This window comes from Mastigoproctus giganteus, chromosome 9 (assembly GCF_048544385.1).
Source record: "Mastigoproctus giganteus isolate SK-2022 chromosome 9, ASM4854438v1, whole genome shotgun sequence".
Classification (NCBI taxonomy): Eukaryota; Metazoa; Arthropoda; class Arachnida; order Uropygi; family Thelyphonidae; genus Mastigoproctus; species Mastigoproctus giganteus.
The window spans coordinates 73736929-73881107 of record NC_143583.1 but is presented as its reverse complement, the minus strand read 5'-3'; the positions used below and the strand labels follow the sequence as shown (position 1 = coordinate 73881107).

Genomic DNA, 144179 nt, shown 5'->3' with positions numbered 1-144179 from the left:
TTAAGGATGATGCACTTATCATTAAAAAATAATTACATGAACTATACCTATGGATTTGTAAAACATTCAAGTATTTGTATTATAGAACTAAAATCATATAATGTAATTATTCATTACAAAATGAATTATTTAATGGTTCTGATTAAAATTAGCATAATAAAATTCTTAAGAGAGCCACGAAATTCATATCAATATAGAATCAGTATTTATTCAAGAAGTAACATTGGTTTCTTCTAGCTTTGCAAATGAGCAAACAAGTTTTAAAAACCCAAAGCATGTCTAACAACACCTCTCATCCAGTGTTGAGACTTTTTTAGGTTTAGCAATATCTAAAAGAAGCCAATCATACATGAAAATGTCAAAAATTGTTCTGCAACTCACCCTACAGGAAAGCAGCACAACATGCTATATTTTTCTTGTGTCAAAATTTACAGGGAAATTATCCATTGCTATCGTGTTCTTACAGAAAGCAAATAATGCATGAAAATAATCATAGAAGGTTGTTTTTACAGATCTTGTGTTCCATCTCTATACAGAGTTATCTGTATGTGATCCTGGCATCCAAACATTTAGAAGTTCATCCATTACTGACTTGTTCTCACAAAAGGCCAAGTGCAAGAAAATATTCAGAGTGCTGTTTATGCACTGTTTTGTGAAAGAATTACATAAAAATCTCCTTAAATAAAAAAAAAGAAAAAAAAAAGAAAAAAAAAGAAAAAAAAAAAAGATTATAATAAGGAATGAATTTCTTTTATGTACCCATTATCATTATGAGTATAATATTTTATTTTTATAGCATTTACAGAACTATGGACCAGTAGGGAAAAAAAATAAGAGATATATTATCCTGTGACTGCATTATGACAGTTATTTTATTAAAAATTTTGAAATGAAATTAATTATAATTGTTATGAATATATTTTAATTTATAGTACCTAGTATTATTGAACAGAAAAATATTGTCAACAATAAATATCGATTTGTGGTGCTATAGGCTTCTATATATTTACTTCAACTACATAAAACTTACTGCACAAACAAACAGGTTAACACTATATTATTAATTTTTTAAAATTAACTGCTTATTTTATTTTCAATTCCATATAAGAATTCTAACAGAGAAAAAATAAATTACAAAGTTCATACAAGGCTATGCTATAAAAGTGGTATATCTAGAGTGATTCACACAGGGGAGTGTCCTAGATACACCATTCATATTATAAAATGAAGGTTATCTGAAGGAAGTTAAGAAATTTAGTTTCAACACTGTGTACACTTTAGTTACAATAAAGAAATAATTTGTAATAATCCTATATTCATTAAGGATTAGTCGTGGGTCTGTAATAATGCACACAGAAGCATGTAAGACTGAGCTTATATGCTTCTACAAAAAATGTGCAATCCAGTGTCAACTGCTCCACTGACTGAGGTTACAATAAAGCTGCAAACTCCTCTGACTCAAGAGGCATTATAACTCATTTAGATCATTCAACAACCCTATGCACACAGCTGAAATGCAATCCCCCAAAGAGAAGTGTTATTTTTATTTTTTTTATATTGAAAAATTGCAGAATCAAGTATAAAACATTCTAAAAATCTCACTCTCAGAAAGGTAGTGTTTTGTGTTTTAGCCAAAAAAAGATATCTATTGAAAAATAGTTTCAAGTAACAGTTGTTTATTTCTAGTAACTGTGACAACTGTGTACAGTTTTTACTGAAAATTCACTGAATATTTCAATTTACTATGAAATAAGAAAAACTAGGGTTTCAAGCTTCACTGCAATGCAAAATCTCCCCATGTTTCCAATACAGCTTTTTCTTTTTTTTTAAAGATATTTTTAAAAAATATATATATATATATATTTTTTTTTTTTTTTTTCGCTGTTATGCACAAAGGTAGATTTGCATCTGAGTCAATTCTCCAATGAAATGTAAATATTATTTCTGTAAAGGCTTGTATATTTCTCTGGTTTCTGTGAATTTTTGACATTTTCATGTATGATTGGCTTCTTTTAAATATTGCTAAACCTAAAAGTCTCAACACTGGAAGAGAGGTGTTGTTAGACATGCCTTAGGTTTTTAAAACTTGTTTGCTCATTTGCAAAGCTAGAAGAAATCAATGTTACTTCTTGAATAAATACTGATTCTATATTGATATGAATTTCTTGGCTCTCTTAAGAATTTTATTATGCTAATTTTAATCAGAACCATTAAATAATTCATTTTGTAATGAATAATTACATTATGATTTTAGTTTGGAATTGCAGTTGTTAAAGAAACAAAAGATAAAACTCAACATCTATCTTATCACTTATAAATTGTTTTTTTGAAAAGTATATTGCCGTAATACCTTCTTTGATGCATGTATATTATCTGTTAACATTCTCAGTATAAACTGGCAAAAAGTCAAGTACAATGGAAAAAATTACCATTACATAAACTTTTCTAGATGTGTATTTCATCAATTAGAAAATTATTTTTCCAACAGCAAGTTATCTATGCTATAAGCTATCAAAATCATCAAATAAAAAACACTGCATTTTTTACGCTGTGCAAAAAAAAAAAAAAAAACTACTACACATAACAGATTTTTTTTTTTAAAATCCATACTGTTAACTTTTTTTGATAAGCATTTGATCTAATAACAAAATTTCAGGATAACTTTCTATTGGCATCTGAATTAAAACAAAAATTAATGCCATGTAAAAATTGGATATTTTCATGAATAGAAAATAGCAAGTGTCACTCATAACAGATTTTTTTGAAAAACAACATTATACAATCTTTCTTTGATGTGTACTTGATCTGATATAAAAATTTCAAATAAAATCAAAGAGAGCTAAAAATGGAGACAAGTCTTTTCATATATGAATACAATAAAGAAGATCCCTTACTTGAACTGAAAAGTCACAGAAAGTCCAGCGTATGTGGCAGATGAGTTAAAAGGTGCTTTACAATAATCTTTACAATTGAAAGACCATTCAAACCATGAGAGATCCGTTTCAATGGATCAGATTATCAGATATTATAATCTAAGATCCTCCTGGATTTTTGAAAAACATCATTATATACTCTTTCTGTGATGTGTACTTGATCCGATAAAAAAAAATTCAAAAGAAATCAAAGAGATAAAAATGGAGACAGAATTCTTTTCATGCATGAATATAATAACAAAGAGGGTGGATCAGACAGATACCTTACTTAATCAAAAAGTAAAGCTTTTGATATATATTCCATGAAAGGCTATTATATAAACTGCAGCAAGGTTGTTTGTTCAATCATGAGTTGGCTAAGAGATAAGAGAAGATGAGGAAAAGTCATAGAAAGCCCATCGGACATGACAGATGAGATAAAAGGTACTTTGCAATAATCTTTACAGTTGAAAGACCATTCGAACCATGAGAGATCAGTCACAATGGATCAGATTGCTGTAAATTAAGTGATTTAGCAATCTCAGAGAAGAGCATATGAGGAAAACTAATGCAGCTGAGCAAAAGGTATGGATGGTACACATCCTGTTACGCTAAAATAGGCTGCATGTGAGTGCATAATTTCATTTAGGGTGTTATGAGATCATTAGAATCCAGAAAGACCTCCTGGACTAGAGGACTGCTAATGCCATTCCACTTCACAAAGACAGTGCGAAAGATATGGCCAAATACAGAACAGTGAGTTTGATTTTGGTGGTAGATAAAATCATGAAGTTTCTGATTAATGATACAATATAGGACCATCTCTGCAGGAATTCTTTCTATAATAGATCACAGCATGGGTTTGTGAGGAGGAAGTCTTGACTAATCAATCTAGTTAATTATTATGAAGCCATAAAAATGCTGGATGCAAGAAACAACTCTGATAGTATTTATATTGATTTCAGTAAAGCTTTTGAACAGAGCAAATTGGGATTAATGGCAAGCTCCTATGATAGATCACATGTTGGCTAAAAGATAAGAGACAGAGTAACCATAAACAGACATACCACAGGATGAACCAGTACAGCAAGTGGAATCCTTCAGCATTAGGAGTCACTTCTGTTTCTTATTTCTGTAATGACATTGATGAGGAAGTTGGCAAAGTTTGATGTTGATTTAAAGTTAGGAAGGGAGGTAAAAAACATGAACCAGGACATTCTGCTTCAAAATGACTTAGATCAGTTGCACAAATGGCCTGAAAAATGAAGTGTAATTCTTCTAAATGTAAGGTTTTCTGACTGGGGAACAGAAATCCAGCAGTTAAGCTAAGGAGAGTGGAATTAAAAGTAATCCGGGGGGGGGGGGACTTATGGTTATGATTCAGTCAGACATGAAATTTTCCATGCAATGTAAACAAGGCACACAAGTGTCCCATCTATGATATATGGGAACTTTGCAAATAGGAAAAAGGATGTCATTATCCTTTTGTATAAGATGACGGTGAGACCACATTTAAAACATTGTTCAGGTTGGAGGCCACACTTGAAAAAAAAAGCACAGAACTAGAAAGCTATGTCTTTACATGTGTATGTCTAGAAAGAACTCAGAAAAGGGCAATCAGATTGGTAAGATATGAATGATAAGTAAGATATGAATAATTGGTAAGATATCATATAAAATGCCTGCTTCCTTGCATCATTTAGCCATTATAATATTAATAATCTATTGGCATCCACACTAGAACAACAAAAACGTATTAAACAAAAAAAATTTTTGAATCCACCTTGGATTGCAAACAAATTGTGTGTACTTCTCATAACACATTGTTTATTCAAATCATACTTTTATAATGAGGTATATCTGAGTGAGTAGCAAAATTTAAAATGATGGCCATGTTATAAAAGATGAATAATTGAAAATAAAAAAATTGAGTACACAGCAGAAAAAAAACAAATTAATATTAAAAGAGCTTTGAAAAACTGGCATCAAATCAAAAAATAATAATAAAAAAAAAGACACGATTTTTTAAAAAAACAAATACTATCATATTGATGATTATCAATAAGATATTTTGATGTCACAGACTGAATTGTATTCTTCAGTGGGTGGGTGGGACACAATAAGAAATTTTCATTAATGCTGAATCTACTAAGTTTTTAAAATTGGGGCCAATGAGCTTACTGATAAATTAAAACAGTCAGAATCAACCTTTCATTAAAACAGCAAGAAAAAATAATAAAATGATATTATTTTATTTTGGTAGCTTAATTAGGGTAATAACATTTCAAAAAAGAAACACTAATTGAATCATAAAAAAACAATTAAGGTTACAATTTTAAACCATGCTCAAAAAGAACTGGGGTGAAAAGTGAAATTAAATTACATAAAAAGTACTTACATTTTAGCCTTTTATGTCTCTTTCTAGGTATCATAAAAAAATTAAATAAAACATGGGACAATGTCTTTTCAATAACTGTAGCTTCTATCCTCACAAGATCTTTTCTAAATAAAACAATAATAAACCATGAAATACTCATGCAAATACATATCTTTAAGACTAAATATAAAAACATATTTAACTGCTCAGAAAAAATCAGTAAACTGTGGAAGTATCTGGAACGCGTCTCCATGATAGCATAGTGCAGTGGTTTTCAACCTTTTTTTTAATAATGGCACCCCTAAGTAATTTATTTTATTTTGCGGCACCCCTACTCAGTTTTCTGCCTGTTAGATCCGATTCTCTCTCTGTATATATATAATATTAAAAAATATATATGTTATATGATATTTATTATAATAATATAATTATAAAAAGTACATTTCATAATACAAATTATATACATACAGTATATAATTTTATTCTTTATATAGAGGTAATAAGTAAACATCAATTATAGATCACCACAAAATTAAAAAGATACTGTACACCTTTTTATAATGAAATACATATATAAATTAAAAAAATAATAATAGTTTAAGTAAATTAAACCCAAATTACATGGCACCCCTGGAATGTTGCTGAGGCACCCCGGTTGAAAACCACTGGCATAGTGGCTTCACATGCCACTTTAGGAGAGGTCTGGGTTCAATTCCCATCCATGACGGCGGAATTTATGAAGTCCTCTTCAATCGAGATTGTAGTAAGCCAATCTCAGACCGAAGAAGTAGGGCTTCCCCCATGAGTTAAGGATTGTTCACCTTGCACAACATGCAAATGTGCACATGAAAAAGAAATAAAAAAATGTTCTTGTTTATACAAGGGAAAAAAAAAAAAAACTTATGGTTATGATTCAGTCAGACATGAAATTTTCCATGCAATGTAAACAAGGCACACAAGTGTCCCATCTATGATATATGGGAACTTTGCAAATAGGAAAAAGGATGTCATTATCCACTACAATAAATTATCAATAAAAATGTTAATCATATTTAGCAGTCACTGGCTTGAACTCCAGTCCACTCAAAGAGCGCATACTACTGCACTCACGCTCCTGACCACTCGGCTATGACATGCTTGTACAGACACAACACAATGGCACAAAACAGCCAAAATTGCTGATGCACCTAAAACTCAATGCACACAAAAACATATAGAACATGATTACATTTCATCAGCAGTCACACAGCTCAACAAATCCAAAGTAACTTAACTTAACCTTCCACACACAAGTTCTCTTAAAAAAATCCCAAAACAAACATTTTTAAAAGAACAAACAAATTCAATATGTAACAATCTGTAAACACAATAAATAACAATACCAGTAACAATCTGAGAATGGTGTGCTAACCTCCACCTGATTTGTTAATGCTACTTACAAAAAACATGCACTGAAATTAAGATAATAAGCGATAAAGCGATTATTGGAGGCTTGAAGTGGTGGAACCCATGTTTAGTCTCTAGAGCTAAGTTCCAGTCAACACTTCCCTATCTCTTCCATCATGCAGTATGATTGATGACTTTTGAGGTTATGATGAACGTCGTGGCGAGATCCAATATTCCTTACATTTCGGGGGTACACTCTAAAACGGTGTTCGCAGGCCGGCCGCTAGTTAGTACACCGGACCGAACCTATTGGTAACTCTCTAGGAGGCTTCCGGATCAGCTAGTGTATAATCTTGCTACCTCTACTCTGCCAGATAGTGACTGGAGGGAGTCCGAGTAGTGTGTATGCGGGGAGCATTGCCGAGGCCACGTTATGTCAAGGATCTAGGTATATTCTTACCACCTGTACGCCATATCCAAAAATTTCATTACTTCATACAGCATGTCCCACCCACTTTTTCTTACTATTGAATACACCATGAATTGTCAAACTAATAGAGCAAGCTTATCTGCGAAAAGATCTAAACCTCCCAAGGACTTTCTCATTCATTTCACAAATATACGTGGTCTTAATTCTAATCTCAACGATGTCCATTTCCACTTGCAGTCTGCCAAACCCCATCTACTTTTTCTGACAGAATCTCAGTTATCGGTTGATTCAACTACTGCTCATCTCAGATGGCCAAATTATTCGCTGTATGATTCCTTTCGTCTCAAAGGTGGTACTTGTGCATAGGTCAGTCCTGATATTCCCTGTCAGAGACTTGGCAATTTGGAATCTCCTCTGGCTTAAAATCTCTCTACCTCATTGTGTAAAATTCATCTGTTGTCTCTACCATTCTCCCAACTCCACTAATCACCTGGAGCTCTTTGACTTCCTCTCTTTGCAACTTGACTTTCTCCAGTCCAACTTTCCTAACAGTGAGGTAATTTTCCTTGGTGATTTTAATGTTCACAACTCCAGCTGGCTTCCGTTTTCTAGTCAGACTGACCCAGCAGGTCGAGATGCTGAGGCTTTTGCAATTACTAATGACCTAGCACAGATTGTTCATTTACCTACAAGAATACCGGACAATCCTAATCATACAGCCAATACGCTTGATCTTTTTCTCACAAACAATCCTTCTAAGTACACGGTCGAAGTGAGAGGTCCGTTAGGCACTTCAGATCACAACTTGGTGATTGTCTCTTCTCCAATGGAACCTTTATCTCATGGCTATTCCCAACCTCGTGTTGTTTGCCATTACAAGAATGCAAAATGGGATGACCTGCGAGACTTCTTTTCTTCTTTTCCTTGGTCGGATTACTGTTTCAAAACTTCTGATGTCAATGTTTGCTCAGATCTTGTCAGTGAAATTATTCTTGCAGGAATGGAATCCTTTATCCCACACTCCACTTTAAAATCTCGTCCCTTATCTAAACCTTGGTTTTCCAATAAATGTGCTAAGGCTGTTCAAGAGAAGAATGTTGCATATCGTAATTGGCTTGTTTCTAATTCTTCAGTTTCATATTCTGCCTACACCAAAGCTCGCAACAATTGTAAAGCAGTTATTAATCAGTCCAAACTAGAGTTTGAACAGGCTAAGAGTAGAAAACTTGCTTCTTGCCCTAATGGTAGCCGAGCATTCTGGTCTCTTGCCAAAGCTATTGTCCCCAACTTTTGCCCATCTCTGCTCCCACCTCTGTCCAAACCAGATGGTTCTGTTGTCACTTCAGCCAAGGATAAAGCTGACCTGCTAGCATCCCATTTTTCTTCCAGCTCATGTATTTATGATCTTGGTAAAACACCTCCCACCATTCCCAACACGCTCCATTCAATGCCTCCTGTGGTCTTCCGTCAAAAGGATATCAGAAGGATTTTGATGAATCTTGATGCTAAGAAAGCTCCAGGTCCTGATGGTATTTCTCCACTTGTTCTCAAAACCTGTGCTCCTGAACTTACTCCTATTTTTTGCCGCCTCTTTTCCCTTTCTTATTCCAAAGGTGTTTTTCCTTCTGCTTGGAAATTTGCTCATATCCAGCCAGTACCCAAAAAGGGTGACAAATCCCTCCCATCCAATTATCGTTCCATTGCAATTACTTCTACTCTCTCTAAAGTAATGGAGAAATCAATTAACCGCCAACTCTTAAACTACCTAGAAACCTTCCATCTGATCAACGATCGCCAGTATGGATTCCGTCAGTGTCGATCCACTGGTGATATTCTGGCTTATGTTACCCATTTATGGACTAATTCAATGGAAAGGTTCGGTGAAACACAAGTAGTTACTCTTGACATCTTAAAGGCTTTTGATCGTGTTTGGCATATAGGTCTTCTAAACAAACTTCCATCTTATGGTTTGCCAACTGTTTTTAGTAATTGGTTATCCAGTTTTCTCTCTGATCGCTCACTGAGTGTGATGGTAGATGGCTCTCTGTCTTCTAACTTCTCCACTAATGCCGGTGTCCCCCAAGGTTCAGTTCTTTCCCCCACTCTATTCCTTTTGTATATCAATGACCTTCTTCCATTGACTGGAAATCCTATCCATAGTTTTGCCGATGATAGCACATTGCATTCAACTTTCCATTTTGAGAAACCTTGTCCTGCTCAATCAGCTTCAACTTCTCGAAAATCTGCTACCAATTCCTTAAATGCCGATCTTCAGGTAATTCTCCAGTGGGGCAAAGACAACTTAATTGATTTCAACCCTTCTAAAACTCAGTCTTCTCTTATATCTCGCAAAAAGGATTCTTCTGCTCCTATGCTTATCTTTAGTGACATTCCGATTTCTAGGCAAAATGATATATCTCTTTTGGGGATTACCCTGACTTCTAATCTCTCTTGGCACAAGCACTTTACAAATATTGCTTCCTCCGCATCTAAAAAACTTGGTTTTCTCTTTCGCTCTCAGCGTTACTTTTCTTCCAAACAGCTGCTCACTCTGTATAAATTGCAAATCCGCCCTGCTATGGAATATTGTTCCCACATCTGGGGTGGTGCCCCCAAAACCTCTCTCAGGCTTCTTGATTCCATTCAAAAGAGGGTAGTTAGGTTAATTAATGATTCATCTCTAACAGAGTCTCTCCACTCGCTCTCTCATAGACGTACTGTTTCTGCTGCATGCCTCTTCTACAGATACTTCCATGGGCACTGTTCTTCTGAACTGGCTTCTATAATTCCCACCCTCTCTTTCAAAACAGTCCAAACACGTGCCGCCACCAGCCAATATCCATTTACTGTCCAACTTCAAACCCACAGAACCAACTTTTCGTCTTCCTCATTTATTCATTCAACTGCCGTTTTCTGGAACAACCTTCCTTCATACATATTTCTTGAAAATTACAATCTACAGAAGTTCAAGTCCAATGTCAACAAATATCTTCTTTCGTCTTCTCAACCTCCAACCCAAGCACGGTACTAAGTACTATAGGTTCTAATACCTCTCGTGTTTGGGGTTCACATAAAAAAAAAAAATCTTCATTATAAAATCAAAGGTATCTGTCAAAGCACAGGGCATACAAAGTCCACAGACTGGCCACCAGGCATCTTGGTATCGATCACTGCCACAGCCAACAGCAAATTTGGATCATTAACCGATAGTCATGATATGATAAGGGATTCATGTTAAAATTGTTGGGGGCTGCCAGACTGCAAATCTGACCTCAAAGTCTATGTTTTTCCGCCTAAAATAAAAGTTTTTCCACCAAAAACAGTTTTTTCACCCAGAACAGCAATGTCTATGTTTTTCCACCTAAAACAAAAGTTTTTCCACCAAAAACAGTTTTTTCACCCAGAACAACAATGTCTATGTTTTTCCACCTAAAATTGTAACATATTCCAACACATGGTTGTTATACTTAGACTAAACCACCAAACTTTGGCTTTTAAGTGTATAACATTAAAATCAGTAATTTTATAATTGAAAAAAAAAATTAAATAATAATAATAACGCCTGCATATTTTAAAAATAACAGACTTTACTAAAAATTTCAGAAAATGCCTGTAAAGTCTGTTACTTAAATATGCAGCTGTTATTTTATGTATTTATTATTATTTTTTTTCAATTATGAAACTACTGATTTTAATGTTAACTGATGACCAACATATATTTTATATGTTAAATGATGAGAATAAATAAATGACAGGTATACACATATCCTTAATGAGAATAACCCCGAGAAGGCAGACAAAAATTAATTAATGATCCATCTCTTACAATCTCTCTCTCTCTCTCTCTCTCTCTCTCTCTCTCTCTCTCTCTCTCTTCTTTATTCCTTCCAAATGCCAATGTTCAGTTTCTGCTGCATGTCTTTTCAATAGATATTTCAAGAGCACTGTTCTTCAGAACGGCATCTACAGTAACCTTGTTTTTCCAAACCAGTTTGACCATATGCTTCAGTTTGTCAATAACTGTTCGCTGTTCAACTCCAGTTGCTGGAGAGGCCATCCTGCAGTGGACTGAAAATGGCTGATGATGATGATGTTCAATTCCAAACTCACTGAACTAACTTTTCTTTGCATGTATTTCCTGAAAATTAGGGGTGGGTCTAAAGGCATAGTAGGTAAACTACAGACCAGTTAGTGTGATTTCAGCAGACTAATTGGTCTGCTGAAATCTGTTGTTCCAGCAGTGATCTTTCTCTTAACTGATCTTTCTGATTTTCATAAATGACATCGATGAGGGAGTAGGCGGCGTGACATCAAAATTTTCAGATGATGTAAAGATTGGTAGAGTCATTAACAATTAGTGCTTCTTAAGGATTATTTGGACATGCTTCAAGGGTAAGTCAAAAAAGTGGCAATGTTTTAATTTACCCAAATTCAAAGTCTTACATTTCAGGAATAGCAACTCCAAAGTAACTTATATGCTCAGTGAAGTTGAATTAAAATCAGTAGAGAAAGAAAAGAATCAAGGAGTTATGATACTGGAGGATGTGAAGCTGTTGAAGCTCACAGTTTGAAGAAATTTAAGGGTCAACTGGATAGCTATCTACGTGGGGAGGGAAGCACATAATTAGTATATTTTCTTATCTACTTTTTATATATATTCTTTTATTTTTTATATTTTACTTTATTTTAATGTTATTTTTGGATTTATTTATTATTATTATTTTATTTTATTATTATTAGGCCAGTGCAGCAAAAGTACACAGCTTCCTTTCCTATGACCAATACCAATACTCAAGTACATTGTCAACAAGTATCTTCCATCTGCTCAGCTTTCAAGCCATACATGGTGAGTCAGGGTTCTAATATCTTTCATGTTTGAGATCAACATAAAAAATAAAAATTTAAAAAAAAAATGTCAAAATTTGCTTTTAGTGACATTTGCAATTAAGATGGAAATATAAAAAAATATATATATACAGGCTGGCCTCGATTAACGCAATTAATTTGTCCCGTGAGTGCATTGTGCAAAACGGAAATGTGTTAATCGAATATAATAATCAATAGGAAAAATTATAATTAGTCCTTGACCTTCTGGAATATCCATAAATAATTTTAAAAATACCTTTTAAATAACTTTTTAACTGTATACAATGTAAAAGATAATGAAAATAATTATGGAATTAAATGTTTATTGCATAAAACAGCGGTTCCCAAACTGTGCACCGCGGAATATTTTAAATTTTCGAGGGAAACAGCGATACTCAACATCTGTCGGACACCACGCGAACTACTAGCTCGAGGTAGTTCACAGTTTCAGCATTTCTTATTAAGTTGTTTGGACCTAACTACTAAACGGAGCTGTTAGGTATTTCTTTTGGTCTGGGTGCGCCTTGAAAAAATTACTGAGATACTAAGGGCACCATGAACCGAGAAAGTCTGGGAACCTCTGACATAAAATACACAATGAAGAAATGACTGTTGTGGAAATATTTGAACAGTGTTGACTTTCTCTTTTCAGCAATCAATTTCCGATAGCCGACAACAATCTTCTCTGGGTCCTGGCAAAATAAATAAAAGAATCTCAAACCTTTTGTTTGAGGTTCTATGCGATATGAAAGATTTCATCTAATTTTTTTACTGTTATCTCCTTCGCGGTAACATTTTCATCTGGCTCATTTAAAAATTTGAATTTTTATGCAAGTGTGCATTGACTTTATTAGTGGGAGACAAACAAGTAACACGTCTTCTTCCGATGGTTGATGGAACACACTGAGGAGGGCAGCAGGCAAACGTTTGTTTATTGCCCTTCCGAGCTTAATGTGTGATTCAAATCTTTTTCAACTATCGCATAAAAAAAAAAAAAAAGATCGCGCTAACTGGAAATTTGCATCGTGTAAAGTGAAAAGTGGTATAATTTTTCAAATAGCATTAACTGAAAATCGCGTTGATCGAACTCGCATTATGCGAGGCCTGGCTGTATATTCATTCAGTATGCTGTTCTTAACACAGAAGTACTATTAAAAATTCACAAATTTTATAAAATAATGAAATGAAAGAAAAATATGGCTTGCATGCTTACCTCTGATTACATACTACTTACCCCAAGACTGGTCTCCCTATCAATGTAAAATCTTTACTTCCAACAAGCAAAATCTATGAACAAAAATAATAAGTTATATTGTAATTCTACAAACTTTTCATTACTTAAAACTATTTTAAAAATGTAGCTTAAGTGATTTTATTCACAGCAAATTAGCTGAGAAACGGCAGTTGACGTTCAACATTGACAAATGCAAGTAATCCCAAATTACCATCACAACTGTGTGGTACTACACCTGAGGATAGTAAAAAAAGAAAAAGACTTGGGGGATAACTGTACAGTCAGACATGAAGTTCCCTGCTTGCTTGTTATTTGGTTTTTAGGAGCATTAGCAACTAAGGCCATATTGCTCCGGGGGTATGCGGTGGTCATTCCCTGACCTTTCTGCATCCTCCGTATTTCGCAGTCATGGGCTCAAACCCCAGTCTAATCAAGAAGCGTGTGCTACGCACTGCTGCTCCTGCCCACCTGGCTATGGAGGCGCCTGAAGTTCCATGAGCAGTGCAGATAGGCTGTCAGAACAGTTCATGGGGTTTTCTCAATGATATGCAGAAATTTTGTTATCAGGCATAAGGAGTTGATTATCCTTTGTACAAGACCATAGTTAGGCTGCATCCTGAGTACTGTATACAGGTCTGGAGGTCTCATTTTAGGAAGAATGTAGATCTGGAACAAGAGTAGAGGCAGGCAACGAGATTGGTAAAAGGAACAATAAGGTGCTCTTCCCAAGAAAGGCTTTCATTCTGCAAGTTGGAGCATCTGAATACTAGGTGATCTGATTGAGGTGTTTAAGGATAGGATTGCGTAAGCTCAACGTTGATAGCATTCTTCCTCTTGCTGAGATAACGATATTGATAACATCTGGTATCAATATCATTATCTCAACTCTCCCTCATCTGTTATCTTAACAATATTAAGATAACAGATGAGGGAGCATAAATTCGAAGTGAGGAAGGATGGTTACATGGTAGATGTGTAGAAGTTCGCCTTCAGCCAGAAGACGGTTGATTGTGGGAACAAACTTTCATCTGTTGGTGCGGAAGTGGTTAGTTTGAATAAATTCAAGGAAGAACTAGACAAATTCTTGGAGCAGATGGATGGATGAGGGTGAGATAAGTGTATTTTATTTTTTTTTTTAGCTGATGGTCTATAAGCTTTGGCAATGAGTATTTTGCATCTACATTCACACATGATGAGTTATTCAGGGAGGGGAATGCCAGAGGTGAATTAAACTCTGTCAGCGAACTAGATGATTTTGTAATAACTGAGGGGGAAGTGGAAGAGAAATTGTTGAAGATAAATATAAAAAAGACACACGCAAATAAAGTAAGCAAACCATTAGCCATAATTATGAGAGCTTCATTGGACTCAGGGGAGGTACCCATGGACTGGAGATGTGCAAATGTGACTCCAATTCACAAAGGAGGATCAAAGGGCGACACAAGTAATTATAAACCTGTTAGTTTCACTTCTGTTCCAGGGAAATTAATGGAGGCACTGGTTAAAGAAGCACTGCAGGATCATAGTTATAGCTCGGACACAGCATGGTTTTGTTAAGGGGAAGTCTTGTCTAACCAATTTGATTGGATACTATGATGTGGTCACAAAGGAACTGGATACAGGAAATAACTTTGATATCATATATTTGGATCTTAGAAAGGCTTTTGATACTGTTGCACATGGAAGACTGCTGCACAAATTGGAGAAGTGTGGCACTGGAGGCAAATTGCTGCTATGGATAAAGAGATGGTTGAGTGGGAGAAGACAGAGTGGTAATCAATGGACACTGCTCTTCATGGACTAATGTTATTAGTGGGAGTCCCCCAGGGTTCAGTGTTGGGTCCACTGTAATTTTCTGTATTTATAAATGATATTGATGATGGTATATCAGGCTTAATGTCCAAGTTTGCAGATGACACGAAGGTTGGCAGGGTTGTTAAGAACACTAATGACAGTATGCTGCTGCAACAGGATCTGGAAAGGTTGAGCAGATGGGCTGAGAGGTGGCAAATGAAATTTTTAACATTAACAAATGTAAAGTACTACATATGGGAAGCAGTAACCCCAGAGTAACGTATCAACTCTGTGGTACTACACTGACAGTGGTAGAGAATGAAAATGACCTGGAGGTAATTGTGCAGGCAGATATAAAGTTTTTAGCATTAGTAGAGGCATATGATGCAAGAAAGCAAGCTTATTCAGCATTAGCCAAAAAAAAAAAAAAAAAAACACACCACTCCCATTTCAGCCCTCCATTGTTTAAAATACCTGTCCAGCTGAGCCTTAAATTTATTTAGGCTATCAACTTCCACAACAAGGGATGGAAGTCTGTTCCACCAACCAACTACCCGCTGGCTAAAGGCAAATTTCCGCACATCTGTCTTTTCTCAATTTGAATTTATGCCCTCTCAGTTGATTATTCTGAGCAAGAGGAAGAATCCCATCGACACTGAGCATGCTCAAACCATTCAAGGCTTTATACACCTCCATCAGATCACCTCGCCGGTGCCTAGTCTCCAAACACTGTAATTTGCAAAACTTAAGCCTTCTTCGTAAGAGCAACTCTTTGTTCCATTCACTAATCTTGTTGCCCTTCTCTGTATTCGTTCCAGCAGCTCTACATCCTTCTTGAAATGAGGCCTCCAGACCTGTATATAGTACTCAAGGGGGCCTGATCATTGCCTTATACAACGGAATAATCACCTCCTTATCCCTGCTAGAAAAATTCCTGTATATCATTGACAAGACACCATGAACTACTCTTGCAGCCCGTCTGCACTGCTCAGACAACTTCAGGTCTGCCTGCACAATTACCCCCAGGTCCTTTTCATTCTCTACCACTGTCAGCGTAGTACCACAGAGTTGATACGTTGCTCTGGGGTTACTGATTCCCATATGTAGTACTTTACATTTGTCAATGTTAAACTTCATTTGCCACCTCTCAGCCCATCTGCTCAACCTTTCCAGATCCTGTTGCAGCAGCAGCATACTGTCAGTAGTGTCCTTAAAAACCCTGCCAACTTTTGTATCATCTGCAAACTTGGACATTAAGCTTGATATACGATCATCAATAACATTTATAAATACAGAAAACAACAATGGACCCAACACTGAACCCTGAGGGACTCCACTAATAACATTAGTCCACAATGAGCAGTGTCCATTGATTACCATTCTCTGTCTTCTCCCCCTTCTCAATCATCCCTTTATCCATAGCAGCAATTTGCCTCCAATGCCACACTGCTCCAATTTGTGCAGCAGTCTTCTATGTGCAACAGTATCAAAAGCCTTTCTAAGATCCAAATATATAATATCCAAGTTATTCCCTGCATCCAATTTTTTTTTGTGACTGCATCATAGTATTCAATCAAATTTGTCAGGCAAGACTTTCCCTTAACAAAACCATGCTGTGTCCGTGCTTTAACTGAAGTCTTGTCTAAATGATCCTGCAGTGCTTCTTTAACCAGTGCCTCCTCTAATTTTCCTGGAACAGAAGTTAAACTCACAGATCTATAATTACTTGTGTCAGCCTTTGATCCTCCTTTGTAAATTGGGGTCACATTTGCACATCTCCCGTCTATGGGTACCTCCCCTGAGTCCAAAGATGCTCTCATAATTATGTCTAAGGGTTTGCTTACTTCCTTTGCTGCCTACTTTAAAATAACTGGATAGATCCCATCCACCCCAAGAGTCTTTTTTTTGTTTATCCTCAACAATTTCTCCTCCACATTCCTCTCAGTTATTACAAAATCATCTAGCTCACTGCCAGAGTTTACTTGACCTCTAGCATTCCCCTTCCTGAATAACTCCTCATGTGTGAATGTAGATGCAAAATACTCGTTTAGTTTGTTAGCCACCTGAGCAGGATCATCAACAGCTGAACCATCAATATCCAGTGGACCAATCTGATTCATCCCTTTCCTTCTAGAGTTTACATAGGTAAAGAACTCTTTTCTGTTTTTCTTTGCATCCTTTGCCAAGTATTTCTACATAGTCTGCCTTTGCCTGCCTAATCTCCTTTGTGACTTGGTTACAGACCAACTTATATCTATCATAGGCTTCCATGTCGCCCATTAATTTATATGTATCCCATGCATTTTTCTTCTCTGCCATGTTTCATTAGTTCATCTGACATCCATTTAGGCCTAAACCTTGAACAATATTTTTATTAGTTGGTATGTAAAGCCTAGTAGTTTCCAAGATAAATTCTTTGAATGCTTCCCATTTTGAATTTACTGTTGATAACATCATCAGTTGGTCCCACTGTATAAAATTTAAATAGTGTCTCAGACTATTATAGTTGCCTTTACGAAAGCAAAAACCCTTTCCTTTACCTCTGATGCTAGTTACCTCTTTGAGTAAATCCCACTTCATCACACTGTGATCACTGCCACCTAATGGTTCATTTATCTGCAGATTCTTAATGCATGAAGAATCATTACTGATAATCAAATCAAGAGTATTACTCCCTCTAGTTGCCTCCCGAACATGCTGATGTAGAAAACAATCATCCAATAAATCCACAAAAGCCTTGCTAGTGTGTGAGTGACCAACCCACAAATTCCAGTCAATATCTGGGAAATTAAAATTCCCCCATTATAAGACTCTCTGATTTACTGGCCCACTCTATTTCCCTGTACAGTTTCCTATTATACTCATCAGAGTCATTAGGCCTATAACACACTCCTACTCTCAATTTTGATCTCCCAAAGCTTATGTCACACCAAACTGACTCGATACTGCACTGTCCAGCAATGTTGACTGGCTTCATTTCTTTGGATTTTATGTGTTTCTTAACTAATAGCATAACCCCTCCTCCCTTCCTATCCTGTCTGTCCTTTCTGTACACAATGTACTCCCCAAATTCCAGTTCTGCACTCCTTATATCTGTGTGACACCATATCTCTGATATCCCAACAATATCTGCCTTTGATGCTTTGAGCAATACCTCAAATTCATCAAATTTATTTACCAAACTCCTAGCATTGGTGTACACGCAAGTATACATGTGCCTGTTCCTATTCTTAGCTACCCTAACACAGCCCATGTGTTTACTTGTACCGCAATGACTCCCAGCAGTCTCTGAAAGTCATCTTGTTTTCCAGGCTGCTGCTCATTCCAATAGAAGCAGTGCAAGAATAACTTTCACCTCTGCCAGTGGCTACTGTTAATCTATTAGTCCTTGTATCCCCCAAGCTAGCAGTTTTCCGACCCAACACTGCCTCGATAGAATCAGCAAATATTCTTGCACCCTCTCTATTTGTATCCCATCGCTGTAGAATCAATCTCTCCTGTTAACAAGTACAGACCGGGCTGAAAAAAAATTCTACCTCTTGAGCCTTGCACAATCTTTCCAGGGCCGAATCGATCAACAAGGCTCTCATCATATACTCCCTCCTATCATGTCTGGGCACAATAGGAGGGAGTATAGGATGTCTTTACAGTGAATTCTACATAAACATGAGAAACAGTATAGTGACAAGTGGTACTACATTGTTTATATCTGATCTATTTCAATAAGTTCTTAACAAACTGTGTTAATATCATTGTCTTGCTCAGACTTCTTAGAATAACTGGATATTAGCTTCAATAAATGTTAGGGCTCATAACTTTGTAACAATCTTCTTTTACTAAGCTTTAAAGAAATTTAGTACTACAAACAGAGAACTCTATTAACAACCTTTCCAGGTTAATAATTCAAACCTTTAAACAACTCAAAAGTGATACTTCTGTCCTTTCTCTAAAGCCAATGAAGGCAATTTTGTGATAATTATGAACAGATAAACCTATTAAAAAAATTCCCTACAGCAGCATTCAAAAATATACATATCAATTATCATCCATGAGAACTTTCGAAATCAAATCAACATAAAATATGAATCTTTAGTAAAAGCCAAAATATGCCCTTTAAGAATGTCTCCCTTTGTCAGTAAGAAGATTTTAGGATATGCAAAAGCAAGGATGAAAGGTATAAAAGCAAAGACAGACCGACACTGAAGAAATTTAACTACACAGCCTAGCAACAATTAGAATTTAACAAAAGCACCTTGAACATAGTTATCCGGACATGATCTATATTGACATTGTATTACTATTAATGACCAAATTCAGTAGAGATTGGCTCTCATAAATTGACAGGTTTCAGTAGTAAAAACACAAGTGTGATGTAGGAAAGGTTTCTCTTTATCCAGGCCTGAACAAACCAGACCTGTTAATAGTACATCACACAATTTACAAATACAAGTGGAGAGGACAAGAAATGGGGAGAAAAAAAAAGAGATGAAAAGGTATAAAGATTTATCAAGTATCTAGACATCCCTGTTTTCTTAATGCCCTTTTGGGCCTATCTGGATAAACAAGTGACTCATGCTGGTATAACAGATATATGAGCTAAACAAGTTAGTTGTACTCATCATGGCAAACTCAGTCATGTTCTGACTGACTTTGAGAAGGGTGTTATTACTGTATGTCAAAACACCTGCTAGCTTGTCAATTCATGCAACTGCTAACAGCTTACACCATACAAAATCTATCATAAGTGATATTATCATGAAATAGAAGTGTGACAGTTCTAGTACCATCCAGCAACACACAAGAAGCTCACTACTCCACACGACTGGGGGCAGTCAGAGAGCTAGTACAAAAGTCTCATTAGACATCCTTTCTAAACATAAACCACTGAACTGAATCATGAACTAAAACTGAACTGAAACATCAACATTGAACTGAGGTCTGTACTAACACATTATGTATAGAGCTCCAAAACCTCAGTTTTCATGGGAAGGCAGTGGTACATAAGCCAAACATAACCAACAACAATTTGTGGTCTTGCCTTGCATGATGCAATGAATGCCATGATTGGTCCATAGAACAACAAAATCAGTTCTTTGGAGTACCAAATTTTGCTACACCTATTCTGATTAGATGGGCAGATGTGGAGAATTCTTAGAGAAAGTCTGTACACTGTAACAACAATGATGTTTTGAGGAGGTGGAGTTGTGGTGTGGGGGATGCCACAACCCCACCTAAGCCATACCAAAATTTCTCACAGTATAGCTTAGGATCTTTTCTGGTTGTGCAGGGAACCATGAATGCTGACCTTAACATTTTGGACAATGCCCTAAGATGTGGGAGTTCTTTAGTAGAGAACCATGTTTGTTTAAACAGAATGTCCTGTGAAAAATTCTGTCAAAACACAGTTTTCAACTTTGCCAAACAACCAATCTCGAACAGACATGAACATACATTTTGTATGTTCATGTCTGTTCAGAGACACAAATGTACAAAAGCTGGAATGACCAAAAATGACCATTGCAGAGTATAATTTTAATCCTACAGAACACCTATGAGATGAGCTGATATGTTGGGTGAACTCTAGACCAACACATCCCACATTGGTAGCTCAAGTTACTGCTATGGATAAAGGGATGGTTGAGTGGGGGAAGATGGAATTGTTACTAATGGACACTGCTCATCATGGACTAATGTTGGAGTCCCCAGGGTTAAGTGCTGGGCCCATTGTTGTTTTCTGTATTTATTAATGATACTGATGAGGGTATCAAGCTTAATGTCTAAGGTTGCAGATGATATGAAGGCCAGCAAGGTGGCTATTGACAATTATGATAGTATGCTACTACAACATGATCTAGAAAAATTAGGTAGTTGGGCTGAGAAATGGCAATTGAGATTTAACATTGACAAATGCAAAGTCATGCATATGACTTTGCATTTGTCAATCTAATACTAAAGAGTTACTGTTCTCCAGGAGAAATGGAGAACTAAACCTAATACAGTCAACTGTTTGTTGGTGGAAAGCCTACCCAGGAGGATGGAGTGTATCACAGCAGGACCAAAAGAAATCTGACACTACAAAAATCAGTGGCAATGATGACAATTTTAAACCGTGTCTGGATACTTTTTGGAGGGTAATGTACAAAGTATTTGGCATACAGCACTCAACACTATTAATTGCAATTCAAATAACACACAATTATTATTTTTCAATAACAATAATAAGAAAAAAAAGGAGGGAAAAAACAGATAACAAGTCTCACATATAAGCTCACTCTCCTATAGGCTGGCACCCTATACACCATGCAAATAGTTGGACCTATGAAATTAAGAAATATCAGACTGTATTCAAATGCATTTTTATGAAATGCTAACTGATTACCTGAATATAAAAAAAAAGCATGTCATTATTTCTCCCTAAAGTTTTCCTCAGCAAAACCTCAGCTATTTTTGAGAGTAAAAGGCATAAGTTTCCTGTGTTAGTCACAAGAAGCACTTCTAAAAGTTATATTATTCTGCACCTCACAAAACTAGGAATTTAATTCCCAAAATAATATTTGAGAATAACATAAAAAATGCTTATTAATGCTTAATCATTAGAATTAAAATAAGATTAAGGAAAAATAAGTTATGTCACAGCTGTAGAGTACAGCAATCCTCAAAACTGAAATAAGCAAACTAATCTTCTGTACTGATACTACATATCACTTCACAAAATGCTATACATTATTCTGAAAACTGAACTCAAAGATTCATACAACGTATCCTCCCCTTATGAATTCTAGAAAAGCTCGCTATTGATACTTTGCTATTAGTAAATGCCTCAGTTATGTAGTGTTAAGCACTAAAGTAACTAAGGCTATGAGGCATCAGTATATTGTGTCTGTAATTGCACACTCTTCAGTCAGCTTACTGTCTGCAAAAAAAAAAAAAAGATTTTCCTATTCAAGTTTCAAGAAGGAACCACCGCAACCATAAATCTGGGACCAACTAACTCAGTCATGCAATGATAAAAGACCATAAAAACCTCATGTCATAGATGAGATCATATGAAAGCCTTTTTCCACTCAGTGTGGAAAAATCTTACGTTTGGTCCTTGAAGCTGTCACAGCCATTCTAACAGGTATGTCAAGCTATGCTTGCTACCTGGGAGTCTAAAACATTGATGGAACATATATTCAGCCTCTATCATCTCAAATTAAGTTGACCTGATTTCAGCAAAGTCTTGTCGGTAGTTGGCAGCTAAATCCTCTGCTTGCACATTCATGATGGTGGGACTTAGTAACCCTAGGTAAAACCCCCCATGTGCAAGTCCTGAAATATGGCACCTAGCGCACTATAGGTGACCTCCTAGTTGCAAATTAAGGAAAGCAGGGGTAAAGGTGGGCACCCGCACCACACAGAAGAATGCCACTCCCCTGCATTACCAGACAATACTAGGTGGTAGATGACTCTCATTAAACAGTGAATTCCACCACGTGCTACTGCAACAGGATCTAGATAATTTGGTCAGATGGGCTAAGAAGTGGCAACTGAAGTACCTTGACAAATGCAAAGTACTGCATATGGGTAGAAGTAACCCCAGAGAAACGTACCAACTGTGTGGTACTACACTTAAGGTGGTAGAAAATGAAAAAAGGCCTGGGAGTAATTGTGCGGTCAGATATGAAGTTTTCTGAGCAATGCAGACAGGCTGCCAGGGCTGGTCATGGGGTTTTGTCAATGATATATAGCAGGGAAAAGGAGGTGATTGCCCCTCTGTATTATTTACAATATTACAGGTCTGGAGGCCTCATTTTAGGAAGGATGTAGATTTGCTTGAGCGTGTACAGAGAACGGCAACAAGATTGGTGAGGGGAATGAAGTGATCCTCTTACCAAGAGAGGCTTAAGTTCCGCAAATTGCAGTGGCTGGAGACTAGGCACCTGCGCAGTGATCTGATTGAGGTGTATAAGGCCTTGAATGGGTTCAAGGCCTTATACACCTCATCAGAAGTGGAAGGATCCCATCAGAATTCAGCATGCTGAATTCTGATGGGATCCTTCCACTTGTTCAGATCACGAACCTAAGGGGGCATAAATTCAAATTAAGAAAAGACAGATGTAGAATAGATGTGCGGAAATTTGCCTTTAGCCAGCGGGTGGTTAATTGCTGGAACAAACTTCCATCTGTCGTTGTGGAAGTTGATAGGTTAAATAAATTTAAGGAGGAACTGGACAGACATTTGGAGGGAATGGTGTGATTTTTTTTTTTTTTTTGGCTGATGCTGCATAAGCTCATACACTTGCTTTCTTGCATCACATGCCACTACTACTACTATGTTGCTTTTGGAGGCTTGAAGTGGTGCAACCCATGTTTAGTCTTCAGAGCAAAGCTCCAGCAACCCCCAATCCCTTCCATCATGCAGTGTGATTGGTGTCTTTTGAGGTTACAATGAATGTCATGATGAAATCCAATCTTCCTTACATTTCAAGGGCACAGTTCTAAAATGGTGTTTGCAAGCCAACTGCTAGGTAGTCCCCAGACAGAACCTACTGGTAACTTTCCCAGAGGCTTCTTGATCAGCTGGTGTATAATCTCGCTGCCTCTATTCTGCCAGAAAGTGACTGAAGAGAGTTCAAGTAGTGCGTATGCAGGGGGCATTGTCAAGGCCCAATTATATGAAGGAGTTGGGTATATTCTTGCCATGTGCATGCCATATCCAAATATTTCATTACTTTACACAACGTGTCCTCCCCACCCATTTCTTATTACTGAATACATCATGAATAGTCAAACTAATAGAACAAACTTATCTGCAAAAAGATCTAAACCTCCAATTCACTTCCTTGTTCATTTCACAAATATATGTGGTCTCAGGTCCAATCTCAATGATGTTCATTTCCAGTTACAATCTGACAAATTCCCGATTATTGGTTTATTCAACCACTACTCATCTCAGTTGTTCCAATCATTCACTCTATGATTTCTATCACTTCAAAGGTAGTACACTTGTGCATATGTTCACACTTGTATTCCCTGTCAGAGACTTAGTAATTTGGAATCTTCTCTTTTTGATCTTCTATGACAAACTCTCTACCCCATTCCATCAAGTTTATCTGCTGCTCCTATCATTCTCCCAACTCCACTAATCACTTGAAACTCTTTGACTTCCTCTCATTGAAACTTGAATTTCTGCAGTCCAACTTTCCTAACAGTGAAGTAATTTTCTATGGTGATTTAAATGTTCACAACTCCAGCTGGCTTCCATTTTCTAGTCAAACAGACCCAGCTGGTCAAGATGGAAAGGCTTTTGAAATTACTAATGACCTAATATAGATTGTTGATTTATCTACAGAAATACCAGACAAGGCCTCATCACACAGCCATTAAAGGTGGTACTTGATCAACAACCCATCTGAGTATGGTCAACATGAGTGGTCCTCTAGGCACCTCAGATCACAAATTGGTGACGGTTTCTTCTCCAATGGAGCCTTTTTTCTCTTGGTCATTTTCAACCTCGCTTTGTTCACCATTACAATAATGCAAAATGGGGTGATCTGCAAGATTTCTTTTCTTTTTTTTTTTTTTAAATCTTCTGATGTCACTTTTTGCTTGGACTTTGTTAGTGAAATTATTCTTGTAGGGATGAAATCTTTTAGTCAACACTCCTCCATAAAATATAAAGTTGTAGAATAGATATGTGGAAATTTGCCTTTAGCCAGTAAGTGGTTGATTGCTGGAACAAACTTCCATCTGTCATTGCGGAAGTTGACAGCTTAAATAAATTCAAGGCTGAATTAGACAAAACTTCTGGAGTGAATGGATGGGTGAAACAGGAAGGGTTTTTTTTTTTTTGGCTGATGCTATATAAGCTTGCTTTCTTGCATCATATGCCTCTACTAATGCTAAAATCTCGTCCTTTATCTAAACCTTGGTTTCCAATAAATGTGCTAAGGCTGTTCAAGATAAGAATGTTGCATATCATAATTGGATTGCATCCAAATCTCCAGGTTCATTTTCTGCCTATACAAAAGCTTGGAACAATTGTAAAGCAGTTATTAATCGATCCAAACCAGGTTTTGAACAGGTTAAGAATAGAAAACTTGCATTTGTCCAAGTGGCTGTCAAGCATTATGGTCTCTTGACAAAGTTATTGGTCACAACTTTTGTCCATCTCTATTCCCACCTCTGTCAAAACCAGATGGTTCTATTGCCACCTCAGATAAAACTAAAACTGACTTGCTAGCATCCTACTTTTCTTCTAACTCATGTATTGATATTCTTGGTAAACCAACTCCTACCAATCCCAGTACATTCCAATCAATGGTACCTGTGGACTTTCATCAAAAGGATATCAGATGAATTTTGAAGTAGTGTTGCAAAGAAAGTACCAGGTCCTGATGGTATTTCTCCACTTGTTCTCAAAACCTGTGCTCCTGAACTTACTGCTGTTCTGTGTCACCTTTTTCACTTTCTTATTCCAAAGGTGTTTTCCCTTCTGCTCGGAAATTTGCTCATATCCAGCCAGTTCCTAAAAAAGGTGACAAATCCCTCACATCCAATTATCGTCCCGTGCACTTATTTCTATTCTTTGTAAAATAATGGAGAAATCAAGTAACCGCCAAATCCTAAACCATCTGGAAACCTTCCATCTAATCAACAATCACCAGTATGGATTCTGTCAGTGTCAATCCACTAGTGATATTCTGGGTTATGTTATCCACCTATGGACAAATTCAATGGAAAAGTTTTGTGAAACTCAAACAATTACCCTTGACATTTCAAAGTCTTTCAAACATGTCTAGCACAAAGGTCTTCTAAATAAGCTTCTATCTTATGGCTTGACAACTGTTTTTTGTAATTGGGTATCCAGTTTTCTCTCTAACTGCTCACCACAGGTAATGGTAGATGGTTCTCTGTCGTCTAACTTCTCCACTAATGCAGGTGTTCCCCAAGGTTCAGGTTCTTTCTCACACTCTTTTCCTCTTGTATATTAATGACCTCCTTTAACTGACCAGAAATTCTATCGTAGTTTTGCTGATGATAGCACATTATATCCCATCTTCGAGGTTGAGAAATCTTGCTCTGCACAAACAACTTCAACTTCCCAAATAGCCATTAACAATTCCTTAAATTCTGATCTCTAAGTAATTCTTCAATGTGGCAAAGTCCTTCTAAAACTCAGTCCTGTCTTATATTTTGCAAAAAAAGGATTCTTCTGCTCCTATTCTTGGCTTTGATAAAATATTGCTTTCTCTGCAATAAAAAAAACTGGGTTTTCTCTTTTGCTGTCAGCATTACATTTCTTCCAAACAGCTATTCACTCTGTAGAAATCACAAATCCACCCTACTGTGGAATATTGTTCCCACATCTGGGGTGGTGTCCCCAAAACCTCTCTCAGGCTTCTAGATTCCATTCAAATGAGGGCAGTAAGGTTAATCAATGATTCATCTCTACAATGTCTCCACTCCCTGCCTCATAGATGTTCATTTCCTGCTGCACACGTTTTCTATAGATACTTCCATGGACACTGTTCTTCTGAATTAGCGTCTATAATCCCACCCCCTCTTCCAAACCAGTTACTGTCCAACTTCAAACTCACAGAACCAATTTTTCTTCTTCTTTATTTATTCCTTCAACTTCCATTTTCTGAAACAACCTCCCTTCATATCTATTTCCAGAAAATTACAATCTACAGAAATTCTAGTGTAATTAATGTAAACAAGAATCCTCTTTCATCTTCTCAACCTTCAACCCATGCACGGTAGTAAGTACTATATTTTCTCATACCTCTCATGCTTGGGATTTTCATTTTAAAAAAATAATAAAATAATAATCATTGTGCTACATGCAAGGGCAGTAAATAAAAAGAACAATAATGCACAGAGTTCAGCAAATAAATAAAGTTTCACAGAAATTTTGATTTCATTAACTGCTACCTTTTCTAAATGGATCTTTTCTCCAAGCTTTATATCAACAAATGACTGCAACACAATAATATCTTCAGTAGTAATTTTGAATTGCTTTCCAGTTATGTGAACAACAGCAAAAAGACGACCATGGCTTCTATTTCTGATCTGATTGTTTACAAGATCAATAACATCTACAAAAGAAAAAGAAAACTTATAAAGAGGAACATAAAATACTTTAAATTTAGCAAATCATGCATTAAACTTTAAAAGAAAATGTACTCACATAATTATAGTTAAAAAGATATAAAAATATGTTAAACAAGGCAATGAGAGATTCTTGTAATAGTTTGAGTTTCCTTAAAATCTAAGGAAAACAGATATTACATAAAGCTTTTGCAGTCAAAACTTTTCACTTCAGGTTGTCAGATGGCAGAATCATAATACAATAGCAATTGAAAGATATCCACAACTAAGGAGAAAATTCAGTGTTGGCAATAGCATCTGATTTAATACTAAGTGTGAAAGACACCTAATGTCATTTGGATGTACTGCATGGTAGACTCAGAACACTGATTTAAAAAGAGCTTAGTTTCAATGTACTTGATGAAATGGATGCAATTCTCATAAAATGTATATTACATATTACACTATTATAAAATACCTATTATAAAATCTGTAACGTTGCATATATAAAGAAAAAGCTGGACCTGTTTCTTCTATGTTAAGGAAGGAAGGCCAAGCCCACAGCATTTTTAATTCACCATTAAGTGAAAAGAATGATTTCAAAGAAATATTTCACTATATGTTTATGAAATCAGAAATGAATTATAACTACTATTGAGAAGTAAAAATCACACCAGTGTGCAATTGTACATTAACAATGACTTTACCCTAAATTTAGCTTCTTTATGTCACATTTTTGAGAAAATGAATGTTACCACTGATTCATTAAAGTAAAAAAATATACTTCAACTGAATGAAAAAAAAAAGGGGGAGAAAACATTTCCTTTAAGAAATTTGAGTGGAAACAAGGAATATTAAGGAAATAATATAGAAATGCTTCCTAAAATCAAATGTTTTCTATAAATTCATTAAATAGACTTCACATATGTAGGTTAGTGCAAATGCATCATTTTAACATAGCTATTTACCAAAGTAGTTAAAAGTAATTAATTAAATTAATACTTTATAGACTTCACATATGTCAGGGGTGGCCAACAAGTCAATCACAATCTACCAGTCAATCGCGGCTTTAATTTTGGTTGATCACAAAGAATTGTATATACAGGGTGATTCACTACCAGTGCGACAAACTTGCAGGAGGTGTAGGGGGCACAAAGACGAATCGGAATCACATAGCATTGCAGGGTCCAAAATGCCTTTGTCATGCAGTAGAGGACATTGAACGGGAGGTCGCTTGAACAGCGATCCCGCTGGAAGTCAGCATTTGCGAACCGGTTCCCGAGGCAGTAGGATGGACAAGTATTCAAACGTTGAACTGGCCGACATGCACCTCGCGTATGGAGCTGCAGACTGTAATGGGCGCGACCCTCTGCGCTTGTACCAGGAACGTTTCCCACACAGGCGTGCTCCTCATCATACGATTTTCGCATGTGTGCACAGAAGGTTACATGAGACTGGTTGTTTCACGAGAGGTACCATGAATCGAGAGCGAACGATGAGGATGCCAGACAATGAGGAGAAAGTCCTACGTCTTGCAGAAGGCAATCCGAGTACGAGTACTCGAGCGATAGGCCAACGATTGGGTATTTCCCAATCCACTATATGGAGGATACTGTCAACAAATCAAATAAGTTCATACCATCTGCAACGCGTCCAATCATTGGAGCCTGCGGATTATCCACTCCGGAGGACTTTTGCTACTTGGATTCTTCAACAGAAACAGTTGGCAAATGCTGACTTCCAGCAGGATCGCTGTTCATGCGACCTCCCGTTCAGCGTCCTCTACCGCACACCAAAGGCATTTCGGACCCTGCAATGCTATGTGATTCCGATTCGCCTTTGTGCCCCCTACACCTCCTGCAAGTTTGTCGCATTGGTAGTGAATCACCCTGTGTATATATATACATAAAAAATAGATTGGTCAAAATCTAAATGTTATTATTGCATAATAATACAAATATTATTATTAAAAATCCATTGAACCACATGACTACTCTTGTCGCCACACAGCTGCTAGGCTTGTCTTGTGAAAATTCAAGCAGTTACATTGTGGAGAACATAGAGTATGTGTCGAATTCTTATTTAGTTTACTTAATATTAATAACTGGACAGTACTTATACGTTAATTTAATACCCTTTGATTTAAAATGAATACTATGAAAAAGAGTAAAACATCATTTTAATCAAGAGTGGGAACTAGAATTCTTTTTTGTAATCATAAAAGAAAAATGTTGTTTGATTTGCAATGCTTTCGTGTGGCTGTACTCAAAAAAGGAAATTTAGAAAGGCACTTCAACACACTCCATGGTAAATACCAATCAGATTTTCCACCTAATAGTGACCTTTGACCTTAGAAAAAATAATTTAAAAATAACTTAAATCCAGATTATTCACACAACAAAATTTCTTCATGACACCTAATTTACAATCTAAAGCAGTAATAGTAGCATCATTTAAAGTGAGTCATCTTTTAGCAAAAAAATGCAAACCATTTTCTGATGGTCAATTCATCAAAGAAGCATTTTTTTTGTTTTAGGAATAACAGATTCTCTTTGAAAATTTTAAGAACAAAAATTAAATTAAGAGTGCTCTTTAAGATCTGCAATTATCTCTTAGATACTGTGATGCGACGCATCAAAAAATGAGTAAATATGTGAGTGAACAATTGTGTGCGCATATTGCTTTTCTTTACAACTGGATGAATCTACAGATGTCAGTAATACAGCTCAATTGCTCATTTTTATTTGTATGGTTTTTGATGATTCTACCACTAGAGAAGAACTGCTGGGTGTGGTTTCATTAAAAGAAAGAACTAGAGGCCTTGATATATCTAACACATTCAAAACTTTTATTGAAAAAATTAAATTACCATTGTTTGTATCAATAACAACATATGAAGCTAAAGCAATGACAGGGCATCTTAATGGATTCATCGCATTGTGAAAAAGGATGATGAATTCCCAGATTTTTTGAGTTACCACTGTATCATCCACCAAGAAGTGTTAGCCAGCAAAAGATTAAATACTAAAAGTGTTATGGACATAGTGAACTCCATCAGAGGACAATCTCTTCAAAGGAGACTTTTTGTAGTTGTAGTTGTAGTAATAGTGGCATGTGATGCAAGAAAGCAATCGTATGAGCTTATGCAGCATCAGCCAAAAAAAAAAAAAAAAAAATTTACACAACCATTCCCTCTAAATGTTTGTCCAGTTCTTCCTTAAATTTATTTAACCTATCAACTTGCACAACGACAGTTGGAAGTTTGTTCCAGCAATTCACCACCCACTGGCTAAAGGCAAAATTTTCAAAATGCAACTCGATGAAAATGAACCAGATCTGATTTACACAAAGATGTGAGGTGGCTGAGTCGGAGTGAGTTTCTACAGATTTCAAATTTTAAAAAAATTGTCAATCAAAGGGGAGATTATTATCAGCAGCTACAAGATAGGGAGTGGTTGTGTGATCTAGCTTTTTTGTCAGATTTTACCAGTAAATTAAGAGGTCTGAATTTGGAATTACAAGGAACAAATAAAAATGTGGGTGACATGATTAGTAGTATTTCTGCATATAAATATCAATTTTTGGCAATGCCAAGGATCTCAAAGAAAAAAAATTCGATGATTTTGCAAATATGCAATATCATTTGCAAAAATATCCTGTTTTTGAATTTATTAGTGAGAAATATGTTTCTGAAATTGAGAAAGTTGTGGATGATTTTGAAACCAGATTCAGTGATTTTAAAATAATTGAAGACATTGTTCAATATATTTCTTATTCATTTAATGTCGACTTAGATATTAAACAAATTGCAGAAGAAATCTGAGATTTTTCATGTGGAGAAAATATTACTTGAAAAAATAAAATTATTACATTGTGAAACAATATCTTCCTAAAAGCCAGATCATCAGAAAGACTTTTGGAAATATGTTTGCCGAGAAAAGTACCCAAATGTAAAAAAATGCAGTGAACTTTTAAATTCCTGTTGTGGTTCCACATATCTATGTGAATCTGCCTTTTTTGTATTTGAAACAAACAAAGAATCGCCCTACTCTTACATACTTGCATACAGAAGATTCTTTATGGTTGGCCTTATTACAGTATATCCCTGATTTTGAAAGGACATGAAGATACAAACTTCACATAAATTAAAAATTTAAATACATGTGAATTTAAAATAAGAATTCTGAATTGTATTTAAGTATTCAAGTTCTCATCATCAAAGCAGAAGGGGTTTGAGTTGTAAATTACCCATGGATCAGGCTAGCGATGGTTTTTGATAAGTAGACTTCATACGAATACTTCATTTTAAAATTTATAAACATTTTTCAATAAGTGTTGATTGACTTTTTTAACCATGTGCAATGAAATTCTTCAGATGGTAGATCGCATGCACATTTTGAAGGAAAAAAGTATATCGCATCACAAATTAAGTTGGCTACCTGATATATATAAATCACGCAGTTATTTTCTTTGCACTCAATCACACTAAAAATTATTTCAACAAAATGACCATCAAAATATATGATAAGAATGGAGTAGGGATCACCTGAATATTAAAGTTAAGAAATTATGTTTTCAACACCACAAGTTTAATAACCATACTTCAGACTTCTTCTTCTTCTTTAATGCTGCCGAATGGCGTTTGCGACTTCGTTTTGATATTGTTCTCTGTCTAGCGCTGCGTGTAGAATTTGTGCTGTTGTCATGTGAAGCCAGGTGTTGATGTTATCTAGCCATGCCATTTTCGGTCTGCCTGGGCGTTTCTTGCCTTCGATCTTTCCCTCCAGGATGAGTGGTAGTAGGTGATATTTTTGTTGGTTCCTAGCGATGTGACCTAGGTATTTGCATTTCCTGCTGATGATGGTTTTGAGCAGGTCCCGTTCCGTGTGCATGTCCTGCAGGACCTGTGCGTTGGTTATCTTGGCTGTCCACGGAATTTTCAGCATTCTTCGGTAGAGCCACATTTCGAAGGCCTGGAGCTTTTTTGTAGTGGCTGATGTTAGAGTCCAGGTTTCTACACCGTAGAGCAGTATTGGCCAGATGTAGCATTTCAATGTGCGTAATTTGAGCATGATGTTCAAGCTTCTGTCGGTGAGGAGGGTTCTCCATTTGGTGAACGCCTGCCTGGCTTGTTCAATTCTGCTTTTGATTTCGGCCTCATGGTTCAGCTGGTCATCAATGAGTACTCCGAGATACTTGAAGCGGTGTATTTGCTCTAATTTTTCATTGTTTAGTTTGATTGTGATTTTGCTTGCAGTCCTGCTGACCTTCATCACCTTTGTTTTCTTTTTGTTGATTCGTAGGCCCCATGCTTGGCTTTCTATGTCCACTTCGTTCAAGATGGTCTGTAAATCTTGTTCTGAATCCGCTATTGGTGCTGTGTCATCGGCATATCTTAAGTTATTGATGTAGTGTCCGTTAACTTTTATGCCGACGTTCTTGTCAGCCAGTGTTTGGTCGAAGATCATTTCCGAATAGATGTTAAAAAGAATGGGAGATAATGGACAGCCTTGCCGGACGCCTTTTTTTATTGGAATTGGGTCTGTCAGGTCGTTGTCATAGCGAAGCCGGGCTGTTTGATTCCAGTAGAGAGTTGTAATAAAGTTGATATCATTGTTTTCAAGCCCAAGTTTTCTCAGTCGGTCAATTAGGCGGTCGTGGTCTACTGAATCGAAGGCTTTCTCGTAGTCAATAAAACATATATACACGTCTTTTTGATGTTCATAGCACCTTTGTAGCAATATTTGTAAACAGAAAATTGCTTCTCTGGTGCCTAGTCCCCTGCAGAATCCGAACTGTGTGTTTCTAGTGCACTTTCGCACTTACATCTTATCCTTTGCTGAATCAACTTCAGAATCAACTGAATCAACTTTTGCTGAATCAACTTCAGACTTCAATGAACAAATTGTGTTTAATACAACAAACACCCTTTCTAAAATCAGCAAAATCATTTTAGTTATGTGATTAGTGTATTGAATTTACACATAACAGTATCCTTTTCATATAGATTTAAAAACCTTACACTCACCTAGTTAGACCACCAAATGAAAAGAAATCTTAGTCAACCAAAATTATAAAATGAATTGACTCAGACCTGAAACGATCATATAAAACTTGCCAGTAGCTTTCCTTTGAGCTCTCTGAGCAGCATCTAGATATGAATACTAAAGGGGCAGTTGGCAGTCTGACTAGTGTTATAGAGATTTTCCCATCATGGCTTGAAAATGGTCCATATTGAGCTGTCTGGCAAGGATTCAGTTTAAAAGTATATTTTGGCAACAACTGCTTTCATCAGAGTGATGACAGAGGGTAGACATGAAACCAGGACAAACCATTGTCAATGATATACAGGAATAAGGAGGTGATTATCCCACTGTACAAGGCAATAGTTAGGCCACATCTTGAGTACTGTATACAGGTCTGGAGGCCTCATTTTAGGATGATCTGCTGGAATGGATGCAGAGAAAGGCAACACGATTGCTGAGGGGAGCAAAAATTCCATTCTGCAAATTACACCATCTGGAAACTAGGCAACTGTGAGGTGATCTGATTAAGGTATTTAAGGCTTTAAATGAATTGAGAAAGCTCAATGGTGATGACAGTCTTCCTCTTGCTGCAACTACACACATATATCAGATTTTGTCATAATAAACATAAGAGTTTTGGAGACTTACAAAATACTTAAACAAATGTTTGGTGATGATCTGTTGAGAAGGCTGTCACATATTTTCCTTCCCAATATAGATCTTAAAAAAAAAAAAAAAAAAAAAATATATATATATATATATATATATACACAGGGTTATTCAAAATTAAGTCCGGGGTTCCAGAATTTTTTTTTGGAAAGCACACGTGTCATAATCATTTGTAGCCATCTCGAAAGAATGCATAATATCTCAAGTTTCGCTCCCATGTTCGCTCGCGATGTTTGGTATGCTGTACGGCTAACCACCAGATGGTGTTGTACGCATACCGCCATGCAGTCGTTCGTTTGCCTGTGACGCCAGTTCTGCTCTGTTGTGACATGGCTTCAGAATGTAATGAGAAAGCTTTTACTGTGTTGGAGTTTCATGTAAGTAAATCTGTTACCATTATGCAACGCCACTTTGCTGACAGAGTGATTTTTACTGATGAATTGACCTTCCATTTGTCGGGGAAAGTGAATAAGCAGAATGTGCGATTTTGGGCGATTTCACTAAAGGCTCTCATATTGAACATTTATGGGGTATGTAAAAAAACTTCATTACTATACTTGCATTCTGGAAATACTTCTTTCTTCCTATGTCTGCTCATGTGTGTACAGGAATTGTTTGAAACCCCGGACTTCATTTTGAATAACCCTGCATATATATATATATACTCAGGAAGCCGCTGCTTTACAAGATTTCCAATTAACGTTTTTTGAATTAGCACAGTTTATAAATTGTTACCAAAATGTATTTAGCACAGATTAAAATTCACTTAACATGTTTTTTTTCCAGATAGTTGCCCAATAATTGCTAAGAAATTATTCAATGATACATGCAAACTTTGTATGCCAACTATGCAATGGTTTCTATAGCAACATGAGCAAACACATTTGCCTTCTGTAAGTGTCGATTCACCACTGTTTCAGTGAGCCACCCGCCCACTGTTGTATACCATGTGTTAATTCTCTGCTGCGTTATTATTGCAAGCATTTTTATATTAAAAATTAATTATTCTCAACCCTTAACTATGGATAAAAGGATAAATGAAAGAGAGTGCCTGTACTAAAAAGAAGCATAAAGGTATAACTTTAGAACAAAAACTTGAAATAATAATTAGAAGATTCGAACGTGGTGATAAAAAGGCTGATCTTGGCCAAGCTTTTGGAATGAATGCCACAATGGTGTGAACAATTTTGTTTCAAACATCTTTGTTCTCCTTTATAGTTAATATTGGCAGTAAAAATGGTTATTTACAATAGTTATTATATTTGATTAACACATTTTCACTTAATACGGCACCTTAAAGAGATACATTAACTGTGTAAAGCAGGGGTCCCCTGTATATATATGTGACAACCACACATTAGTCAGCAGGATTAAACCTTGACCAGTGTGGGAATGAGCAGCAAACAGGTACTGTGCAGCATAGGAATCCCTTTCCGTATGAACCTTCATTCCTACCACTTGAGTTGGTAGTTCTCTCACTCCCCCCACTTCGCCTGGTGGGAAAACTCCTACCAATTTCTCTCTACCCCTTTACCCCCCACTTCCTGTCTTTTCATCTTTTCACTTTCACTTTTTTTTTTTTTTTTTTTACTGGGCTCTCCTTGTCTGTAGCCTTGGCTACTACACAGTTCACCCCACCAGTGCTTTACATTCCCTACTGCCCGGCCTGCCTCCTTGTGGCGCTGGAAAGTAAACTAGAGGTTTTTGTGTGAAAACACAGGCCCCTAGGCTAAGAGGCCAGAAGAACAAAACTCCACACTAATACTACACAAAACCACTAACCTACATAAATCTGGCCTTTACAGAGTTTTGCATTGATCATATTGTCTGATGCAGAGTTGGGGGAACCCCCCGAGTGCCACATTACTTCACCAAATTCAAAGAAGGCAGGTCAGTTCAAACATCAAATTTTTGCTGCACACTGCTCTTGTTACCAACAATAGTGGTGAGCTGCAAAAATTTTCTGTAAAACACATTCAATGGCAGGATGAAGAGCTCACAACTTTCACATGTAAAACTTCTCTGTTCAAAATTAACCACATATTGCTTGGAATTTTTTTTATACAGTGAAACAGTCAACATGGTTATGTATCCTGAAAGAGGTGAAGATACTGATAAGGGACAAACAAAGAAGTAAAATTTTAAATTGACAAATGCATTATTTTAAACTAAAGAACTTATTAAGGAACTGGAACAAAAAAGTTTCATTTTTAGGCAACATATTGCATGGGTATATAATATACAGGAGGTTTTGTAAAAAAAAAATAAGGCATGGTTAAAAAAATTATAGACCATTCTGATGACAAAACTTATAATTCTGGTTCTCACCAGTCAATGTCAAGCAAGATGTAATATACAAGTTATATTACACACTGGAAAACATTAAAATTTGGATTTCATAACACCTTTTAGATAATAAAAATCTTAATTATTTATTTTGCATGCGTTCTAATTTTTCTTGCTAAGGACCTGAAATCCAGAATGTCCTTGATCCCAAGCTTTACAGACAAGGAATCTGTTACTGTGTGGCAAACCTACATCTTGAAAAATGTAATAAATGCAGTGTACATAGTGAAAGGGGAAGGGGCAATAAGAACTCTCTTCATTAAGCTTTCCTAACCTTTGTTTTATTAATCAGATTGTGATAGTTATAACGTTGCTTATCTACAAATCCCATTTAGTATTTTTGTATTATATAATTACCTTTAGTAATTTTTTTATCTGCATCTGTTGTATCTACATCCTCAGGAACCAATACTTTTGCATGGTATGTATTTTCTTGACTGATGGAAGCTTGTGGCCTTGACCGCAAAGTTCTGACATGAGCATAAAGAGGACTAAAAATTTGTGATGTTCTGCTGATTTCTAAATAAATTAAATGAATTCAAATAAAATAGTGAAAATCAATATTTCAATTTTAAAAATAAGTAGGCATTTGCTTATCCCAATACAATACAGTTAAATGTCAAATTAAATGTTCAATTGCTACAAATAAAATAAAGTGGAAAATAAATATTTCAATAATATACAATTTATTTCACTAACTTCCACACAAAAACAAAACTGTATAAGAATATCAAACAAAGGCTTATGCATGTAAGGCAATGGGGGTGACCAAGACATCTTGATTTTTTTAAGATTATACCAATTTTGGGCGTTACTGAGTCCGCTCCTCGGTGTCCCAAAACTTTTAAGCTGCTGATTTTCACATAAAGCCATTTTTCTTAAATGGGTATACATAAAATTAATGATATAAAATTTTAATAATTTAGCATGCTGGTTTAATAATATAAACAGGAATACAAACACATCACACATTTAACAATTAAAGTGATAGTCGTAATGCATCATAGTTTGTAAACATCATAGTTTGTAATGCATCAGTTTGTAAACTATATACACTCGTGCATGTACCTTTTATTAACAAAATAGCATGCTAATGTACCTAAAACAATCAAGCAAGCAGTAGTTTTATAATTACAACAGAATCTTGCTAATACAAACTCAATTAATAAAACTTCTCATTACAAAGCCCATATCAATCCTTTGATAAAGGATACATTTTTCTACATAAACATGTTTGTTTATTACAAAATGCAGTTTTATCCCCTGAGAAATAATTTGTTATTTTGTATAGTAAATAAAAAACTTGCTTCAATTGTAATTAATTAAAGTTTAATTTATTCCAAAAAAAAAAAGTTTGAAGAAATTTTTGCAATGGTAAAAGCTTAAACAGCTATTCCAGGTCACTGAAGAGTTCAGGATGCAATTAGGCCTAGAGAAATTAAAGACCTATGGACTGCATCAAGGACATCCAGTCAGACAAAACTACCAGCTGAAGAGATTGAAACCATGACAGAGGGAGAGCCATACAAATATCTTAGTTCTGTTAGGAGACTCCATTGTCAGGGAAATGGAAAAAAAAATTTGTAATAAGAATAGGTGGACAAGAACAGGGATATGTCTACCAGAAGCAACAATTAATGATGTCACCAACAGATTGTCAGATTTTAAGGGAAGTGGAGGGGGTAAAGACAATATTATTATTCATGTGGGGACTAACGATATTAACCACACACAATCTGATGATTTGTTAGACAAATATAGGACCATGCTGTAGAAATGCCACGAGTTAGGTCAGAATGTCTATATGTCTGCAATTCTGCCCAGGCGTGATAGGAGGGATTATGTGCTGAAAGCCTTGTGGACTATGCAAGGCTTTTTGGGGAAAAATTTTTATCAGCTTGGCCCACACCCTTGTAGGTAGAAGGAATCTGTTTTGTAGAGATGGGATACATTTAAACAAAGGTGGTGCAAAGATTTTTGCCAGTATTATTGAGGATACCTTAAGTTAAGGTTCAGGGAAACTGCTAATCTAGGGGTACAGGGGTAATATACATGTTTATCTGATGATATTGGTCAAAGTAATGCTTGCATATACCTCAACAGTTCTTGTTTGTTACCACAACAGATTATATTAGCAAGATGTTCTGAGGGCAGAAACGAGGGCAGAAAAGAAGAGAAGGGAAAATCAGATTGGACCCTTGTGTAATCAACTTGGGATAGTATTAGATATCCCAGCTAATGTTGCAGATGAACTCAACAGTTACTTTGCATCAATATTTACAGAAGAAAAACCCTTTATGTCAATGAAAAATTATGGGAGTGAAGTTGAAAAATATGTAATTAATGATATTGAAATTTCACATGATTATTTAATCAAAAACCTTTGAGCCTACAGGCAAGTAAGGCTCCTGGGGTTGATGGCACATATCCTGTAATTTTTAGGAAGGCAGCAAGTGAGTGCATTGGTGCCTCTGTAGCCAGGTGGGCAGGAGCAGCAGTGCATAGCACACTCTTCTTGATTAGACCAGGGTTCGAGCCCATGACCACCAAATACGGAAAGGTCAGGGAATGACCACCGCATATCCCCGGAGCAATATGGTCTTAGTTGCTAATGCTCCTAAAAACCAAACAACAACAAGTGAGTGCATTGAACCATTAAGACTAATTATGAAAGCATCACTGGACTCGGGAGAGATTCTGTTGGATTGGAAAAGTGCCAATGTATTGTCAGTACATAATTCTAAGAGTGTAGTGGGAAAATACCAACCAATCAGTCTAACTTAGTAGGAAAAATCATGGAGGCAATGCTCAAGGGTAGAATTCAGGTTGATTTAGATAGAAATGGAATTCTGAATGATACACAGCATGGTTTTGTAAAACAAAAATCATGTTTAACATCATCATCAGCCATTTTCAATTCTCTACAGGATGAAGGCCTCTCCAGCAACTTTCCAGTTCCTTCTGTTTTGAGCACTGACCATCCATTTAACAAATCGGGTTAACTATTTTGACAGGGTCACTCATGAGATGGATTTATGGAATAATTTTGATACCATTTAAATTTCAGCAAAGCATTTGACTCAGTCTCACATGGGCAGTTACTTTATAAGCTGGAACAGGTTAGAATCATAGTGAAAATCCTTAGATGGATAGCAGGATAGCTTCAGGACAGGAGGCAGAGGGTTGTGATAAATGGTTATTCTTTAATTGGGTTATGTAAGAAGTGGGTTTCCCCAAGGATCAGTATTGGTACCACTGCTGTTTTTAATTTTCTTAAATGACACTGTTGAAGGGATAGAGGGTGTGATGTCTAAATTTGCAGATGATGTAAAGATCAGCAAAGTAGTTAATGATCGCCGCCAAATAGATTGTTATTTGTTATTTGGTTTTTAGGAGCATTAGCAACTAAGGCCATATTGCTACGGGGATATGTGGTGGTCATTCCCTGACCTTTCCACATCCCCCGTATTTGGTGGGCACGGGCTCGAACCCTGGTCTAATCAAGAAGTATGTGCTACGCACTGCTGCTCCTGCCCACCTGGCTATGGAGGCGCCTCCCCGCCGCCAAGTAGAGCTTCTTTAGTGACAGCTATGCTTTAATTGGCAGTAAAGCAATAAAGTAGCAGCTATGCTTTAATTCAGCAAAATGCAAGGTCATACACCTGGGGAACAGCAACCCCAAAAGAACTTATACACTTGGTGGAGCTGAACTAAAGTCAGTAGTGGAAGAAAAGGCCTTGGGAGTTATGATACGTCAGATATGAAGTTCTCCGAGCATTGTAGACAGGTTGCAAGGAAGGCCCATGGTGTCCTATCGATGATTTATTGAATGTTTTCTAGTAGAGATAAGGATGTCATAATCTCATGAGATAGGGCTATTGTTAGACCACATTTGGAATACTGTGTTCAAGTATGGACACCACACCTAAAAAAAAAAAAAAAAAAAGACATCAAGCATCTTGAAAGGGTCCAAAGACAAGTAACTCGCCTGGTGAGATTGGCAAAAGGGCGTTCATATGAGGAAAGACTTCAAATATGTGGGTTGCACAGCTTGGAAACTAGGCACCTTAGAGGAGACTTGTTTGAGGTGTTTAATGCTCAGAGAGGCAAAAGTAAAATGAATGAAGGCAAAATTTTCGTGATTATAAATGATTTTAGAAATAGGAGACATAAATTCAAGTTACGGGGGGAGGGTATATTTAGACTGGAAGTTTTATTTCAGCCAGCGAGTTATAAATTACTGGAATAACCTTTATAGGTGGTTGAGGCTGACAGTTTGAGGAATGCAAAGGTCAGCTAGATAGTTACCTATGGGAGGAGGGAAATGCATATGTGTTCTATTTCCTTTTCTTTTATTATTTATTCCTTTTTATTTAATTTTATTATTTTACTCTTTTTTTTTTTTTTTTTTGGCTGGTGCAGCATAAGCTTGTTGTTTGTTTGTTATTTGGTTTTTAGGAGCATTAGCAACTAAGGCCATATTGCTCCGGGGATATGCGGTGGTCATTCCCTGACCTTTCCGCATCCTCCGTATTTGGTGGTCACGGGCTCGAACCCCGGTCTAATCAAGAAGTGTGTGCTACGCACTGCTGCTCCTGCCCACCTGGCTATGGAGGCGCCGCAGCATAAGCCTTAGGCTTCCTTGCACCATATAGGATTTATTAATACTGATCTGGAAATGATGAAGGCCCATCAGTTAGAACACAAGAAGATCAAAGCACACCTCACTGAGAAATACCATCAGACACTTGAGAAGACTGCTAAAATAAAAGCTGAATGGCAGAAATATGGGCACAGCCATAAACACTTATGCAGCTCCAATACTAACATACTCCACTGGGATCATAGATTAGACCAACTGAGCTGGAGGAGATTATGAAATCGACCAAGATAATGATGACCAAGTGGTGCCTTCCACTCAAAAGCAGCCATCGAGAGTGACCATAGCCCGTAAAGGAGGGAGGGGGCTGACTGACCTCACTGAACAAGAGAAGGCAATTAAGAACTTGCAGGATTACTTCCAAGAAAGATTGACAAACGATACACAACACTGACACAAACAGAAGAAACAAAGACAAAGTTGAGTGAAGGCAACACTCCATGGCAGACACTACAATGACCTCCATCAGGACTACACAGATATGATGGCTTTCAATGCTTGGCTCATAAATGGAAGGCTCTTCCCCGAGACCAAAGGATTCATGCTTGCCATCAAGAGCCAGATTATCAACACCAAGAACTACAGGAAAACAATGCCTAGCAGAGTCATATTAGTACCTGAGGCAAGAATGAAAAATTGCATCCTCCCAAAAAAAAAATTATAAAAAAAATTGTTTTTTTATTAAAAAAAAAATTACTTATTTAATATACATTTCTGGTACACGTTTTAATAAAAATAAAAGGATGACAAAAAAATAAAATAAAAACTGTTTAAAGTGATTTTTATTCTCACAAGCAGTATTTATTATAATATATAACAAATTTGTCATTAATTTCAAAAATAATAACATTATTATAATACTTGAAACAAATGTTTCATCAAAAATATCACAAATTAGAATAATTTTGATTATAAAGAAACAATTTTCTAAATATATTTAAAATATTTATTTCTAAATATTTTTAAATATTCAGTTTTTTATTAACAGTAAAAAATTGCATATAACAGATAATCCAGTATATTAAAAAAGATGAAATATTTGTGTACTCCAAGCAGAATTCAAAAAAAAAAAAAAAACTTTTTTTGATAAATTAAAAAAAAAAAAGGTTAGACTTATCAGTCGTGAGCTACAATTTTTGTTATAACTAGGGGCAGTACTACTGAAAGGTTAAGGAAACATTAAGCAAATTATTGGAGAAGATTAACAGAGAGGTATTTTCTTTTTTATTATACAGTAATAGCCAAAAAACAATCATGAATGATATAATTTTTTTTTTTTTACTGAAATTGCATAAACTTATATCATTTTACTTTTACTCTGAGTCATGTATAAGTATTAGAATTAATTGTACAAATGATGGAAGAACGCAAGCTTATACAGCATCATCTGAAAAAAAAAAAGCCAATTTCTCTCACATCATCTATTCATCCCTTCTATCATTTTGTTGTCTCATTCACTGTTGAATTTATTCAACCTACCCACCTTTACAACACCAAATGGGCATTTGTTCCAAAAGTGATCATCCCCTTGCTGAAGGCAAATTTACACACATCTACTCTGCAACCATCCTTCTTCAGTTTGAATTTATGTCCCCTAAATGTGTGTAGTCTGAGCAAGAGGAAGGACTCCATCAGCGCTAACTGATAAGCTTACTCGATCTACTCAATTCTTAAACACCTCAATCAATCCTTGCAGGTGTCTAGTCTCCAGATGCTGCAAGTTACAAAACTGAAGCCTTTCCTAGTAAGAGCACCATTTTGCTTTTCTCTGCATCTATTCCAACATGTCCTTCCTAAAATGAGGCTTCCAGACTTGTATGCAATACAGGTGTGGCCTGACCAATGCCACATAATCACCTCCATATCCTTGTTGGAAAAAATTCTATATATCATTGGCAAAATTACATAAGCCGTCTTGGCAGCCTGTCTGCTCTGCTTAGAGAACTTCACATCTGACTGCACAATTATTCCCAAGTCTTTTTCATTCTCCACTTCCTTGAATGTGGTAGCACATATTTGATACATTAATCTGGAATTACTGCTCTCCATATGAAGTACCCTGCATTTGTCAATGCATAAAACTTCAATTGCCACTTGTCAGCCAATCTTCCTAACTTGTCTAGTTCTTGTTGCAGTAGCATATCCTGATACTGTTATCAATCACTCTGCCAGCTTTCATATCATCTGCAAACTTCGACATTAAACCTGATATACCTTCATCAATATTGTTAAAAATATAGAAAATAACAATGGGCCAAGCACTCTGAACCCTGAGGGACTCTGCTAATATCATTAATCCAAGAAAAGCAGTGTTCACTGATAAACACAGTCTCCTCCCACTTAACCATCCCTTTACCCATAACAATGTGGATAAGGCAACCCACCCTGCTTGCACAAACTTTAAGTTCATGCCTGCTCTCATAATTAACTCATTAGTGTTGACTGTAGTACAGGCAGAAACCACTGCTGTTGTTGTTATTGTTGTTTTATTGTGCACTGGCATCTAAGGCCATAGTGCCAAGTCGAGGCAGAAACTGCTCAAAAACACTTCATGGTCAGTAAGTTTTTGTGGCATGAAAGAAATATCAAAATTATATAAATTCTTCACAAATAGGGTCTACACACTTGCCATCAGATATTATTACTAATTCTCAATAAACAAGTAATAAAATCTGAGGGAAAGTGTAGTTGGTGGTATTTCTCCAACCTAGATAATCACTTTCGCAGCCCATGCCTCTAAATTGCGACAACAGGAGTTAAATTCAGAAATTTTGAACAGCAACAATATCTGTTACTGATGTAAGCACCTATATGTGGAAGCATAAGCGGGATACGTTGGCGTTCCTCGGACATTCCAAGGAACGTTCTTGGTCAACAGGCAGGGTCACTTAATTGCTTCACCGGCAGAATGATGTTAATTGCAATCAAACCCTAATGTTTATGCATTAGGTAGTCTTTAATGCCACACTGGTCCGATTTTTATTACTTTTACACAAAAATGCTTTCGAAATCGCTGAATATGAACGGAAATGGGGAAATATTCGAGTTTTTAGAAGCATGAGTGTGAGTACTTAATAACATGAAACTGAAATTTTATTTTATGTGGAGTATTTGTCGCAGACATTACTATAATATTGTCTATATTGTCACTACACGAATAATGGTATAAAGGTGTAGTCAAAAGTTGCAGTTAGTGTCTAAACCACAATACTTGACTACTTATCAGTTTTCTTCACTGCATAATCGACTTTTCTTTCTTTTGTAATTTTTTAACTAAGAATTGCAAAACACGGGATTCACGAATTAGTTACATGTGGTTCCGTTAGCATTCAGCAGCTGAGCGGTTACACAGAAAAATCAAAAGGTCATCCTTACGCTTCACCCAGATGAAATAACAGTGGTGTTAACATATATCATAGAAACACTGATAAACTTACCTATACCGAATGGTGCTTGTAGCATACAGCTCAAAATTTTGCCATGTAATAAACCCAATATTTTTGAAAATGAATGAACAGCCATAATGTTAAATCCACACGCCATCCAGCGTTGCCAACTTTGGCAAATGGCAATATAGTACCACAGAGTAGTAACATTATTATTGTATGTACTGTATTTCAAGAAAAAATACAGTATACTCTTTAAGTTTTAATATCTAAACAATATTCTTTAATACATAACAGTTGGGTTATGAACTGACGATGCAGCATGTTTTTTTTTTAGTTTTTTTTTTATTTATTTATTTTTTTTTAATGCCCTGCTACTTTATAGGAGGCAGCAAAGGAAGTAAGCAAACCCTTAGCCATAATTATGAGAGCTTCTTTGGACTCAGGGAAGTACCCATAGACTGGAAATGTGCAAATGTGACCCCAATTCACAAAGGAGAATCAAAGGCTGACATAGACCTGTGAGTTTAACTTCTGTTCCAGGAAATTTAATGGAGGTACTGCTTAAAGAACTGCAGGATCATCTAGACAAGAGTTTAGTTCTAGCTCGGATACAGCATGGTTTTGTTAAGGGGAAGTCTTGCCTGACCAATTTGATTGGATAATATGATGCAGTCACAAAAGAACTGGGCGCAGGGAATAACTTTGATATTATACATTCGGATCTTAGAAAGGCTTTTGATACTGTTGCACATGGAAGACTGCTGCACAAATCGAAGCAGTGTGGCATTGGAGACAAATTGCTGCTATGGATAAAGAGATGGTTCAGGGGGAGAAGACAGAGATTGGTAATCAATGGACACTGCTCTTCGTGGACTAATGTTATTAGTGGACTCCCTCAGGGTTCAGTTTTGGGTCCATTATTGCTTTCTGTGTTTATAAATGATATTGATGATGGTATATCAAGCTTAATTTGCAGACGTTACAAAGGTTGGCAGGGTTGTTACGGACACTACTGACGCTATGCTGCTGCAACAGGATCTGGAAAGGTTGAGCAGATGGGCTGAGAGGTGGCAAATGAAGTTTAACATTGAAAAATATAAAGTACTACATATGGGAAACAGCAACCCCAGAGCAACGTATCAACTCTGTGGTACTACACTGACAGTGGTAGAGAATGAAAAGGCCTGGGGGTAATTGTGCAGGCAGGTATGAAGTTCTCTGAGCAGTGCAGACTGGCTGCAAGAGTAGCTCATGGTGTCTTGTCAATGATATACATGGAATTTTTCTAGCGGGGATTAGGAGATAATTATTCCCTTGTATAAGGCAATGGTCAGGCCACACCTTGAGTACTGTATACAGGTGTGGAGGCCTCATTTCTGGAACGAGTACAGAGAAGGGCAACAAGATAAGTGAAAACAACAAAGGGTTGCTCTTACGGAGAAAGGCTTAAATTTTGCAAATTACAGTGTCTGGAGACTAAGCACCGGCGAGGTGATCTGATAGAGGTGTATAAAGCCTTGAATAGTTTGAGCATGCTCAATGCCGATGAGATTCTTCCTCTTGCTCAGAATAATCACCTGAGAGGGCATAAATTCAGATTGAGGAAAGACAGGTGTAGGATAGATGTGCGGAAATTTGCCTTTAACCAGCGGGTAGTTGGTTGGTGGAGCAGACTTGCATCCCTTGTTGTGGAAGTTGATAGCCTAAATAAATTTAAGGCTAAGCTGGACAGGTATTTAGAACGAACGGACGGGTGAAATGGAAGTGGTTTTTTTTTTTGTTTTTTTTTTTTTTTGGCTGATGTTGCATAAGCTTGCTTTCTTGCATCATATGCCTCTACTAATGCTAATGCTAATGTAAGCAGCTAATTAAATGCGCTCTGTGCAAAAGTAAGTAGTCACGTAGATTTTGCAAATTTGATAGGTGTTATTGCTGGAGCAAGTTTAGCAGGAGCCACAAGTGAGAAAACAAAGGAATCACTAGGGTGTAGAAAGCAACAACAATCTGAAAGTGTATAAAATAGTTTTACGACGAAAGGAGATACGGCTCTGAAAGGAAGAAATCTGGTAAAACGTTCGTGCTCCGAGAACGTGACTGGTGAAACTTAAAACGAATTGTGCTTTAAGTCGGTGTAGGTGTAGCGCACAGCAAATAACTGAAAAGTTCTATTTCGACAAAGAAAACCCCATTTCCAACCAAACTGTGCAGCGGGAGTTGATATTGTTGCTGTTGCTGGGTGTTAGGCGCATGGGCAACTTAGGCCATATTGCACCATAGATATTACATCTGTACGTTATGTGTGTTCTGTAGTCGATTTGCTGTTTTTTTTTTTTTTTTTTTCTGGACGAAAACCAGAGTTGTCGGAAGAAAAAAACATGCTGCCTTGCTTCAGACTGACAAACTCAGCCACATTGTGAAAAATACCCCAAAAAAAAGTTCCTTCCGTCATTGACAGAATTCGAGTACAGGTCTTTTCCACAAAGCTGAGGGGAATAATCTGGAATTTGTTAACGAAAACCACCATTAAACCGTTTAACCAAAGCCACTTCTTAATGCGAAAACTCGAATGAGTCGACTGGTGTTGTGCCTCTAAGACTAGACTTTCACATTGGAACAATAGAAAAAAGATCGTGCAGTTTAACGAGTCTTCATTTACACTTTTCACTAATGGTAGGGTGAATCTGTGGTGTGTACCACATCAAGCCATGCCTTCAGACTGTCTCATGTCCACCACTGAACAGCTCGAGATTGTATCATGATATGGGGTACATTCTGTTGGTACAGGTCATGTCACTTAATGCTCCAATGAATATCTGTGTTCTGTCATATCAGACGAACTTAACCCTGCAATGCTTCCTTTCTACGCAGATCATGATAGATTCTTTCAAAATTTCCAACGTCCATTACGCCCCCGCCCCAATTCTCCTTCAGTTCGGAATCCAATTGAGAACGTCTCGGATTGTAGTACAGTAGTAGTAGTAGTACTAGTAGTAGTAGTAGTGGCATGTGATGCAAGAAAGCAAATGTATGAGTTTATGCAGCATCACCAAAAAAAAATCACACCATTCCCTCCAAATGCCTGTCCAGTTCCTCCTTAAATTTATTCAACCTATCAACTTCCACAACGACAGATGGAAGTTTGTTGCAGCAATTAATCACCCGCTGGCTAAAGGCAAATTTCCGCACATCTATTCTACATCTGTCCTTTCTTAATTTGAATTTATGCCCCCTTAGGTTCGTAACCTGAACAAGTGGAAGGATCCCATCAGAATTCAGCGTGCTGAACCCATTCAAGGCCTTATACACCTCAATCAGATCACCGCGCAGGTGCCTAGTCTCCAGCCACTGCAATTTGCAGAACTTAAGCCTCTCTTGATAAGAGGATCCCTTCATTCCCCTCACCAAACTTGTTGCCCTTCTCTGTACACGCTCAAGTAAATCTACATCCTTCCTAAAATGAGGCCTCCAGACCTGTACGCAGTACTCAAGCCGTGACCTGACCATTGCCTTATACAGAGGGATAATTACCGCCTTTTCCCTGCTAGCAAAATTCCTATATATCATTGACAAAACCCCATGACCTGCCTGGCAGCCTGTCTGCATTGCTCAGAAAACTTCATATCTGACTGCACAATTACTCCCAGGTCTTTTTTCATTATCTACCACCTTAAGTGTAGTACCACACAGTTGGTACGTTTCTCTGGGGTTACTTCTACCCATACGCAGTACTTTGCATTTGTAAAGGTTAAACTTCCGTTGCCACTTCTTAGCCCATCTGCCCAAATTATCTAGATCCTGTTGCAGTAGCACACTGTCATTAACAACCCTGCCAACCTTTGTATCATCTGCAAACTTCGACACTAAGCCTGATATACCTTTATCAATATCATTGATAAATATACAAAACAACAGTGGACCCAACACCGAACCCTGTGGGACTCCACTAATAACATTAGTCCACGAAGAGCAGCACCCATTGATTACCACCCTCTGTCTTCTCGCCTTAACCATCCTTTTATCCATTGTAGCAACTTACCCTTAATACTATTCTGCTCCAATTTGTACAATAGTCTTCCATGCGCAACAATGACAAAAGCTTTCCTGAAATCCAAATATATGATATCAAAATAATTTTTTGCATCCAGTTCCTTTGTAACCACATCATAATATCCTATCAAATTTGTCAGACAAGACTTTCCCTTAACAAACCCATGCTGTGTCTGAATTATTGCTGCAGTCTTGTCTAGATGATCCTGCAATGCATCTTTAACCAGCAACTCCATTATTTTACCAGAAACAGAAGTTCAACTAACTGGTCTGTAATTACTCGTGTCACCCTTCGATCCCCCTTTGTGAATTGGGGATACATTTGCACATCTCCACTCCGTGGGAACCTCCCCTGAGTCCAAGGATGCTCTCATAATTATGGCTAAGGGTTTGCTTAGTTGCTTTGCCGCCTCCTTTAATATAACTGGATAGATCCCATCCACCCCAAGTGCTTTTCTTACGTTTAACTTCAACAATTTCTCCTCCACTTTGCTTTCAGTTATTACAAAATCATTAAGTATCCTGCTACAATTTGATAACCTTCTGCCATTTTCAAACCTTAATAATTCCTCACGTGTGAATGTAGATGCAAAATACTCATTCAGTTTGTTTGCTATCTGAGCAGGATCATCAACAGTCGAACCATCGATGTCAAGTGGACCAATCAGATTCATCTCCTTCCTTTTAGAATTTATATAAGTAAAGAAATCCTTGCTGTTTTTCTTAGCATCTTTTGCCATGGATTTCTCGTAATCTGCCTTCGCCTGCCGAACCTCCTTTGTGACCTGATTACAGATTAACTTATATCTGCCATAGGCTTCTGAGTCGCTTGATAATTTATACGCATCCCATGCATTTTTCTTCTCTGTTACGAGTCTCATTAGTTCATTTGACAACCATTTAGGCCTAAATCTTGAACAATATTTCCTAATAGGTATGAAACTTTTAGTAGCATCCACGATTAATTCCTTGAATGCTTCCCACTTAGAACTTACTGTTGGTACCATCGTCAGTTGATCCCACTGTACAGAATTTAAAAACTGTCGGAGACCACTGTACTCGCCTTTACGGAAGCAAAAACCCTTTCCTTTACCCCTGATGGTAATTAAATCTTTAAGTAAATCCCACATCAGTACACTGTGATCACTGCCACCTAGTGGTTCTTTTATCTGCTAATTCCTAATACATGAATGATCACTGCTGATAACCAGATCAAGAGTATTACTTTCTCTGGTTGCCTCTCGAACATGCTGCTGCAGAAAACAATCATCCAATAAATCCACAAAAGTCTGACTAGTGTGTGAATGCCCAACCCACAAGTTCCAGTCAATATCTGGGAAGTTAAAATCCCCCATTATAAGACATTCCGATTAATAGCCAACTCTATTTCTCTGTACAATTGTTCATTGTACTCATTCAAGTCATTAGGCCTATAACAGACTCCTACTCTTATTTTTGCTTTCGCAGTGCTTATGCCACACCAAACTGATTCAACAGTGCACTATTCATCTATATCAACTGGATGCACTTCTTTTGATTTTATGTTTTTCTTAATTAACAGCATAACACCTCCTCCCTTCCTATCCTGTCTATCCTTTCTGTACACATTGTACTCCCCAAATTCCAGTTCGGCATTCCTTATATCAGTGTGACACCATGTCTCTGATATCTCAACAATATCCGCCTTTGATGTCTTGACCAACACTTCAAATTCATCAAATTTATTTACTATACTTCTAGCATTGGTATACATGCAAGTATACATGCACCTATTCTTATTCTGAGTTACTCTAACACATCCCATATACTCACGTATTTCACGATGACTGCCACCCGTCCCTGAAACCACCAACACCCCTCGCTCCAGGTCGCTACTTATTCTAATAGAAGTTGTGCAAGAATCACCTTCACCTCTGCCTACGGCTACTGTTAAACTATTAGTCCTTGTATCCCCCCCCCACAAGCTATCAGTTTTCCGACCCACCCAACACTGCCTCGATAGCATCAGCAAATATTCTTGCACCCTTTCTATTTAAGTGTATCCCATCCCTGTAGAAGCAGTCTCTCCTGTTAACAAGTACAAAAAAATTCCCCTTTCTTGTTGGAAAGGGGAATTTGGCTTTGTAGTTCTCTATCATCAACTAACCCATAATAAGACAGCTGACAAATGTTGTGATGGAAGAATGGTCAAATCTGCAGCTAAGGTGCTTCAGACATCTAGTGGAATCCTTGCCGCGACATGTCCAAGCTGTAATTTTGGAAAAACGTGACCCTAATGTTTTTTCAAGTGAGTGTAGAATAGTTTGGCTATAAACAAGATTGATCAGTTTATAAATTTATTTTATTTAAATTGATTAGTTTTTAATATATTTTATATGGATGCAGTTATACTCTTCACTAATGCTAAGATATATAATATACACTGCCTTAGCATTAATATCCGGACACTTGCCTTTAGACAAAAATTGAGCTTTTACTGTGTCATTTAATATTTTATGCTGAAACCAATTGGTTCTATGATGGCCTCCAACCTTCGCGGCATACTCTCAACCAGCTTTCTATAAATGTCAGGTTTCATGTTCCTCCATTCGGCCTTTAACGCAGCCACCAGTTCGGCCTTGTCCTTTGGGCGAACTCGACGTCCACGTACCGGACGATTCAATACATGCCCAAAGATGCTCGATAGGGTTCAGTTGGCATATCCTCAGATCACTCTGTTACGACTCGAGCAGTATGGCATGCCGCGTTGTCTTCCTTATACAGGTATGGGCCTACCCCGAAGTATTGCCATAATGTTGGAAGAGCATAATGGTCCAGCATATCCTGGTATTGCACAGTATTCATGGTTGTGTCGATAACGACTAATGGGCCTAAGTCAAACCATCAAAGGAGCCCCATACCATGCCACTGCTTCCACCAAACTTCACTGTTGGGAGGATACAATCAGGAAGGAACTGTTCCCCCTGGCAATCGCTACACCCATGAACGGCTATTAGACTGGTAGAGTGCGAACCTCAAATTGTCTGTCCATAGGACTGTTTTCCACTGCTTTACACTCCAGGATTCGGGCTCCTTACACCATATTAATCGGCGTCTAGCATTTGCTCAGGTGATCAATGGCTTATGAACAGCTGCATGACCATTATAACCCATATCATGAAGTATCCTTTGTATTCTACTAGTGCTGATATTAGTCACAATACCTTCACAGAAGGTATGTGACGACTTGAGACCATGTAAATTACGATTTTCGCACACAGTTCTTCACAGAGGTTTCTTGTTCTGCTCTGTTAGTTTTCGGGGTTTACCAGGCCGTTTTGTGGCAGACTCAGTCCCATTCCACTCATTTGCATATTGCGTCACTAACCATTGACCTAGGGATCCCGAGAGTGAGTGCAATGTCTCGTACGGAACGCTTGCTAATGTGGCATCCTATTATTATTATTATTATTGTTGCTCTTATATTATTTCTCCCTAATTGGGGGATTCCACTCCATGACGGGTATTGCTACCAAGTACACAGGGTGGTTATAATGTCTGGTGTTACTGTTAGTCGAGGAAAAATTTAACCCCAGGAGCTCACATCTAGTATGGGCTTAGCACACCCAGGGTCCTGAGCTGGATATCATCATTCTTCTCTTTCTTGGTGATTCCCTTCTACTTCTGACTCTTGCTCTCTCTCTTTCTCAGGGTAACTCAAAATTTTTTTTGGCTGGTGCAGCATAAGCCCCAGGCTTCCTTGCACCATATGGCTATAGTAATAATAATAATAATAAAAATCTCTGACTATTCTACAGGTTTTCAGGATTGCAACTTTCTGGATTTCCTTGTAAGTGTTCTCTGGGAGACCAATTGCTGCTAGGCTGCCATGTACCGTCTTCGGCACCATACCGGTGGTTGACACGATGATCGGGATGTTTGATACTTCTTACATGGGATCTATCTAGTTATATTAAAGAAGGCATCAAAGGAAGTAAGCAAACACTTAGCCATAATTATGAGAGCTTCCTTGGACTCAGGGAAGGTTCCCATTGACTGGAGATGTGCAAACCTGTCCCCAATTCACAAAGGGGAATCAAAGGGTGACACGAATAATTACAGATGTTAGTTTAACTTCTGTTCAAAGGAAAATAATGGTGTCACTGGTTACAGAGGCAATGCAGGATCATCTAGACAAGAATGCAGTTAGTTAAGACATTGCATGGGTTCGTTAAGAGGAAGTCTTATCTGACAAATTTGATTGGATACTATGTGCTCACAAAGAACTGGATGCAAAAAATAATTCTGATAACATATACAGCCAGGTCTCGCATATCGCAAGTTCGATTAACACGTTTTTCATTTACCGCTATTTGAAATTATACCACTTTTCACTTTACACGCAAATTTTCAGTTTTTGTGATAGTTGAAAAAGATTTGAATCACGCGTTGTTTACCATGCATCACACGGGCAGGCAAACCAGCGTTTGCCTGCGGCCCGCCTCAGTGTGTTCCACCAACAATTGGAAGAAGACGTGTTACTTGTTTATCTCCCACGCAGGCTTGCATTTCAAAATTCTAATTTTACGAACCAGATGAAAATGTTACCGCGGAGATAAAGGTAAAAGAACTAGATGAAATCTTTCGTAATGCAGAGAACTTCAAACAAAAGGTTTGAGGTTCTCAGCAATATTTATTTTGGCAGGGCTCAGAGAAGATTGCTGTCGGCTATCAGAAATTAATTGATGAAAAGAAAGTCAGCACAGTTTAAACGACTGTTCAAATATTTCCGTAACAAATTGTTTCTTCATTGTGTATTTTATGTCAGAGGTTCCCAAACTTTCTCGGTTCATTTTATGTCAGAGGTTCCCAAACTTTCTCGGTTCATGTTGAGTATCGCTGTTTCCCTCGAAAATTTAAAATATTCTGCGGCGCAGTTTGGGAACCGCTGTTTTATGCAATAAACATTTAATTCCATAATTATTTTCAAAATTCTTTATGGACATTCCTGAAGGTCAAGGACTAATTATAATTTTTCCAATTATTATATTCGATTAATGCGTTTCCATTTTGCATGATGCATTCGTGAGCCGAATTCATCGCGTTGAGGTCAGCTTGTGCTTGGATTTTAGGAAAGCTTTTGATACTGATGCATATGGATGACTACTGTACAAATTGGAGCAGTACGGCATTAAGTGCAAGTTGTTACAATGGATAAAAGGGTGGTTGAATGAGAGAAAACACAGAGCGGTAAACAATAGATACTGCTCTTTGTGGACTAATTATTAGTGGAGTCCCCCAGGGTTCGGTGCTGGGCCCACTGTTGTTTTGTCTATTTATCAATGATATTGATGAAGGTATATCAGGGTTAATGTCTTAATTTGCAGACAATACAAAGGTTGGCAGGGTTGTTAATGCCAGTGATGATAGTACACTACTGCAACAGGATCTAGAAAAGTTGAGCAGGCTGAGAGGTGGCAACTGAAGTTTAACACTGGCAAATGTAAAGTATTGCATATGGGTAGCAGTAACCCCAGAGTAACATAACAACTGGGTGGTAATACACTCAGGGTAGTTGAGAATAAAAAGGACTTTGGGGTGATGTGCAGCAAGATAAAGTTTTCTGAGCAGTGCAGAAAGGTGGCAAGAGTAGCTCATGGTGTCTTGTCAATAATATACAAGCTGATTGGATTCTTCTTCTTGCTCAGATTACTCATTTGAGGGGACAAAGTCAAACTGAGGAAAGACAATTGTAGAAAGATGTGCAGAAATTTGTCTTTAGCCAGCGGGTGGTTGATAGTTGGACAAACTTCCATCTGCTGCAGTGGAGATCAACAACTTAAATATGCTTAAGGCAGAACTAGACAAACATTTGGAGTGAATGGATGGATAAAAATGGGAGGGGTTTTTTTTTTTTTTTTTGGTTGATGCTATAAGCTTGCTTTCTTGTATCATATGCCTCTACTAATGCTAATATGTCAAATTTGGTATAACATACTAGAAGAATGACCTTTGGCCACGTGGCCAGGATGGTGTCTCTGCAGAACAAGTTACTGTCCCCTCTACAAGGATGTAGTTCATCCTGTCTAAGAAAAAATCATCTGACATCTCGTCAGATTAAATAAACAAAACATCTATATCTTGACAATTAACAACTCATAATGTTCCACCTGCATTACAGGATAGCACTTACATTAAGTGATTGTTATCAACTCCATTTATTATTGTTCATAAGTTACACTTCAATCAAGTTTAACACTTCATCAAATCTTGACATTATACATAGAATTAAATTTAAGATTCCCCCCCCCCCAACACGGCCTCTACTGGCAGACGATAACACAGTATATAGTGCCTGATGCAGTTCCACAGTCATTGGTGGGCACATCCTATTTTCGTATCAAAATCTTGATCTTATCACCAGAGGTCCCTTCTTCCCCCAGCCACACTGCTGCAGCAGCCCACTAGTCTCCATAATCTGTTCTTTTCACAATATCAGAAGCTCTAGCATACTCACAGCAGTTCTTATCCACTGCAGTATGGGCAGAAAGGGACTTCTTCCATCAACAGTTGACACACTTCAGAGTCTCTGATCATTTCAGATATTCCTTAAACAAATGGCCATGCCCAGCACAATGACATTATTCCAGGATCAACAGAAAATATTTTAAGATTTCTTAGACCTCATAACTGAATCTAAAAATTGTACATGTTGCAGGAATGAACCTATGACCACAGCCAAGTAACACCAGGCGCCCAGACTATACACAGTGACTGCACAGGTGTCTGCTTGATAGCACAACTGCATTTTCACTATGGCAGTACATTCAGCTCAGCTTAATTCTTGAAGAGTTTCTGCTTGAACATTTGTTCTTTAACCACCAATGCGTGTACACCAATGCTAGGAGTTTAGCAAATAAATTTGATGAATTTGAGGTATTGCTCAAAACATCGAAGGCAGATATTGTTGGGATATCAGAGACGTGGTGTCACACAGATATAAGGGATGCAGAACTGCAATTTGGGGAGTACAACGTCTACAGAAAGGATAGACAGGATAGGAAGGGGGGAGGGGTTATGCTATTAGTTAAGAAACACATAAAAACCAAGGAAGTGAAGCCAGTCGACATCGCTGGACAGTGCAGTATCGAGTCAGTTTGGTGTGACATAAGCTTTGGGAGATCAAAATTGAGAGTAGGAGTGTGTTATAGGCCTAATGACTCTGATGAGTATAATAGGAAACTGTACAGGGAAATAGAGTGGGCCAGTAAATCAGAGAGTCTTATAATGGGGGAATTTTAATTTCCCAGATATTGACTGGAATTTGGGGGCTGGTTACTCACACACTAGCAGGGCTTTTGTGGATTTATTGGATGATTGTTTTCTACATCAGCATGTTCGGGAGGCAACTAGAGGGAGTAATACTCTTGATTTGATTATCAGCAGTGATTCTTCATGCATTAAGAATCTGCAGATAAATGAACCACTAGGTGGCAGTGATCACAGTGTGCTGAAGTGGGATTTACTCAAAGAGGTAACTACCATTAGGGGTAAAGGGAAGGGTTATTGCTTCCGTAAAGGCGACTACGATGGACTGAGACAGTATTTAAATTCTATACAGTGGGACCAACTGATGATGTTACCAACAGCAAATTCAAAATGGGATAAGTTTCAAAGAACTTATCTTGGAAGCTACTAGGCTTTACATACCAACTAAGAAATATTGTTCAAGGTTTAGGCCAAAATGGATGTCAGATGAACTAATGAAGCATATGGCAGAAAAGAAAAATGCATGGGATACATACAAATTAACACATGACACAGAAGCCTATGATAGATACAAGTTGATATGCAACCAAGTTACAAAGGAGGTTAGGCAGGCGAAGGCAGATTACAAGAAATCCTTGGCAAGGGATGCAAAGAAAAACAGCAAAGAGTTCTTTACTTATGTAAACTCTAGAAGGAAGGGGATGAATCAGATTGGTCCACTTGATATTGATGGGTCAACTGTTGATGATCCTGCTCAGGTAGCTAACAAACTAAATGAATATTTTGCATCGACATTCACACATGAGGAGTTATTCAGCGAGGGGAATGCCAGAGGTGTATTCAACTCTAGCAGTAAGCTACAGAATCTTGAAATAACTGGGAGTAAAGTGGAGGAGAAACTGTTGAAGATAAACACAAGAAAGGCACCCGGGGTGGATGGGATCTATCCAGTTATATTAAAGGAGGCAGCAAAGGAAGTAAGCAAACCCTTAGCCATAATTATGAGAGCTTCCTTGGACTCAGGGGAGGTACCCATAGACTGGAAATGTGCAAATGTGACCCCAATTCACAAAGGAGGATCAAAGGCTGACACAAGTAATTATAGACCTGTGAGCTTAACTTCTGTTCCAGGAAAATTAATGGAGGCACTGGTTAAAGAAGCACTGCAGGATCATTTAGACAAGACTTCAGTTATAGCTCAGACACAGCATGGTTTTGTTAAGGGGAAGTCTTGCCTGACCAACTTGATTGGATACTATGATGCAGTCACAAAAGAACTGGATGCAGGGAATAACTTTGATATTATATACTTGGATCTTAGAAAGGCTTTTGATACTGTTGCACATGGAAGACTGCTACACAAATTGGAGCAGTGTGACTCTGGAGGCAAATTGCTGCTATGGATAAAGGGGTGGTTGAGGCGGAGAAGACAGAGAGTGGTAATCAATGGACACTGCTCATCGTGGACTGATGTTATTAGTGGAGTCCCTCAGGGCTCAGTGTTGGGTCCATTATTGTTTTCTGTATTTATAAATGATACTGATGATGGTATATCGGGCTTAATGTCCAAGTTTGCAGACAATACAAAGGTTGGCAGGGTTGTCAAGGACACTACTGACACTATGCTGCTGCAACAGGATCTGGAAAGGTTGAGCAGATGGGCTGAGAGGTGGCAAATGAAGTTTAACATTGACAAATGTAAAGTACTACACATGGGAAACAGCAACCCCAGAGCAACGTATCAACTCTGTGGTACTACACTGACAGTGGTAGAGAATGAAAGGGACTTGGGGGTGGTTGTGCAGACAGATATGAAGTTCTCTGAGCAGTGCAGACAGATATGAAGTTCTCTGAGCAGTGCAGACGGGCTGCAAGAGTAGCTCATGGAGTATTGTCAATGATATACAGGAATTTTTCCAGCAGGGATAAGGAGGTGATTATTCCATTGTATAAGGCGATGGTCAGGCCACACCTAGAGTACTGTATACAGGTCTGGAGGCCTCATTTCAAGAAGGATGTAGAGCTGCTGGAACGAGTACAGAGAAGGGCAACAAGATTAGTGAATGGAACAAAGGGGTGCTCTTACGAAGAAAGGCTTAAGTTTTGCAAATTACAGTGTCTGGAGACTAGGCACCAGCGAGGTGATCTGATAGAGGTGTATAAAGCCTTGAATGGTTTAAGCATGCTCAATGCTGATGGGATTCTTCCTCTAGCTCAGAAAAATCACCTGAGAGGGCATAAATTCAAATTGAGGAAAGACAGATGTAGGATAGACGTGCGGAAATTTGCCTTTAGCCAGCGGGTGGTTGGTTGGTGGAACAGGCTTCCATCCCTTGTGGTGGAGGTTGATAGCCTAAATAAGTTTAAGGCTCAGCTGGACAGGTATTTTGAACGAACAGAGGGGTGAAGTGGAAGTGGGTTTTTTTTTTTTTTTTTTTGGCTGATGCTGCATAAGCTTGCTTTCTTGCATCAAATACCTCTACTAATGCTAATGCTAAACCCTGGAAATATTAAGTAAAGAAGAAAGAATTTTCTTAATTGAGCACAATTTTTGATTTCAAAATTCACTTGTATTAATATAGATACATTTCTCAAACTGAGTGATACCATTGATGAGTGACATGAGGTAGTCGACAAGCAATTATTGTCTACTGAAGTTATTTTTATGCAATGTGCACTGGTATACGGGTATACCTGTGCACATTGGCTCAGAATGTCTGAGAAGTTGCAAAGATAAACAGAAGAATAATAAACACTGTTTTAAATTGTAGACTCTGTACCACAGTAATAAATTATAAATTTATTTACTGAATCAAACAGTATCTTTACAAGTAACATATTTATATACAAACTAACTCTCAGTTGAAAAACTGACATTTTTTTTTAATAAAAACAGGTACATAATTGCATTACATTATCAATCCAAGACTTTTATAAACTATTTTATCAGAATTTAAAAAAAATCTTTGTCTAAATTAAATAGTTCACCATATAAGATAATTTTAAATTTCTACTGAAATGCTTCATACAAATTCATATAGCTTTAGCAGAAAGAGTTTTTAGATCTGCTATACATTTTTGCAATGCTTCTTTTTCCTATAAAAAAAAAAAGTAGTAAATTGAAACAGAATGTCATACATATTTTTAAAACAAAATACATCAGGTGTTCTTGTATTTATATGAATCATAATATTTACTAGAACCTTAAAACTGTTATTACATATACTGAGTAATCAATGAATACAACCAGCTATCTAATACTATGTTGAGGCACCATTCACATGGATAACAGCCACTACTTACCTAGAAATTGACTCCAATACATGTCTGAAGGCATTTGTAGGGATCTGCAGCTTTCCCTGCAAGGCTTTCCACAGTGTCAGAATAGATGCTGCATGTCCATATGCCTCACTTTCCATTCCATGTGTTCAAGTGGACTAAGTTAGACGAATTTGAAGGGCAATCAAGATGAGTGATATGTTTCTCACACCACTTGTGCACAGTGCAGGCCTGATGACATGGTTCCATTATCAGCTTGGAAGATTACATTTCCATTCACGAAAACATGCACCACAGCAGGGTGTACATGGTCTTCTAAGAGCTGATGGTAAACCTGCCTAGCAAAATGTTGATCCATACATACATACCATTAGTTCTTACCAGCAAAACATGTCCTATATCAGGCAACCACCGCCATTTGCATGAATAGTGGGCACTATGCACGAGAGGTCCATGGACTCGTGTTGCTTGCACCACACACGAAGGCATTTGTTGGCATGTTGCACCAGGTATTTGGAATCATCCAACCAGAGCCGTGTTCGAGGGTGAGGCGAACTAGACTCTTGCCGCAGGTTAAAAGCTGAAAGGGGTGCCAAATGACAGATTGAATAATTGCCAACATTTTCGATTCATGTTTTCATTTATTCCAATCCATTTATCTTGCTTTTGCAAGACCAAAATCTTTGTTGTGCCACTGTACGGACACTCAGCTCTGCGGGCCAGTGCTATCTGGGGTGCCACGATGGTTGTCATTTTTATAACCTCCATTTTAATTTTTTTTATTAAAATGTATACCAGAAATGTATTTTAAATAAGTCATATTTTTTTAATATTTTAGGGGATGGTGCAATTTTTCATTCTTGCCTCAGGTACTAAAATGGCTTGCCACGGCCCTGCATCCAACCAGCACACTCATTTTGTCCCCCAGTGTTCAATCAGCATGTTGTTAGCACCACAGCATTTGCATTCAATGATGATCGGTGACGAGGTGCTGTCTCTTGGGGTTGTCTGCCGTGGAACCACATACATCTGAATGTGCGGCACAGCATCATTTGGGATATTGTACTCGCATTCCTCTTATTGTATTGCAAATCACTATCACACAGTGACCTGCCATTGAGTCCGTACAACAAACTGCACCCTTCACTTACTACAACCATCCGCCTTACGTAATCCTTTACAGTTCTATCAGCTGATGGTGGTTCGACCCGTTCCACACTATTCTTTGTACACCTTAACCACAGTTGACCATGTGCAACTGACAAGACATGCCATTTCTGATATTATGGAAGTGACCAATGTATGACCTATGCTACCACAATCATGTATTATTTCAAACTTCATGATATCTTTACTAGATCCCAAAACTGTTACTCTCTCACTTTGACTTGCATGACCAGAAAAAAATTACCACTGCTGTACTGTAGGAAGCTGTTCAGTTTTTTATACTGTGAGCTATGCAGCATCGTCTATTACGGATGGAGTGATCATAATTCAGTGATCACTGAGTTATTTTGGCAAAACTACAGCCACCAAATAACATGCATATTTGTTAATACGTTCATAAAGGTGTATAAAAGTTTACAAGCTGACAGGCCAATATTTGGTGGGTGGGTAGTTTGTTATTTTAGGAGCATTAGCAACTAAGGCCATATTGCTTCGTGGATAATGCAGTGGTCATTCCCTGACCTTTCCACATCCTCCGTTTTTGGTGGTCACGGGCTCAAACCCCAGTCTAATCAAGAAGCGTGTGCTACGCACTGCTGCTCCTGCCCACCTGGCTACGGAGGCACCAGTGGGTGGGTAGTTATTTATAAGGAAGCTTAAATAGAGAAACAATTTTAATCTATTAAATTCCTATATTCCTGTTCCTGTAACATTTAATGAAAGGGATGAAATTTGTTGAAGCTGTCTGACCATTGCTTTGCCATGAAAAATTAATTCTTTCAACAAATGTTTCTGTAAATAAAACTGGACGAATTAAATTTTTACGAACATAAAGGAAAAAATAGAGAATAACAGCAAATAATAAATCTACTGGTGGCAAAAAAATGTTAGATTTTAAACAGTGGCAGTTTGTGACACATAAGATGGTGTAGTTTATTTTAAATTCTGCTCGTAATATATCAATGCATGACCAGTTCCTAAATGCATTTCAATTCATAAAGAAAAAGGTGAAATTAAATTATTTTTTTAATGAAAATTTTAAACTTAAAACTGTTCTTTTTACACTTGTTATTTTCAAAAAAACAAACATTTTGTAATTGCGTTGGAAAAAAAAAAAAAAAAAAAAAAAAAATATATATATATATATATACACAAAATTTGTATATATACAGAGTGTCTCAAAAATACACAGCATCAGTTCCTCATATGTAGACAATAAAAATATTTTATATCAACATAGTTCCGAAAATGCTTGGTTTCCGAGTTTTGAAGGTCTGTCTATGATACTTAACTGTTCACATCACCTTACAGTAATTGTTCAAAATGTCCACCTTCTGCCTGAATACAGGCCTCACATCGACGTCTCATGGACTCGCAAAGACTATGCCAAAATCCTGGTATGTTTCGTATTGTCTCACAACCTGCCACAATTCAATTGCGGAGAGTTTCCACCTCAGCTACCAGAGTCGAATACACCAATGACTTTAAATGGTCTCACAAGAAGAAAGCTAGTGGGTTTAAATCAGTTGAGTGTGGAGGCCAGGCAGTTGGTCCACCCCTCTACTTCAGGAGTCGTAGATCTTTGTCATCCTCTGTCGGCAGCACCAGGTGTAAAGGTTCCATGTTCACAAAGGTAGCGATGGATACCTTCAAACGTTTTCCTGTCTGGACATCTTCGTTCTGGGAACCTTCTGTGGTACAAACAATGAGCCTCCAGAGCATTGCCGTCCGCCAAACCGTACATAAAGTGCACATCCGCTTGCTCTTGATTTGAATACATGGTCGGAATGAAAAACCACCAGATTCTGTCAGTACCTTGTGATGAAGGAAATCACCTGCGGGAGATAAGACATTCCGGTTAATAACTCGGGAACCAAGCATTTTCGGAACTATTTTTATATTTTATATCTACACATGAGGAACTCATTCCTGAAGTTATGCCGTGTATTTTTGAGACATCCTGTATATATACACACACAAACAAAAAGAGGAAACTATTAACCATTTTCATGTTTATAAAGCCATTAAATGCAAAAAAATTAAACTAATACACAAGCACAGCATTACTGTTTTGCTACTTTCACTTAACTCCGTAAACAACACACCTATCACTTCCAAAATATTCAAGTAAACTTTCTATTTGCTCTCCCTGCTCTATCTCCAATACATAAAAGCCAATACATCCCCCTTTTCCAAAATTAAAATCCATGATTTTGCCCTTAACAACTGCAATCACTCCCTCATCATTTAACTTAGAACTCCACAATCAATCTCTACTAAGGATTCCTGTGCTGTTTGCTCTATGATTCTATCTGATTTGTGGATGATGAGCAGGTCTAGAATATTCCTTTTAGCTTTTCTTAGCATGTTGATATAAATAACAATTATCTAGTTGGTTTAAAAATTGTCCCTTATTGTAATTCCCCCAGCCCACACTACTCAATGAGGGAAAATTGAAATCATCCACAACAAGGCATTCACATTTGCTCCCCCATTCCATTTGCATGTACAAGCTCTCATCATGCTGTTCTAATCTGCAGCATACCCACCCTCTTCCAACTACTTTGCACCACACTATGTTGGCATGTATAAGTTCCAAATCTGGGAATGCTTTTGTTACATTCAGGCTGCATTTAATAAAAAAAAAAAATGCATGATTCCCATCCCTCCTATCTTGCCTATCCATTCTAAACCCATGCCATAGTGAAATTTACCATCTCCAATTTCTGGGTGACATTAAGTTTGTCTTAGCTCTATTATGTTAATTTTAATTGTTCCCACTTATTGTTTTGCCTTCTGACATTACTTTGGAATGAGTGGTCTTATATTGTTTATGATTGTAACACATTACTATGATTCACTTAAAACATTGACATTCTTGGCACCCCCCCCCCAAAAAAAACTTTACAGTATAATGTTACTGGCTATTCAGATACTGAATTATTGAATTTTTCTAGAAAATTAGACACAAGAGTTATTGGAATTTTACTGCATATATACAGTAAAAATAACTCTTGTGTCTACACGATGAAGGCCTCTCCAGCAACTTTCCAGTTCCTTCTGTTTTGTGCAATGGCCATCCATTTTTTTTTTTTTTTTTTTTTTAATGAAAACCCCAAACACGAAAGGTATCAAAACCTATAGTACTTAGTACCGTGCATGGGTTGAAGGAGAAGTATGAGGGGAGGGGGGTGCTGGAAACTTTGCTCTAGAGACTAAACATGGGTTTCACCACTTCAAGCCTCCAATAAGCAAAGTGGTGGTATTTCACCGGTTGATGAAAGTCATCTACCACCTATAATTTACTACCCACAAACTCATGAATTTCATCTATCCATCTCTGCGTTGTCTTCCAGGTTTTCTTCTAGCTCCTCTTGGGTACCATTCTGTTATTTTCTTAGTCCATCTGTCATCATGTCTATGTGTCCTGCCCAAGACCATTTTAGTTCTTTAGTTTTGATAAGAATATCCTTTACTTGGGTTTACTGTCTACACCATGTGTTTCTCTTCTTATCTAACAGTCTGATTCCTAATATAATTCGTTCCATCCTTCGCTGTGTAGTTCTCAGCTTCTCTTCCATTCTTTTGGTGAGTGCCCAAGTTTCACTTCCATAAGTCATGGTGGGGAGTATACATTGGTTATTTTACGTTACAAACAAACTGAAACGGAAAATAACCAATGTATACGTTTCAGACAAACTGAGATAATGCTCTTCAGTATGTGACTATATTTCCTGAATGCTATCTATCCAAAATTTATTCTTCTCTTGACTTCCAGCCATTTATCATTATTACAGCTAATAACTTGTCCCATATAAGTATATGACTCCACCTTTTCAATTACTGCTCCTTCAATCGTTATGTCCCTCTCTATGGCATACTTGTTCATCATTACTTTTGTTTTAGCAATATTCATCTTTAGTCCAAAATCCTTACTAACTCTACATAACTGATTAAGGTTTTCCTCTAATTCTCTGGGATCGTGGCTTATGACCACGTCATATGCAAATAGTAAATGGTTTAGGTACTCTCCATTCACATTGACTCCTTTCTGCGACCAGTCTAATCTTCTGAAAGCTTCAAGGGCAGCAGTAAATAACTTTGGAGTATTGTGTCTACTTGTCGAACTCCTTTCTTGATTTTAAATTTGCTACTGTTTTTGTCTAGTCTAATAAAGGAGGTAGCGTTCTCATATATTTTCTTCAAAATCATAATATATGGAGTATCTATGCCTTGTCTTTCCAGTGTCCGAAACATTGCCTTATGCTGTATGGAGTCAAATGCCTTTTCATAATCCACAAATGCCAGACATAATGGTGTTTTATATTCATATGCTTTCTCCATTAGCTGTGATATTACATGAAGGTGATCCATAGTTGAGAATCCTGTCCTAAAGCCAGCTTGCTCTTTCGGGTGATTCTCATCAAGTATTCTTTCTAATCTGTTAGTAATGACCCTTGTGAACAACTTGTAGATGTGGGATAACAAGCTAATTGCTCTATAATTTCCAATTTCTGATTTATCTCCTTTCTTATGCAGCAAAACTATGATTGCATTATCCCACTGCTTAGGCATCACACCTTTTCTATTGCATTTTGTGAAGAGCCTTGTCAATTTTTGTGTTATGTCTCTTCCTCCCAATTTTAAGAACTCTAGAGTAACTTCATCTTCCTCCGGGGCTTTCTGATTCTTCATTTTCTTCAACGCATGTTCTACCTCATCAGGAAGAATATTGGGTATGTCGTATGTGTTGCTAATTTGCGATCCATCTTCCCCACTGCTGGCATCATTCCCTCGCTCCTTGTATAATTCTCTATAGTATTCTTCTGCTATTTGAATTATGCCTTCTCTGCTATTTATAAGTACACCATCGCTATTCTTCAGTTTCAGTATCATTTGTCTTTCTGTATTACTGCTCATGGCTGCTGATTTAAGTCCTTTGTTTTCCCTTAATGCTTGTTCGACTTTTCTTGTGTTAAATCTTCTTATGTCCTCTCTGAGTCTCTTTCTAATGGCTTTGCATAACTCAGTAACTCAATTTTCTCCTTGTCAGTGTTTATCTTGCTCTTGATTTGTCGCCCCACTGCTGTAATGATGTTATTACCACATTAAAATTTGCTCCCTTTCAAACATTTTTTCTAATTGTAGAAAAGAGATAATAGCCTGAGGGAGCTAAACCTGGTAAATAGCTAAACCCTCCCCCCTACAAATAATCCAGTAATAACAATAACCACAGTAATTTTCCTTTTTCCACACAGTCAATTATGACTATCCCAGGAAAATAATACTGAGTTTTTAGAGGATCTCTGGGCACTGAACATTTTATGTCACCTGCGATGCTGACTATCACTTCATGGAATACTGTTTCATTCCAGGATCATAATAACAGAACTAAATTTCACCCATGGTCACAAAAGCAAACATTTTCAATTTTGGGTTATACAAGCAAACAGCTCATAAACTCAGTGTATTATGTTTGTAAATGAATTGGGTGTATTCACTAGGAATGTGACGGCATTTTGTTCAAATTTAGGTAGGATGGCTTTTAAAGCTTCAGCATTCAAACAATTTGGACATCTTTTTTAAAAAAAAGTTCCTCATATTTAAATTACTATGAACAACAGTGAAAAAACATGTTCACATGAAGCGTTGCTCAACTTAGCTACCTTTCCAAGTCTAATTCAGAAAGTATCATTCATACTCCTTATTCCAGAGTGATGGACATTCCTGACTGATCACTGTCTTTAACTTCATCAATTTTGAAATGTGCAGAACAATATTTTTATCGTTGAATAGGAAGGTTAATATTCTATGAATGTTTCTGACATTCCTTTGTAAATAATTTCTTCACAAAGATATTTTATGATGACTCTGCACTCACTTTTTTGGAATTCTGGAATTTGCATCAATGTTTCCAAAATCATCTGAAAACAAGCACATTTTTAAAAGACTTCTGCAAAATAGCAATGATTATTCAAACAAATAAATGAGATATCTCTTGGGAAATCCCTGTCAAGATTTCCCAAGAGCCATAAACATTCTTACTGCACAAACAGAGTAATGTACAAAGCAGTCATTTCAGACATGTTCAATGCTATGTCAGTAATTTATAACATGGGTAAAAAGAAGAACTCAATGAGTTTCTCAGTCTTGCTTTAAGTGCCATATCTGCAAATAATGTCAATATCATAACCTTCATCCTTTTGTATTTTCAAGAATGAATTTTATTTTGAATAAACTTTGTCTTGTACTGCTCAATTAATTTGATGTATAGTTATTCTGTTTTGATTCATTACTGAAGGTTAAATACATGTATTTATTATTTTTTTTTATTCTGAAATTTCTACTTCAAAAGCTGGATGCATCTTGCTGGGTGAACTGTAAAACAGAATAAATTTTGCATTCAGTTATTAAAAAAATTTTAAATTTCACACACACAGTAATATATCTATACCTGCTGTGGAGTAATACTCTTTATAACATTATTTACAATCCACTCAACCATATATTTCTGCTCAAACTGACGGTGTGCTTTTTGTGCTTCAAGCTGATAGTCCTAGTAAATAAATGAAAAATACTTTATACACAGAAAACAAATTACAGTATATCATTACATCATAGGCATTTATATAAAATATTTTTATATAAATGAATGCATGAAAAATTTTAAAAGTTGAGATTAGAGTTCATATTTGTATATTTTGTGCTTATTTCATTCTTATTTAAGTTGTGTATTTTACATATACAAAATTCTATATAATATTAAGTTCTTATTTTCTGCTGGTGCTTAAAAGAATTATTATGAAATGAAGTTAGTTCTCATGAAAAGCACTTTTCCATATGTATTTCCTTAAAATTAACTTAATTTCATAATAATTAAGTTAGTTTCATAAATAAGCAAGAAAATTCTATTCCGGTTACCAATAAATCTAATGTAAAACGTATTCATTACAAAATTAATATTACTTTCATAAGTTTTAAATTTAGTAAAATTCCTTCACTAATTTTTCAATGCAATCAGTCCTAATATATCAATTCTTTATTGAATTCTATCATCAGAAACAACAGTCACACTGGAAAAACATACTTCTCCACAGGAGCAGTTCCTCCATACCAGTGCACTTTGTGGAAAACTTGGTTTGCTCAATGCCATGTACAAACTGAGGCTGTCTTATTTATACAATAATGTTTTATAGCTCTTTTTTTTTTTGTATCATCAGGCCTTTGCTCTAATTCATTTAGCTTTTAAAAGTTCTACACTCTCAAGCATCTCACATATTATGAATATTTCTCATTAATGAGCCATCAGATCATTCACCCACAGTGACTACTTCCCACTGATGAGGCCTTCAAAGGGCCAAAACTACAGTTAGACCCATAAGTCATAAGACAAACCCAGATCATGAGTTGGTATCCTGTTTCAAGCCCTATTTTCTTGTCTCATGTCAGTTTCTCTCTTTCCTGCAAATTGCATTGCTTTCTTCTACTCTCTATCAAAGGCCTATTTTGCATCCTTTTTTTTTTTTTTTTTTTTTTTTATCCCAAATTAAAAATGTATGGGAATACACCATTATACGCAGTACAGGAATTGGCATACATTTTAAAGAAATAGCAATACACTTCTTTACTGGAGCAGTGCTTTTTATTTAAAGTGCATAGTGCAATACTGGGATAACTCATTCTGCAGTGCCACCACAACAAGATTGATGTATTCAATCTCATTAAGTGCATCAATCTAAATAATGAAGTATCTACCACTGTGATTAAGTCAGCTTGGTCCCACAGTTTTACACTCATTCTTGTTTCCTCATTAGTCTTATATCTGGTTCCACACAAGCCAAGCTGGAAAAGAAGTAGGGGGGTATCACAACTAGTTTACAATTGTTTCTTTAACCCTTTAGCATCAAAAAAATTATAACTGGTGTGCTGGCATACAGATTTTACCAATCTAGGTTTTTTTTTTTTTTTTTTTTTTTTTTTAATAAAAACAGTAAGAAACAGTTGAAAATGGGAAATTTAAAAAATGTACTCTTAATTCCAACACTACATTGGTTAATAAAATCAATTATCCAATGTAGTGTCAAGTTTAAGTGTTTTGTCTATATGTGTATAGTACCTACAGTTTTTGCCATTTCACATCCACATGTGACAACTCAACTGCCAGCAGGGATTTTCATGAAATGTCAAGTTTAAGTGTGAAATTTTGTTTGTTACCTTTTAGAAAAATTTGCTCAGTCAACACAAGTTTTGTTTCATTAAAATCAGAAAATAGAATCTGAATTATTTCTTCCCCCCATACTTATCATATAAGCCTACCGTATGCTATACATTACTGCTGAAAGCACTGGATATTGGGGGGGGGGATGAATGGGCAATATGACAGATGTGCAGAAATATTCTCAGTTCACACACACGGTGTTTGCTTTTATACGAGTTTTTTTTGTTATTATTATTATCAGTTTATACCAGTAAATATATAAATAAAGAATTAATACTATTTGCTTATCATATTACTCAAAATAAAAATAACTGTATTGTCAATAACCATTAACACTTATCATATAAGCTTATAATAACACTGGATTTTAATAATAATTTATGAAAATTGTTATTAAAATCTAGGAGAAAATATGTAAAGTACATTACAAAAATGTTGACTACATACTAAGATCTGAGGCTATTGCTATTGCTATTTGTTTATTTTATTAAATCACAGAAGGACCATGAAATGCATGTTGCATTTCTATTTTTATTAAATATTCAGGAGGAATTTTAAATGTACAAAGAAGCAAACCTTTTCCTGCATCAAGCAAAAAAATATCACCCATGAGGGAGAACAGATCTTCTTCATTCATTTTAACTCAATCCCTTCAGTGCTTTATACCCCTCAATTAGATCTTCTTTAGATTTCTAGTTGTCAAACTTTGTGATTCACCTTCTACACCATTCTTTAGGTATTTCACCTGTCACCAATCTGGTTGCCCTTCTCTGAAAGCTCTCCAGAAAATGTATTTTTTTTTAAGGTGTGGTCTCCAGACCTGAATGCAATATTCCAAATGCAGTTTAACCATTGTCTCATAAAGGGGGATAATAGCATCCCTCTCCCTGTTAGCAAAGGCCCTATAAATCATATACAGGACACCCTAGCTGCCTGTTTAGAAAATGAAACTGCACGGAAAATTTCATGTCAGACTGAATCATAATACCGAATGTCTTTTTTGCCTTGAATGACACTTTTACTTCCTCTCCCCTAGCTCATACGTGACACCAGCATTTCTGTTCCCCAAATGCATAATTACACATTTAAAAATATTAAACTTCAGCTACCATTTTTCAAACCATATATGCAACTAATCCAAGTCTTTCCGAAGCAATATGCCCTGGCTCAGGTTGTTGCACTCTTAGATATCCTCATCAATATCATATATGAAAATTATGACATACGAAGGGACTGAACACCAATCCCTGGGGGACCCTACCTGTTAAGCTAATTCACCCTGAAGGTAAGTCATTTATGACAACCTTCTGTCTTTTACTTTAAAGCCAGTCTGCATTCCAAAATAGAATCTTACAAGTAACAAAAACTCTTTCCAGTTTATATAGCAGCTTTTCATGAGAAACTGTATCAAAAGCTTTACTGAAGTCTAAAATATGTTACCTGCATCCACATTCTTGTTACCACCTTTGCTTAATGACTACGTCATAATAATTTATCAAGATGTAGAGGAGAGGAATGACCACCCCTTAATGGACATACTGGGATCTATTCACCATTATTTTCAAGATAGTGCTGGATCTTCTCTATCACAGAAGTCACTCTTGCTGGCCAATAGTTACCTACCACATTCTTGTTATCACTTTTGCAGCTTGAGGAGACATTAGCACTTCTCCAGTCCAAGTTAAATATTCCAGGAGTCCAACGATGATCTCATTAACATTCCCAACAGTTTGATACACTCATATGCAGACTTTTAATTTTTACAAATACATATACACCATCTTCCCCTGGAGAATTGCTCTCCTCTAATTTCAGAAGCTTTTCTAACAAATGCTTCTGAGATCATTATATAACTTATTTTACAGTAGTCTGATACCTTAACATTCTCCAGAGTATTACAAGTACAGTGCATGCTGCTTATTGTGATCATGGATAATGTTACACTTTTATGAAGTCCTGATCAGACGTATTCGAATACACAGAGAAAAACTCTATATCAAATAACAATGCTGAACAGCTGCATTCTTGTTTCATCAGTTAATATTATCAATCAGTTATAGCTATTGATTAAGCTAGATCCCAAAGTGATCACAATAAGCTGCATTCACTGTATTACAAAACCAATTTCTTTATATATTATTAGTTAGTTAATTGGTAATTAATCAATAAGATAATTAGTTATTACTTTTCACTTCTACTAATTACTATAATTTAAGAAATAAAAATCAAACATACTTAAATGCAATGTATTGCATAATTACCTAACTTGTTTTACTCCAAAACAGAGCCTCTTTTCTTGTAACTATGCTTACAGGCTTTTGTTGCATTGACGAAAAAAAAAAAAAAAAAAAAAAACTAAAAAAAAAAAAAGTGGATAAGATACAAGTTACGTGCTTCCCTCCTCACATACGTAACTATCCAGCTGACCTTTGAATTTATTCAAACTGTCGCATCAACTACCTGCAAAGAGGCAACTTTTCCAGCAATCAATGACTTGCTGGCTAGTTTTTATTTTAGGAGAGCTTTAAAGAGATATCACTCTCATTATAAAGTGGGTGGAACTGCACAGTGAATTTTCTTGTTCATAGTACAGAAATTGTTAATATATTTTGAACTTAAGATTACACCAAGTAGAGCTCATATAATATTCACACTCTCACTAGGAATGCAATAAAAAAAAAAAAAACTTACCAGTCGCCTCTTTACAGTTTCATAAACTGCCATTAGTCTCTTTCTGTATTCTGCTTCAAGTTGCATCTGTACATTTTCCTGGGGAAAAAAAAAAAAAAAAAAAAAACACAATTGAATCAACTTACAAATTTTTTTTAAAACTAAACACCTGTACATGCCCACCAACTTTAATAGATACAAGCAAAAATAATGCACATAGTCACTATTGTATAATACAAGTTCTTTATGAAGGTAATATTATTAAGATACTGAAGTTATAATTTTAGAATAATCTGTACTTTTATGCAAGTAATTTGTGTTTGTCAAATTGTAGTATTAACCTTAATCAGTGAAGAGTAACCTAACTACTTTAAGTGTATTATCTTAACTTTCCAGTAGATGAAGCCATCAAGCTCTCCATGCTGCAAAAAATAAAATAAAATAAAATAAAAAAAAAAAACTCCTTATTTAGCTCATCAACAGATTGCTCACCAAGCTGCAACTTAAGGAGTTTTTTTATTTTTATTTTTTGCAGCAAAGGATAAAGAAGGTCCTCAAAGAAGGTCTTTCCTCAATTTTCAAATTGAGGCAAAACAGATGTAGGATAGACGTGTGGAAATTTGCCTTTAGCCAGCGGGTGGTTGGTTGGTAGAACAAACTTCCATCCCTTGTCGTGGAAGTTGATAGCCTAAATAAGTTTAAGGCTCAGCTGGACAGGTATTTCGAACGAACAGAGGGGTGAAGTGGAAGTGGTTATTTTTTATTTATTTTTTTAAAATTTATTTTTTTTTTTTTTTTTGGCTGATGCTGTATAAGCTTGCTTTCTTGCATCAAATGCCTCTACTAATGTTAAAGGTGGACTTTCTACTCATTACATGCACCACAAAATGAGTTACATAGCAAAAAAAAGATAAGCTCACCTAACACACTAATTCTGAAAGTGATTGAGAATTCTTTTACTCTAGTATCTCTGGAAACTAAGATATTGTGATTATGTATTAAGCAGGCTGCATAAGGATAGGTTGTTCTTTAATTTCTTTTTTTTTTTAATTTATGTACACGTAAACATGAAAGAGCAGGTTTTAAGATGGGTTAGAAACATTTCTGTTGATCACAAAATATTTTAATTTGTGTGTAGGGGGAGGTTTCTGCAACAGATAGGAATTAAATTATGTTTTTCATCAAAAATATTTGTGTGACAATGCTCCAGAGCATAAAAAATATAATTAATAAATTTCAATAGGTTGGTTGTAATATAAATGTAAAGGTTCACTTCTTACATACCACGTGAATGCCTCAAATTTTGGTGCTGTCAGTGAAGGATATTTCGCGATGGTATCAAGGCAATGGATAAGAAATAAAGTAAGGTGGATGTCAATGTAGTGAGTGATTACTCCATTAACCACTTGCCTGATAAGCCCATAAAAATTTGTGCATGTGTCAGTCTGAAAATTGACTTGTCCTAAAAAAAACTATAATTAGTGTTATGTAATTTGCTTGTGAAATGATTTTATACACACAATGTATGAGCATAATTTGGCTACTGGCTCTTTTTCAGTTACAGCAATGTGCACTTTACTTTTCATGTAAATGCACAGAGGAAGATTTATTTGACTGGTGTTGATATATTTCCTTTTTGTGATTTGATTATTGTGAAATAAAAATGGGAAAAAAATAAATTAAAATAATGCATTTGAGCTTTATTCATAAGTAGATATTCTAGTTGCTTTGATATTATTAACCTTTATAATGAAAATGGTCATCAAGTTATCATCCAGAAATAAAAATTTCCAATAGGAAACTGCTAGAAATGGAAATCAGATTTTTGAATCACATTTGAAATCAGATTTTTGAATAGTTTGCAAACTGGAACAAAACTTATTGATATCAGTAATTCGGAAGAAGACAGTTATGTTGATAGTGCTTATATGAAATGGTGACCATTTTTTTTCAAAATGGCAGATCAAAATAAAAATAGTATGTCATCATACCCATTCAAGAAACCTGTAAATTTGGATTGCTGGCTTGTAAATAGAGTTCCAAACAGATTGTTCCTATAATTCCAGTGGAAGCCATTCTGTTTCAAGAAGGCAGTCTGGAATAGAATTACAACAGTAGGAGTTTACCTGAAGATGTACTTCTGCTTCCATCCCCCCCCCCCAAGTAACACAAATTTGGTTTGGATCAAACTGCAAACATTGGTTCTAAGCAGGTGGTTCTTGCAACTAATGGCCACCATCTTAAACGATGGAGGATGAAAATAAAACTATTCCCAGAAGCGTGCCCTCATACAACTTGCATATTTTGATTCTATTGGACACACTGCAAATAGAAGAGTTCTGATAGCAGCAATTTTGTTTTAAGATAGTTTGAAACAGAAGTACTTCACTGAGACGTACTTAACTGATGGATCCCACTCCCCAAAGAATACTGTAATTTTGGTTGGGATCAGCACGAGTTTTAAATAGGTGGCACTTATACAGAATGGTAACCAACTTGTTTCAAGATGGCTTATAAAAATTACACTATCTCCACCAGGGTACTTGAGAATCTGCTCCCATGCACATGGCTAATTCAGTTTTGATCACACTGTGCACAGAAATGCTATTAAGGTGAGGGCACAGACATAACAGAAAGTAGAATAAAACACCTGATAATTTTTGGACATTTTCTTTGGGGGGGGGAAGAGAGAGAGAGAGAGAGAGAGAGAGAGAGATAGAGATTTAAAAAAAAACCCTATTAAGTAGTCAAACAAATTTTTAAAAAAAATTTTTTTTATGTAGTTTTATTCTGAAAGTGACTTCAAAATATTCTTACACATACGATCTTTGAAAAATTTCATTAGTTTATATTAAAACTACTTATGTGTTTTTAATATAAACTAATGAAAGATAAACTTCAACTATATTTGCAAATTTGAAAATTTAATTTTCCTGAAGACTGGCATGGTCTTTGAGGATCACTTAAGAATTATTAATGACTCTAGGTGACACTCATTACTGTGTGACAGGTTACAACACAGCAACATGTTCTGACAGGTTGGGTTAATTATAACATAAATAGCACTAGTTTGCAAACTGGCACAAAACTATGTTAGATTCTACATGTGAAATTAATGATTGGTATTTAATATATATGAGGGCTGTTCAAATAAAAAATGATCATAATTTTTCACGAACAACCATACTGCTTGCTATTTCTAGCTGAGCTGTGGTATTTAAGACTAAACCTAAACTAAGGATAAAGCTGACCTGCTAGCATCCCATTTTTCTTCCAGATCATGTATTAATAATCTTGGTAAAACACCTACAATTCCCAACACACTCCATTCAATGCCTCCTGTGGTCTTCCGTCAAAAGGATATCAGAAGGATTTTGATGAATCTTGATGCTAAGAAAGCTCCAGGTCCCAATGGTATTTCTCCACTTGTTCTCAAAACCTGTGCTCCTGAACTTACTCCTATTCTTTGCCGCCTTGTTTCACTTTCTTATTCCAAAGGTGTTTTTCCTTCTGCTTGGAAATTTGCTCATATCCAGCCAGTACCCAAAAAGGGTGACAAATCCCTCCCATCCAATTATTGTTCCATTGCAATTACTTCTACTCTTTCTAAAGTAATGGAGAAATCAATTAACCACCAACTCTTAAACTACCTAGAAACCTTCCGTCTGATCAATGATCGCCAGTATGGATTCTGTTAGTGTCGATCCACTGGTGATATTCTGGCTTTTGTTATCCATTTATGGACAAATTCAATGGAAAGGTTCGGTGAAACACAAGTAGTTGCTCTTGACATCTCAAAGGCTTTTGATTGTGTTTGGCATAAAGGTCTTCTAAACAAGCTTCCATCTTATGGTCTGCCAACTGTTTTTAGTAATTGGTTATCCAGTTTTCTCTCTGATCACTCACTGAGGGTGATGGTAGATGGCTCTCTGTCTTCTAACTTCTCCACTAATGCCGGTGTCCCCCAAGGTTCAGTTCTTTCCCCCACTCTTTTCCTCTTGTATATTAATGACCTTCTTCCATTGACTGGAAATCCTATCCATAGTTTTGCCGATGACAGCACATTGCATTCCACTTTCCATTTTGAGAAACCTTGTCCTGCTCAATCAGCTTCAATTTCTCGAAAATTTGCTACCAATTCCTTAAATGCCGATCTTCAGGCAATTCTCCAGTGGGGCAAACACAACTTAGTTGATTTCAACCCTTCTAAAACTCAGTCTTGTCTTATATCTCGCAAAAAGGATTCTTCTGCTCCTATGCTTATCTTTAGTAACACTCCGATTTCTAGGCAAAATGATATATCTCTTTTGGGGATTACCCTGACTTCTAATCTCTCTTGGAACAAGCACATTACAAATATTGCTTCCTCTGCATCTAAAAAACTTGGTTTTCTCTTTTGCTCTCAGCGTTACTTTTCTTCCAAACAGCTGCTCACTCTGTATAAATCGCAAATCCGCCCTACCATGGAATATTGTTCCCACATCTGGGGTGGTGCCCCCAAAACCTCTCTCAGGCTTCTTGATTCCATTCAGAAGAGGGCAGTTAGGTTAATTAATGATTCATCTCTAACAGAGTCTCTCCACTCACTTTCTCATAGACGTACTGTTTCTGCTGCATGCCTCTTCTACAGATACTTCCATGGGCACTGTTCTTCTGAATTGGCTTCTATAATTCCCGCTCTCTCTTTCAAAACGGCCCGAACACGTGCCGCCACCAGCCAACATCCATTTACTGTTCCAACTTCAAACCCACAGAACCAACTTTTTTTCATCTTCCTCATTTATTCATTCAACTGCTGTTTTCTGGAACAACCTTCCTTCATACGTATTTTCTGAAAATTACAATCTACGGAAGTTCAAGTCCAATGTCAACAAATATCTTCTTTCGTCTTCTCAACCTCCAACCCAAGCACGGTACTAAGTACTATAGGTTCTAATACCTCTCATGTTTGGGGTTCACATAAAAAAAAAAAAAAAACCAAGCTGCATCACATAGCAACTATGCAGTTGACTCATGTGCATTGTGTGACCTTGGTGGCCAGTCAAGTTTATGCTTGTTCAGTTTCGCTTACATAACAATGGACGTGACAAACATGAGGAACAGTATGCTGCTCTCAAATTTTGTTTCCACTTCAAGAAAACATCAGCTGAAGCATATGAAATGTTAAAAGAGGCTTATGGTAAATCTATTTATGCTTCCATACAGCACGGCTCACAAATAGTTTAGAATGTTTAAAGATGGACATTGACATTCAAGGAAATGGCTTACCAGCATGTTGTGCCATATCAGATGGCTGTTACAGGACCTTACTACAGACCTGTACTGCGCACTTTTCAAGAACACATTAATTTGCAAATGACCACAACCACATGCAGGTGGGTGAATGCTGCATCATGACAATACAAAACATGACAATACATTGCTAATACTGTCATCAATTATTTAGCCAAATTTAATTTCAAATGTGTTCTGTGTTCCTCATCTGCCCTACAGCCCTGACCTTGCACCCTGAATTTTTTTTTCCAAGGTTAAAGAAAGGAAAACATTTCCAATCATCAGAAGTTGTAAAGATATCAGAGGTAATTCTCAAACACATGTCAAAAAATGATTTACACCATGTTTTTGAAGAATGGCAGAAATATTGGAGTAAATGCATTTCATCAAATGGGGATTAGTTTGGAAAGGACCATCAAAATATGGATGATTAATAAAGGTATGTTGTGAAAAAAAAATTATGATAATTCTTTGTTAAACAGCCCCTATACAACTTGACTTCAACTGTTTCTGTAATTCATCATATACAAATGAAATAATGCATCTGTGTTAATAAATCTGAGAGTTTGTTATATTTGTGGCAAGTATGTAATTGAAAAACATAAAAGAATAATTTATTTTATGATCAAGAAAGCTTATAATCTATACCTTGGCCTGCAAAAGAGGAGATCAAGATAAACCTCAGGCCCTAATATACCTGATGTGCACATTGTACAGAGCTGCTTTGAGGATTGTTGAATGAGAAAATTAAATATATGCTACTTGCAGCGCTAATGATATGGTAAGAACAAAGAGACCATTTTGAAGACTGCTACTTTTGTTTAACAAAGACCATTACTGACACTGGCACCTCTGTAGCCGGGTGGGCAGGAGCAGCAGTGCATAGCACACGCTACTTGATTAGACCGGGGTTCGAGCCCGTGACCACCAAATATGGAGGATGCGGAAAGGTCAGGGAATGACCACCGCATATCCCGGAGCAATATGGCCTTAGTAGCTAATGCTCCTAAAAACCAAATAATAACAACAACAACAACAACAATTACTGACTTTACATCTAAAAGAAAGAAGATTCAACACCCCAATCTGCCTTCTGAAATGTAGCCATTAGCTCTTTTTGATTTTACATTAAAGGTCTTATATGGCATAACATTATGGTTTGAATTACAAACCAAATCATAATATGGATGAAATTTGTTTACTTGCTTCATTCTTAATGGCTTATATAGGTGGAATCATGATTTTATTATATTTAAGTGATAGTTTGGTTTCTTACAGTTATATAGTAAATGTGTCCAGGAGCAGATCAGGCCATGTGGAAACTTCAAATTTCGCACTGGCATTCTCTTTCATAAGCACTTGTGAATCTACATTTCAAATATATATGATAAAATTTTTTCTGAAAATTTGCATCTTACAGTCTGATGTGTTTTATGGTTCAGAAAATGTGTTGATTTCTTCTTCTTTCTTTCTTTTTTTTTTTTTTTTTTACTGTCTTAGATCTAATATTACTATGAGAACTACATCTACACAAATAAAACCTGAATCACTATCAGTTGCAGTTTTCAACAAATTATAATCTGATTTTCTTATCAGATTATATCTCATATTATTGCAAAAAATATTATTTTAATCACAAAATTCTGCACATAATAAATTTAAGTTTTGTAACAATTATGATTTTGTAACTGGAATCAGTATGATATACCAGTACAAAACCAAAAAATAAATACAATATAAAGCCATTATAAGTATTTCATACCACGTCCAGAATACAGACATGGTATGACTTGCCCTCTCACAAAATTCATATGAAACAGAAAACCAGTTTCAGCTGGAAAATATGTAAGTTCTAGAGTTCTTTTTACACACAAATTGTGCGTGTGTGTGTGTGTGTGTAAATTCTAAAACTGAATATAAAAACACAGATTAATTAAAAGAAATCATTAAAAAAAAATAATAATTTTTTAACAAAATATGTTTCTAAAAGAAAGTGGTATATCAAAATATATACATTACCCTTTTAGCATCAAAGAGCAATTTCTGTCCTTTTGCACACCACTGTGCCTTTTCCTCATAAGCTATTGCCTCTTCCAAATTACTGATGGTATCGTCTTTATATTTATTCCACATTGCTTCATAATCCTATAAAAAATATTCATGTTATTAAGGCACTTCAAGTTTTCAAAAGTACTACAGAATGATGCATGAAAGAAAAGCTTAAGCAGCATGTGTTGTCAAAAAATAAAATTAATAAAATGAAATACAGTCTCTCTAGTTTTACTAGTTTTGGGGTTTTATTTAAATAAACTGCAATGAAATTTAAAATAATATGATGATAAATGCTACTCTATCTTCTTTGTTCCCTCCACTGAACACAGATAAGTTTGTGCTTATGCTCACTTTAAAAGAGATTTCATTATCCATGAGCAGAACTGAATTCACTAATTTTGTTTTTAATTTGAACAGCATTACTAAATAGGCAAATTCTCTATTTGTGAAATACTGAGACACTGTCATTACAGCCTGTTTCAAGACTGCCAAGTTTCTCATCAGATTCAATAACTCACCGCTTTGGAACAAAGTTGCTTACTGAGTCACCAGCTATCTGTTGAGAGACCGGGAAGGACTGAAGTAGGCTGAAATGGTGACGTCTCAGTTTTTAAGTGAATAGCAAATTTATTATTCAGTGATGCTATTTGAATTAAAAATTAAATTATTAATTTTTTATTGACCCATGGGACAATGGAGCCATTTTTAAAATCAACTAAGTCCAAACCTGTAGATGTCAAAAAAGGGAACAAAAGCTTCCCAACAGATAATAAGAGAAAAAATGCAAAGTAGCATTTATTATCTTTATTTCGGTTCCTGCAATCAAATAAAACACAACTTTCATCTTTCATTAACTTGTTGCAATGGGTCAATGCAGCTCAAAACTACTAACTGAAGCTGCCAAAACTACTAACTGAAGCTACCTACTATCTGACAAGAGATCAAAGGAACTCAAAACAGGCTATAATGGCAATGTACCAATTTTTAATCAAATATTGGGGTCCCCCGTATCCGAGTCCCCGCAGTTATGAGGATTTGAAAATTAAAGAATTAAAGTTTTTTCCCTTGAGAAAATTGACCAAGCACTTGAATATTTTTTGTAAGAATGATCATGATCGAGCAACAAAAGTTAAGCGTGAAGTTAAGACATAACTAAATGCTACAACACAATTTTATATGAAAAAATACGGCAAAAAAACCCAAAAAAAAAAAAAAAAAAAATGAACAACTCCGGATTCATTCTTTATTTGTACAACTGAAAAATAGTGTAACTTCGATAAACTTTACTTAACTTTACATTGTGTAACATATTATAATAAAAAATGTCTAATAAAATAATTTTCTCATTTTTCAGTTCCTTCATCCATTTTTTTACAATGTATAAGTACATAATAAACATTACTATTCGAAAATTGTAGATCTCTTAAAGTACCATTTATAATTGACACAATATAATAGCATAGCTTAATTTAATTTATTATGGTACTCACCTTTTTTATAATCTGCATTGATGTTGGAATAAAAATGTAAACATTACTATATAATATCAGTGTAGATACACCATAGACAGCTCTTAAAGAAAAACTACGGTGGTAGTGTGAAAGGAATCATTTCATCTGTATCTCATATTGTGCTCATCCTTCACAATGAGTTACCATATATTGCATTATCTGAAATAAGTAATGCTTCACTTAGAGAAGACTATTGTTACTTATTCTCGGTGGACACCACTACCCACAGCACAGCTTGCAAAATGGTATGGGATAAGAAACTGTTATCCACATACTATCCCTATTAGATTTAGGAAAGCAAAAAGGTGTAGGAAAGTGATAGTAGGAGAGAAAGAGGAAGAAATGCCGTCAAAAGAAAAAAGGGACAGTTACTTCCACTCACTGAATGAACTAAATCGCTCACAAATCCCCCAAGTAGACAACACTTCCCCATCCTTCACAATGAGTTACCATGTATTGCACTATCTCGAATAAGTAACGCTTCAATAAACGGTGCCGTCTGGGTGGGTGCCCACCAAGAATAAGCAACAATAGTTTGTTGTTTGTTATTTGGTTTTTGGGAGCATTAGCAACTAAGGCCATATTGCTCCGGGGATATGCGGTGATCATTCCCTGACCTTTCCGCATCCTCCGTATTTGGTGGTCACGGGCTCGAACCCCGGTCTAATCAAGAAGCATGTGCTACGCACTGCTGCTCCTGCCCACCTGGCTACGGTGGTGCCAAGCAACAATAGTCTTATCTATTAGTGAAGCGTTACTTATTCGAGGTAGCGCAATACATGGTAACAAGTTGTGAAGGATGAGCAAATTATGAGATACAGATGAAATGATGCCTTTCACTCTACGATCATAATTTTTCCTTAAGAGTTGTCTATGGTGTATCTACACCGATATTATATAGAATCTTAAACTCTTAAAATATTATGCCTAGTTTAATTTATTTAAATAATAAACATTATGAAAATTTGGTCCTCGTTTTAAGTGGAATTTTCTGGAACCAATTATCATCGGATAACGAGAATCCCCAGTAGCAGATTTGATTTGCATGATGCTATTCAGAGGAAAAACAAAATTATTAATTTCAGGATGACTTGTCGATAATAGTTGTTTCAAAAGTGAGTTTAAAACCAAGCCTGTCCCCTTAGTTCTCAAGCAAGGGAACAAAGTTTTCCCACACAGAATGACAGAAAAATAGAATACAGTGTAGCATTTATTAATTATATGAGCCTTGTTGTCCTCCTTTGTACCGTTCAAGCAAATAAATATCTTTCCTGAAATGAGGCTCCATCACTGAACATAGTATTCAAAATGTGGTTTAATAACAGATTTGTATAATGAGATAATTTCCTCTATCTTTACTGACAAAATTCTTTATATTACTAAGAACAGACAATGCACTTTCCTTGCAGCCACATTGAGAGCACTCTCCTTGCAACCACTGTGACCCAGGTATAGAATGCTATATTTACTAGCATTAAATGCTTAATTGATATTTTTATGGTATAATCTCCCTTACTGCAGCATTCCCTGGAAATTTTTATTAAAAACACCTGCTCATCTTCAAATCAAAATTTGAATACTTTTATTTGAATTTGATTTCAAATGTAAGTAAAATGTAGTTGCATTTGATTTCGAATGTAAGTAAAGGGTATCTGTATTCAAAAGTATGCTTTCTTACTGAAAACAAAGCATCAAGTCATGTACAACTTAGAGAAAAATACCACTATCCACAGGTGTGCCTAAGTTGCTAATATCTTTTTAAATATAATTTAACTAATATCTTTTTAAATATAATTTAAAAAGATATTAGCAACTTAGGTGAATCCACTATATTTAAAAATCTGAGACACCAACTGATGATGTTACAAACAGTAAATTCTAAATGGGAAGCATTCAAGGAAGTAATCATGGAAGCTACTAGGCTTTTCATACTGATTAAGCAATACTGTTCAAGGTTAAGGTCTAAATGGATGTCAGATGGACTAATGAGAATTGTGGTAGAGAATAAAAACGCAAGGGATGCATATAAATTATCAGGCGACACAAACCTATGGTAGATATAAGCTAGTCTGTAATCAAGTCACAATGGAGGGTAAGCAAGCGAAGGCAGATTGAGAGAAATCTTTGGCAAAGGATGCTAAGAAAAACATCAAGAACTTCTTCACTTATATAAACTCTAAAAGGAAGGGGATGAATCAGATTGGTCCACTTCATATCAAAGGTTCGACTGTAGATGATCATTCTCAGATAGCTGCCAAACTAAATGAGTTTACTAAATTATACCATAAAAATGTTACTGTTATTTTGCATCTACATTCACACATGGAGTTATTCAAGAAGGAGAGGGCCAGATGTTTATCAAACTCAGTTAAATTATTTTGTAATAACTGACAGCAAAGTGGAAGAGAAATTGTGGAAGTTAAACATAAGGCACCTGGGGTGGATGGGATCTATCCAGTTATATTAAAGGAGGTGGCAAAGAAAGAAAGCAAACCTTTAGCCATAATTAAGAGAGCATCCTTGGACTCAGGGAAGTCCTGACAGACTGAAGATGTGCAAACGTATCTCCAATTCACAAAGGGAGATCAAAGGGTTAACATGGGTTAATTACAGACCTGATAGTTTGACTTCTGTTCCAGGGAAAATAATGTAGTCACTCACTAAAGAAGCATTACAGGATCATCTAGATAAGGCTGCAGTAATAATTCAGACATAACATGGGTTTGTTAAGGGGAAGTCTTGCCTGACCAATTTGATTGGATACTATGATGTGGTCACAAAGGAACTAGATGCAAAAAATTATTTTGATACCATATACTTGTATTTCAGGAAAGCATTTGATACTGTTGCACATGGAAGACTACTGTACAAATTAGAGCAATAGAGTATTATGGACAAGTTGCTACAATGAATAAAAGGGTGGCTGAGTGAGAGAACACAGAGAGAGGTAATCAATGGATGTTGTTCTTCGTGGTCTGATGTTATTAGTGGAGTCCCCCAGGGTTCAATGTATTTATCAATGATATTGATGAAGGTATATCAGGCTTAATGTCAAAGTTTGCAGATGATACAAAGATGACAGTACACAACTGCAACAGGATTTAGAAAAGTTGAGCAGATGGGCTGAGAGGTGGCAACTGAAGTTTAACATTAACAAATGTAAAGTACTGCATATAACAGTAACCCCAGAGAAATGTATTCACTGTGTGGTACTACACTTAGGGTGGTAGAAAAATGAAAAAATGAAATTTTCAGAGCAGTGCAGACAAGCTGCCAGAGCTGGTCATGGGATATTGTCAATGATATAGAGGAATTTTGCTAGTAGGGAAAATGATGTGATTATCCCTTTGTATAAGGCAATGGTGAGGCAATGATCACTTGCGAGTGATCTGATTGAGGTGTATAAGGCCTTGAATGGGTTGAGCAGGCTCAATTCTGATGGGATTCTCCATCTTGCTCAGATTACAAACCTAAGAGGGCATAAATTCAAATTGAGGAAACACAGTTGTAGAATAGATGTGTGGAAATTTGCCTTTAGCCAGCGATTGATTGCTGGAACAAACTTCCATCTGTTGTTGTGAAAGCCGATAGCTTAAATAAATTCAAGATGCAACTGGACAAACATTTAAAGGGAATGGATATGTGAAATGGTTTTTTTTTTTTCTTTCTTGGCTGATGCTACATAAGCTTGCTTCCTTGCATCACATGCCTCTACTATTACTACCAGGACAACACTTTCAAAGCTTGTTGACTTCTTATCAGCTGGTGGGTGGTCTCTATTAACAAACATATGCTGAACTGTTGATAATGTATTTTGCTTAAATGAATGGCCAACTGGTTTATGGAAATAAAACTTCCATTTAAAAAACAACTGTTATGTTTACCCATAGAAATAGGCTAGGTGTGCCTTATGCAGCAAAATACCATAGGATTTCAGAGATATTTCAATACAATCAAATACAGGTAAAGTGTGCAAATTTTTATTAATTTCAACTACTTCATGAAATAACCTTGCATTCCTATAGTATTGTCCTACCCACCTTATTATCAGAAAATTTTGATATGAAACTTCTAAAACTTCACAAAACTTCACTTCTAATTTCACAAGTTGCACATTTTTTTAGGCTGTGATGCGTTGGAGAATCGCCCACGTCCATTCTCCCCAGAGTTACAGCACTCCTGCCACTTTGTGCCCGTTGCTTTGCTGCTCTAGTCTGGGGGCATGATATTTTAAATTAATAAAATCAATAAATTTAATTAATTAATTGTCAATACTACGCTATCTAATAGAATGCTAAATGCAGTGATGTGTATTAAGCTATATAATTATACGTAAGAGCTACCTAGTTACCACAATTAAAAATATGAATTCCCTAATACTCTATACAAAAACAATAGCTGCAAGATTCGAACGAAGTAACGGTTTTACGTATATTAAGTAGTAATCTACAAAAATTTTTTATCTAAATTAAAAATAAAACTAACCAGCGTAACTATAACTATAAGACTACGTATAACGTACAATATAAAATAACAATTAGGTAAATAAAAAGGCAAACACTTATAGGAGACTGTCAAAACCTTTCTAAAATTGAAATAAACTATAAAGTTATTTCTTGCATCCATTTCCTTTATGATTTCCTCATAATACCTTAACAGATTTATCAGACAAGATGTAATGTACCCTTAACAAAATCATATTGTGACTCCATCATAATATGACTATTGAAGTGACTGTTCTACACCCTTAATCAAAGCTTCAATAATCTTTACTATCACTTACAAGTATATAACTGCTCTGATTACTCTTAGAGCCCTTTGTGTATAGGGAAGATTTATACATTTTAAATTTTCTAGAACTTCATTTGTAATTTCTTACTTGTAATTATGCCTCCATAATTACAAATAAGAGTTCTGTGACCTCCTCAACCACTTATTTCAATAGAATCAACACATGCCATCATCTCTTTGTGCTTTCTTTACTTTTAAATCTGATCATTTCTTTTCCAGTTTTTTCACTAATCTTTTCCCTTTAAAATTTTTTTTCTGTTAAATTCATCAGCTATCTGTTTTTGAGCACTAATTATACTGCTCCCTTACAGTGAGCCAACATGATTTATTCCTTTCCTCTTAGCATTCATATATACAAAGAATTCTTGTCATCTTTGTTGAACTTTTTTTTTTGCCAAATCATATTCATAATCCACCTTAAAGTATCTCACACCAGTGAGTAATCTCTCTATTAATTACTGTACACATTCCATGTTGAATAGGATCTCTTGATATCCCATGATATCCATAACAGACTTCTTTTTTGATACCAAGTTCATAAATTTTTCGATCATCTATTTGTTTCCCTTTGTGGCAACCAAAAATGAAATGGTGAGTGGAATTATTTTCTGAAACATTTCCTTTTCACCCCACAGGAATTTCAATTTTGTCAAATGAACTGAACTCAAATGATGTGTCTAGGACCAACAAATCCCTCACCACCTCAAGAAAATTAAAATTCTTTTATCCTCAATAACTGTAATTCCCTCAGATACACTCCATAGTAAAATATTAGTCATCTGCCTGCTACAGGCTTCTTAACTCAAAGATGTTTAATGATAGATGAATCTTGGCAATGACAAAGTCAAGAATATTGATTCCCTAGTGATATCTATTTAGAAAAAGTTATGTTGATGGCCTAAAATCAACTGCTACTAGGTAAGTGTCCTATCCATAAGTCACAATTTATGCCTGTAGAGCAGTCCCCATAAAAAGATATTCTGATTTTTCTTGACCTCTCCAGTTGCACATATAACTGATCAACACACTTCTCTAAGTTTTGCTGTTCCACATTTTATATCATACCAGACTGATGTAATGTTGTTTTGGTATTCCCCACTGAATGAATATAACCTCAAAAGCAACTGCTTTCTGATCAGAAACATAATCCCTTCTTCCCTTCTGTCATTATGCCTTTCCTGTACAAATTGTATAGAAAAGATAAAAAGGGAGGAGGGCTTGCCATTTAGGTTACTTGTTGTCCAGGGTATGTAAGTAAGAATGTACATAACATCCTCTAGAAATAAACTATTATTTACTTACTATTTTCAAATTGACCATTGAGAAATGGTGCCACTCAAATATTCTAATTGTGCCATTCAGAATGGCACCATTTCTGATATCATTTCAATATTCAATAATTAATCACTGGTTCCCAACCTTTTCGCTACCAAGAATCCCTTATTTGTCTCCATGGACCCTATATTTTTGTTAAAGATTACATCCACCATCAAAACTGTTTTATTAACTAATAATTTAACTAGTTTAACCCATTTATCACTATCAAAGTTCTGAATTTCATCAAAAAATAAAAATTAAAAGAAAAAAACATTGAAAAGTTATGCATGGACAGTCCACAAACAATATAGTTCACTGTACTGAAAAACAGTTCCCAGACCTCTAGTACCTCCTTTCTGGACCACAAGGGAGTCTGTGTAGAGGAACCGCTGACTTAACCAATACTTCAAATTTATAAAATTTGTTAACTATACTTCCAGCATTAGTATATAAACATGCAACTCTTTTTCTTTTAATCTAACACATTGCTGTAGTTGTTTATGGCAGCTCCCTTCAGGAATTTTCCAAATGGATATTTGATAACCATTCATTTTCTGAACTCTTCAAAAAACATCAATACTGGAAATTTCAAGAATTGATGAATGTTGCCTATTCCAATGAATCCTGGTTCCAAATGTTCTATGATAACAGCAACATGAATCAATGGATGCTAGTGCAGGCTGGTGGAAGTGATGGTAGGGTTGGGCACACATCAGGCCCCCCTAATACAAGTGGAACTGTTTCTGAATGTTGCAATCTACTTGATTATGTTGCTGACTTTGTGCACCTTTTCATTTTCATAGTTTATCCATTTGGTAACGTTACTTTCAACAGGATAATGTGCCATTTCACAAGGACATATTGTTCGTGAACAGTTCAAGTATTATGAGCTAACTTGACCATACTTTATTAGCCTGCTCAGTCACCAGATTTCAACTTGACTCCAGGATGATACAAAACAAGATGTTCACAGCAGGATCTCACACTGTGCAATCTGAGTCTGTATAAGCCAGCATCCCTGTGGAATGGCGTTTGGCATTTCTGTGGAGTCACGCCAAACACTTGAAGCTGTTCCGAGGGGCTAAATAAACTGGCCACTGTGTGTGTGTAGCAAAGAGAAAAAAAAAATAAAATAAAATAATAATAATAATAAAAAATAATAATAATAATAAAAAAATAAATAATAATAATAATAATAATAATAAAAATAAATAATAATAATAATAAATAAAAAAAGTAAACTGCAGCCATTATCAATCCACTGCAGGATGGACCGTAACCTGCCATGCTAGTCCAGTGTGGGTTGGCAGATCGACTGAATTTAGCAGTCAAGGGCTTGAACTCTGGTCTACTCAAAGAGCGTGTGCTACTGCACTCCTGACCACTTGGATACAGAGGCCTTGTGTATGAATATTAACACAAATAACTTATCAAAATTAGGTGAACACAATAGAAACAATATAAAAATTTCACAGGAATATGTTTGAGGTAATCAGTTAATGCTTATGATTACTACAGAGATGTAAAACAGTAGTAGTAGTGGCATGTGATGCAAAAATGCAGCATCAGCCAAAAAAAAAAAAAAAAAAAAAAAAATCACACCATTCCCTCCAAATGCCTGTCCAGTTCCTCCTTAAATTTATTCAACCTATCAACTTTCACAATGACAGATGGAAGCTTGTTCCAGCAATTAACCACCCGCTGGCTAAAGGCAAATTTCCGCACATCTATTCTACATCTGTCCTTTCTTAATTTGAATTTATGCCCCCTTAGGTTTGCAATCTGAACAAGTGGAAGTATCCCATCAGAATTCAGCGTGCTCAACCCATTCAAGGCCTTATACACCTCAATCAGATAACCACGCAGGTGCCTAGTCTCCAGCCACTGCAATTTGCAGAACTTAAGCCTCTCTTGGTAAGAGGATCCCTTCATTCCCCTCACCAATCTTGTTGCCCTTCTCTGTACACGCTCAAATAAATCTACATCCTTCCTAAAATGAGGCCTCCAGACCTGTATGCAGTACTCAAGGCATGGCCTGACCATTGCCTTATACAGAGGGACAATCACCTCCTTTTCCCTGCTAGCAAAATTCCTATACATCATTGACAAAACCCCATGACCTGCCCTGGCAGCCTGTCTGCATTGCTCAGAAAACTTCATATCTGACTGCACAATTACTCCCAGGTCTTTTTCATTTTCTACCACCTTATATGTAGTACCACAGAGTTGGTACGTTTCTCAGGGGTTAATTCTACCCATATGCACTACTTTGCATTTGTCAAGGTTAAACTTCAGTTGCCACTTCTTTGCCCATCTGCCCAAATTATCTAGATCCTGTTGCAGTAGCACACTGCCATTACTGTCATTAACAACCCTGCCAACCTTTGTATCATCTGCAAAATTCGACATTAAGCCTGATATACCTTCACCAATATTATTATTATTATTATTAGCCAAATGATACAAGGAAGCCTGAGGCTTATGCTGCACCAGCCAAAAAAAAAAAAAAAAAATTCCCGAGTTACCCCCTGAGAGAGAGGAGAGAGAGGGAGAGAGAGAGAGAGAGAGAGAGAGAGAGAGAGAGAGAGAGAGAGAGAGAGAGAGAGAGAGAGAGAGAGAGAGAGAAAGTAGAAAATAGAAAGGAATCATCAAGAAAGAGAAGAATGATGATATCCAGCTCAGGACCCTGGGTTTGCCAAGCCCATACTCACCAGATGTGAGCCCCCGGGCTTAAATCATTGATAAATATACAAAACAACAGTGGACCTAACACCGAACCCTGTGGGACTCCACTAATAACATTAGTCCACGAAGAGCAGCACCCATTGATTACCACCCTCTGTCTTCTCCCATTTAACCATCCTTTTATCCATTGTAGCAACTTACCCTTAATACCATTCTGCTCCAATTTGTACAATAGTCTACCATGCGCAACAGTGTCAAAAGCTTTTCTGAAATCCAAATATATATCAAAATTATTTTTTGCATCCAGTTCCTTTGTAACCACATCATAATATCTATCAAATTTGTCAGACAAGACTTCCCCTTAACAAACCTATGCTATGTCTGAATTATTGCTGCAGTCTTGTCTAGATGATCCTGCAATGCATCTTTAACCAGTGACTCCATTATTTTACACGGAACAGAAGTTAAACTAACTGGTCTGTAATTACTTGTGACACCCTTCGATCCCCCTTTGTGAATTGGGGATACATTTGCACATCTCCACTCCGTGGGAACCTCCCCTGAGTCCAAGGATGCTCTCATAATTATGGCTAAGGGTTTGCTTAGTTTCTTTGCCGTCTCCTTTAATATAACTGGATAGATCTCATCCACCCCAGATGTTTTTCTTATGTTTAACTTCAAGTAAGATGAGCATGACAGTAATCACAGAAGGGAACGCATGGAGCATGCAAGAGAATATTTAAAGAAACTGTAAATGACACATTAATTCAGCTTTGTATGTGATTAGAACTCAGCTCATAAATGTTGCTAAAAACTGCTGTCATAAAAAAGTAAAGTGCAGCCATTATCAACCCACTGCAGGATGGAAGCCTCCTCAACAATTCATGCTGAGAAAAACTGCTGTCATACTTGCCTTCAAATGTTTTTTTAATAATATTCTGAAATTCAATGTCTAATTTCATAATTTCCAACTTCACTTGCATGGCCTCTCCTCACCATGAAGGGTCTTTTATGGTGAGGAGAAGTACTAATTCAATTCAGTACTTATTCAATGTAAAGTACTTATTCAATTCATCAGTAACATCATCTGGGTTATCAGACTTTCACACACTCAGTACACAAGGCACTGATTCATTTACTTCACATTCACATACGCTAAAAACACTTTGTCCCTATTCTTTGCTCTCTTAGCCAGTGTTTTCAAATATTCAGCCCTGGGCTCCCTAACCTTTTCTGTGGTATTATTACAGATCAACCTTATACCTTCAGTACTTTTCTGATCTTTAACTTTCCTATACCCTCTTTTTCTGATCTATTACACTGGCAATCTTTGTCCATATTCATCCACCTTGCCACCATCCTTGTGCTATATTTCTAAATGATATATATACACATTCATGGCTTCTGCAATTATTGCTTTAAATGTATTCATAATTATAATATATTCACCCTCTGTCTGCAATCTCTGCCCAATTCATAGATGCTATGTAGTGATTTAAACTGTCATAGTCCCCTTTTCTTGAATTAAAACCCATATTTCTTTATCTTTCTTTATCTTCCAACTAACAACTACATGATCATCACATGCCAATGGTTACTCTATTGTAAACCCTGTGATGTCATCTGATTCATGAGTAATGATGTCTAGAATACTTTTACCCCTAGTATTCTCTCTAACATGCTGGTACAAATAACAATCATCTAGTTTATTTAAATATTTTGTACCTCAAGGCGAGTTTCCCTCCCACTAAAAAGTGGTCAAAACTACTCCCATTCTCATTATACCTTTGCTTCCAACTAACTCACACCACACATATTCTATGCTTGTAGGTGCAGCTTCTGGCTCAGCAAAAGCTCTTCTCACACTTGAGTCACTTTTGATAAGCATGACCTCATCATCCCTTCTATCTTCCCTATCCTTCTTACATGCACTGTCTTACAATAGTGAAACTCATCATCTCCAATTTCGGGATAACAACACATTGCAGTTATCCCTATTATGTCAGCATCAGTTTTCCCAACAAGGAGTTCGAATTCACTCATTTTATTGACAGCACCCTTGACATTATTGTAGATACAGTTAAGAGACTAAGTATTCTTCTATAGCTTACCACACTGACACACCCCTTGTAGTTATTTAGGCTTGTTTCCGTAGATTTATTTGCCTACTCATTTGAAATGTTGCCATCCTTAGAACATCTTGCAACAATAAACAAGAATTCTTGAGTGTGCCATTATCTCTGATTTTAGTAAAGGTATTGATATAGTTCAATACAAATGACTTCTGCATAAACTGAAACAATGTGGCATTAGTGACAAGATACTACAGTGAATAAAGGAATATTTAATTAAGTAATAGCAGACAGAGAGTAGTCAAAAAAGTCCTTTACTGCTCCTGATATTTAAAATTGTTGATTTAAGCATCTTAATTTTAATGCCCAAGTCTGTTGATGAAACAACAGTAGGCAGGGTAGCTAATGACATTAATCAGGGTATGAAACTTCAATGAGATTTTGATAAACTATTCAGATAGACTGAAAAATGGCAACTGAGTATAACATTGATAAATACAAGGTACTGCATTTAGGTAGCAACCCCAAGAGTGGCAGGATTTCGGGAGTACCAAACCCAGTGTAAAAGACAATGGGGGGGGCAATGAAAAAATTACATTAGAAATGAAACTTTAAGAATAAAGTAATGATTAGTTATCATCTTCAATACTGCATACAAATTTAAATTGAAAAATACGGTTGCAGAAGAAATGTGTGGAAATTTTCCTTCCATCAAAGAATAGCTGATTCCTGCAATAAACCTCCATCCTTTTTTGTAGAGGTAGAAAGTTTGAATAAAATAAAGAAGGATTTGAAAAATTATTAGAAGGGACAGTAAATGAAGTAAGTGTAATATTTTTTTCCTTTGGCTGATGCTGTATAAGGTTTTTTCCTTGCATCATTTTGCCAATATTATTAATATTAAAAATTTAAAGAATTTATAAATTAGCACTTCTAAGTGCTAATTTATAAATTCTTCATCTTTATTCATTAAGTAAATTCATTATCTTTTTCAGGATCATCTGAAAATGATACATGTATTTCATTATATACTATTTATTTAATATTGAACAAAATATTTAGAAATTTAAATATGTTCTTACATCCACTTTTTTCTTTGAATATGCTTTAATTCTTTCTCCATATTTTTTTATAACAAAATATATCATGGCAAACATTGTAACACCCGACGCAAATTCATGTTCCAGTACATAGATTTCTTTGGAGCAGAGATATGTTATTAAGCCAATTCCAAACACATAAGGTCCAGTAACTCCAGTCTTCTTATAAAAAAACTGAAATAAATTTTTTTTTGTTATATCTCTTGATAATTGGAAAACAGAAATATATTTTACATTTAACAAAACAAACAAATAAGTTTAACTATTGGTATTAAAACATAACCATTAAAATATTAGTATAAAATATAACCTGTTCTTTTATGGAATGGAAATTAGTGAGAAAATAAGAACTTCAACTTGTGTAATCTGTCTTTAATTTCTTAAAGGGTTACAGATTATTCTTAGATGCTTCATGGTACTTCCTGTGCCACTTCTTCAGTGACTGAAAAAAACTGAAGAACAGCAACTGTGGCAATTTAATTACAGTTTTTAATTTAATCACACATTTTGTACTTTTAATATTTAAGATTCTTTACTATTTCTAAACTATTAGTTTTTAATAGTTTCCATTAAGTTAATTCCGTATGACAGACAGTGCTAATAGTTGAATAACAGAACTGCATTTTGGATGGTAACTAAATTAATACAAAGTAATAAAATTAAAATAACAATAATAAATAACAATGGATACTCACATTCCTGAAACGCTGTCCTTATTACTTAGCTCCGCATACCAAAACACTGGTTAACGAATTAGCTCTCTTTTCATATATGAGATATATACATGATCCCAAACTACTAAGATAATTTTAAAGTGATTTAAAAATTAAATTCAAGGATAAGGTTTCCTGTGCCAGGATAAGGTCTATATCCTGATAAATTTCCCAAATCCAGGAAATCTTCTTGGAAATCTGTTAATTCTAGGAAATTTTCAATCAAATTAAGATTTCTGTTTATTTTGTAATTCCCTTGGAACGAAAATTTGCAGACAATTGAAATTTATCAAAAACTGCTCTCAATTGGTCAACACTGTCTTGTCGACTGCAAATGCGGTTACTTAGCGAACTACTTGACGGCAACAGACAAATATACACCTGTAAGTAAGACACTGTTCTGTAATACAGGTTATACATGCAATTAAAAATGAATAACGATAACAAGAAAAGTACTAAAAGGAAAAGAAATTGAAGAGACATAGATAGGACAAAAGAGAAAAGGGGATGGCACTAAAAGTACCAAACACTTGTGGTGAATTGCCTGCTAAAGAAAAAGCATCAAATTTCATGAAAATATTTCAAGATTTGTGGTTGCTGGACTATAAATACAAAGGATGACTGGAAAAAGTAGATGGTAGCAATTATTTTGCTTGCTGTAAGTGCTGAAATATAGAAATTCAAGCTGGTACAAGCAAATTAGACAAGCATGCTGATAGTAAAAAGCATAAGCAAAATTTAGAGAAGTTAAAACTAAAACACAAAAAATATTGATCATATTTTTAATAACCAAATGTCTCATGTTAATAAAGCTCAAATATTTGAAAACAAGTAAAAATTGATGAAATAAGAATTTCTTCTTACTTTGCAGGGCACAATAATAGCATTCAATCTAGAGAATTTTACTGAGTTAGTGCAAAATTGTTTTCCTGATTCAAAAATTGCTCAGGCAATTATATTGAAAAAAGACAAGTGCAGAGCTATCATTAACAATGTTTTGGCTAAAACTGAACTGTGAAACTTGTTGAAATGTTAAAATAAAAAGACTTGGGCATATTTGCAGATGAGTCTACCTCTGGCAAGAAATATCTTACACTTGTTGAACAGTACATAAAGCCAGATAATGGTAAAGTTACTTGTCAATTATCAGAACTCATTGAACTTGATGCTAAAAATTGTACAGCAGAAGACATTAATACTAAATTCAAAAAGTCCTTGTTTAAAAAAAATATCCCGCTGAATAATATTTTGGGTATTGCTTGTGATGGTGCAAATCCAAATAGGAGCAAAGATTTGCTTTTTCTCTAAACTTAAAGAGGACGTTCCAAATGTCGTTTTGATGAGATGTATTGGCCATACATCAGCCCTAATATCAAAATTCAGCTTGTACAATTCTGCCTGATTTTGTAGTGCAGTTTATAACAAATATCACTAGCTATCTAGCACATATTGTTAAAAAGAAATAAGAAATTGAATTGTGGACATGGCTGATCATTTGTTCCATTTAAAATTAATCAATCTTAAACCAAGTCAAACAAGGTGGTTAGCTGTGTTACACCCTTGTGTAAACAGAACACTGAAGATGTGGGATGGGAATGACCACAACTGTGATGGCATGTTTGTATTATCAGGTACCTGCCCACCGATGATTAAGCCAACTAGCTTCGAAATGGTGCCATCTGGGTGGTGGTGCCCACTGAGAATAAATAACAGTAGTCTGCTTTACTAGAGGAGTGTTATTTATTCGAAGTAGTGCAATACCTGGTATCATGTTGCGAAGGCAGCCACAATATGAGATAAAATTAAACAATGCCTTTACACCATGTATGTAGTTAAATTTATGGGTAAACTATGGTGTATCTACACCGATATTATATAGTTAATTTAAACCCATATCATTTAATCTTCTTGCGCATTTAATCTTCAAATGCTATTTTTTTTTAATGTTTTGGATTACATAGATAAATTCAATGTTCTCTTTCAAAGAAAACCTCCACTCATTCATTTCATTAAACCAGTCAGTGAAATTTTTCAAAATAATTACAACAAGTTACTTAAAACCACATTTACTAAAAGGTGAATTAATGAAAATAAATTTGTAACATCCCACCAATTTTATCAAAACTGATGAAATGTATACTCATCCAGAGTGCGAGGAGTACTTAAACATAGTGTTAAAGCGTATTGTTCCTAATGTAGCTATGAGTGTAAGAAAAGTGATTCAGCATTATTACATCACTTATTGTCAAGAAATGCAGTGTGGGCAGCCACTTGACTCAGTTGTTTTCTCAGAGGTTAGATTTATAGATCCTAAAATTCGTCTTCATGTTGACATAAACAAAAAAAAAATCCCAAAACTTTGTGCAATATTTAAGATAGATGTAAACTTGGCTCAGAATGAACTCAGAGCCTTGCCATCTTCTTTAGAACTAAATCGAATTAAATGTTTAAAGAATAAGCCTATTGATGAAATGTGGCATGAAGTTTCTAATATGAAAGATTTTTTTGGAAAATGTGTTTTCAAATATTTGTAAATTAGCTCAAAAGGTTTGAGCATTAACACATCCAAATGCAGAATGTGAATGTTCTCAATGATTACAGACATTAAAACTAAGAAAAGGAGTTGTACAAAAATTAAAACACTTGATTCTAGTGTAATTATCAGATTGGTTTTTAAAGCACAAAACAAAAAGTTCTGGTTTTGTAATTACAAAGCAGCATTTCTGTTTATATAATAAAAGTATGTACAAATATGCCACAAAAACTAAAAAAAAAAAAAAAATTTTAATGATGGTAATGACTTTCTAGTGAGAAGTCAAGTAGTCATGACTCATCAGATGAGTAAAACTCATTGTGGTAGTTCAGTATCATGCATTAAATATTCTACTCATGCTATATAAAATGAAAATGTTTTAAATATGATGAGTTCAGTTATTTATCAAAAATGTATACTGAAGTTTTTTATACTATACTACTACTTCTTCTGACATTATAACTCAGGGTGGGTCTTAGCCTTCTCAATGATGTTCCACCAGTAAGCCCTCCCAGAAGTCAAACTTCTCCAACTTCTTATTCTCATGATATTTAAGTCTTCTACATCATCCAACCATCTTTTCTACAGTCTTCCTCTTGTGCTCCTACTGGTAGGTTCCATTTCATTATCCTCTTAGTTGTTCTGCTGTCATCCATTCTCATAACACGTCCCAACCAGGCAAGTCTCTGGCTCCTCACAAATCTGACAATGTCCGCACCCTGAATAAGATTGTCACGTTCATGGTTCATTCTGATCCTCCAGGAGCCATGACCATCTTATACGAGCCCAAAGACGTTTTGCAAAATTCTTCGCTCGAACACTCTCAACAACTGCTCATCTTTATTCATTAATGTCCAAGCTTCACAATTGTACGTTACAACTGGTCTAATAAGACTTTTGTATATTCTTAATTTTAAATGTCTGTTCAATACTCTGTCATCCATTCTCATAACACGTCCCAACCAGGCAAGTTTCCACTCAGGATACGGGACTTAATTTCATTAGTAATAGAGTTGGACTGGTTTATCTGTGAACCTAGATAGGTGAAATTTTGAACATGCTCAAACAAGAAGCTGCTGGTTCTTAAAATTTCTGTGTTACCTGCCTTTCTCCAGACTTCCATATATTTTACCTTTGCTTCATTTATCCTAAGTCCTCTTCTTTGTCCTTCACTATCCAGCCTGGCCACCGTTTCCTCCAGTGTTCCATCGATAATATCGACATCATCAGCATATGCACAGATCTGCACTGCCTGTGTCCAGTCACTTCTAATTTTCTGACAGCCGCCTCTAAAACCAAGTAAATTAACACAGTAGAGAGTGCATCACCCTATCTAACACCAGCATTAATGTCAAAGAGATTTGTCAACTCATTGTTGGTTGCTACAACTCATTGTAGGGTTACTTTTATGAGCCTAACAATCTTTACAGGTATACCCAGGAGGAGATGATTTATCATTTCCTCTCTGCTGAGTGAATCAAAAGCTTGCTTGAAATCTACATATAGGTTAAACAAGTGTATATTATACTCAAATGCTTTTCCTGTATCTGCCTCAAAATGGAAATCTCATCAGGTGTTGAGCAATTTGGGTCTGAAACCACACTGATATTCTCCAATGATTTTCTCTGAATATGCTGCCAGTCTGCTATAAATAACTCCCGACAAAATCTTGTAAGTAATGCTCAGCAATGTAATGCCTCTATAGCCAGAGCAAAGCAGTTTATCACCCTTCTTGCGAATCAGCTGTATGATTCCAAGTGTCCATTCCGGGATTTTTTCCTCAGACTATATTAATAATATCAGATTATGTATTCTTCTCCATAGTGTCACTCCACTGTTCTTGAGCAATTCTGCAGTTATTCTATCAGCTCCTAGTGCTTTAAAGTTCTTTAATCACTTAACTTTTTGAATTTCTTTAAAACTATGGTCTTCAATGCATGGTTCTACTGTATAATGCAATAGCTGTTTTGTTGCAGTCTTACCTCCTGTCAAAATGCTCTCAAAATACTCTTTCCACCATTACAGAACCTCCTTTCTCTCAGTCAGCAAATTCCCTTTACTATCCCTACATGCAGTAACTTTTGATCAGAATTCCTGTGTACTTTCTTTAATCGTCTTATGAAACTTTCTACTTTCCTTCTTGTTGTAATGTTTCACCACTTCGTCAACCTTCCTTTTCAAAGCTTCTCTCTTTTTCTTTTTACATATCCTAGCTGCGGCAATCCATTGTTTCTTATAAGGTTCACTATTCACTCTGCTATTCCACTGTAAACATTTCACCCTGGCTTGTCTCTTTACTTCTATTGCTACTCTGCACTCGTCATCATATCATTCCTCATTTCTTGGCCTTGAGGTCTCACCCAAGGTTATGCATGCTGCACCCAGAATTGCAGCCTTTATGCAAGTCCATTCATCTTCAATCTTGTCACTGTTTTCTTGTTCCTGCAGTCTTCGGGCCAACTCTGCCCGGTACTTCATTTCAACAAGTCTATCTTTCAATTTCTCTACATTTCACCGCTTAGCTTTCTCAGCCTTTCCTCTTGCTACTAGAGCTATTTTATACTTCAGTCTGGCTCCCACTAGAAAATGATCAGAATCAGAGCTGGCATCCTGAAAAGAACGGACATTTTCAATCGAAGCAGCCCACCTCTTAGAGACAAGTACATGATCAATCTGATTTGTACCAGGGATTTTCCATGTACTTTTATGAATACAGAAGGCCCTCGTTATAACGTGGTTCGCTCTACGCTGATTTGCTATAACGTTGTTCTTATATTATAACCCATATCTCACTCTAATGCTATCACAACTCATTATAATGCTCTTTTACCAGCATACAGACTGAATTTTTGGCACGTTTAACAAAAACGTTGCATCTGATGTAGTCGATAGCTTGAAAATGAATAGCAAAGTTTCCCACGCTCAGTGAAATTTTCTCCCACACTAATTTAATTGTACTACGGTGATTGTTACATAGTTCTGAGATCAACATTTTAAAAAATGTTGAACTATACTTCTTGTAAGATTTGCGTTATATGCATTTATCCAAAATCTAGTTATCACTCAGTACAGTGTTAGTAATGGACAGTTTACTCGAATATTGTATCATAATTAATGCAATGCAGTTACATTTTCGAAAATTTATTAATAGTGGCAGATAAGAATTAAAAAGGAACAACGTCTGGACGCAGTATGAAGCCTACTAAGGTAAGAAAAATACTGAATTTGAAAATTAAATTATACGTTTTGAAGCAAATCGATTCCGTTCAACAACAGGTGGATGTGTGCAATAACTGTAAGAACAATTATAAAAAATAAAGAATTAATTTTTGCAGTGAGAAAGACAGCTGTTCCATTGCAACCAACTAGGCCGGCTATTATAATTGAAATGGAGAGACTGCTAAATAATTTTATTGAAGATAATATCTAACGCACAATTCCGTTAAGTTAAATATTATTAAAGAAAAAGCGATTAGCCTATATGATGATCTGAAGAAAGCTCACCTTTAAAAAAAAAAATATGGAACCATTTAAAACTAGTAAGGACTGGTAAGATAGATTTAAAATCCAGGGAGAAGCTGCAAGTGCAGATCAAGAAGGAGCCAAAACTTTCAAAAAGAGAACTAAAAATTATTGAAGAGTGGTGCTTCTCAACAAGTTTTTAACATAGATGAAAGAGGACTTTTTTTGGAAACGAATGCCTATAAGAAGTTTCATATTGAAAGGAGGAAAAAAAAAACAAGCTTTAAAGCGGCAAAGGATCGGTTGACTTTACTGTTGGGTAGTAACACTGCTGGGATTTTAAAGTAAAATCCCTTTTAGTTCACTAGGAAGACAGCCAAAGTACAACCAAAAATTGACCAAAGTTATGAAAACTCGACAGCCCAGGGCCATCAGATTAAGAAATTCATGATTTTAATTGGCATTTTAAGTTTAATTTTGATATGTAATGTAGTTACTTACCACATAATTATATACGTATGTAATGGAGAATATTTTATATGTACAAATTTTTAATATTAAATATTTTGACCGACATTTGTGCATCTTTTCGCTACTGTTTATTATGAATTAGGAAATATCCTATGGCATAGACAGCGACCCACAAATACATATTTTACATTACAGGAATACAGTGCTCGCTTAGCACTGATTCACTTAGCACTCTGTTTTTCGGGAACAAATTATCAGCGTTAAGCAGGGATCACCTGTATTCCTTCTTGGAAACCAGGTACTCATGACCTTAAAGTTGTTAGCAGCAGCAAATTGTGCTACTCTAAGACCATTATTGCTTGTTTCTTCATGGAGGCTGTCTCCCAAATAGACCCATGAAAACTTCTTCCCTGCCTAGTTTAGCATTGAAGTCACCAAGAGTTATAATAGCATCATGTCTCTGAATTCTTTCACACAGAGCCTGGAGTTCATCGTAAAATCCATCTGCAGTATCATCATCCGCACCTTCAGTTGGATTTTATACTATACTAGTAGGAGTAAAACAATTTAAATGTTTTTTTTATTCCTTCATTTTATGAAATACCATCCACAAAATAAATACAGATACTTGTATATTTATAAATATAATTATTTTTGAATGAAAAGATCAGCTTTAATAAAATAATATTTTTCATTATAGGAAGCATCATGTAATCATGAACACTGTTGCCATATACAGCAGACTCTCGATTAACCGGGAAGCGGATTAACCAGGACACTTCAAGACTACAAATTAAAAAAAATCAACCAGAAATCAAAAAATTCATGTAATAACTAGAATAGGTATAAACAGATATTTTGCAAATCGTAAATAAGCGACAAGTGGCATTATAAGTCGTCATTGGGAGATTAGTGTATTTATTATCTTGCAATCCCCGCTGTCTTCACACCCGCCGCTCAAAAAAAAGAAAAAAAAGAGAGACCAAATGTTTAGTTTGATTCAGTGCGTCGCGTCGATTGTTGTGTTCTGTTGCAGCGCAAAAGGACAAATTTTGTTTCTTTTATTTATGTAAGGGGTGTCAGAATTTTTTATAGTAAATTTTTTTTTGTTTAGAAATTGCGAAAATGATGGGTAAAAGCAAAAGAGTTGCATTTTCAGTTAAACAAAAACTTGAAATTATTCAAAAGTTTGAAAACGGTGCATCTGTTAAATCTCTAATAAACCATTATAATGTTGGTGACCAAACCATACGCAACATCGAAAAAATAAAGGGAAGCTATTAGACTTAATTAAAATCAACATCGCAAAAAATAAAGGGAAGCATCATATTGGACATGCAAGTAGTACATGGTAAGTTTTTTATCTATCACCATATTTTTTACGTAGGTTGCTGAACATTTTTCGATACAGTAAGTCCCCGACTTACACAACTACGGTTTTACCTAAATTTTTTTTCACTCGATTTTTTTTTTTTTAGGATTGTAAAATTTAAAACAAACAAAAATAATAAATAAATAAAATAAGCAATCAATAACGACGATCACGGCATGTACAAGTGAGATACGGAGTAACAAGCAAAAAAATAGGAAAGAAGAGAAGATTCTTACAATTTATGTGTTTTTTTTTTTTTTTTTTTTTTATATGACAAGATTTCAGTGAAGAGGACACATTTCACCACAATAACACAAAAAACCTACACAATTCCAGCTATTGATATTATAGCAAATGCAATAAGATTGAGTTTACTACCCATTTATAATTAGATGCACGAACAGAAAAGCCCAGTAACCCAGAAGGTGCAATTGTTTAATGGCAGTGACCTCCAGAAATGTGCTTTAGTAAAATGTGAGTTTGTGTGAGGTGATAATAGTGTTTCGTGTTTCCCCCCCTAACCCTGTGAAGTTTTTTTCAGAAAATTTCAGTTTCACCGTTATCATGGTGCCGACTAAGAGAATAAGTGACAGCGCTACTAGTAAATCAATCAACAAAAGGAAAGCCATCGATTTGGATCAGAAAATTAAACTAATAAGGATGTATGAAAATGGCCAAACATTAACAAGTATCGCGCAGAATTCAGATTTGTCAATAATAATATAGTAGCAATATGTTATTAGTCATTCCCGAATTACGTAAAACTCGACAAAATAAGAAGTTTTGGAACGTATATCTTATGTATGACAGGGACTTTTGTATTTTTGGATTAACCAGGAAATCCGGGATTTGTTTTTTACCATCTCTCCTGGAAAATCGAGAGTCTGCTGTACTTAGAGTTAATAATTATTTATATATCAAAATTAAAACAACTAAACGAATGAATTGACTACACATAAATTGGCTCTTTATAGCATATAAAAAATAACTTGGAATTTTTTTATCAGATTTGGGAAATATTTAGCACTGGACTGTGAAAAGTTGGCAATGTAATATAGAATTTCTGTGGGTCAATCAGAGGTTAGGTTTAACCTGAGGACAAAGTTATTAAGCAGGGGACAGGAAATTAGTTATTAACGTGGTTTCAAGGGTGTTGCTATTATATCATTTAAACTAAGTTCTAGGGCAGTGGTTCCCAAACTTTTTTTTGCCACCACCCCCTTGGTTCAATTAACACATCCTTAGTGTCCCCTACCCTACAAAAAAACATTTGGACTAGTGTTTTGCATGACTCACTAAGGAAGATAGTACAACAAAATTCAAAAAAGCAACAATTACACATTTATTCAAAATCCAATTAAAACGTTTTAGTTTAATTAATTAAAGAAAATTGATTAAGTTGATCCAGTAATACCAACTTTTCAACGTCTTAGATGCCACATTAATAACTACACACAGGCCAAAAAAATATGAAGTATTGTAAAAGACAGTCAGAGACAAAACAAAAGAAATGCAAATAAATGTGAATAGATCCAAATAAAACTGATGTGAGATGATGAAATGTTGCCTCATTAGTCACCATTAACAGTACCATTTACAGAATACAAACATGCAAACCACTAGTCCGAATGTTTGTATTCTGTAAATGGTACTGTTAAAGGAGACTACCCCAAAAATTTTAAAAGGGACTCTTCTGCTGATCATCAGACCTCTTTCAAGTAATAGAAAATTGTTTTATAACATGAATCTGTGCTTTGCGGCACTGCATATAAGGTTAGTATATAATGTTACATAATCATTTAATGCAATTTCTAGCATGCTAATTTTAACTTGTTTCAGGAAACACTAACTATCCTATTATTTTTTTAATCTTTAAGTGAAAAAGTACATGCAAGGCTGCAATATCCAATCCTTATTATGGCCAGGAAATCATCCCAATTTGAACCTAACTGAAAACTGCTGGAGTGTTATGGGACAGAAAATTTCAGCTAAAAAGCCATCGAGCAAGATAACATTAAAAAAATCAAGTCTGATACCACGAACTAAGCAATTATATCAAGAATCTGATATATACCATTCCAAACAGGTGCTAAGCAGTAATTAAAGTTCTTTGTAGGCCAACAAAATACTAATATCTGTTATAGAAGACGTAATGGTATCACAACCATATTTGTTTGCTGCTGATATTTTTTTCCCATCTTATTACTTAACATTAATTTCAAATAATGATTACAATGAAAAGGCATTAATATGGTCTGCAGTGTATTGCTATGATTATTTGTAAATAAATGTCTAAATAATTTTTTTTCTTTCATATCAATAAAAGGCATAATCATTTTACATCAGTGGATAACAAATTTTAGGCTAATAGGGGCAATTATTCCAATCGTAATGCAATGCTTGTTTTGTGAGAAAATTTACAGTGATGCAATTGATGTGGATGCCACTTGCAGTTTTGTTTGTATGAAGGGCATTTGAAAAGTTCATGGCCTAAGAATGAAAGGGTAGTGGTACAGTGTTAAAAATTTCTGTCATCATCATAATCTGCCATTTTCAATTCCACTGCAGGATGAAGGCCTCTCCAGCAACTTTCCAGTTTCTTCTGTTTTGTGCAATGGCCATCCATTTACTATCCACGAACTCGTGAATTTCATCTGCCCATCTCCGTTGTTTTCTTCCAGGTTTTCTTTTAGCTCCTCTTGGGTACCATTCTGTTATTTTCTTAGTCCATCTATCATCATGTCTTCGAGCTATGTGTCCTGCCCAAGTCCATTTCAGTTCTTTGGTTTTGATAAGAATGTTCTTTATTTGTGTTTGCTTCCTAATCCATGTGTATCACTTCTTATCTAACAGTCTGATTGCTAATATACTTCGTTTCATTCTTTGCTGCATAGTTTTCAGCTTCTCTTCCATTCTTTTGTTAAGTGCCTAAGTTTCACTTCCATAAGTCATGGTGGAGAGTATACATTGATTCATTATTTTAAGTTTCAGACAAATTGGGAAATTGCTCCTTAGTATGTGACTATATTTCCTGAATGCTATCTATCCATCCGAAATTTATCCTTCTCTTGACTTCCAGCCATTTATCATTATTACAGCTAATGACTTGTCCCAGATAAGAATATGACTCCACCTTTTCAATTATTGCTCCTTCAATCATTATATCCCTTTCTGTGGCATACTTGTTCATCATTACTTTTGTTTTAGCCATATTCATCTTTAGTCCAAAATCCTTACTAACTCTGCATAACCGATTCAGATTTTCCTCTATTTCTTTGGGATCTTGGCTTATGATCACAATGTCATCTGCAAATCGGAAATGGTTCAGATACTCTCCATTCACATTGACTTCTTTCTGCAACCAGTCTAATCTTCTGAAAGCTTCCTCAAGGGCAGCAGTAAACAACTTCCGAGATACTGTGTCTCCTTGTCGAACTCTTTCTCAATTTTAAATTTGCTACTACCTTTGTTTAGTCTAATAAAGTAGGTGGCATTCTCATATATTTTCTTCAATATCATAATGTATGGGGTATCTATGCCTTGTCTTTTAGTGCCCAAAACATTGCCTTATGCTGTACTGAGTCAAATTCCTTTTCATAATCTGCAAATGCCAGGCATAATGTTGTTTTATATTCATTTGCTTTCTCCATTAGCTGCGATATTACCTGAAGGTGACCCACAGTTGAGAATCCTGTCCTAAAGCTAGCTTGCTTTTTTGGTTGATTCTCATCAAGTATTCTTTCTAATCTGTTAGTAGTGAACAACAAGCTAATTGGTCTATAATTTCCAATTTCTGATTTATCTCCTTTCTTGTGCAGCAAAATTAAATTATGATTGCATTATTTCATTCCTTAGGTGTCACTCCTTTAATAATGTATTTTGTGAAGAGCCCTGCCAGTTTCTGTGTCATGTCTCTTCCTCCCAATTTTAATAACTCTACAGTAACTTCATCTTCACCTGGAGCTTTCTGATTCTTCATTTTCTTCAATACATGTTCTACCTCATCAGGAAGGATATCAAGTATGTCTTATGTGTTGCTAATTTATCATCCATCTTCCACACTGCTGGCATTATTCCCTCGCTCCTTATATAATTCTTTATAGTAGTCGTCTGCTATTTGAATTATGCCTTCTCTGCTATTTATAAGTACACCATCACTATTCTTCAGTTTCAGTATAATTTGTCTTTCTGAGTTTATTCCTTAAAACCGTAAAGCTTCTTCGTCTGAGCTGAAAAGAGAATGAGAAGAACATACAGGAGTGGTAGCAAGTGCAGTAACAGTCAGAAGACTGCCTCTTCAAAAATGGACTTGTAGCCTGTCGTCCTGAGAAGAAGTCCCTCCTCACAAAAAATTAAAAAGGCCTGATTGATTTGGTGTAAGGAGCATGTCAAATGGACTCCCGAGTCGTGGAAGTCAGTTATTTTCTCGGATGAGAAGAAATTCAACCTGTATGGCTCTGATGGGAGACAGATGGTTTGCCGTAAACGTGGTGAAGAATACCATCCAAACTGTATGGTGTCCACAGTGAAATTCCCAGGGCCAGAGGCGGTTCAACTAAATATTAGTTTGCACCTGGTGAACTTTTCATTTTGTTTTCCATTTAAAATGATAACATTTCAGCCATAATTGTCGTGTTTACCAAAACTGTTGTATAAAGGTTGCAAATGCTCATTTTGGAATATTTTGAGAGCACCTGTCAAATATTACTTAGCTTTGCCTTAACTATTAATAAATATCTTTTATTTATATTTCTATTTGCGATGCTAGTCATTAATGTAATGTACCATCGTGAAAAAGGGATAGAAATGTGAAATTCCTAGGTGATGCGCTACCTCTGAACACCATTGTACTTTTTTTTTCAAAATGTGCTGCGACCTACCATCTCAAGAATTTCGTTGCACACGGTTAAAAAAGTTAATCAACACATATTGAAAAATGTTGTTTATAAATTTTAAAATTAAATACAATTCAGAATTCTTATTTTAAATTCATACGTATTTAAATTTTTAATTTATGTGAAGTTTGTGTCTTCATGTCATCTGCCAAGCTTACAAAATCAGGGATATACTGTGATAAGGCCAACAGTAAAAAATCTTCTGTATGCAAGTTTGTAAGAGTAGAGCAATTCTTTGTCTTTGTTTCAAATACGGAAAAGCCAATTCATATAGATATGTCGAAACTAAACAGGAATTTAAGTTCACTGCATTTTTTTTTTTTTTTTTACATTTGGGTACCTTTCTAGGCAAACGTATTTCCAAGTCTTTTTCTGATTATCTGGCTTTTCGGAAGATATCGTTTCACAATGTAATAATTTCATTTTCAAGTAATATTTTCCCCATGTGAAAAATTTAGATTGTAAATTAGGTGTCACGAAGAAATTTTGTTGTGCAAATAATCTAGATTTAAATTCTTTTAATTTATTTTTTCTAAGATCACTATTAGGTGGAAAATCCCATTGGTATTTACCATGGAGTGCGTTGAAGTGCCTTTCTAAATTTCCTTTTTTGGGTATAGCCATGGAAGCATTGCAAATCAAACAACAACGTTGTTTTTTCATTACAAAAAAGTATTCTAGTTCCCATTCTTGATGAAAATGATAGATTTTGCTCTTTTTCATAGCATTAATTTTAAATTAAAGGGTATTAAATTTACATATAAGTACTGTCCAATCATTAATATTAAGTAAGCTACATAAGAATTCAACACACACACTGCTCTCCATAACGTAACTGCATGAATTTTCACTAGACAAGCCTACAGGCTGCACGGAAACAAGAGTAGTCACATGGTTCAACGGATTTGTAATAAGCATATGCAGTGGGGGGGCATAATAATAATACTGTTTAGATTTTGACCAATCTATTTTTTATATATTTAAAATTTGTTGTGTTCGACCGAAATTAAAGCTGCGACTGACTGGTATATCACGATCGACTTGTTGGCCACCCCTGTTCTAGTGGTTACAGACTAAACGGGAAGGGGGGATACATATTTGAAAGGTTAGTCTATACAATCTAGTATCCCTTGCGAGTAGCAGTGATTGACAGACCTCTTCAGTATACGGTACCATTTTAATTAGTGTTTATTTCCCCCCACTACTGTTTTAAAATCAGGAACTTGTTTTCCAATTTTAAAACAGCAGTGGGGGATTCACTCTAATGTTAAATAAAAAGCAACTAGTGGAAGGGGCTAGGCCTGTCAATTACTGCCATTAGCAAGGATCAATCGGAAGGGGTACCAGATTGTAAAGACTAACCATCTGAAAAATTATAGGGAGATAAATGAATCCCATTTGATATAAAATTTCATTTAAAATTTTTCAGACTTCTGCCCCCTCCCCGCTATTCAGTGACTGCTAAAATATATGGATCTCATTCCTAATCTCACCAATTGGGGTAGCCAGGTGGGTAAAGTGCCTGCCTGGAAACCCAAAGGTCGTGGGTTCGAATCCCACCTTGGGCTTGGATCAGAGTAAAAAATGCAAAAACTTTGGGAGGTGCATTATGACCACAGAAGCCGATGCACCAATAACTAACAAAAAAAAAATAAAAAATCCTAATCTCACAAAAGGACTTTTGCAGTTTAGCCATGAAGAATTGCTGTAATGCCAAGAATGACTTAAGATAATTTATATTTCAAGTTTTCTTTTGCACTCAGTTTCCCAACCAAAAACCACTCTACGTCAATTCTTTCTTCTTTTGTAATAATTTCTCAAAGGTTCAAACAATCAAAATGCCAGAACTGATAATGAAAAATGCCTACTGCTTCATCTATTTTTTTTTAATCTTCAATGGTACTGGAAACCTGTTCACAAAAAATTTCAATTTGGAAAATAATGCACTGCAAATTGATGGAATTTGTGTCACATCAGCATTTATAAGAACATAAATTTTCATGGAAACTGATGCACTATGCAGTCATATACATCAATAATCCTTGATGGAGGAGAAAAAAAAAAGAGGCCTTTCCTCTCATTTTTAATTCTCCATGACCTTGGCAATAGATCCATCTTCAACATATCAACGAGTAATAACCTCAGTAAGTAGATTTGGAGTCCATTTGATTGAGGAACTACATCTGAATGTTCAAATATTGGCATAACATTTAAAAGAGAACAAACAAAATTCAAAATCCAAGACAGAGGAAAAGAAAATGTGACACCTTTCTGAAAACATGCAGATAACCTGTTTAGTGATATCAGCTTTCTGGTTTGGGCTACTTTTGACTACTTGTATCAGAAGTATGTGATTGAGGAGCTTTTTTTTTTTTTTTTATCATAAGTAGTTCATTAATTTATCTTTTATCAAAATTTCTTTTGGATCATAATAAACTGGATTTGGACATGAGTCAGCTCCACTCACTTTAACTCTGAAAAGTGAGTTAAAGGCAGACTATTACTATCAAGTGCTTAAATCACAACTTTCAATACTCTGATACTCCAGTATTAGGTCTATCATAACAGACATTATCAACACTAAGTGCCAGACAGTTTCTGAAGGAATTCCATATGCTTCCAGGTTAGTCAGATGTCCAAAGGAAGGTGACTGTACATTCACCTTCCAACAGTTGCTGAGAGCAAGCTGCTTTTCATTTTATGCCAGATTCTGATATTTTTTTATGCAGCAAGGTTTCAGAATTCGATAAAGCAGTGGGAAAAGTGTACAAATATTTTTGGTAATTATGTCAAAAAATAAATTCTATGTTCTTCAGGTCAGTTCCCTGCTTGTTTCTTTCTCCCCCCTCTTATTTATTGACTTACCAGCTCTCTCTCACTCGCGCGCGCGCGCACACACACACATGCGCGTGCGCGCGCACACTCACTCACTCACTCACTCACTCACTCACTCACTCACACACACACACACACACACACACACACACACACACACACACACACATCCTGCTGTATTATAAATAACTATTAAGTATAATATTGGTGTAAATACACCACAGAAAACTCAAACAAAAAAACTACATTTGTAGTTTGAAGGGGCATCATTTTATCTGTATCTCATATTGTGCTCCTCCTTCACAACAAGTTGCTATGTATTGCACAACCTCGAATAAGTAAAGCTTCACTAAAAGAGAAGACTATTGTTACTTATTCTTGGTGGGCACCACCACCACCCAGATAACACTGTTTCAAGGATCGTTGGCCCTTCGTCAGTGGGTGGGCAGGCACCCTGGTATTGCAGACATGACAATCCAGTTGTGAAGATAATCACACGATATGAGAGATGCCAAAAGGTGTACATAATAATGCAAAAATGAAGATTGATGCAATAAAGCATCATATGTTTAAGAGTGTAAGTCCAAAGGAAGGTGACGAAGGGCCAACAAGCCTTGAAACGGTGCCGTCTGGGTGGTGGTGGTGCTCACCAAGAATAAGTAACAATAGTCTTCTCTTTTAGTGAAGCGTTACTTATTCGAGGTAGTGCAATACATGGCAACTCGTTGTGAAGGAGGAGCACAATATGAGATACAGATAAAACGATGCCCCATCAAACTACAAATGTAGTTTTTTCGTTTAAGAGTTTTCTATGGTGTATTTACACCAATATTATATAGAATACTTACACTCTTAAACATATGCTTTATTGCAATTAATAATAATGATGTTATTAATGTCTACAATACCAGGGTGCCTGCCCACCCACTGACGTAGGGCCAACAAGCCTTGAAACGGTGCCTCTCTGGGTGGTGGTGCCCACCGAGAATAAGTAACAACAGTCTTCTCTTTTAGTGAAGCGTTACTTATTCGAGGTAGTGGCAACAAGTTGCCACTACCTCGAATAAGTAACTTCATGCCCCTTCAAACTACAAACATAGTTTTTTCGTTTAAGAGTTTTCTATGGTGTATTTACACCTATATTATATAGAACACTTACACTCTTAAACATATGATGCTTTATTGCATCAATCTTCATTTATACATAACTATTAAGTAAATATTTGAACTAGGAAACACACACTACTTACTTGAAACCAGGTTTCAGGTATAAATCCAAATTTAACTTTATCACTATAAAGTTGCCTGACCGGACGTGGAAAATTAACAAGATCTCTCTCTGGGCCTTCTGCAAAAGGATTTGTAAGCCGCTTGCCTTTAATTGTCACTGTTTCAAGCTCTGTGCTTGTAGTAGTTGCTGGATAGGTATTAGCTGTTCTAACAAGGCTGAAATTTTTTTTTTTTTTTTTTTTACTTTAGTTATGTTGCCAAATAGCAGTATTATAACATTAAGTAAACAACAATAAATGTTATAAAACTAGGAAAATTCCACTGAACTCAGTGGGATTACTATACAAATAAAAAAAAAGACACCAAAGTCAATATTACAAATCTGAAAACAACCCAAGGCACCTTTCCACATTTACATTTGTTCAATTAATTAATGAGAACAATACAGTCCCACAAAAACAGAGCTGAGCCCCTAATACGAATACTTTTCTATTAAGGGCACAGCCATTTGGTAAAACCCAGGGTGACTCAAAATTCATGCAACTGAAATTGTGTTGATTTATTATTGGCAACTTAATGGAATTTGATTCTAATAGTTAGTGTAACAGCACTACTGCTGGTTATTTCTATACATCCAACAGTTCTTTTTATATATTACACTGATTTACAGTGTATCTGGGGTTTGAGTAAAAGTATCTGGCAATTATTTATGCATGTTTACTGATTACTAAACCGAAGTTTGTTTGTTTCTATCATGTAAAGATTTTTCACAATTCATTAACAAAATATTACCTATATTATACGTAAATGTGTACATAACTATAGTTTCTGCAATGGTTTACAAGTTTTATACCCCTATATTCGTAATCAGTATCAAATATTTGCCTCAAATACAACAGATTGTGCATGTTTAACCCGTAACTACACACACTGCAAGGTAGCCGACCTTGACCCAGGAAGGTAGACGGACCCCCACCCCGCTCTTCTGGCCCATCTGTGATTCTCAGAATTTTATTTTCCGAGTGGAGTCTGGGAGACTCCTGTGTGTAGCTATGGGCTAAACTTGTCTGAGCACGCACTCACTTGTTTGTACAGTCCACTCAACCACAGAGCCTATATAAGTGGCACATCCCTTATGTGGTCATAGTACTCCTGTAAAAACTGTCGTGAGCTCTCATTGTGTGTTTGTTTTCTTTTAGTATGGCAACCAGAAAGTGTATAAACAGTCTAGACATATTTTGTTACATATGTGGTTGTTTTGTTCCTGTAAAGCAGAGGCGAAATATTACCGATTTTGTAAAATAATCGTATTATGCATACTTTGACATAAAGCTAGGCAATCAGGATAAATCGTGAGCACCGCATAAAGTATGCCATACATGTGTTGAACATCTTAGAAAATGGAGTCAAGGAAAAAAGGTGTGCTTGCCATTTGCTATTCCTATGGTGTGGCGCGAGCCAGTAAGCCATGCCGAATGTTACTTTTGTGTATGTGACATTAAAGGTTACAATTCAAAAAATAAAAAGGACATCAAATATCCAGATCTACAGTCAGCCATAAGACTGGTTCCGTATGGACCTGATCTGCCTGTAAAACCTCCACCAGAAACTTTGGAGTCCACATCATCTTCCACCGAAGCAGAAGCTAAAGAGGTTAGTGAAGATGAATGTTATCCACCAGAAAATATTTTAACGGCACAGCAATTCACGCAAGTCGAACTGAATGATTTAGTAAGGAACTTAGGTCTTCCAAAAGTATGCTGCTGAAATTCTGGGATCCAGACTTCAAGCAAAGAACTTACTTGCTCCAGGTACATCATTTTCCTGGTACAGAAATCGTGAAAGGGAGTTTATACAGTATTTTTCACAAGAAGGTCCTCTCGTATATTGCAGTGATATTGCTGGTTTAATAAGTGCCTTAGGAGCTCCATCATATGTTCCTAGTTAATGGAGACTATTTATAGACTCTTCTAAGGCTAGTTTAAAAAGTGTTCTCTTGTATAATGGAGATAAGTACACATCTGTGCCAGTTGCTCATTCAGTCTACTTAAAAGAAACTTATGACAATCTAAAGTTGCTTCTGGAGAAAATTAAATATCAAGTTCACGAATGGCAACTATGTGGAAACTTAAATGTGTTATGTATGTTGTTGGGGCAACAGGGTGGGTACACTAAAATGCTATGCTTTATTTGTGAATGGGATAGCAGAGCTAAAGCGCTGCATTGGACAAAGAAGCAATGGCCTCGGAGGCACAATCTTACACCGGGGTCAAAAAATATTGTGCACGAAAGTTTGGTGAAGCCAGATATAATACTTTTACCTCCACTGCATATCAAGTTAGGCATAATGAAGCAATTTGTTAAAGCATTGAATAAGGATGGCAACTGCTTTAAGTACCTTTGCAGTAAATTTCCCGGTTTATCTGACACAAAACTTAAGGAGGGTATCTTCATTGGTCCCCAAATTAGAAAATTGGTTTTAGATGGTCAGTTTGAAACTACTAAGACGGACGTTGAAAGGGAAGCCTGGATTGCTTTTAAAAGTGTAATGGAAAACTTTCTAGGAAATCATAAATCACAGGATCATGAGAAAATTGTTCAAAATATGCTCGAAAAGCTTCGCAATTTAGGTTGCAATATGAGCATCAAAATTCACTTTTTGCATGCCCATCTTGATTTTTTCCCCGAAAATCTTGCACAGATGAGAGAAGAACAAGGGGAGAGAGATTCCATCAGGACATAAAGGAAATGGAGTAGAGGTACCAGGGAAGGTGGAATACACGCATGACGGCCAACTACTGTTGGTGTTTAAAAAGCGAGAAACCTGGCACTGTACATAAAAGAAAAACAATTAAACTTTCTTTTCAAACAAAGAGACTAAGGTCTGATTAATGAAAGTTTCAGAATTTTAATTAATACTTGTTAGTATTTTTTGATATATGAAAATGTAATCCTATCAATTTGTCATTACTAAATACAATAAAGTTATATACTTTAGTAAAAAACAATACTTTTTTATTTCTTAAATTGTGATGTAGCTGGATGTGATAGAAAAAAAATCTAAGTTATATTTTAAATCACAACAACATATTTTGGCAGTAAGACCTATTGAAATTCAAAAACTCCAGTGAACAAACTTAAATTTGTAAACTAGTGGATTTATCTTTCAATCACTAACAACTAGTGTTTTTTTCACAAAACAAGCAGCACATCATTTTCTCAGGCACATCACAAGTTCATAACTGAAAATACACCATTCCTGCATTTTTATCTTTCAGGTTACTCTAAAGAAGTGGTACTTTATATATTAACAATTTTCATATATTTGAAGAATTAAAAGTCAACATCAAATAAGAAATTTCAATCATAACTGTTTAAGCACTATATCAAGTTTGTTTGTTTGTTATTTGGTTTTTAGGAGCTTTTAGCAACTAAGGCCATATTGCTCCGGGGATATGCGGTGGTCATTCCCCGACCTTTCCGCATCCTCCGTATTTGGTGGTCACGGGCTCGAACCCCGGTCTAATCAGGAAGCGTGTGCTATGCACTGCTGCTCCTGCCCACATGGCTACGGAGGCGCCACTATATCAAGTCTAGTGAAAAGGGTTTGTGCTTACATTTACAAAGGGAGACACTTTCCACATTTATTGCAGTCTCTATTATAATTATAAATGAAATATAATTTATTGCAATTTATATTATAATTATAATCAAAATAAAACTGAAAATATATTATGGAATGCATACCTTTTAAATCATCTTGTACAATTATGTTCATTACCTGCAAGACACTATTGAAATCTCAAAACCGTCCCTATTATTTAATGTGATTAATATTTTATACATCCACTTCTACAAAATACAACTGTAGAAAAATGCAGAAAGAAACAAATAAAAGTAAATTTATTTAATGAGCATTTTAATAAAGGATATTTTTAAGACTGTGCGCTGAAAGAAAAATGCATATCGATTTTTCATGCATGTTGGCATTTTTGCATGAACTCATGCAGACACTGTCAATCTGGCATTTTCACATGGTCAACATAAGCACTTTCATGCATTGTTTGACAAGTTTTTCACATGATGCTCTAGCTACATGTGACCAGTTCTATATGGGTTTATTTCCATGTTAGTCATGGGTAATGTTACACTAGAGCAGCAGATATTCACGTATAACTATTACATACTGCATAATTCTACCAAGCAATACCTGGAGGAATTTAGGCAGTATCCTGGTATCTGCATTCCACACAATATAATTCACTGCTTAGTAAATAAACTGGGAACCAAAGGTGTATTACTGAGCAGCAAACTGCTAATGAACTAACAAAACTGGTGAATATTAACAGGAGAAAAATTGGATGAAACTGGTGCTTATCTCACTGTGTAAACCTCTTAGGCACCTTACACAAAAAACAGAAGTCATAAAGAGTACTGCGAGAACAATAACAAAATGGTTAAAACTGCAACTCTACAAAATAACAGCAGTGCAGCCTTTGCAGTTACATGATCTTGCAACCAGAGTTAATTACTGCAAATGGTTGCTCCATTAAGTTCACGTCACAAATGTAATTTCTTTTCATGGACAAGGCATGGTTTTATTTGAATGATTAAAACAGTAAAAATAACAGGTACTGGAGATTAGAAAACCCATATTTTCTGCATGCAGTTGCTCTTTTTGGCGTAAAAGTGGGCGTAGGTTGAACTTTGAGTACAAGGTGGAATCAGGCCTGTGTTCTTTAGAGAAAAATAATTCACTCAAAGAGATATACAAATTTTGTATTACAACCATTTTTAAGGAACTAGGGAAAAAAAAGTTCGATGAACATTTCCAACAACATTCTGCTACTATGCAAACCTCCAATCACTTGATGCACCGAGAGATGTACTTGGTGAAAGAATAATAAGTCACTGATTATGGCCACCACATTCTCCAGACATCATTCCCTGTGATTTTTTCTTTTTGGGGTAATTTAAAGGATAGACCGTACAAAATAAAGAACAAGGAAAACGCTGACATTGAAGTGGCTAACATATCTGGAGAAGTTACAGTGTGTGAGATCACACCGTTTTCTGAAGGTGCATGAAGTAAATAAGAGCCAGCAGATATCACTTTCAGCATCTTCTTTAATGAAGATAAGTAGACAATAATTATAATAATAAATAATGAAGGATAGCAGCATGAATTATTGAGTAAGCATCCATCCTGCAGTGGATTGATAATGGCTGCAGTTTACCTTCATCTTAACAGGCACATTTCTGCTTAGAGTAGGTATCACTGGAGCTAACTGAGCAAAAATTACAGTGGTACAATATGCAGCTGCCAACATGATAAAAACTTATTGTTTAACAATACAATATGCTACTAAACGAATGCACTGTCTTATTTGGCTGCAAATTAGATATAAATTTTTTACCTTATCTCTGTGTAATACTTTAGTGAGTTTTCCTAATCTAAACTTAACTATATATAATGTAGCAGTTCACTTAAGATAAGTAATTAAACTGTTATGCTATACACTAATCAGTAGTGAATTTATTTAAGCTATCAACTTCCACAACAACAACTGGAAGTTTGTTCCAGTGATCAACTACCCACTGACTAAAGGAAAATTTCCACACATCTTTTCAACAACTGTCTTTTTTCATTTTCAGTTTATGCCCCCTCAGGTTGGTAATCTGAGCAAGACGAAGAATCCCATCAGCATTGAGCCTGCTCAATCCATTCAAGGCCTAATACACCTCAATCAAATTGCCTCGCAGGTGCCTAGTCTCTAGACACTGCAATTTGCAGAACTTAAGCCTTTCTTCCCCTCACCAGTCTTGTTGCCATTCTCGATACTCATTCTAGCAACTCTACATCCTTCCTAAAATGAGGCTTCCAGACCTGTATGCAGTACTCAAGGTATGGCTTGACCATTGTCTTATACAAGGGGATAATCACCTCCTTATCACTGCTCACAAAATTCCTGTATATCATTGACAAGACCCCATGACCTACTCTGGCAGCCTGTCTGCACTATTCAGAAAACTTCACATCTGACTACACAATTACCCTAGGTCTCTTTCATTCTCCACTACCCTGAGTGTAACAATGCCCAGTTGGTACATATCTTTAGGTTTACTGCTACCCATATGCAGTATTTTGCATTTGTCAATGTTAAACTTCAATTGCCACTTTCCAGCCCATCTGCCCAACTTTTCCAGATCCTGTTGCAGCAACATTCTATCATTATTGTCATTAAGAACCCTCCCAACCTTTTTATCATCTGAAAACTTTGACATTAAGCTTGATATACCTTCATCAATATCACTGATAAACATACAAACCAACAATGGGCCCAACAACAAACCATGGGGAACATCACTAATAACATTAGTCCATGAAGAGCAGTGTCCATTGATAACCACTCTCTGTCTTCTCCCGTCTAGCCATCCTTTTATCCATTGTAGCAACTTGCCCTTAATGCTGTTAAAATTTGTACAGTAGTTTTCCATGTGCAACAGTATCAAAAGCTTTCCTGAAATCCAAGTATATGATATCAAAATCTTTTTTTTGCATCCAGTTCCTTTTTGACCACGTCATAGAATTCAATCAAATCGGTCAGACTTCCCTTTAACAAACCCATGCTGTCTGAATTATTACTGCTGTCTTGTCTAGATGATCTTGCAATGCTTCTTTAACCAGCGACTCCATTATTTTCCCTGGAACAGGTCTGTAATTACTCATATCACCCTTTATGAATTGGAGATACATTTGCACTTCTCCAGTCCATGGGGACCTCCCCTAAGTCCAAGTGCTCTCATAATTATGGCTAAGGGTTTGCTTTCTTTCTTTGCCACCTCCTTTAATATAAGTGGATTGATTCCACCTACCCCAGGTGATTTCTTATGTTTAACTTCAGAAATCTCTCCTCCACTTTGCTCTCATTTTATTACAGAATCATCTAGCTCACTGCCAGAGTTTAATTCACCTCTGGCATTCCCCTCCCTGAATAACTCCTCATGTGTGAATGTAGATGCAAAATACTCATTCAGTTTTTTGCTATCTGAGCAGGATCATCAACAGTTGAACCATCAATATCAAGTGGACCAATCTGATTCATCCCCTTCCTTTTAGAGTTTATATTAAGTACAGAAGTCTTTTCTGTTTTTATTTACATCCATTCCTAAAGATTTCTCATAATCTGCTTTCACTTGCCTAAACTCCTTTGTAACTTGATTATAGACTAGCTTATATATACCACAGGCTTCTGTGTCACCTGATAATTTATATGCATTCCATGCATTTTTATTCTCTGCTATGAATCTCATTAGTTCATCTGACATCCATCTAGAAGTTTCTTAGTTGGAACAAAAAATCTAGTAGCTTCCAAAATTACTTCCTTGAATGATTCCCATTTAGAATTTGCTGTTGGTAATATCATCAGTTGGTCCCGCTGTATAGAACTTAAAAAATCTCTGAGACAACTGTAGTCACCGTTACAAAAACAAAAACCCTTCCATTTACCCCTGATGGTAGTTACCTTTTTACCACCTAGTGGTTCCTTTATCTGGAAATTCTTAATGCACAAATAATCACTGCTAATAATCAGATCAAGAGTGTTACTCCTTCTGGTTGCCTCCCTTACATACTGCTGTAGAAAACAATCATCCAATAAATCCACAAAAGCCTTGCTAGTGTGCAAGGAACCAACCCACAAGTTGCAGTCAATATCTGGAAAGTAAAAATCCCCCATTTAAAAACACTGATTTACTGGTCCACTCTATTTCTCTGTATAACTGTTCATGGTACTCAGAGTCATTAGGCCTATTACAAACTCCTACCCTCATTTTCACTTTCCCAGTGCTTATGTCACACCAAACCGACTAAACATTGCACTGTCCATCTATGTCAACTGGATGCACTTCCTTAGATTTTGTGTGTTTCTTAACTAACAGCATAACCCGTCCTCCTTCCTATCCTGTCTATCCTCTCTGTACATATTGTACTCCCCAAATTCCAATTCTACATTCCTTATATCTGTGAGACCCCATGTCTCTGATATCCCAAAAATATCCACCTTTGATGTCTTGACCAGCACTTCAAATTCATCAAATTTATTTATTTACTTGTAGGATAACACACGCAGGTGAACTGAGGTTTGTGTGTGCACATTTTATGTATTGCAGCGCAGGTTGCTACGTTTAGCTTGGTGCCAGGTTTTGTGTTTACCTGGTATTACTTGCAGATGAAATTGCTCACGAGCCAATGCAAAACTCATGTTATACTGGCATTGTTCCCGAACATATCAGTCACATTGGAGCAAATTCGCATTTCTAAAATGAGTGTTATAGCAGAACTGACTGTACTTGGACCTATCATTTCTTATCTTCCTAAATGATACTGAAGCTGCCAAAAGCTTGCTAATGTCATAAAGGTTGGTTTTATATCAGAATCAAGTTATGCTGTTACAAAAGGATTAAGATCAACTCGATAGTTTAGTATCAAACAATGTTAATTACAAAATCATTTTGTAGTCAACATTTTTTAAATTAACCAAGAAAAAGTAATTTGTTTACTGGAAATGTACTTACAGCCCAAGCTAACTTGTAAAGTACCAGAGAGATACAGTTCTATGATATGATATGGACTTTTATTTGTATAAAGTAAAACTAAAGTTATCTCAAAAAAAAAAAAAAAAAAAATGCAATTTTTTAATTAAACGTTTGACACAAAACTTTCTAACTACAGGTGTGGTTAGAAAAAATGGCAGATAAAATTTAATGCCACCAAATACAATGTTACCTTCGGAAACAGAAACCCAGGTGAGTAATTTACACTAGGCAGAGAGGAATTAAAGAATGTCCAAGATGGCAAGGGGTTGGGAATTATGATAAATACATCAAGATCAACATGCAACAGAGCAGTTCATCTATGCTTTATCAAAATATTGCAAGTAGAGAAAAAGAGGACATCAGCCCTTCTTATAAGACAACAGTGAGACCATCCCTGAATATTGTATCCAGGTACAGAGACAGATCTAAAGAAAGATATAGCATTTTTACCACGTGGAAGGGCTTAAGACAATGTGGTCTACAGTAGCGATTCTCAACCAGTGCTCCGTGATTACTCATCAATTGGGATTTGCATAATGGGGAATAAATTTCTACATAATTTATTTACAATTATTTTCCATGTACATACGAGTGAGATTGTATTCAGTTCATTTTCTAGATTTTCTTAAGCTAATATAATGTTTATATATAATAAAATGTAAAACAAAAATATATACATACACTGAGTAATCACTGAATTATGACCACCCCTATGAAAACTGAATGCAACCCGTCGACCACGTGAGGTAGGAGAGTGTGCAGTTAGTCGACCTACGTAGCATATATAAGGTGTCAGTGGTTCGGTAGAATTCCAAACGTGATGAGTTAAAGAAAGGATTTATTGGACTTTTATTATTATTATTATTAGCCATGTGGTGCAAGGAAGCCTGAGGCTTATGCTGCACCAGCCAAAAAAAATTTCTGAGTTACCCTGTGTGTGTGTGTGTGTGTGTGTGTGTGTGTGTGTGTGTGTGAGAGAGAGAGAGAGAGAGAGAGAGAGAGAGAGAGAAGTAGAAGGAAATCACCAAGAAAGAGAAGAATGATGATATCCAGCTGAGGACCCTGGGTGGGCCAAGCCCATACTCACCAGATGTGAGCCCCTGGGGTTATTTGATAAAGGACAGATTGTGGGAGCTCGAAGAGCTGGTGCCTCAATTTCCCAAATGGCTGAACTGGTGGGGTGTTCAAGAGCCACTGTTGTTTAAGTGTACCAGGACAGGCGTCAAAATGGTCAAACAATAACCGGAAGGCAAAACTGCAAAAGTCAGCGAACAGTTGATGTCAGAGGTGAGTGCCGGGTCTGACTATTCATACAGGCGAACAGGCGCAGCATTGTTGAAGAGTTGACTACCCAATACAACATGGGCCAACCCAGAACAATATCTGGCATGACCATGCATCACATGCTTGCACGTATGAGCTATACCAGCAGACAACCCCTACAGCATCCTCTCCTAACCAAGGTTCATAGGAATAAAAGACTTACCTGGTGCAAAGAGCATGCAAGTTGGATGTTAGAAGACTGGAAGAAGGTGTGCTGGTCGGATGAGTCAAGTTATTTACTCCACACCGTGGATGGTCATGTACAGATTTGGCATCAACAACATAAGGCTCTTCATCCATCATGCATGGTATTAAAAGTGCAGGCTGGTGGAGGCGGTTGTATGGTGTGGCAGGAACTTGGACCCCTGGTGCATGTGGAACAACATATTACTGGTCTCTGCTATCGTCAACTGCTTGATGACCCCACTATGTAACACTTTTTTCCTGAATGGCGATGGTGTCTTCCAAGATGACAATGCGCCGAACCATCGGGCATTGATGTGCAGGAATGGTTTGAGGAACACAGTTCTGACTTCCAGCATATCGATTGGCCTCTGAACTCCCCTGATATCAATCCCATAGAGCACTTGTGGAACACTACGGAAAGGTATATCAGACATCTGGATACACCAATCACCTCCATACCTGCATTGCTAGCCGCATTTCACACAGCTTGGTTGGCCATACCTCCCGAACACTTCTGACATCTTGTTGAATCAATGCCACGTCGGATAGCTGCTGTATGTACGGAGGGCAAAAGGAGGACCTACAAAGTATTACGTAGGTGGTCATAATTCAGTGATCACTCAGTGTACATTTTGATGTTCCACCTAAATTAGGGAATGCTCAGTAATGATCTGCAATCTACTAAAGGTTGAGACACACTGCTCTACAGAGCACAGACACCTTGGGGGAGGGGAGATGTATAAAGATGTATAAAGCTATCATCACATGCATTCTCTCGGTATGCCAAGCTGGGCTTGCTACCTGAGAGTATAAAATGCTGATGAAACTGATATTCAGGTAACACTCAAGTCAAATGGACCTAATTTTATCAAAGTCTGATTGGTATATGAGAGCTAAATCTCTGTTTTCACTTTGACGATGGTGAGACTGTTAGTAACCCAGGAGGGTATAACAGTATTTGCATATGGGGGTAACCCCCATGTGCAAATACTGAAATACGGCATCTAGCATACTGGAAATGACCAATACGAAATGACCAATTAGATATAAAATTTTTATATCTAATTCTCCAGAACTACTACAGAGAACCGATGTAAAGCAGGGGTCGAGGTGTGTCGGACACATCACATAGAGGAATGCTGCTCTCTGTGTTACCAGGCAACACTAGGGTGGAAGAAGACTCTCATCAACCGGTGCAATACATAACACCACTATGCTTATTGGAGGCTTGAAGTGGTGGAACACATGTTTAGTCTCCAGAGCAAAGCTCAGCAACCTCATCTCTTCCATCATGCAGTATGATTGATGTCTTTTGAGGTTATGATGGACATCATAGTGAGATCCAATCTTCCTTATATTTTGAGGGTACAGCTCTGAAATGGTGTTTGCAGGCCAGCACATTTTGTCCACTGGGCCAAGCCTATTGGTAACTCTCTAGGAGCCTTCCAGATCAACTAGTGTATAAAATATCACTGCCTCTACATTGCCAGATAGTGATTGGAGGTCGCCCGAGTAGTGTATATGTGGGTAGCATTGTCAAGGCCACATTATTCAAGGAGCCAAGGAGCCGAGTATATTCTTGCCATATCCAAAAATATTTCATTACTTCATACAGTATGTCCTCCCCACCTTTTCTTACTACTAAATACAGTCCATTCCGGTTATTTGGGACACATCGGGACTAATGCATTTTGGCCCAATTAAGCGGCTGCCCCAATTATCTGAAGTTTCACGTAAATAGTTAAAAATACAATGTACCCCCTCCCCCTTTTTACAATTGGTTCACTGTACAACGAACTCAACATAGAAAAGTACCGTTCACTATACGATGTGCAATAAGCGCCGGTCATTGTGATCACGTTTGTGAATTGAATTTTAATTCTATTAAACGGCAATTCTAATTAGCGAAAATATGAGGAATATTATCCACAGGCTATAAAAGCAAAGATATATTAAGCACAAATTTACCCTTTATTACCTTACCAATTAAAAAATATGTGAAAATCGGAAGAATATATGTGATAATCGGAATAATTAATACATACTGTAATATGTACATACGAACTAGTTGACATTTCTGTTCACTGACATTTGTGGGTGGGGGTTAAAGTTTAAAACAGTAAAAAGATAAGCAATCAATAACAAAGCACACACAAATTGCAAGTAACACAATATGCGAAGTGAGAACGAAGTAACGAGTTACAAAGCTTTAAAAATAGGAATGAAGACAAGATCTGAAAATTAATTTTTTTATATGATTGAAGATTTCATGGAAGTGTAAACACATTTCACCATAATAACCCACAGAATTCCAGCTGTCGGTATTATCGCAAATTCAATAAGATTGAGTTTACTGTCCGTTTATGATAGATTTCACTAACAGAAAAGCCCAATAAACAGGTGACTGCTAATTGTTTTTATTGTTTTATGGTTGTGACCTCCAGAATTTCGACCGAACCACGTGGTACCGTCGGAGACAATTGTAGGGTAATCTCCAGTGCTGCGATCTCCTGCCCCGATTAAATGGCATGCTGTCCCAATTAAGCGAAGTAAATTGCCCTGGCTATTTTCTCGACTGGTTTCTGTTTTTTTAAGATTTGCCCCAAATAAGCGGCTGCCCCGATTAACTGGTGGCCCAAATAACCGGAATCCACTGTACATTTGAATTATCAAACTAACAGAACAAACTTACCTGTGAAAAACATCTAAACCTCCCAAACACTTCCTCGTTCATTTCAAAAAGATCGGTGGTCTCAGTTCCCATCACAATAATGTCCATTTATACTTACAGTCTACCAAATTCCATGTACTTTTTCTGGCAGAATCCCAGTTATTGATTGATTAAACCACTGCTCATCTCAGCTATCTGAATAAATTTGCTGTATGATTCCTTCTGCTTCAAAAGTGGTACGTGGTGTGCATATGTCCATTCTGATAATCCCTGTCAGAGATATAGTAATTTTAAATCTCCTCTTTTCGATCTTCTCTGGCTTAAAATCTCTTTACTACATTCTGTCAAATTCATCAGTTACCTCTATCATTCTCTCCCAACTCTACTAATTACTTGGTACTCTTTGACTTCCTCTCTTTGAAACTTGACTTTCTCCAGTCCAAATTTGCTAACAGTGAGGTCATTCTTTTGGTGATTTTAATGTTCACAACTCCAGCTGGCTTCCATTTTCTAGTCACACAGACCCAGCTGGTCAAGATGTTGAAGCTTTTGCAATTACTAATGACCTCGCACAGAATGTTCATTTACCTATCTGAATACCTGATAATCCCAACCACACAGCCAATACACTTGTTTTTTCACAAACAGCCCTTCTAAGTAAAAGGTTGAGGTGAGAGGTCCTATAGGCATCAAAGATCACAACTTGGTGATGGTCCCTTCTAAAATGTAGTCTTCCTCCAGTGGCCACTTTCAACTTTGTGATGTTTGGCATTACAAGAATGCAAAATGATATGATCTGCGAAATGAGCTGGTATATGTGGACAGGTATATGGAAGAGAGTAAACAGATATAAGCAACAATTGTAAAGCAGTAATTAATCATCTCAAACTAGGTTTCAAACAGGCTAAGAGTAGAAAACTTCCTTCTTGTTCAAATGGTAGTCGAGCATTCTGGTCTCTTGCCAAAACTATTGACTGCACCTTTTGCCCATCTCTATTCCCACCTCTGTTAAAAACAGATGGTTCTATTGCCATTTCAGCCAAAGATAAAGCTGAGCTGCTAGCATTCTACATTTCTCCCATTTCATGTATAAATGATCATGGTAAACCATCTACCATTGCCAGTACACCTCATTCAATGCCTCCTGTGGTCATCCGTCAAAATAATGACAGAATGATTTTGAACAAACTCGATGCTAAGAAAGGTCCAGATCTCAATGGCATTTCTCGACTTGTTCTCAAAACCCGTGTTCCTGAACTTACTCCTGTTCTCTGTCATTTTTTTTTTTTTCATTTTCTTATTTGAAAACTTGATTTCACTTCTGCTTGGAAATTTGCCCATATCCAGACAGTTCCTAAAATGGACGACAAATCCCACCTATCCAATTATCATCCCAATACACTTACTTTTATTCTTTCTAAAGTAACGTAATGGAGAAATCTAGTAATCGCTAACTCTAACTATCTAGAAATCTTCCATCTCGTTAACAATCATCAGTATGGACTCCAGTGTCAATCCACTCTTGAAATTTCAAAGGCTTTTGACTGTGTTTGGTATAAATAAATATTTTCCATATAAGATTCCATCTTATGGTTTGCTAATTGTTTTTGTAATTGGGTACCCAGTTTTCTCTCTGACCGCTCACTGCAGGTGATGGTAGATAGCTCTCGGTCTTCTAACTTCTCCACTAATGATGACATTCCCCAAGGTTCAGTTCTTTCTCCCACACTTTTCTTCCACTGACCAGAAATCCTATCCATAGTTTTGCTGATGATAGCATATTGCATTCCACCTTCCAGTCTGAGAAACCTTGTCCTGCACAAACCATCAACTTCTCGAATATCCACTAACAATTCCTTAAATGCTGATCTCCAGATAATTCTCTAGTTGGGGAAAGATAACTTAGTTGATTTCAATCCATCTAAAACTCAGTCCTGTCTTATATCTCACAAAAAGGATTCTTCTGCTGCTATGCTTATCTTTGATGACACTCAAATTTCTAGGCAAGGATATATATCTCTATTGGGGATTACCCTGATGTCTAATCTCTCTTGGCATAAGCACTTTACAAATATTGCTTCCACTGCATCTAAAAAACTGGGTTTTCACTTTCACGCTCAGTATTTCTTTTCTTCCAAACAGCTGTTCATTCTGTATGAATCACAAATCCAACCTACCATGGAATATTGTTTCCACATCTATGGTGGTGACTCCAAAAGCTCTCTCAGGCTTCTAGATTCCATTCAAAAGAGGGCAGTTAAGTAAATTAATGACTCGTCTCTAACAGAGTCGAGTCATTAATCTGAATTGGCTTCTATAATTCCCCCCTCTCTTCCAAACCAGTCTGAACATGTGCTGCATCCAGTCAGCATCCATTTACTGTCCAACTTCAAACTCACAGAGCCAACTTTTCTTCTTCCTCATTGATTCATTCAACTTCCGTATTCTGGAAAAACCTTCCTTAATATGTATATCCCAAAATTTACAATCTACAGAAGTTCAAGTCTAATGTCAGCAAGTATCTCGTGTTTGGGGTTTTCAAATGAGAAAAAAAAAAAATGCCCCGAAAAGGGGGGGGGGGGGGAATGAATGAGGAAAATTATTCTCACTGATGAGTGAGGCAAGAACCAGAGGCCAATACAGTAAAAATATTAGGGAGTAACAGTAGGCTAGATAGATCCTATGGAATTTGCTCTTTGGCAGCACATTGTGAAGTTGGAAAAGTTGACTGCAAGGATGGCAGCCAAACCAAGGCAAAAGTTTGGCAAAAATTCAAGGATGAACTGGATGGCACTTTTTAACAATGGCAATAATACAAGGGAGGGTTTTTTTTTTGGCATATTCAGAATAAGTTTACTTCCATATATTATTATGCCATTTTAATACTAATACCAGTTCATCCCGGGGGGTTGCTACAATTTCAATTTCAAAACTGCAGATACCCAACAGACTCTAAAACACTCTCATTTTAGGCACATAAGTCAAAAGATTATAAAATAATAATTCCCTATCAGAATAGATGAATTTCACAAAAATGCACTCACCTGTATGGATAAAATATGATTTGCCTAGTATGATGCATTAAGTGAAATTTTTGATATTCTGTTCAAACTATATTTGATGACAAAAAATGGAATTTTTTTTTTTGTATTATTCAAAATTGTTGCTCCTAATTAATATCCATATTTGAATGCAAGCTATTTTACATAAGCATGCAAACTGTATAATTAAAAAAATATCAAATAAATTTCAAAATTAAACCAACATAATTAATATAATTTTCAAATATTCTCACAGAAACACTTCAAAGACAATCAAAAGACGTTTAAAATTTACCTGAAGTATCCTAATCGGGACCAGAAAATGGTGTTAGCTAAAAAAAGAGAAGCAAAAAAAAAAAAAAAAAAAGTTAATAAAACTATACAATTACAAAATAATACAAAAGTCATAAAAAAAAGCAAGATCTGAATTTTCTTTTTACCGAGAATTTTTTTTTTAATTGAAAGCAAAACACAATAATAGTCAGTTAAAACTTGATATCATAATTATTTCAGTCACAGTAAAAAATTTGATTATGTCTAATTATATCACCAGAATGACTGATTCAGTTATGAAAATCATTCAATTATATCATTCACTTATATCACTCAAAGGATAAAATCTGATTATACCATTACAATTATTTCATTCAGTTATATCATTTAGTAGCTAGGTGATTAGTACTTATTCACCTAGTACTAACTCGATATTAATCATTTGATTATTGAAAAGCTCACAATTACTAATTATTTGGTTATGCCCATTCACTATCTAAAATGTACATGTTCATAGTCGCTTACTTATTCTTTTCCACTTTTCTCTTAAATTTTTATTTTATTTATTTCACTTTGTACCATACATGAGCTGAAGGTTCAGAAGATGAAAGATACTTTTTGACACGAGACTTGAATTTCTGCAGACTATAATTTTCAAGAAATATGTATGAAGGAATGTTGCTCCAGAAAACAGAAGTTGAATGAATAAATGAAGAAGAAAAGTTGGTCCTGTGAGTTTGAAGTTGGACAGTAAATGGGTGCTGACTGATTGTGGCACGTGTTCGAACTACTTTGGAACAGACAGCGGGAATTATAGAAGCCAATTCAGAAGAACAGTGCCCGTGGAAGTGTCTATAGAAAAGGCAGGTAGCAGAAACAGAACATCCATGAGACTGAGAGTGGAGAGACACTGCTACAGATTAGTCATTAATTAGCCTAACTGCACTCTTTTGGATGGAATCTAGAAGCCTGAGAGAGCTTTTTGGGGGGGAGGCACCGCCATAGATGTGGGAATAATATTCCATGGTAGGTTGGATTTGTGATTCATACAGAATGAACAGCTGTTTGGAAGAAAAAAAATATTGAGAGTGAAAGAGAAAATCCAGTTTTTTAGATGCAGAGGAAGCAATATTTGTAAAGTGCTTATGCCAAGAGAGATTAGGAGTCAGGGTAATCCCCAATAGAGATATAAGATCTTGCATGGAAATCAGAATATCATTGAAGATAGGCATAGAAGAAGAAAAATCCTTTTTGCAAGGTATAAGACAGGACTGAGTTTTAGACAGATTGAAATTAATTAAGCTATCTTTCCCCAACTAGAGAATTACCTGAAGATCAGCATTTCAGGAATTGTTAGTGGATATTCGAGAAGTTGAAGATGTGTGTGTGTGCAGTACAAGGTTTCTCAGACTGCAAGGTGGAATGCAATGTGCTATCATCAACAAAACTATGGATAAGATTTCTGGTCAGTGGAAGAAGGTCATTAATATACAAGAGGAAAAATGTGAAAGAAAGAACTAAACTCGGGGAATGCCAGCATTAATGGAGAAGTCAGAAGACCAAGAGCTATCTACCATCACCTGCAGTAAGCAGTTAGAGAAAAAACTGGATACCCAATTATAAAAGAGTTGGCAAACCATAAGATGGAAGCCTTATAGAAAATCTTTATGCCAAACACAATCAAAAGCAACTGCTTCAGTTTCACCAAACTTTTCCATTGAATTTTTCCATTGGTGGGTAACATAAGCAAGGATATCACCAGTGGATCGACACTGATGGAGTCCATACTGACGATCATTGATCAGATGGAAGTTTTCTAGATAGTTAAAGAATTGGCAATTACTAGATTTCTCCATTACTTTAGAAAGAATAGAAGTAATGCATTGGGATTTGTGGGATTTGTCATCCTTTTTAGGAACTAGTTAGATGAGCAAATTTCCAAGCAGAAGGGAAAACAAGTTTTCAAATAAGAAAGTTAAAAAAAAAAAAAAAAAAACGACAAAGAACAGGAGTAAGTTCAGGAACACAGGTTTTGAGAACAAGTGGAGAAATACCATCGAGACCTGGACCTTTCTTAGCATCGAGATTGTTCAAAATCCTTCTGACATCCTTTTGACGGAAGACCACAGGAGGCACTGAATGGAGTACTGACAATGGTAGAGGGTTTACCAAGATCATTAATACATGAGATGGAAGAAATATAGAATGCTAGCAGGTCAGCTTTATCTTTGGCTGAAATGGCAATAGAACCATCTGTTTTTGACAGAGGTGGGAACTAGGGCTTGCATAAAACCGAGAAATTTCAAAACCGAGTTTAACCGAAGTTTATTCTTAAAACCGGTTTTAAAACCGATTTTCTCAGACTTAGGGAAAATAATTAAAAACTTATAACACAAGTATTTATTTTATCTTGGGTAGATTGTACAAATCATAATCAAATCTTTTAAACAAAATCTATCACCTCTTATAGTAAAAAAAATAATAAAAAAATTAAAATGCTCCAAAAAGGTAACCAGCTTAAGATTATACAAAAAAATAATAAGCCCTATAATAATAATAATAAATAAATAAAAATAAACAGCTTGGGGAAATTACTTGACTATTTATTGCTCAGATTTTTTCTGAAAATGGTCCTTTAAAAAACGCAGTATATTAAGCATTTTTCCTGATAGACTTGACCTTATTTTTGTGTTAGACCAGTGATCGAAAACTGTCTCAGATTGGACACTTGTTGGTTTAATGGTCAGCAGTGCTCTATAAACTTTCTCTAGCTTTTCACTTCTACTGCTAGTCGCCTCCAAAATTTTAAATTCTTTGCTGATTTCCAATTCACTCGGATATTTTGAAGGCTCTTCAGTTAATCTCTTTATTACACTATCATACTCTCGCATGAGTGTATCTCCGACATTGGAACTAGATGAGTCTTTGTTTTCTTCTAAAAGAACAGTTCGTTTATTTTCAGTTTCTTCATGCAACGCTAAGACTCCTTCGGAATGTTTTGCAAATAATCTCTGATAAATCTCTTCAGCATGCTTTTTCAAAACTTGCTTACTTGGAAAATCAAAAGTTCTTGAACCTGATCTTCTTTCCTAAACTTTTTGGGGTTGTGTAGATAACTCAGCAAAGCCACAGTTTGGCAATTTCGTCTTGCATTGTAACGCTGCAAAAGGCTTTGGTGAAACTTTAAAGCAAATGGGGTTTCTGCTGTATAAAGCTTAGCAAGCAGAAATTCTATTGAAGACTCTGCTTTAAGTAAGTCTGTATCTTCTGAGGTTATAGCCTTCAGAATCATTTCAACTGGTCGCAGAGTTTCACATAGCAATTCAAGTGTTTTCCAGTCATCGTCAGACACAGCTTCAGTTGACAGTACTGCACATAGAGCATTTGGAATGCAATTTTTCAATTTCAAAAATCTCTCAATCATATAGAATGTGCTATCCCATCTAGTCTTGCAATCTAATATAAGTTTATATTCTTTCCCATTAAATTTTGCTTTAACAAAATTTTGTAATATGTCATTTTTGGTAGGCGATTTTCGAAAAAGCTTGCAAAAACTATTAACACAAACTATTAACAATATGTTAATAGTTTGTGCAATATTGGCCATTGGATTGAAGAAATAAATGAGCTCATCGGTAAAGTCGGTTTGATAAAGCATGCCTTGCTGTTTCTTCAACTTCTTCATCATCACTACTTTCTTCATTATTTTCATTTTCTTCATTGTCTTTGGGAGACTCAGAGACTGTCGCACCATAACTGATTGCTTTTTCATAAAGTACATCTATAACTGACAGATGTATACAATGGGCTATACATTGTTGATGATTAGGCGTAATTTTCTTGCCAAACTTAATCATCATTGCTGCTCCATCGGTGATGCAGGCAACAATATCGTCATCCAAGTTTTAACCAAATTCCTTCAAGTGTCCATTCACAATTTGCTCAGTTCTTCTGCTATCAAGTGAACCATTAATCTCAATAAGACCTAACGACCAATGATTGTCTTTTGAATGCACATTTATATTCATATACCTTTTATTTTGAATAGACGTATATTCGTCTAGAGTCGATGAATACCGTGCACCCGAAACCAATGAATTTTGAAATGTTGAATGAGTTCTTCTTTCTTAGTTTTATGATAATTCCATTCACTGAGGCTGGTGGTAATTTATTGTATTTATTTCTCTGAAGGTAAAGGCTTGATTGTATAAACTCACTCTTGGCAATTGAATTAAAAGAAAATCCATCTAAAGCAGCTAATTTTGAAATCTCTTCTTCCATAGATTTTTTAACGATAAAGTTTTCTAATGTTCTTACGATTTTTACGGAAGGTTCACTGTTATCTTGTTTAATGTCAATCTGATGCATTTTCTTTAAATGCAACATCAAAGATGATGTAGATCCTCCAGACGACTTCATTATCTTCTGACATTTCGAACGTTGTGCTTCATCTTTGCTTTTTCGAGCAAAATAATTCCATACATTTGATTTCATCTTAGACATATTAAGAGTAATAAATATTAATTAGTAGGAATTTATATCACCGACAATTTTAAATAAAAATATTGAAGATAACAAAGGCACAATACTATGCGTCACTCCCACAAGCACTGAATGAAGAGTCTAAACGAGGCAAGTTTCAAAAGATACAGGTGGGAAGATAAAAGGTACCCCTCCTAGATTTGGGCCACTTGCCCATGAGATTCGTATCTTAAAATAAAATAAAATAAAAAACATGTTTAAAACATAAAGCAGTTGAAAGATCCATATAAACGAACAAACAAAAGAAAATGTGCGTAACAAAAAACTATATTTGAGGGCTAACTAAAAAAAAATTCGAATCCGGTTTTAGAAGCTCGGTTTCGGTTTTAACAACTCAATATGAAAACCGGATTTAACCGGTTTATAAAACCGGTTAGCAAGCCCTAGTGGGAACAGAGATGGGCAAAAGGTGCAGCCAATAGCTTTGGCAAGACTTGCTTCTTGTCCAAACTACCATTTGGACAAGAAGCAAGTTTTCTACTCTTAGCCTGTTCGAAACCTAGTTTGGAATGATCAATAACTGCTTTACAATTGTTGCATATATCTGTTTACTTATTCTCTTCCATATACCTGTCCACCACATCCTCTCCATTATTTTCCACCCATTTGCATCAACATGCAAGAAATATCATTATTAAACAAATTATGTCATCATAAATGAAAATTTATTTTGCGGAGGCCTAATTTGTGTTACTGACCTTGTATTATTTTCATTTTGTATTTGAATTATGCCATTACAATTATTTCATTCAGTTATATCATTCGAATTATTAGTAGATAATGCCTATTAATTATTTAATTATGCCTCTAGCTATCTAAAAAATGCACGATCATAGGTGCCCACTTATTCTTTTCTATATATCTGTTCACCACATTGTCTCCATTACTTTCCACCCATATGCATCAACATGGAAGAAATGTCCTTATTTAACAAATTATGTCATCATATATCAAATTTTCTTTTGTGACAACAAAATTTGCATTATTTTCATTTTGTTAATGCAGCCAGAAATAATGAACTGTCTTTGTGGACTGAATAGTCTTTTTTTTCCTAGAAATACAGTAAACCCCCGTTATTTGCGGTATCTGTATTCGCGATCGCTGATTTAACATAAAATGAAACTTTAAAAAATGTGAATTTTAAAGCGCCGTGAATATTTTCCGGCATAAAAAAACATGGGCGTGGCTAAAATGATCTTTCCCAGTCAAAACAGCGTTCAGTAGGTGGGGGGGGTGACAAAATCGCAGGCGTGGATGTTTCTCGCTAATCCTTGTTCAGTATGTGTTATGCGCTTGTCATGGAAGGGTTGGTCGTTTGCTTTTAATTTATATGCTTATAAATTGAATAAATTTATCAATTTATAAATTGATATGCTTACAAAAGTGATAAATCTACCGTTTTGCAGTGTAAAACAGACTTTTCCGAGTGTGTTAACGGAAGAAAGTGCCTTTATTGTGGACAAGTTCTTTTTTACCCATACAAAAATATGGCTATGAATAACAAGGGAAATGTGAAAGAAGGTGATGACATTAGTGAATAAAATTGAGTTATTAGACAAAATTTCTAATGGTGAATGGTGAAAGTGTCTCTTCAGTGGCAAAACATTATAAAATCAATGAGTCAACGGTACGATCAATCAAAAAATCGGAAGAAAAAATCTGCCGTAGTGTCCATGAAAACGCGCTAATTGCTTGAAAAATTTGCTCTGTAACTCGTGATGTTAAATTAGAAAAAAAATGAAAAAAGCTTTAAATCTGTGGATAAAAGACCGAACTCAAAATAAAATTCCGTTAAGTTCGCTCATCATTCGTGAAAAAGCAAAACTCCTTTATCAACACTTTAGCGAAACTGGTGATAGCACTGGCGGGATAAGTTTTTTTGCTAGCAAAGGCACTGGTTTGAAAGATTTGTTTGAAATTTCTAATAAATATTACATTTATATACCTTATGCTTGCATTTCACTATGTACTGTCTATGCACATAGTCATATTATGAAGGTACGTATAATACGTACATAGACAAAATTTTAGACTAGTTTTTCTTATATATTTCATACTTTGGAATGGAACCCCTTTATTACTATGGGAGCCATAACTCAGTATTCGCGTTTTCTGTATTCGCGACATTTCTCAGGAACGTAACCCCCGCGAATAGCAGGGGTTTACTGTAATGGATGGGATCTATCTAGTTATATTAAAGGAGGCAGCAAAGGAAGTAAGCAAACCCTTAGCCATAATTATGAGAGCTTCCTTGGACTCAGGGGAGGTACCCACAGACTGGAGAAGTGCAAATGTGACCCCAATTCACAAAAGAGGATCAAAGGCCGACACGAGTAATTATAGACCTGTGAGTTTAACTTCTGTTCCAGGAAAATTAATGGAGGCACTGGTTAAAGAAGCACTGCAGGATCATCTAGACAAGACTTCAGTTATAGCTCAGACACAGCATGGTTTTGTTAAGGGGAAGTCTTGCCTGACTAATTTGATACTATGATGCAGTCACAAAAGAACCGGATGCAGGGAATAACTTCGATATTATATACTTGGATCTTAGAAAGGCTTTTGATACTGTTGCACATGGAAGACTGCTGCACAAATTGGAGCAGTGTGGCATTGGAGGCAAATTGCTGCTATGGATAAAGGGGTGGTTGAGGGGGAGAAAACAGCGTGGTAATCAATGGACACTGCTCATCGTGGACTAATGTTATTAGTGGAGTCCCTCGGGGTTCAGTGTTGGGTCCATTATTGTTTTCTGTATTTATAAATGATATTGATGATGGTATATCAAGCTTAATGTCCAAGTCTGCAGACAATACAAAGGTTGGCAGGATTGTCAAGGACACTACTGACACTATGCTGCTGCAACAGGATCTGGAAAGGTTGAGCAGATGGGCTGAGCATGGCAAATGAAGTTTAACATTGACAAATGTAAAGTACTACATATGGGAAACAGCAACTCCAGAGCAACGTATCAACTCTATGGTACTACACTGACAGTGGTAGAGAATGAAAAGGACCTTGGGGTAATTGTGCAGGCAGATATGAAGTTCTCTGAGCAGTGCAGACGGGCTGCAAGAGTAGCTCATGGTGGCTTGTCAATGATATACAGGAATTTTGCTAGCAGGGATAAGGAGGTGATTATTCCCTTGTATAAGGCAATGGTCAGGCCACACCTTGAGTACTGTATACAGGTCTGGAGGCCTCATTTCAAGAAGGATGTAGAGCTGCTGGAACGAGTACAGAGAAGAAAGGGGTACTCTTACGAAGAAAGGCTTAAGTTTTGCAAATTATAGTGTCTGGAGACTAGGCACCAGCGAGGTGATCTGATAGAGGTGTATAAAGCCTTGAATGGTTTGAGCATGCTCAATGCTGATGGAATTCTTCCTCTTGCTCAGAATAATCACCTGAGAGGGCATAAATTCAAATTGAGGAAAGACAGATGTAGGATAGACGTGCGGAAATTTGCCTTTAGCCAATGGGTGGTTGATTGGTGGAACAGACTTCCATCCCTTGTCGTGGAAGTTGATAGCCTAAATAAATTTAAGGCTCAGCTGGACAGGTATTTCAAACAAATGGAGGGGTGAAGTGGAAGTGGTTTTTTTTTTTTTTTTTGGCTGATGCTGCATAACTTTGCTTTCTTGCATCATATGCCTCTACTAATGCTAATAAGATAAAACATAGCTTATTTCTCTCCTCTCCTCCTGAGGTAGATGTCTGATGGGACACTTACAAAAATGACCCCACGCAAATTGGCATTTCACTGATATATACGTGTGTGTGTGTGTGTGTGTGTGTGTGTGTGTGTGTGTGTGTGTGTGTGTGTGTGTGTGTGTGTGTATATTTTTTTTTTTTTTTTTAATCTCTAGTTCAGGTGAGGCAGTGGGGAAACTATTAATATATAATCTCAAACAGGTCCTCTAATTTATTAAAATCTACCGTGAAAAGTAACATACTGCAGAAAATACAATAGTTGATTTTCCCTTTCAGTTACAGCAATGTTTACTTTTATCAGTTACTTTTATAGTGATTCTTTGACACACACACACACAGCCCTTTTTATCACCACTCAATGCTTAAGCCTTGAGGTGAAGAGGGGTGGCTTAACAAAACCTGGGGTAAATTTAAAACCATAGTGTATAAAAAGGTGTGGTATCAGTAATATAAACACAAGGAAGCCGCAGGCTTTTGCTAAACCAGTCACAAACATGAACACAGTAATTTTTTTAATGCCTTGAGGTGGAAGGCCATGGTATAAAGAGCTTTGGTATCAGCAATATAAGTGCAAGAAAGCCACAGGCATTTTGCTAAATCAGCCAAAAAAACATGAAATAATAATTAATGATAACAAATAAAATAAAAAGTGTGTTTCCCCTCCTTATGTAGATAAAGCCATCAATCTCACCTATCCACAGATGCAACAGTAATTAACAACACCTGGGATTGTTAATTACTGTTAAAAGGGGAGTGTGGGCATTCATAGGAGAGACTGTTTCTATAGGGATGGGATACAGTTAAGTAGGAGGGTGCAACAATATTTGCCGAAGCTATAGACGCAGTGTTAGGTGGATCAGAAAACTGCTAGCCTGGAAAGGGGGGTAAACAGGCTAATAGATTAACAGCAGATATAAGCAGAGGTGAAGGTGATTCTTGCACTGCTTCTAGTGGAATGTACAGCAGCCTGGAAAGAAGTAAAGATTGGGGATTGATGACTTGACCGCTACTTCAAATTTATTTACTATGCTCCTAGTATTAGTGCATATGCAGGTATAGTGCAGTTTAGTGTGGCATTAAAGAGCTGATGGGGTCCCTCATACAAGGGCTGTGTTAGGGTTAATAATAGTAAAAAATACCTGCATGTGCACTAACACTACGATCATAGTAAATAAATTGGATGAATTTGAAGTAGCAGTCAAGTCATCAAATGCAGATATCATGGCACTATCAGAAACAGTGTCACTGAGATATAAGGGACTCAGATTTTGAATATGGGAGTACAAGCTATACAAAAAAAGAACAGAAGGGTGAGGTTATGCTCTAGTTTAGAAGCACATAAAATCAACGAGAGGCAGCCAGTTGACATGGGTGGCTAGTGCAATGTTGAATCAGTTTAGTGTGATATAAGAACTAGGAAAATAAAAAGGTGAGTAGGAATTGTGTTATACACCTAATGATTGTGATGAATAAAATGAACAACTGTACAAACAAGGAGTGAGCCAGTATATCAGAATGTCTTAAAATGGGGTACTTTCCAGATACTGACTAGACCCAGTGGACCCTTTGTGTTATTTTCATTTTGTTCATACAGACAGAAATGAACTGTCTTCACATGGACTTGATAATCTTTTTTTCACACACAGTAACAAAACTTTTTTGTGATTTATTTTATAATAGCATTAGTTTTCTATAATAGCATGTTAGAAAGGCAACAAGAGAAAGCAATACTTTGGCCTGATTATCAGCAATGATCCTTCAGGCATTAAGAACACTACATATTGAAAAAATTTCACTTTGTTTTCTCAGAAAAGTATGTTTCTGAATTATTTTCTAATGCTGATATAAAAATTTACTTCCTTTCGTATCCATCATGTCAGGTTTCTTCAAAAAAAAATTTGATTTTTCACAAATTTTTATTAATTTTGCCAGAATTTGTACCGAAATTAAAACAAAATGTTACTTTTATCAAAATTTTATATTTAAAAACATGTTGAAAACACTATTAAAAAGGGCATTGTGGTAAAATCTACAATGAACACTTGACTCTAATTTTAAAAACTGATCTTATGGGATGAATTTTCGTTTCTTTGATTTTCTTTTAGTTCATTCTACTTTAGTCCCTCTTCAGCATCCAGCAATAGTCAGCAACCATGTTGACATTTCTGCCCTGGTATTCAACTCCATGTCTTTCATTTTCTGGTGAAACCTCCTACCCTGTTCTTTATTAACACTTACTAGATTTTCTGGCAAGTAGTCAATGTGTACAAAAATGTACCTGGACACTCATCTTGCAGCCCAGTTATGAAGTTCGCCAACATATTTTCAACTATATTCTTGTAGTCTGGATCCTTGCTGTTGACAAAGGAGTTCTTAACAACAGACCTAAAGCTGATCCATTTCTGTTTTTCTCTTTTTATTCTTAGTTCCCACAAAATCTTGGTCCCTCGTCAGTTTGCAAATTTGAGGTACAACAAAAATGCTCTGTTTTAGCTTCTCTTGGGTGATTGATGGGAATTTTGTACAAAGGTAGCTGAAGCAGGGACCTACCTGAGGTAACACTTTCACAAACTGTTTCATAAAACCAGGTTTGATGTGCAAGGGTGAAAGCAGGGAAGTTTTGGAGTTTATGAACTATGTTCTTTGATCCAAGCAACAAACTGCCATTTTTTGGACAGTTGTTGTTTGCTATTTGGTTTTTAAGAGCATTAGCATCTAAGGCCATATTGCTCCGGGGATATGCGGTGGTCATTCCCTGACCTTTACACATCCTCCGTATTTGGTGGTCACGTGCTCGAACTCCGGTCTAATCAAGAAGCGTGTACTACGCACTGCTGCTCCTGCCCACCTGGCTACGGAGGCGCCTTTTTGGACAGACCTTGACAGTCCAGTGCTTACTCCTTGACCAACTGTCCCACTTGCACAAAAAAACAAGGCATTTTTGTGTAGCCAGATTGCTGTCAAAGTAACATGCCTATCTCCTTAAAGTTAGCAGACCAACGTGTTCTTCATACTTAATATTTAATGTTTTTATATATATATATATATATTTTTTTTTTTGGTAGTTGTTGCCACATTGGCTTCTGTGGCTATAATGCACTTCCCAAGGTTTTTGCAGTACTTTGATCCAAGCCCGAGGCGGGATTCGAACCCGCGACCTTTGGGTTGCCAGGCAGGCACTTTACCCACCCGGCTATTTTATATCATACTTAATATTTAATGTTCATCGTACTCAATAGCATCAGCAAATATTTTTGCACCCCGTCTATTCAAGTGTATCCCATTCCTGTAAAAACAGGCTCTCCTGTTAACAAGCACAGACCATGCTGAGAAAAATTCTACCCCACAAGCCTTGCACATTATTCCCAGGGCCGAACTGATTGACCAGGCTCTCAACATATACCCCTTTCTCAATTATGTCTGGGCAGAATAGCAAACTCTTCCAAATTCAATCCTAACTTGCAACCTTTTGGCAACATTGCTCCATACTTGTTAAGTAAATCCTCAGATCTACTTTTAATATCATTAGTGTCAATGTATACAACAATATCACCTTGTGTGCCCTTAAAAGATATCTGCTATGCAAAGGTACTGCACATACATCATGGAAACAGTGCCGCCTGGGTGGTGGTATCCAATGAGAATAAGTAACATTAGTCTTCTTCACTGGTGAAGCATTCAAAGGAATGCAATACCTCAGCCACTCTTTGTGAAGGTATTCACAATATGAAATATAATTAAACGATGCATTCATACTACCTGGGTAGTAGAAATTATGTATGTGCAGTACCCATGCATAAACCAACTTTGTCATACTCCTAGCATTTAGCCAACAAATATTTTTTTTTAGATTAAACCATGACACCATCAAGCATCTCTCATATTGTGGAGTTATACTTCATAACTGGATTGTCACTATTGCAACAACAGGGTACCTGCTCACCCACCGATGAGTAAGCCAAGAAGCTTCAGAACGGTGCCCTCTGGGTGGTGGTATCTGCCGAGAATAAGTAACATTAGTTTTTTCCACTGGTGAAGCTATTCTTATTCAAAGCAGCGCAATACCTCGGCCACCCGTTGTGAAGTTATTCACAATGTGAGAAATAATTAAATGCATTCATACTACCTAGGTAGTAAAAATAATGTATGTGCAGTACCCAGGCATAAACCAACTTCTTCATTACTATCAGCATTTAGCCAAGAAATATTTGGTTAGACTGCAGTTAAGCATACAGTCAGATGAGTGAATGTGAAACTACGCAGTTTGCTATTTGTGTCATCGAGGAGGGGGAAGTGCTTAGTTCTGATTGGTAGGTCGTTATTTAACATCAGCATACGTATAATTTTGTGTTTCTTGTTTGCTTTTGCATGTTGTGCTTTTTTATCATGTAACTAGTTCTTTTTTCAGATTGTGATGATATCACTGGCCATCCATCTTCTATAATTACAGATTGATTCTAGTTGAAAGATAAGTTTTCTTTTTACATAGTTTTAACTATGTAAAAAGAAAACTATTAAATAAATAGTTTAAAACTATTCAATAAATAGTTTTAAACCATTGTGCATGCATTAAAGTGGAGAGATAAATCGGGAGACAAGTTTCACCTCCCCAGTGCTAGTTTAAATCAGGAAACGCGTTAACCCCCCCCCCCTCTCAGTGCTGGTTTAAATCGGGAAACGAGACTTTCATTTTAATTTAACAGTTTTACATGTATATGGTACTGGTAAAATATAAAATTAGGAATTGTATGAAATATCTAGGTATTCTAGATATCACTGGCAGTCCATTTTCTATAATTAAAGCTTGCTTCAGTGTACAAGTTTCAAGCAAAAGAAGTGTGGGCTTTCTAATAGACTTTGATTAGTGAAAAATGGTTAGGCTTTTACTTGACTTCGGGAAGGATTCAAGCAAAAGAAGTGTGGATTTTTAAGAGTTTTAATAAGAAAAAGGTTAGGTTTCTATGAGACTTCGGGAGGGATTCAATGGTATGGGTTTTTTAATGGACTATCATAAAAAACGGTTAGGTTTTTACATGACCTTGGGAGGGATTCAAGTTAAAGAAGTGTGGGATTTTTCATAGGAGATTTATTATAATTACGGCTTGCTTTAGTGTAGTATCACTGTTCATGGAATGGTACAAAGAGTGAAAACGAGTTCCATCCCTTCAGTGTTGGTTTACAATCCGGAAACAAGACTTCATTTTAATTTATCAGTTTTACATGTATATTGTACCGGTAAAGTATAAAATTAAGAATTGTATGAAATATCTAGGTATTCTAGATATCACTGGATGTCCATTTTCTATAATTTCAACTTGCTTCTAGCAATAGATTTTCTATAATTACAGCTTGCTTTAGTGTACCATGTTGCTGTACAAAGATTGACTTCAGCCAGGAGAAGAGGAAACGTGATAGACATTATCAAACTGTCATGCTCAAATGGAGAGGAGAGTGGCATGTGGCTTGTTTCTGCCAATCAATGTTGGCACCACTCCTATCCAGCTTAGAGAAAGGTAGGTCATGTATTTTCACATTCAGTCGCTCTGACCGTATGCTCGACTGCATTTTTACCAATATTTTTTAGATTAAATTATGCACAGCATCAAGCATCTCTCATATTGTGGAGTTATACTTCATAATGGGGTGATCACTATTGCAACAACAGGGTGCCTGGCTGCCCACCCACCGATGAATAAGCCAACAAGCTTCGAAACAGTGTAATCTGGGTAATGGTATCTGCTGAGAATAAGTAACATTAGTCTTTTTCACTAGTGAAGCATTACTTATTCAAAGCAGTGCAATACCTTGGCCACTTTTTGTGAAGGTATTCACAATATGAGATATAATTAAATGATGCATTCATACTACCTGGGTAGTAGAAATGATGTATGTGCAGTATCCATGCATAAACCAACTTCTTCATACTCTCAGCATTTAGCCAAGAAATATTTTTTTATAATATTGATAGTGTCATTCAAAACAATGGATAAGTTATAGTTGGTAAACTGGTTTACTATTATTAGCAAACAGACCCAAAGAAGCAAGCTGATAAAGGTGGTTGTGCGTGTATTGCTAATAAAATTCAATGTAGGTAAGGTTAAATACCAAGAGCATTTTTGCGTGCGCAAGTACACACACGGATAAAACATTTAAACTCAAAAAAAAAATATATATATATATATACATACAGTAGACTCTCCATTAACTGGAATTCGAGCAACCGGCAAAAAATCTTGGAATAGTAGGTAGTTGAAAAATTAAAATGACACATTAATTTCTAGATAAAATGATTCAAACATGGCATGCTGCTTTGCGCTGTGAGTACGCACACGCGTGTCCCTCATCACATGTTTGTCTCTCACTCCCGACAATTCACTGTGTAAATATACCGGTTGATTTATTGTTATTCAAATTCTGTGTTCTCTTTCAACCCCTAGTATGCCGAAACAGGTAGCAAGTAAGCGTAAATGTGTAGTGCTTACCCTCAAGTAGAAGATGAAAATATGCAAGAGGCTTGAGAAAGGTGAAAGTTGTGCAGTGCTCATGGAAGAATTTAATGTTGGCTCGTTAATGATCTATGACATTAAGGCTCAGTCTCAGAAAATAGAGTTTTATGCCAAGTTGGAGAGTGACAAGATTGTAGAGAAACGTCATACTCTCATACACAGAGAATGGAAGTGCTTGACCAGGCCCTGTATGAGTGGTTTTCGCTGAAAAGATCCGAGGGTGGTTGCATTTCTGGACCCATGTTGCAAGAAAAAAGCGAAAGAATTTCATGAGAAAATTAAAATTGAAGGTAAGTGTTCATTTTCAAGTGGCTGGCTTACTCGATTCAAGGTTCGTCACGGCATCCGTAAGCTGGATTTATCAGGGGAGCAGAAATTGGTTGATTTTCAAGGCTGCAGCTTCATTTCGTGGTGTTTAGTGAAAGTGGAAAAAAATTACTTGACCCCAGAACAGATTTATAATGCAGATGAGACAGGACTAATGTGGAAGTGTCTGCCTAATTCTACTTTTTTGTGTGGTGGTAATGAGAAGGTAGCTCATGGGTTTAAGCAAAATAAAGAGCGTGTAACTGTGCTCGTTTGTGCAAATGCATCAGGAAATCATAAGGTAAAGCTGTGTGTGGTCGGCAAATTTGCTAAACCAAAGTGCTTTAAAGGTGTAAGTAACCTTCCCGTACGTTATCATGCACAGAGTAACAGTTGGATGGAAGAAGGAATCTTTACCAAGAGGTTTCATTATCTGTTTGTCCCTAGTGTTAAAAGAAAATTTACGAAAGAAAGAATTACCAGAGAATAGTAAAGTTTTGTTGCTCTTGGATAACTGTCGCGCACATCCTCCTGCTGAAGAGCTAGTTAATGGCAACATTTTCGTGTGTTATCTTCCAGCTAACGTCACAAGTCTGATCCAACCAATGGATCAGGGGGTGATGCAAAACATAAAAATGTTTTACAGGCGCGGCTTCATGCAGAAAATAACTAATTTTGACAGGACAATTCTGGATTTTCAGAAGAAATATAACCTCAAAGATGCTATCTACACTATCGGTTGTGCTTGGGACTCTGTGAGAAATGAAACATTATGGAAATGTTGGAGAAAGTTGTGGCCAGCTGTGATATTTGAGAAGTCCTCCTCCATCGAATTTGGGGAGTTTCCAGGCAATAGTGCAGCTGTCAATAGAACTGTTTATGATGAAATCTGTGAGTTAGTTGACGAAATGAAGTTGCCTCGAGATGAAGTCGAAAACTGGATTGTTGTGGATGAAGATATACCAGTAACTCATACACTGAATACAGAAGACATTATAGAAGCTGTTGTAAATCATGGAAAAATGAAAGTTGCAGAGGAGGAAGAAAGCGATGACGATGTGTGTCAGGTGGGTAAAGTATCCTGGCAGAGAGCTACTGCAGCATTTGAAACTTTAATAGCTTTTGCAGAACAGCAACCCTTCTTCACTTCTCAGCATCTTATGCAGCTCCACATCATGCATAACTTGACTTTGTCTAAGAGACGTAAGACCTCAAAAGCAAGGTGATATTCGTTCATTTTTGAAGAATGCTGAAAGCAAGTTTGACAGCACAACATCTAATGATGCAGATCCAAAACCATCTACAAACCCTCCTGATCCTGTTCCAGCTACATCAGCAGATCCTGACTATGCAGATACTTTACTGGGTAGACCTCATGCGATGTTTACCCATTAAACTCTCTACCTACTGCAACAGTTTTGAGTGTTTTTTGTAAGTTACTGTATTCAAAAAGCGATTTCTATAATAAAACTCAGTTTCTTTAGTAAAATTTGTCTATGTTTATCTTAATTTTCTAAGTATTGGGCTTAATCCCCGTAGGTGCCAGTTAAAACAGTTTTCTTCAGATCTGCTGATTTAGGTAGCAGAGTATTTGGTTCTGGTTCCTTATCACTCTGAATTTTTTGGTTGCTATCATCCCATTAAATCATATCTAAGACAATCTATTAAAAATAATGTAGGTGTCCTAATTTCTTCCAAGTTCAAAGGATTATTTACCAAATAAGGAAAATATTTAAGTTATATTAACATGTTTAAAAAAACAGCTTAACCTTTTCATGCTGTGAGTAGGAAGTTTTGTAATTAACATTTTAAACATAAATGCTTTTAAATATTAATTTTTTTATTATTTTGACCTGACTGTTCAACATCAGAGTGAAATTACCATTTTATCAGAATTAAAAAAAAAAGGTTATAAAAATCTTAAAATCATGAAAATGTAAAAATAGTGATTGTTACTTTTTTTTTTTTGTGCAATAATAACCTCATAATTGCCTACATCTATTTGTGTATCACTTAATTCAGTTTCCATAAAATTAATTCCATTTGTATCCTGTTGACTATAAGAGGGAGGGATGCATTCTTGGAGAAGAGAACTTGTTGTGACAGCAACAGCATATCCTGAATAAATTAGGTAAAATATATAGTGTAAACATATATATTATTTTGAATGAACCAACTGAATTTGAACTGACTGAATTTCAATGACGAAGAGCATTTGAGTGAAGTAGTCAAATTTGAGTCAAACCGACAGAATTTGTTTTTATCTGGCATATTTTAATAGAATGCGCATGTTTTAATAACGATCATTGTTTGGGTTTTACCTATCTGTCTGAGCCTTATACACTCAGACAGATTTTATCAGACAATGATGTGTCAGATATATTTAAGTTTTTAAAACATTAATTTATATAATTTTATCTAGAATGTTTTATGATTTATAACTGTTTTATATCATATATACGTTTTTTACAATAATATATTAAATAATTATAATATATTTTTTATATTTTATACCTTTTTGACTTGGCACATTATAGCCTCAGATGCTAATGCACCATAAAACCTTTAAACCAACCGACTGAATTTGAATGAACCGGCAATCTTACTGATGCTTATTCAGACGAAACAAATGCTATTATTATTATTTTTATTACTATTATTAGCCACATAGTACAAGGAAGCCTGAGGCTTATGGTGCACCAGCCAAAAAAAAAAAAAAAAAAAATTCCCCGAGTTACCCTGAGAGAGAGAGAAGTAGAAAGGGATCACCAAGAAAGAGAAGAATGATGATATCCAGCTCAGGACCCTGGGTTTGCCAAGCCCATACTCACCAGATGTGAGCCCCCGGGGTTAATAATACAGTATACATGGCAACCCAAAGGTCGCACTTTACCCACCTGGCTAGCCCAGTATTTGTTTGGAACACAGTTATATTATTTGAAACTACTATACTTATCACATGAAATAAATTGTAAGGCTAAAAATATTCTTTTTTTTATTATATTTTTATCTTTGTTCTGTATTTTCTAAATTTTGTAAATAAATGATTTTTCAATTGAAATAAAACATAACCCCAGGGGCTCACATCTGGTGAGTATAGGCTGGGCACCCCCAGGGTCCTGAGCTGGATATCATCATTTTTCCCTTTCTACTTTTATCTCTCTCTCTCTCTCTCTCTCTCTCTCTCAGGGTAACTCGGGAATTTTTTTTGGCTGGTGCAGTATAAGCCTCAGGCTTCCTTGCACCATATGGCTAATGATAATAATAATAACTGGAAGTCTACTGTGTGTGTGTGTGTATAAATATATATATACATTGTATATATATATATGTGTGTGTATTCCTTCATATATTCCTCTTATTACAACTCCCGTACCTATTACTTCTATTCTATTCTATGTATATATATAATTAAAAATGCCAGATTTGTTATCATAATAGGAATACCACTTACGCCTCAAAGCTAACCGAGAGAACATAATGAATATCCAAATAAATTGTAACTACAATTATACAATATCCCTTCCAGTTCTTTCCTCAAATGACCCCAGGCGGCAAGGATAACAGCCACCTAGTGGAAAAAAGAAATACTATATATGTTTAAACATCAGCAACAAACACCAAAGGTCGTGGTTTGTACAAAATGGGAAATAGAGAGGACAGGGTTAACGCAAATCAACCGACGAAATAGTGAAAAAGTGCTAAACAAAATTAATGAACCTAGTCACAACATGATAACTAAACTAAATAACATCGAATTAATCAATACATTAATATTTGTTTCGTTATTCTCTACTTCATTAGTAGGCAAAGAAACCATGCTTGCCATCGAAGGGAAATTCAAAAATACAAAAAAAAAAAAAAAAAAAATTATACGTATTAGGGTCACCATGAAAGCTACTTTCACCTGCCCATG

The 144179-nt window shown here is 36.1% G+C and overlaps 2 protein-coding genes across 2 annotated transcripts in view; both read right to left on the bottom strand.

The window, feature by feature from the left end:
- mRpL21 (mitochondrial ribosomal protein L21) overlaps nt 1-44347 on the bottom strand; it is a 44739-nt gene extending 392 nt beyond the window's left edge. The window contains exons 1-5 of the mRNA XM_090381477.1: nt 44213-44347; nt 36473-36634; nt 26919-27082; nt 13206-13258; nt 5311-5414 (exon numbers count right to left, since the gene is read on the bottom strand). Of these exons, the coding sequence (XP_090237603.1) occupies nt 5311-5414; nt 13206-13258; nt 26919-27082; nt 36473-36634; nt 44213-44318 (589 nt within the window). The 5' untranslated portion in view covers nt 44319-44347. The remainder of the gene's footprint in view (nt 1-5310; nt 5415-13205; nt 13259-26918; nt 27083-36472; nt 36635-44212) is intronic.
- A 14094-nt stretch (nt 44348-58441) lies between these two features.
- On the bottom strand, nt 58442-143832 carry ATPsynB (ATP synthase subunit b, mitochondrial). Its single transcript, XM_090382174.1, has 8 exons — nt 143718-143832; nt 125221-125257; nt 109127-109322; nt 91578-91769; nt 78087-78212; nt 70815-70892; nt 66360-66461; nt 58442-58555 (listed from the first exon to the last, which is right to left on the bottom strand). Exons 1-8 carry the CDS (start codon nt 143740-143742, stop codon nt 58493-58495), a joined length of 819 nt encoding a protein of 272 aa, XP_090238300.1. The 5' UTR covers nt 143743-143832; the 3' UTR covers nt 58442-58492.
- Nucleotides 143833-144179: the final 347 nt, after the last annotated feature.

What these genes read in the sequence shown, in the direction of transcription:
- ATPsynB (XM_090382174.1), bottom strand. Translation starts at nt 143,742, where the DNA reads ATGTTCTCTCGGTTAGCTTTGAGGC. An exon ending in TCCCGATTAGGATACTTCAG is followed by an intron (nt 109,323 to 125,220) that starts GTAAATTTTAAA and finishes AAAAAATTTCAG; the next exon opens with CCTTGTTAGAACAGCTAATA. An exon ending in TGCTCTTTGATGCTAAAAGG is followed by an intron (nt 70,893 to 78,086) that starts GTAATGTATATA and finishes TTTTTTCCCCAG; the next exon opens with GAAAATGTACAGATGCAACT.